The following is a 144,179-nucleotide window of genomic DNA, read 5'->3' on the forward strand; positions in this document are numbered from 1 at the left end:
CTGAAACCTCTTGAGCTGGCCCCCCACAGTTCAAATCACCCTCAGCACCACAGCCTTCCATGATCCTACTAGTTGGCCCGCTAAGCAGCACTTAAAGTGTTCAACTGCTTTTCTAATCCACAGTTATAAGATCCATATTCCTTCAAACAAAAAAGCGGTCTGGCTTATCACAGCAATACTCCATTCCTGGTACCAACTTATGTCTTAGTTAGGATTTCTATTGCTGTGAAGAGTCACCATGACCACAGTAATTCTTATAAAGGAAAAACATTTAATTGGGGTGACTTACATTTTCAGAGGTTCAGTCCATTTTCATCATAGTGAGACATGACAGTATTCAGGCAGACATGGTGCTGGAGCTGAAAGTCCTTGCATCTTCATTCAGAGTCAACAGGAAGTGGTCTGTCTCACTGGGCATGGCTTGAGTGTATATGGACCTCAAAGCCCACCTCCACAGTGACACACTTCCTGCAACAAGACCACACCCTACTCCAACAAGGCCACACCTCCTAATATTACCACTCTCTTTGGAGGCCATTTTCTTTCAAGCCACCACAGATGACAACTGAAAAAACATGGCACAATTAAGAAAACAATTCAAGGTATAGCGAGAAATGAAAAAATATTAATAATTTGTGTAACAAAAAAGGAAAATGAGAAAAGGGGGTATATAGGAAGGGCAAGAATAGGAAGTAAGAGTAACAAGGTGAGGAAATACTTCATCTAAAGAAACAGATTTTAAGAGTTGAAATCAGTAATGAAGATCAGAATGCCAGATCCCTCAACATTTAAAGCTGTTGCTGCTTTTAGTTACTTACATTTATTTCTGCTTATTCCTTTGAGTAAAGAACGTAGGCCGGGCGGTGGTGGCGCACGCCTTTAATCTCAGCACGCGGGAGGCAGAGCCAGGCGGATCTCTGTGAGTTTGAGGCCAGCCTGGGCTACCAAGTGAGTTCCAGGAGAGGCGCAAAGCTACACAGAGAAACCCTGTCTTGAAAAACCAAAAAAAAAAGTAGGTAAAGATTGCTCAGTGGACATTTCTTTTTATACAAACTAAGTTTTTAGAAAGGTTTCAAGTGCTTTTCAGTAAGCCATGACCCAAATCAATCACACTTACCAAAATATCTGAAACTTGTGCTATGTATCTACAATAGAACACACCAGAAACTCTACATCTTCCAAATGAAGAGAGTCTAATATTACTTCCAAAGCCAAGTATGTTAAAAGGTAAACTGTTGGTGATGTGTGACTTACCTAGGGATCTTACTAAGATATGGCCAAGTGTTTGTATATGTTTTGAGGCATCATAGACATACAATTGGAGACAGCAACGTGCTGAATGCACCTCTTCTCTAAGAGATTGAAGGGATTGGAAGGTAAGCAGTTAGAAGTGAGGCAGACTTGAGATGAGCAGCTTTATTCATAACAGCAGAAACTGGAAACAACTAGATGGCTCTCAACTGAAGAATGGATAATCATGCTACAATCCACAGACCCAGAGAAGCTAGTAAGAAGGAGTGTTCATGTATGGATTTCCCTGGGAAGGGGAAATAGAATAGATGTTGTGGATCAACTGGGGGCAGATGGGGATGAGCACAGAGGGATCTGGTGGGGAGGGAGAGAGTACTGGTAGAGATGACTGAAATTGAGCATCATTTGGGGGGTAATGTAGAAACCTAGCACAGTGGAAACTCCCTGGAATCTGCAAGGGTGACCCTAGCAAAGACTCCTAGTAATGGGGGATATGGAGCCTGAACTGGCCATCTTCTGTAACCAGGCAAGGCTTCTAGTTGTGGGACTGGGATATCAACTCTGCCACAAAACTTTGACTTACAATTTGTTCTTCCTGAAAAAGGTGCTAAGGTAACTGTGCCTCAGGATTTGTGGGAGTGGCCAACCAATGACTGATCTAACTTGAGGCCCATTCCATGAGGTAGCCCACACCTAACACTGTCTGGATGGCCAGGAACCAGAGGCCAGATAGCCAAGAGACCTAAGATAGAACCAAACACAATTGGCAAAATAATAATAATAATAATAATAATAATAATAATAATAATAATAATAAAAGATTCCTAATGATATTCTGCTATACTCATAGATCAATGCCTTGTCCAGTCATCATCAGAGAGGCTTCCTCTTCCAGCAAATGGGAGCAGATGCAGAAACCCACAGCCAAACATTAGACAGAGCTCCAGAACTCCACAGAAGAGAGAGAGGAAGGATTATAGGAGTCAGAGGGGTTGAGGATACAATGAGAACATAGCCCACAGAACTAAGCAAGGCTCACAGTGACTGAAGCAGTAATCACAGAGCCTATACATGTCTGAACTAGGTCTTCTGCATGTATTTTAAGGGTGTGTGGCTTGGTATTCCTGTGGGACTCCTAACAGTGGGAGGGAGGCGTGTGATTCTTTTACCTGCTCCTGGGACTCTTTTCCTCCTATTGTGTTGCCTTGTCCAGCTTTAATATGAGGGTTTGTGCCTAGTCTTATTGTAACTTGGTATGCCATGCCCAGTTGGTATCTCTGGGAGGCCTGCTCTTTTCAGAAGGAAAATGGAGGAGGAGTGAATCTGGGATAAGGGACACTGGGAGGATTGGAACAAGAAGAAAGTGCAGGCAGGATGCAATGTATGAGAGAAGAATAAACTTTGAAAATAAGTAAGTAAAAGTAAAGAGTAAGGCAGAACATGCAGTTTTAAAGTTAGAGAGAGGTCCATTTACTTTAACATCAGTAGATTTCCTGGTACTGGAGCAATTCCCCAGCTGGCAATTTGCAAAGCCCTGGAAAGTACAAGACACAGGTTAGTAACTGACAGCTCTTGGTGAGCAAGAAATCATATCAGTCCAATTAAATCCCCTTTTATCCAGTGACGGGTTTATAAGTGTGGAGAAACAAATGAGGTGATATATCTTGTCTACCTCAGGCTTTTGGCTGTGATTCTCATAACAGAGATAAAAAAGATAAGGACAAAATTGAGTATACACCACAATCTTGGAAGAGCAGCTGATTATGATCCCTCATTGTGCAAAGATTACTTTGAGTTAATATATACCTAAGAAATAGCCCAGCTATTTTCCTTAAGAAAGTCTTTTGTTAATAAATACAAAATTAAAATGATGGCACTTTCATAAATGTCAGTCATTTGAAAGCATATCTAAGGAAAGAAATTGAATTTAAATGTTCACTTTTGGAATAATGAAACCGCTTTTCCCTTTGTGGTTCTGAAGAATTCACACAGGGTATAATGACATTCACAGAATGCGTGGGTTTTCCTTTTACCCAATCTATCTCTATTGGAATTACACTACCCACTGGAATTCAAGATGAGGGCATTGCTCTTGGGTCTGTGGGGAGCTGTGGGGCTGCTTGGCAGGAGAGAACACTGTCCCTTTGTAGCCACGTGTTCTTTTGTGTTGTGTCTTCAAGTGCCTTGCCTTTATTATTAACTGACTGAGATTCTGCACTGGGGTCATCATTCAACATCCATGTAGACTGTATTTCAGAAATGTATGCAGAGGTTCTTAAAACAGGAAAATTATTTTTACATAAAATGATTGTAAGATTGTATTGATACCCAGCAATAGGAAAAAAAGTTTCTTTTATGCTGACAAATACTGCATATAAATGTAAAGTTGAGTGTAATTTGAAATTATCTCATTCAAGATATTTGTGATAACATTCAAGAAATAGTCTATCTTATGATATCAACCTTGAAATCAGCCTAAGAATATAAAAATTCGGTGACTTTCTAGTAGAATTGTCTGTTCCCTATAACTCATCTTTAATATTTTCTGGTCCTTTGGCCTTTTTTGAAGTAGGACTTCAGTAATTTCAAATTTCTTGCACATCATTAGTCTGTTCATGCATTTCCCTACTTCTTGAATCTATTTTGACAAAAACTAATCCGAAAACATTTTTCTGTTCATCAAGAACTTCAACTCTTCATTTAATTACAGGGTGCAATGTGAGCTCTGTAACGAGAGCTGCCAGAAGTTACTTACCTGTTTTTCTCCATCACAATACTCGTCAAAATATTAGCCAACTTTAAAACGGTGCTACTCTATAATATTTTAAGGAAGTCTAAAAGAGTTCAATGAAGTTCAGAGTATAGAAAGACTCAAAGTCACTTTTTTGTTAGTGTTATTCCTGATATCACCATTACTCTTTCCTAAGAATCAAATGTCTCCACATTTATCATATACCTTTGGTATTCTTTTCTCAAGTTTTTGTTGATATGGTGGTTTAAATTGCTGACGTTTTTTCTACTTTTTCCCCTTAATCAACAGGCACTATATTTATCTCCTTTTGGGGCCATGTATACACTGTCTATCAGTTAGAACGCTTCCTCTCGCAAGTCTCAGCAAGATCATTAATTAACCCCTGTGAAGTTAATTAAATGAATGCTGTAGCTCAGTCCATGGAGTATGGGGCTAGAGAAATCCAGGCACCATTTATTCTGGGCTCCATCTCTTTCTGCAATCCCTGCAGCTCCACTCTCTTTTTACTTCCCTCCTTAATCTAGCTGCTCTCATTAGTGTAGGGTGCTTATGATAGCAAACAAGGCCTCTCCAAGATAATGTAAATACTGCTTCCTAGAATTATCAAATGAAAGAGCCCAAAGTCACTTAATTAACCTCCATCCAATTCTATCAAGACCAATGGGAAAGCCATGAACTAACTAACTTGGCCTTGTATCAACAGTTGGTCAAGAAAATAGGATCAATTAAGAAGCTTAGGCTGACATTGAGCCACCAAAACAAGTAATACACAGTGTGACAAGAATCAGTATGAATTTGAGCTACCTTGATGTTAAAGGTCAGTAAAGCCTTTAAAAGATGTCAGGACCAATCAGCCACAGTCTAGTTAAAATTTTGTTAGAAGAAATAATAAAAATGTTTATTAAGCTTTGAAAATGTTTTATACATAGTAAAGCAGTTCTAATACATTTCTGTTAATTCTAGAATCTGTTCTCTCTGGTTATACATTCTTGAGTGAGATTTATTTTCTTGTGTGAAGTTTATAGAAAATGTGTGAATTGAGCTGGGCAGTGGTGGCGCATGCCTTTAATGCCAGCACTTGGGAGGCAGAAGCAGGCAGATCTTTGTGAGTTCGAGGCCAGCCTGGTCTACAGAGAAAGATCCAGGAAAGGTGCAAAGCTACACAGAGAAACTCTGTCTCTCAAAAAAAAAGAAAGAAAGAAAAAGAAAAAAGAAAATGTGTGAATTGCCTTTGTCTTCGATTATAGTTGAAACACTCTTTACTAACTACCTCAAGTTGGCAGACTGGTATGTCCAACTCATAACTAGCTACTATTAAACCTTAGAGAATTTGCCAAAAATGTAGCTGCATCTATAGTTAGAGACAATCTCTTATGCCCAGTTACTGGTTATCAAACACTAATGATAATGGCATACATGAGACACAGTTGTATATCTCAATCTCTCTGTTTTCATGTTACCTGGGAGTCCTCACCTCTGAAAATGTGTGAATTGTCCCTTTTAGCACAAATGTCCACTTAAAGTATGGAACTTCCCCAATATACTTAACTATTGCTTTAGAAGATTATATAGAAGAACCTAAATGCTAATATAAACCACTAACATCTGGATAGCTTATGAAAATAATAAAGCATTGGGAGACTAAATCTTGCTCTCCAAATAAGAAAAGTACCCATAATGTTCCAGTTCCCATGAAAATTTATTGAGGAGCAGAATACAACTAGATTCTTACTTTGTATCATATGGTTTAATAATTATCAAGGGGGAAATTCCAAAAATTTTCAGTTTGTGAGACTCATCATTAAACCCTGATCTAGGGCAAGATTACAGGGTAAGTGGTTTAAAGCAGAGATTCTAGTTTGTGAAGTAGAAACAGATAATAAATGCATGATTAATATAGAAATAAATATAGATGAAATAGATATAAGATAGATAGATAGATAGATAGATAGATAGATAGATAGATAGATAGATAGATAGATGGCCTAATGAAAGATAATCCAGCTTAGATTTTGGTTATCCTCAAGTTTGCAAAATGATACAATGCAAAAACATTTGTATGTAAGATGCTTCACTGACATGTTTGTTGAAATGACGTGCAGTATGAAATACTGCAGCTTATGCCCCAAGCAAAATAGGGTAGCCAAACAGAGTTTACTTTTCAAATTTTAACCACTGTCTTGGCTTCACTTGGCTTTTCATTGAAGGTTCAAGTCTCTCTTTTTTTCTTTCAGAGCAATATCCTGGAATGTGTGCCTTTATTTGCTGTCTCAAATTTTTAGCCCTCTTTCCATCTTTAAAATTATTCAATGTGTGTGTGGATTCATGTCTGGGTCTTCAATTTGATTCCACTGAGCAATGTGTATGTTTTTATGACAATGTCATGTGGTTTTTATAATTATAGCTCTGAAGAACAGCTTGAAATTGGCAATAGTGAGACCTCTAGCAGCTCTTTTATTGTTCAGGATTGTTTTAGCTATCTGGATTTTTTGTTTTTCCACATGAAGTTGAGAATTGTCCTTTCAGTGTCTTAAAGAACTGTGTTAGAATTTTGATGGGGATTTTGTGGAGCAAGGGGAACACTTCTCCATTGCTGGTGGGAGTGTAAACCTCCACAGCCACAATGGAAATCAGTATGGCGGTTCTCAGCAAGTTGACAATCTATCTACCTCAAGATCCTGGACATATACTCAAAGGACGCTCCATCCCAGCACAAACACACTTGCTTAACCATGTTTATTGTGGCTTTATTCGTAATAGCCAGAATCTGGAAACAACATAAATGTCCCTCAACAGAAGTTTGGATAAAGAAAATGTGGTACATTTACACAATGGAGTATTACTCAGCTGTTTAAAAAAAATTGAAATTTGCAGGCAAATGGATGGGACTAGAAAAAATGATTCTGAGTAAGGTAACCCAGACCTAGAAAGATAAATATGGTATGTATTCGCTTATAAGTGAATATTAGCCATTAAATAAATAATAATCAAGCTACAATCCATAGACCCAGGGAAGTTATGTAAAAGGAGGATTTTATGGAGGAATGCATGGATCTTCCTGGAAGGGGAAAATAGAATAGATTTCACAGGCAGACTGGGGCCAAGTGGGGATGGGAGCAGGGGATGGGTGTTGGGAAGATGGGGTGGAGGGAAAAAGTGTGGGGAGAGACGGCTGGAATGCAGGGGCATTTGGAGGGTGGTGTAGAAACCTAGTGTTATGGAAACTTACTAAAATATATGATGGTGGTCGTAATGAGGTCTCCTAATAATGGGGGATATAGAGTCTCAACTGGCCATCTCATGTTACCAAGTGAAACTTGAAGTGGTGAGACTGGGTTGTATTCAAGTGAGTTGATGGCCAAGAGGATCCCATAGAAATCCAGAAATGACTCAGGCTGTAGCCAATACAAAGGGTTGCCTCTGCAAACTGACAGTGTGACCCCATTGCCAGGGACGACACCCACACATCTCATTGAACATGGAAAAGTTCAGCTGGTGCCTATATGGAGCTTTCACACATATGTTCTAATCTCTTCCATGCAGGGAGGTATTCTGCAGGTTACTGAAAGAGAAACCTGGACACAAACATAGCCACAAAACCTTTAAATTACAATCTGTCCTTCCTGAAAAAATATGCTAAAACAACGGTGGCACAGAACCTGTGAGAGCAGCCAACCAATGTCTAACTTGATGTAAGGCCTGCCCCACAAGAAGGAACCCATACACAGCACTGCTTGGGTAACCAAGAACCTGAGACTAGATAGCCTAGGGACCTGGAATAAACCAAATATTACTCCTCCTAAAAAAAAAATAAATAAATAAAAAGGTATCAAAAAATTACTCCTAATGATATTCTGCTATATTCACAGATCAGTTCTTATCCAGTCATCATCAGAGAAGCTTCCTTGGCAGCAAATGAGAACAGATACAGAGACCCACAGTCAGAAATTAAGTGGAGAGAGAATCTAAATGATAGATCTCCATCAAATCTCTCCCCTCAGAGTTCAGGAATTCCGTGGAAGAAGAGACAGAAAGACTGTAAGAGCCTGAGGGGGTGGAAGACACCAGGAGAACAAGGCTGGCTGAATCCACTAAGTAAGGTGCATATGAGCTCACAGAGAGTGAAGCAGCAGGCACAGGGACCACAGGGGTCTGCACCAGGTCCTCTGCGCTTGTATTATAGGTTTTAGCTAAGTAGTTTTTTTTCTTTTTTTCTTTATTAAGAAATTTTCTACTCACTTCACATACGACCCACAGATCCCTCCTCCTCCCTCCTCCCACCCCCCAGCCCTCTCTCCCAAGCCACCCTGCATCCACACATTCCCCAAATCAAGGTCTCCCATGGAGAGTCAGCAGAGCCCAGCACATTGAGCCTAGGCAGGTCCAAACCCCTTTCCACGGCACCAAGGCTGTACAAGACGTCACACCACGGGCACTGGATTCCCGAAGCCTGCCCAAGCACCAATGACGGATCCCAATCTCCCTATCTGGATGCCCCCCAAACAGTTAAAGCCAAACAACCATCTTCCGTATCTAGAAGGCCTAGTCCAATCCCATGGGGGCTCCACAACCACCAGTCCACAGTTCATGGCCTTCCACTAGTGTGGCCGGTCATCTCTGCACATCCTCCCATCATGATCTCCACGTCCCTCACCTGCAGAATCCCTCTCTCTCATCAATTGGATTCCCAGAGCTCAGCCTGGTGCTTGGCCATGGATCTCTGCATCTGCCTCCATCAGTCACTGAACAAAAGCTCTATGATGGCAGTTAGGGTACTCACTAGACCTGTCACCAGAGTAGATCAGTACAGGCATCCTCTGGACCACTGTCAGCAGACCAAGGTGGGGTCATCCTTGTGGATTCCTGAGAACCTCCCCAGAACCCTGCCTCTTCCTATTCTCATGATGTCCTCATCTATCATGGCATCTTCCTCCCTGCCCTCCCACTCTGTCCCTGTTCCAGCTCAACCCTCCCATTTCCCTATGTTTTCATCCCCCACTCCTCACCCTCTGCCACCCCTCCACACCCAGTCTGCTCATGTAGATCTCATCCACTTCTCCTTCGCAGGGTCATCCATGAGTCCCTCCTAGGGTCTTTCCCTGTTAGCTGTCCTCTCTGGAGCTGTGGGTTGCAGTCTGGCCATCCCTTCCCTCACATCTAGTATCCATTTATGAGTGAGTACATGCTATGGTTGTATGTTCTGAGTCTTGGTTACCTCACTCAAGATGATATTTTCTAGTTCCATCCATTTGCCTGCAAATTTCATGATATCATTCTTTTTTACTCCTGAGTAGTACTCCATTATGTATATGTGCCACATTTTTTTTATCTATTCTTCAGTTGAGGGGCATCTAGGTCGTTTCCAGGTTCTAGCTATTATGAATAATGCTGATATGAACATAGTTGAGCATGTGTTCTTGTGGTATGATTGAGCATTCCTTGGGTATATGCTCAAGAGTGGTATAGCTGGGTCTTGAGGAAGACTTATTTCTAATTTTCTGAGAAACCACCATACTGATTTCCAGAGTGGCTGTACAAGTTTACATTCCCACCAACAGCGGAGGAGTGTTCCCTTTGCTGCACATCCTCTCCAACATAATAAGCTGTCTTAGTGTTTTTGATCTTAGCCATTCTGACAAGTATAAGATGGTATCTCAGAGTTGTTTTGATTTGCATTTCCCTGATGACTAAGGATGCTGAGCAATTCCTTAAATGCCTTTCAGCCACTTGAGATTCTTTGGTTGAGAATTCTCTGTTAAGCTCTGCAGCCCATTTTTTAATTGGATTGTTCACTATTTTGAAGTCTAGCTTTTTGAGTTCTTTATATATTTTGGAGATCAACCCTCTGTCAGATGTGGGGTTGGTGAAGATCTTTTCCCATTCTGTAGACTGTCATTTTGTCTTATTGACCGTGTCCTTTGCTCTACAAAATTAACTAAGTGTTTTAATGGAAGTCCTGCATGTATGAACAAGTGGGTCTCTGACTCTTTTGCCTACTCTTTGGACTCTTATCCTCCTGTTGAGTTGCTGTGTCCAACTTCAATATGATACTTTCTGCTTCATCTTATTATATTTTATTTTTTTGTGTTTGGTTGTTATCTTTTAGACGTCTGTTCTTTTCTAATGAGAGACAGAAAGGAGGAGAAGGAAGGGAAACTATAATCAGGATATATTGTATGAGAAAAAAATCTATGTTCAATAAAAGGAAAAATATGAAAAAATTAAAAGAATCACCCCTATTCAGTGAAATGTAACATTAATGTCAATCAATGCTCTGAAAGGGCATAAAGTATTTCTATCTCCAAAAGATCAGGTTACTTAACAAACTACTAGGGGAAGAATGCATATTTGTTAAAAATGAATAAATAACAAACTAAGTAATGATTTACTGGTGAGCCAGATCTCCTGATGCCAGGAGATGGGCACCCTACCAAGGCTATGTTAGTAACTGTGTGTGCTACAGTTGCTGAATCTCTGAAGGCATCACTCTGCATATTTGCCAGAAGATTCTATATTTATCTTTTCAATTTCTGTTAACTCGAAGAGCCCTTAAATCACAGTGCTTCACCTTCAATCTGCAACTGTATAGAAAAACTGCAGAAAGAGTAATATATGATCTTTTGTCAACATTCAATCAATAACAAACTCCTTATTTAACCTTACCACTGCCTTGAAGAGAGAATAAATATTCAGCAGACCAGTTGTAACTTAGAATTTTGTAATTAAACAAACTCAAATCAAGCTAGCCTGGGTAATAAAGACAAATTTTTGATCCATCTAAAGAAAATCTAAGCAGCAGATCTGGATTACAGTAAGTTATAAAACAACACCACTAAGTGCAGTTTCTCTCTGACTTTGTACTCTGCATTCATTCACCAGATCACACATTTTCTCCAGTCTTCTACCAGGACATCCTTCAGAAACTCTCTCTCTCTCTCTACACACACACACACACACACACACACACACACAGAGAGAGAGAGAGAGAGAGAGAGAGAGAGAGAGAGAGAGAGAGAGAGAGAGAGAGAGAGAGAGAAAGATCCCTATAGTCAGTAATGGCTTCCATAATTCCAGCCTTCATCTACCAACACTTCATCATCACCATATAGGGAAATGCATTCTCTGCTTTTTACATACTGCCTTGGAATTCACTGCCGAAGTGTTCCTCAGTATCCCTAATTGATAAAGTAATGGCAACAGAAATCCACCCCTAACCAACCCATACAAATGAAATGAAAGTAAGGTGAACTCTTTAAAGAAAAATTAAGGCATTATTGATTAGAAAGATGAGAATGGACAGGAGAAATGAACAAAATCATATCTCCAAGAATTTGGAAAGTTTTAAGTATATAAATTATTCATGTATAGGTGGAGTAACATTACTTACTATTGCTTAGACTAAAGCACTTTAGAGTGAGAGTAGATATTATTAATCCTGGAACCATCAAAGCTGTTCTCACTCACCACAACCCCAGACATACTGGTCAACAAGGGAGCCTTATAGTGCCTGAGCTTGAGTTTTAGCTGATACCATCTCTACTCCAATGGTTCACAGCCTTCTAGGATTAAACATGATTGGATCGATATGTTCTCTTGCAGACTTAGCCCCTTTCCAGTGTTCACTCTGTCAGTGAATGACACCATCATCCATCTAGGAACACAATGCAGAGTCTATTAGAGTGATCTCCTCCTGTTTTTCTTTGGTTCCTTACAATCCTGTCAAATTCACTTTGTAAAATATTTTAAATTATCCAAAACTCCCATTTATAATGAACCACTCAGTCCACTGGTGTAATAAGTTTATAAGCAGTCTCTTCAGGTTTATTTTTGTTTCTACTCAATGTAAACTAATCTTTTCAAAACAAAAATTTAATTGAGCCAACTACTTATTTACTCATTCAGTTATTTCTTACTGATCTTAGAACTCAAACTCCTCAATAAAACAGTCAATGTCCATATTGAGGCGGGATCCAGCCATGTCTACCTTGATCAATTGTCTTTTCAGAAGAACTACATGACAAAAACAGAAAGGCATGCCATTAATCCAACACTCTGGAAGCAGAGGGCAAGTAGATCTCTGTGAGGCTAGCTTGGTCTACACAATGAGTCCTGGGTGAGCCAGGGCTACACAGTGAGATCCTGTAACAAGAGGGAGGAGAGAGAGAGAGAAAGAAAATGACAGGAAAAATATTTCAAATGTTTCTGGAGGCTGGAAGTCTGAAATGAAAGACATTCCCTCAAAAACTTGTAAGAGAAAACCATTCTTGGCTGCCTCCGGGGGTCTACTACCTCCCATTGCCTGAGTTGTTAGCCAGGCTGGCTGTATCAGTTTTTAGTTCTGCTGTGAGGAGGTTCCTGAATCCATTTGGGGGACAGTGGACTGTCCCCAAACAGCCAAGTCAATATTGCACAGCTAGGCATATCTTGTTTTCCATCATATTTTTTATCCTGGTTAATGCCCCACAAGTCCCTTACCTTAGCTCCCTGGTCCTCCTCTTTGTCCCTCCTGTGTAAACTTTTCTACCCACAGTGTTAACTCTCCTTATTTTCATTATAATCCAACTCTAAAACACAGAAGGAGAATCTTGAAAGCACCAAGTCACAAGAAGGGCCCTCAGTCAGATTATCAGTAGATGTCACATCAGAACCCTTGTTGGACAGAAGGTGATGAATTAAAACACAAAGACTAAAGCACCAATTATCTTGTAAATGGCCAAACTTTCCTCGAAAGGGGAGGATGAAATTTAACTTTTTCCATACAAACAAAAGCTCAGGGACTTAATTAACAGTAGGATTGTCCTTGAAAAGGGCTCAAAGGAGTTTCAAAAGCTAAAATGAAGCGATGCTGAGCAGTAACTTAAATTGCTATAAAAATATTCTAATAAAATACATAGGCATCTTAAAGAACCAGTGTTATTAAAACAAGTTTGCAATTTCATTATTACTTTTGACATAATTTTAGAAGCTAATGCTAGTGTGTTGTGTACACGTCTATGTGCACAGGTATGTGCATGTATGTAAGAACCAGAGGACAACCCTCACTGTCACATCTCTGGATTCAACCACCCTGTCTATATTTTTGTTTGTTTGTTTGTTTGTTTGTTTGTTGAGACAGGGTTTCTCTGTGTAGCCATGGCTAACTTAGAACCAACTCTGTAGGCTGGGCTGGCCTCAGAGATCCATCTGCCTCTCCCTCGAGTGCTGGGATTAAAGGTGTGCCACCACCACTAGCTTGTCTTTAGTTTTTGTTGTTGTTGTTTTTTTGGCGGGGGGGGGGGATTTTTGTTTTCGTTTTTGTTTTGAGACAAGGTTTCTCATTATTGAACTGGAGCTTGCCAATTGGGCTAGGCTGGCTGTCAAAGATACTTAATAATTCTGTTTGTCTCCAGCTCCCTGGTTCTAGGATTGCATACGATTATACCAATGTCCAACTTTTTTATGTGAGTTTTTGGATCAAACTCTGGTCCTCATGCTTGGGATACAAGGACTTCACTGACTAAGTCGTTTCCCTAGCCCTAAATCTAATTCTGTTTTAAACAATTAGTTTCTGATAATAAGTGTCAGTGGAGTACTCAGCCAAAAATGGTCATCTATCACACACGCCTAACCATCTCGGATGATGAAACAGAAAGATCATGAGAACCAGAGGTCAGGGAGGAGTGGACATCTGGACACAATGGGACCAATGCACTCCTGAACTCTCAGCTGCTGTAGTTCGCTGCACAAAATCCAGCCAGTCAACGTTCCAGCAAGGAGAGCTGGAGGGTACAGGAGCCCCTAGCACTAACCGAAGAGCCATAGACAGTTGATGGCTTCTGGAGACAGAAGAGTCAGTGTCCCTTAAGGATATGGACCCTGATATGTTAACCACACTCCAGTCAGTGCCCCCACCCAGGAGTGTGTATATGGGCATTACAGATTTGACTTCATGGTTTGTCTGTTTTTCTTAATGACGTAAAGTTGAGGAGATAGAGAGGGTCTGGGAGGAGTTGGAGGAGAGGAGTGGGAGGAAAATATAATCAGAATACATTCATGAAACTTTCAAAGTATTACAGAAATAATATGCTTTCCCAATGAGAAATCACTCCAGACACTTAAAAATTCATTTAAAAAAAACAAAAAAAAAGCTCTTTAATAATGGTGGCACTTTGTCCAGCTCTGGCTAATGCTCAAAGAGCTGGCCACAAATAGAAGATTTTACTAATTTATATGCACCTTAGGCTTATGCAGTCCATATATGCTATTGTAAATCTCTTCTAAGTTCAGCCTCAGGATACACTTTGAACAATCGAAACAAAGACTCTGGCCACTTGGGCATATGGGAGATTTAAACAGAAAAATAGTGTCAGAATTATTTCTTAAGTACACCAATGCTGCTCTTTGCAAATAGTTGTTACCCAGGTTCATCTTGCCTGCCTAGCAAAATTATGCTTTTTCTAGTAATAGCACAGGGGACTTAATGGCAGACCAGGACTCAATAGTGGCTGTGCTGCCCTTGGAGTCATGTTCTTTGATATGGGGATGGCTTTAACGCCTGGCTCTAAGTCAGGATTGTAGTCTTATGTTATGGGAACGGAGCCTAATTGGAGGTCAATCTTGGGGAATAACCCTTAGCAAGAACTTTCTCAGCAACCCTAACCTTCAGTAGCAGTACAGACTTTTCTTTCTCACAGGTTCTGACAAGTCTGTGTTAGTATACCACTTATCCTCCAGTTGTGCTGGAGGTAGCACTCCTTTAGCTGAATTTTGCTTTATATAACTTATTATTTCCTCATCACATTTATTAGTAAACCTTTTATAGCATCAATTTTGTTACTTCAAGCTTCTCTTGCATCAAAATAAGTAATAAAAATATTTTTAAGAACTAACTAACCTAGGAGCTAATAGTATAACTTTAGTTTGTAGCTCTGCATTTTGTTTTATGCATAATTCAAGAAACTAAAACATTTAAAAGGATTTTAATTTAGATTGGGCATATATATATATATATATATATATATATATATATAAACATCTAATTTTATAAAATCAACAAATGCAAGGGACAAGGGAAGGACTGCTAAAGAGGAAATGTTATTGAAGTTAAGCTAGCATGAATTCAGAATAAAGAGTCATGGAATTAATGTGTTAAGGATATTCCCCATGCTAATCACAAAGAAAACAACTGTAAACTGTCTATAAAAGAAATAGAGAAAGGAATTTAAGTGCTTCCCAGTAGAAGGCAATAATGCTGAAAATAAGAAATAATAGAGAACTAAGGTGTATAGAAAACAAGTAGCACAATCACAAGAGTGTGTCCCTTTTCTTCAGTAAATATGTGAAGTGTAAATGGATTAAATATCCCAGTCAAAAAGAGACAGTAAGAGAGAACAGATAAAAACAAGATCCTCCTACACACTGTCTATACAAGATCATTAGAAATATGGTGTTTTTTTTTTAATTCAGAAGTGAAGAAATAAAAATATAATCTAGGCAAATAGCAATGAAAAGATTATAATTTCAAGCAGAATAGACTCAAGATTTTAAAAAGTTTGTTAGAAATAAGGGGTATTGTATAATAATAAAGGGCCAGTGTAGCTAGAAGATACAGTAGTTGTAAATAATTAGTTGCCTAGCCAATATTTGTGAAATGAAAATTGACAGAATCAATGAATGAAATAGACCATTTACAATGATATTGGAGAGTTTAATACACCATTCTCAGTGAGGGATAGAGAAACCAGAATCAAGGTAAGAAAGAAAATACAGGATTTCAGCACAATAAAGCAATTAAGTCTAATATACATGTGCTGTGCAGAACACTCCACCCTGCAAGCAGCGTGCATCCTTACCAAGTATACAAGGCTCAGTTCTGAGCTTACACCATATGTTAACTCACAAACTAAGCATGAGTAGATTTTGGAAGATTGGTGTCAAGTGTCCTCTCAGACTACAATAAGATGGATTGAGAAATCCACAGACATGAAACTAAGGGATTCACAGAATATTGGAAATTAAAACACATTTTAAAACCCAATGGATTAAAGAAGAAATCATAACAAAAATTAGAAAATACTCAGAGACAATGAAAACAAAAATGCAATATACAAAATTTTATAGGCTCCAAAGCATAGCAACAGGCCCTATCAAAGACTTAAGCACATTGAAAACAAGGAAGATACTGAGTCAGAAACTTAACTTTGTAAGTTAAGGGACTATCTCAAAATAGATGCACTATATCCAAAGCTAGCAGTAGGACAGAAATTTTTTAAATTAAAGACATAATATACAGAATAGAAAAAATGAATAATTTAATGAATATTTAAAAGTTGCTTATCAGAAAAGATTTTAAACTTGACAGACGCACACAATGCAGACTAGAGAAAAGACTGAAATGACTAAACTCAGAAATGAAATAAGAAACATTACCAACTGTGCTGAAATACAAAGGCTTATTAAGGAAGCACTGTGAAGAACTGTATACCAACAAAATGAACAAGCCAGAGGAAATGGATAAACTCTTCGGAATACGACACACTCTTCTATGATTTTGATATGTATATTTTACTAAATGTTAAGAAATAGAAAGCATTGATGAGGAGGCTGAGGCTTCAACAGTTAAGAGCCATGCCCACTGCAATGTGCATCACCACTGTTTCTGCAAACTTGCATGCCCTGTGCCACCTGCAACCTCAGCCAGCCTGTCATCTCTTCTAGGTTTCCCATGTATCTCCAGGTTCGAGGCCCAAGGTTTGGATCTGTTTATTGTTTCTACACTTTGCCTTCCATTTTTTACCTCTCAGAACCTCCCCTTCAAAAATCATGATCATAATCCAAAGACTTTCTCAATTTTTTCTACCTTAGTCTTCTCAGATATTTTTCTACTTCATGATCAATTCCCATTGTTATATGCTTTTCATAACATACTTTGCATCATATTAATATTATCCCTTTTCTCTTTCTACTCCTTAAGCCAAAAAGTCTAAAAGGCCGGAGTCCAAGATATTCCTTCAAGAGCCCACAAAGCACTTGGCAGTTAATAAAAACTTGTATTAAATAAATACCATTTGTGACTTTAAGCTGGAGGGTTATTGGAAACTAGCCACAGGGAAATGGCAAGAACAATAAAACTGTGGTGGTTATTGGCAACTGTAATGTGTCTTCCCTCCAGCAAGCACTTCTCATTGCCCTGTTCTCAGCAGGAAGGGCCAAGCTCTATTTCCAATCCAGCACAGTGCTGGGTTAAACGCTGGAGAGAGGAGGCCAAGTTTAACATAGCGCTGGTACCAGGCAAGTACTCCCCATACCTTGCCATGAACGCTTTTCCACATGTACCTGTGTGTGTGTGTGAGTGTGTGTGTGTGTGTGTGTCTGTCTGTCTGTCTGTCTATGTGCCTGTGTGTATGTGTGTCTGTGTATTTGTGTGCCTGTGTGTATGTGTGTCTGTGTATTTGTGTGCATGTGTGTCTGTGTGTGTGGTCTGTGTCTATGTTCTCTGCAGATATCATCTATATTGTTATTATTTCTATCCTAAAAAATAAATGCAATATTTAAAGTGATAGTTTCATCTACAGCAAATGAGATAGGAAAGGAACTTTATGTGTTATAAAAAGTGCACAGTATCTCTCAGAGAAAGTTAAACAAAGTCTGTATTTGGTGTCCTTTAGTAGAGAAGGGTATTGCCATTTATCATGCACCAAGTCTGTCTTTGCCATCTAAAATAAAAGCAGAATAATGTGTATGAATATTAGGTTCCACCCCGTAAGAGTTTTCTTTCTGGGCATCAAGAAATGACTTTTTTAGTCAGTAGACTACCTTTGGGTGCATTGAAAGAAATCACAAAGTCCCTGATTATTTAGCATAGTCATACATGTATGTATGCACATGCATTATGTACAGAAGCTAAACACATTAAACTTAGGAAAGCTAGAACAATTTATCCATGGTGCTACCCTAAATAGCAGCACATCTGATATGCTCAATAGTCAGTGAAGAGATCCCAAGTTTTACCTCAAGTGTCCAACTTGTACCTTCTCAGGGGCTACAGGGATTCAGGAAAACATCTATCCTAATACATTCCTTATAGGTAGGTACTGTCCTCAAGGGAAGGAAAGGGACACCCACTTCATGTATCATCAATGAGCACTTTTCCTAAAAAGGAGATGAAAGATGTTACAGCTAAGATCATCATCCTGCCCCAGGTAACAATAAATCCCCTAATGAATGACATTTTGGAGAAAGAAAAGAGACACGTGTCAAAAAATCAGGATGCCTTTATAATAAATTCCATAACCCAATACAATTGCTGTCTTCCTGTCTTAATGATGCTGGCATCCCTGATGTGTAACTTACATTTAACTGGCAACATTCTGGGCTACTCATATTAACTGCAATAGGCTGAACAGCTTGAACTTCAATAAAATGTGCATTAAGTGACTGAGTTAATTTAACCTCATTAATCCTCAACCCAACAGAACCACTGAAAGCCTTCCAAGCTGCCTGAGCTGCCTCTACAACATAAACATGGCCCTGCAGGAAGCCAGCACCCAGAACACCCTGAGGCTCTAGCTCTCAAGTTGTCACTGAGGGGTAAATGGCTGCATAATGGCCAGAACCAGGCTTCAAGTGCATTGTAACATTCACTGGCTTTGATCATCTGAGCTAACACTACTGAGGCAAGTTCTTAAAAATAAATTCTCTCTGCACTTTTTTGGTGGCTCCTTCAATTCTGACTAAATATGATATGATTCATCAAAGAGCAGAATTCTTGTTCAAGCTCCTGTTTTTGCCTTTTAACTTACATAGTTTGGGAATACAAAAGACTATGCTTAATTAAAAAAAAATTTTACTCCACTGCTTCCAACATCTTCCCCTACAAAGGCTGAATTCCAGAAGAAATAACAGCAGTGGATTTTTAGAATTTTACTCAAAATGGACAGAAATTTCAATGTTCTGTAAGTTATTGATACAACTTCAATATTTACTCACGTATTAGCTGTGTACGTGAGATTATTTAGTGACTTAGTTATTTTTATGTCTGAGGTTATATGCTTGTGTTTGTCTATGCTAATCATACTCTGTCACTAAGTTCTAGCCCTAGCCAGCACACTTAGCTTTAGGGAATGTTGTAGAACTTTCACAAAAAAGGTACACGGTATGGACTGCACTGATTGTCCTGGATTTAATGGCACTGAAAACACCTTTTATTTGAAGATTGCTTGATTCATTTTTATTCATATTACTCTCATACCAAGAAAAAATTTAGTCTCATATCTGAATATACTATCATTCTCTGTTAAACACAGAGAATTATTAAATAAGAATATTGTAGTTTGGGCCAAAAACACTGGCTTGATCTTGATTTTTGGATGTCACTCCAATTTGTGGGTAGAAAATATAATTATTTATTATTCAGCTCGTGGAAACATCCTGCCTAACCTTCCATAACATTTTGTAATGATCAAAACATCATTTAGACAAATAACTTCATAGTCCAATGTCTACATAAATGCAACTGTTCTTGTTTCTTTCTTTTTACAAGGTATGGTTATGATTTGTAAGAAAAACTGGCTGAGTCAGAACTCAAAGCAGATTCCATTCTTCACCAACACTCCATAGCACTTCTAAAGAATTCCAAAGTCTTAAAAACGATTTTATAAATTCATTGCAAAGAAACATTGTAACATATAAAAACAATATAATCCTCAAATACCCATAATCAATTAGCTTAAAGCATTATGAAGAAGAGGTTAGTATTGACATATTACATGCTATTTTAAAAATAAACAAAAATATACTTTAAATCCTTAAATATTTTTATGATCAAATATCTCCTAAGTTAAGCCTCAGTTGATTGCCTTTACTTGGTAAAGATGTATTTTCTCTCGGAAAATAACTTCATTAATATTTTGTTAGATTAGTTTTAAAAAAAATGGGTCTTTGTTTTTTCTTTCTACTACACTGAGGTAAGAATAAAACCAAGGTGACGTATGTCATTGGTCTACCATCAGTGTCGACGTTGGAATCTCCAGAAAAGTATATTAGGGGCTTTTTTGTAAACTTCTAAAAATCAAATTACATAGATTTTTAGAAAATTTATGCATCAGTTATGGGGAATTAATTGGAGTATAAAACTCTATAGCTTTTAAAAACATGGTTCATGACCCTTTATGAGTGTTGCAAGAAATTCTGACAACAGAAATGGCTTTAGAACATGAAAAGACCCAAAATGTATTCAAACTCAAAAGCATAATGAATCCAAAGTAGTTCTGGCAGGGTTCACACCTGTTGCCTCACGTGCCTTCACTGCAGCCCTGGTCCTGAAACCGCAGCATGTACCTTTTGCACTGAGCACACCACCAGGCCACACAATTCTAACTAGAATCTGGAAGCATCTCTTCTCAGATGTAAGACTATTGCACACTATGAGCAGTGTTCCTCTATGTACAAAACTGGCTCTTCTTGTAGAAACACAATGGCTTAACTGTGGAAAACAAAGACAATACTTTCCTGTTGTTCTTCAGCATATATCAAACTAGGATTTCTTTGGGTTGTATTGTGTTACAACACAATTTTAAAACTTGGTTTTGAGTTGCTGTTAAATGCACTTTGGCTTTGGATTAGGATAGAATGTTCAAATGTCTCAGAAATGGTCCTAAGCCATTTTTACAATGTATTTATAAGAAATGGCATTCCCAGTATTGATGATTATATACCAAAATAATCAACCATATAAAACACTGAAAATGTTCTGCCCTAGAGTCACTTCTGTTATGGTAAAATAGCATTACAGAAAGCAACTTAAGAGAGACCGAGTTTATTTCAGCTCACAGTTCTGTGTTATAGCACATCACCAAGGTGAAGTTGAGGCAGCAGCAACTTGAAGCATATGGTCACATCAGATCCACAGTCAAGAGCAGAGACAAATAAATGTTCACAAGCTGCCTGCTTGCCTGCTTTGTCTCAGCTTGATTTATCCACGCATTGTACAGTCAGGACCACCTGCCTAGGACTGGGCCACTTACCTTGAGCTGGGTTTTCTCAATCAGTTCATTTAATCAACACAATTCCCCATGGATATGCCCACAGGGTAACCCAATATGAACATTCCTTCACTGAGACTCTCTTCTCAAATGATTCTAAGTTGTGTAAAATTGAAAAGGCTGACCACCTCGTGCTCCATTTTGTAATTTCAATGATTTTGACAGGATGGAATCTTGTTTGTAAAAGGAAAATCTTATGTAAAAATTGTGCTTCTTTACATACAAAGTTTCCTGTTTTAACAGAAAGACACTGATTGAGATTTTATATATATAAACCTTTGTATATATAAACAATATATATATATATATATATATATATATATATGTGAAAACAAGGCCATGAATTCAAGAGAAATTAAGTAGGTACATCATAGGAGTTGGAGGGAGGAAAGGGAATTGGAAAATGATGCAATTACACTTTAGTTTGTAAAAGTATTAATAAAAAGTAAATAAGCACATCTATCTCATTGGTACACAAATTTTCTTTAAACTTTAATAAATGGTAAAATTATATGTGTACCAAATAATTGGTTCAAAATAAATTATGATTTAATTTCTTAGATTAAGGAGTCATGAGTGGAAAAAATCAAGAAGACCTGTTCTAAGTGTTCTGACTCCATGAATATGCATGAGACTCCAAATAGAGAATGCAACATTGAATAGAAAAGTTCTTAAAAGAGAATGAAATATAAGTTAAAATATTGACCTGAGAAGATAAACTCTTTATTGGCAAGCAATTCCAGAAAGATGATAAACATCAAGTAAAATGCACTTTAAAAACTATGCCAGGTCTATGTTCTTCGGTTACAGTCACAGAAGACAGATTTTACATTGCTATTTAACCAACTACAATTTTACCCAAAATACAATTTATGAAAATAACATAAATCAGATATGGTAAGATCAGTAATAAATATTGTGAATGAAAAATTTCAGGAAAGACAAGCTACCTTTAGAGAACAGAGATCAATTCATATTTCCAAACCTTAGTACATAACATCCTTTAAATCATGTCCAAAATGTTGAAAAATACAAATACCCCTTGCATTGCTGCCAAAATACATCTCTTGATGGCTTCCTATTTCTATATGAATGGGTAGGTTTTATGGGCACCTGTTTTCTTTCATTGAAGTTTCTTTTTTTGCAGTACATTTTTAAAGCAAAATCATACAACACATTCTTGAAAGAATAGTAAATGTAATATATTTTTACTTCAGTCTAGGTAGCAATTTAAAAATATAGAAAGTCATGATAATTTCTGATAATATAAAAAAGTTAAAGTAGCTAGTTAACAAAAATTTACATCTTCCCATCAATGTCTTTAATATGTTGCTCTGTTTCATTCTAAGTCCTTTCATCAAGACATGTCATTTTAAATAAATATATATTCATTACCATGATATAGAATTGCTAATATCTGCCCATAATCAATTCAAACATTGGTGTCCAATCATTTCAAAATTTATCACAAAAAAATACTTTTCATACAGTTCATTTTTATAAGATAAAATAATATTTCTAATGTCTCAGACACCGATGCTACCAAAACAGGTGTCATATATTTGAATGATTGGTCCCTAGTTATTGAAATTGTTTGGGAAGGTTTCGGAAGTGTGGCTTTGTCAGAAGAAGTGTGTCACTGGAGGTAGACTTTGCAGTTTAAAAAGCCCATCCCAGTATCTCCTCTCTCTCTCTCTCTCTCTCTCTCTCTCTCTCTCTCTCTCTCTCTCTCTCTCTCTCTCTTTCTGTGTGTGTGTGTGTGTGTGTGTGTGTGTGTGTGTGTGTGTGTCTGTTGCCTTTGGATCAGGATCTAAGTTCTCAACTTTCCACTCCCATTGGGAAATCAAATCTTTAGTAACATGAAAATGATTACTCTTCACAAAAATCTAGAAACATCTGGCCTCAACTGTAGAACTAGACCAATGATGGTACATGAAGAAATTTCATATTAGTCTATAAAGTGATAATTCCAACTGTTTCCTGTGCTTTATCAACATAATATAATCACAAAGCCTCATAATTTTAATGTAGCAAAAATCAAGATATATCATATCCATTGTCTACTGTTTCATAAAAAATTCATAACTGACTAAAATTAAAATATGTTTGTAAAAGTAGATAATGAAAGGTTCATCAATTTTATTAGGAATTACTTTTATAATTATACTTCCATATTTTTATATATAACAATGTATACATATACCTATGAAATCATATTTTACAGTATAAAATATTTGCTTATTGTCTTAGTTACTTTTGTGTGGCTGTGATAAAACACCATGATCAAGGCAAATTATAAAAGAAAGAATTTAACTGGGGGCTTGTGGTTTCAGAGGTCAGAGTCCATGATGGCAGAACAGAGGCATGGTAGTAGGAATAGCTGAGAGTTTACATCTTGATTCACATGTAGCAGACAGACGGACAGACAGAGACACTGAGAGTGAATGAAATCTTTTGAAACCTCAGAGCCCATCCCTAGTGATACATCTTACCCAACAAAGACACACCTCCTAATCCTTCCCAAACAATTCCAACTTCGGACCAAGCATTCAAATACATGTGCCTATGGGGGGCCATTCTCATTCCAACCACCACAATTACCTTCCACAGAATTTATTATCACTTATAATTTAAGTAACTACTAAATTAAATTATAGGACCATGTATAGTATTAAAATAAATACATTTCTACTCTGATTTTTATATAGACAAAACTTCTGGGAGACTAGGTTCCACACTGCATATTACCATCCCTTATTGTTGGAACCTTTATAAGAATTCATTGGTTTTATCAGGAGAAATGATATTGAGGAAAGAAAAGGGAGTTTTAATCACCTATGTACTTAGAGATACTTTGTAAGTAGTATCACTTCTCCTTAGCTCTATTCCTTATTTTTTTAAATTAAAATAGCAGTTTTTAATAAACTTTTTCATGTAAAACATAATTCTGCCATATTTTCTAGCAATATATACAATAACTACAAATTCCTCAGGTTGCATTTACAAATGAAAGTAATTTTTGTTGTTGTTCGTCAAAGTGCAAAGGCAAAGTACACAATGTGTACTTAATGTGACTAATGAATACAATAAGCTCTTTGGAACAGACACTGTTAAGATAACATATATTTTCAAAATGATTCTAACACCCCATTTTAAAGAAATTTAACAATGTATCTACTATCTTATGATAATCTTATGAGTTCCAATTCAATACTCTTTTAGAAAGAAAAAGTTATGCATTATGGCTGGGAGCATTCAGAAAATAATTCTATACCATGATAGCAATAATGTGTCTGCTTAGAGATGCCACAACTCCTTAAATCCCGTGTAGAGAGCCTTAGTTCTGCATTAACAAAATGTGTTCTTCATAATATCAAGCTGGGAAAAATACATGAGTCAGAGTATGTTTTATGAGTAAAGACATGAAAGAATGTGTGAAGAGACTAAGAACATAGAACCTGTATTATGGTGTCACTCAAAGTCCCAGGCTTCTGGGGAAAACCGGCTACCTTACTCTTATTTATAACTATCACATGATGACAATTTCCACCTACTTCCCAGTTTTGCCTTAGGCTGAGCATGACTAATTAAATAGCAAAATGTTGTTTATATTTTTTCCAAATCATTTTATTAATGTATTATTTCAAGTGATAAAATTCGTGTATTGGAAATGAGAGAAATGAAGTTATTCTCAAGGATCCATCCAATAACAAATTCAGTGCTGACAAAAATTCAGAGTGGTGTAGACACTTTTCAGTGGTTTGAAAGTCTGGTTGATAACCTCACACCCATGCTCATGAAGGCAACCCTGCTGGAGTGATTTGAATGAGAATGGCCCTATAAGCTCATATATTTGAATACAACTGTTTGAGAAGGACTAGGAGGTACAGCCTATCATAACAGGTGTGTCACTGGAGGCAGGCTTTGAGGTTTCAAAAGACTTCTGCCATTTTCACTGTGCCTCTTACTCTCTGTATGCTACTTGTGAATCAAGATAAAAGCTCTCAGCTATTTCTACCACCATGCCTTAGCTCTGTCATTGAGGACTCCAACCCTCTGAAACTGTAAACCCACATTAAATACTTTCTTTTATACGTTGCCTTGGTCATGGTGTCTTATCACAGCAATAGAAAAGTAACTAAGACACCTATTTAAGCTCAATAGTTCACACACAAAAAGAAAGACAAGAAAGTACAAGATGGGCACGCTGGGGACAAGAAGAGTTTCCACATGGAGGAGAGGGGGCGCGGCGTGGAGGGGGGATATGGGGCAGGTGGTAAGAGAGGGTAATGGGGAGTTGAAACAACTAAAATCCATTACATTAATCTGTCTGGGAAGGGACAGTGAGCTTAACTGTTAGATTATAAAAATATGTATAAAAGTTACCAAGATACTGTGACATAGAAATATATAGCAACTGTATGGAGAAAAATGCCAGGAGAAACAATCAAAAGACTATATAATAGATGGTAGTAGCAAGCTAGAAGATAGTGTTAGAAAATGGCAGACATAAATATGTCAACTTTTACAGCTGACATTTTGAACTATGGGAAGGTACTTACTTAATTTAAAATATATTTTTGAAGGTATAGAGTCTGTAGAAACAGTACCCTTACAGGAACACTGCCTGAAAACATAATCTCAGAATTTGAACACCTTCTCATGTCTTATATTCTTTAAAGATGTTTAAAGACTGCTATCTAATCAGTCTTGAAAGCCTTTGAGGATTTGTGAAAATACAGACTAAATAAAATTCAGAAATCATTTGCGTACATTCTCTACAATGAGTTCCTGTGCTGTAATGAATTTTGTCAGCTGGAATGCTGATTGTTTGGATGCTCACATTTGGAATTTGTCATCTTTTTAAAAAGTATGGACTCATGTCTTCAAAGGCAGAGAGATCCCAGGTGTGTTGAAACCAGTGTTCCATTTTACATTACTGTGTGGCCCCTTTAATTCAATTCTGTGACTCAGAATGCCTCAAGATTTGATCTGTGTGTTGTCCAAATGCTGTCAGGAGCCTAGCGAAAGATTTAATATTGTTTATTGCCAACTATGTCTCCAAAAGTTTTAATCCCCTTATCTCACCATTACTGGTTTGTAAAACAGACGAAGGCAATACTGCAATCAGAGGGAGTCAATTCAGAAGCAATTTTAAATTAGAGGAAGGGAACTTCTCAGCTGTTGAGGTCTTAGCAGAGTCTCTTAAACTTCTTTTCCAAACTTTTAAGTCCAGTAAGACCTAACAACCTGGTTTAGGTAACATTTATAAATCAGAATATTGTAAAGGAATTTATCTGCTTAACTAAATTAATAGAGCTTAACATTTTTTAAATCTGATTTTTTTTAATGTAAGAACACATTAAAGTGGCAATTAATGAGGCAATTCCATGTAGTTTATCTGACAGTCCAAAGGGTTTATTTTGAGTTAACTTACAACAAGCAAAGGGAGTTGGTTACGGGATCCAGGAGAGGTGAGGCCCTGTCCAACGTGGTTCTCTGGAGAACTCTGACTTGGTCCACAGTACCAGCATCCAGCATCCAGGATCACAAGGTAGCTAAGAGAGCAAGCACATATGCATTTCAGGACTTAAGGGGTCTCAGCCACGCCCCAGGCAGGGGCAGGTACCTCCTGACTACTAGGGGCAATGCTTCAGGGGTGAAGTACAGACAACCACCCCTATAACACATTCTGTAGCCTAGTCTGACCTTGAATTCACAGCAATCCTACTGTTTCAGCCTCCTAAGTAGTAGGATTACCAAGATTCACCACATATGATGTTAATATTATCTTTAAAAAATTGCAATATTCTGAGAACTATCAATTGAGAGAACCAAGAACCTTGTCACAGTTCTAACATTTATTCAATATAGTAAGCAATCAAGCCCTGGTCTGAAGATTATAGATATGCTAGAGGTGGGAAATTTATTCAATGGTAAAATACATGCTTATCATGGATGAGAGCCTGTATTTAGTCCCCAGAACAATAACAACGACAATAATAATATAGAAACATACATTAATTGTATGGCAATTAAAATAAACTCACTATGATATAAGATCAAATTATCTACTTTCAGTTTATAGAAAACAATTTTAAGTTCTTGATTAAAAGACAATACAAAGGTGGATGTAGTTCCAAATACTTGTAATTTCAGACATTTGGAGGGTTCAGATACAGGCACGAGGTTCCTGAATTTTAGGCCAGCCTGACCAACATAGTGAGATTCTACCTTAAAAGATAAATGAAAACGACATCATAATATTTAAATCACTTCTCATATTAGTGGGGTGACAAAATGAATGTGCTAGAAACAATGGCTTTTAAATGTGCAAATAAAAAGTGACGCTAGGCTTTCAATGTTTGCTTTTCACCAATATGATTTATGGTCAAGAAGCTAATTAGTGCTGAATATTGATTACTTCATCTTGAACTTTGATTTTTACTATTGGATACAGCCATGTTGAACCTGAGGATTGCAGAGGTACAAAGCAATTAGTGTTGTTCAGAGTTGGGTCTGCCCTTAGCCACCTGTATCTTTTATGAACTACATATTTGGGTTTTGCTCAAGGTAAAGTTATCAATATGTCAATACATTCTGATTACACATTTTCATATTGAAAGAGAAGGATTTTAATTGCATATCTCAATGTCCAACCCTAAAGGAATCCTACCTGCTTTTTCAATTTTATAAACTTTATTAACAAAAAACTTGCAAATTCCTTGGCCAACCCCTTATTACTTGATTTCTTGTCATTTCATTATTCCAATGAAATTGCCTAAGTATTTCTTTTGCTGTGGAACACCAAAAGAATGAAAGGAATAAAGGAAGCCTTTAAAAAAAAAAAAAAAGAATCTTTAAGGTTTCCACAGAAAAGCACCCGATAAAGCTCGTTGTCTCTGTATCTATTAATAAAGATAGAAGGAAAAGAAACACGCCATCTATTCATTAGCTCCTGGATATCCCTGTGATATTTTTATTCTCTTCTATTAAATTTTGCTCAGTTGAAAAGCATTGTGAAAGCTATTAAGGTTTAAAAACTCTGACATTCATAATAAGTAGGGATGGATGAAGTAAGTTACTTAATTATAGACATTTGAGTTAGGGAAATGGATAGCAGCACAGTTGCTACTGTTACTTTATTTAAAGCAGAAATTACAGTGCGCAAAAATCAGTTCAGCTCTTCTGGTATAATCTCTCCCCTCCTCCACTAAAATAATTACTATGCATTGCATCCACCGTGGCAACAGTTGATTCTTGAACGTTCCATTTATGAGAATTCCACTTGCTTTTCTATCAAACAAAATCACTCAGTGTCTCTGATACCAAATTCCAGATAACCAAGAATCATTCATTCAGTGGTACTAGAATTTTCATTTCAATGGTCAAAAAGTCTTATATCATCTTTTTCTCCCAACTAGTTTTTTTTTTTTTCTTTTTCTGAGAGTATAAGCGTGCATCACCACATCTGGTTCTCATCTTGCTTTAAGATGAAATTTCAAATCCTTAATGGTCAAGTCCTCCATAATATTAACTCACAATACCTTGAAGCATACACAGATCCCCCTTGCAGTGGCCACATATATTAAGACCACAAAACAATTTCCTACCATACAACACACAACCACCACATTCTACTAAGAACCAGAGAGGGCAGTAGAAACCAAGGAACCAAACAACCACTCAACAAAGATAAGACCAGATATCAGCATCAAGAATTGCAGTCTCCCAAACCTAAGTGCCTAGACTCAAACATATATACAAAATCAATAACAAAAGAATAATAGATCTCCACTAAAGACCAGCAAGCCTACCACAGTAAGCTTGGAGTATTCTAATATAGCTGAAGCACAAGACAAAGGCCTTAAAGTATCCCTTATGAATATGATAGAGGTCCTTAAAGAGGAAATGAATAAATCACTTAAAAAAAACTATTATAACACAAATAGTGGAAGGAAATGAATAAAACTGTTCAAGACCTGAAAGTAGAAAGAGAATCAATAAAGAAAACCTAAACTAAAGAAAATCTGGAAATGTGAAATTTAGGAACTTAAACAGGAACCAGAGAGGCAACCTTCACCAACAGAATACAAGAGATGGAAGAGAGAACCTCAGTCATTGAACATATACAAGAAGTAATAGATACCTCAGACAAAGAAATGATAAATATAAAAAAAATTGTGTGGTACAAAACATCCAAGAAATCTGAAACAGTATGAAAGACCAAATCTAAGAAACTAGGAACATAAAAAGGAGAAGAAACACAGGTTAAAGGCACAGATAATATTTTCAATAAAATCATGAAAACTTCCTTAACCTAAAGAAGATGACGACTATCAAAGTACAAGAAGCATGGAAAACACCGAATAGACTAGATCAGAAAAGTCACTCCTCTCAGCACATGTAATCAAAACTACATATAATTAGATAAAGCTGTGGCACAAAGAATGAATATTAAAAGCTGCAAGGGGAAAAGATCAAGTAACATATAAAGATAGACCTATTTGAAGTACACTCAACTTTTCAATAGAGACTTTAAAAGCCAAAGGGGCCTGGACAGATGTCTCGCAGAATCAAAGAAACCATAGATGCCAACCAGCCCAGACTACTATACCCAGCAAAACTTTCAGTCGTCATAGATGAAGAAAATAAGACATACCATGACAAAACTAAATTTAAGTAATATCTGATTACAAATCCAGCCCACAGAAGGCACCAGAAGGAAAACTCCAACCTAAGGAGGTTAACTATACCCAAGAAAACGCAAGGAATAAATTATTCCAGACCATCAAATCATAAAAGAAGATACACACACACACACACACACACACACACACACACACACACACACACACCACCTCCACCCCCACAGCAACAACAACAACAACAAAATAACAAGGATCAACAAACACTGCTCATTGATATCTCTCAACGTCAATGATCTTAATTCCTCAATAAAAAGACACAGACTAGCAGAATGGATACAAAAACAGGACCCATCCTTCAGCTGCATTCAAGAAACATACCTTCACAATAAGAATAGACATTACCTCAGGGTAAACAGATCAAAAAGATATCTCAAGCAAATGGACATAAGAAACAAGCTGGGATAGCCATTTTAATATCTAACAAAATAAACTTTAAACCAAAACAGATCAGAAGAGTCAGGAAAGGCTACTACATACTCATCAAAGGAAAAGTTCACCAAAGAGGATATGGCAAATCTTAACATGTATGCACCAAACACAAGAGTACTCAAGTTCTTAAAAGAAACACTACTATAGCTTAAATCACACTTTGACACTCATACACTGATAGTGGAAGACTTTAATCCCCCATGTTACCAATAGACCAGTCATTAAGACAAAAACTGAATAGAGAAATTCTGGAGCTAACTGATATTATAAACCAAATGGACCTAACAGATATATATAGAACTTTTCACCCAAACACAAAAGAATATACATTCTTCTCAGCACCTCATGGAACTTTCTCCCAAACTGACCACATACTTGGATACAAAACAAATCTCAGAAGATGCAAAAAAATTGAAATAATCACCTGCATCCTATAAGACAACCATGAATTAAAGCTATATATCAACAACAGAAAACTTACAGTGTCATGGGAACTAAACAACTCTACTGAATGAAAATGCATCAAGACAGACAGAAAGAAAGAAAGAAAGAAAGAAAGAAAGAAAGAAAGAAAGAAAGAAAGAAAGAAAGAAAGAAAGAAAGAAAGAAAAAATTAAAGGATTTGTAGAATTGGATGAAAATGAATACACAAAATACCCAAACTTACTGAATACAATGAAGATAGTTCTAAAAGGCAAGTTAATAGCACTAAGTGCCTACATAAAAAAGGAGATATCTCAAACTAACAACTTACCAGAACACCTGAAAGCTCGAGTACAGAGAGAAGTCACACCCAAAAGATTAGACAGCAAGAAATAATATAAGACAGAGATGAAATCAACAAAATAGAACCAAAAATAATAATACAAAGAATCAATGAAACAAAGGTTTGCTTTTTTGAGAAAATCAATAAGATTGACAAATTCACTAAAAATCAGAGATAGAATATTGAAATTAACAGTATTAGAAATGAAAAGGGGGCATTTTGACGTCTAGTTTCTTGAGTTCTTTATATATTCTGGAGACCAGCCCTCTGTCAGATGTGGGGTTGGTGAAGATCTTTTCCAATTCTGTAGGCTGTTGTTTTGTCTTATTGACCTTGTCCTTTGCCCTACAAAAGCTTCTCAGTTTCAAGAGGTCCCATTTATTAATTGTTGTTCTCAGTGTCTGTGCTACTGGTATTATACTTCGGAAATAGTCTCCTGTGCAAATGCATTCAAGACTACTTCCTACTTTCTCTTCTACCAGGTTCAGAGTAACTGGATTTATGTTGAGGTCTTTGATCCACTTGGACTTAAGTTTTGTGCATGGTGACAGATATGGATCTATTTGCAATCTTCTACATGTTGACATCCAGTTATGCCAGCACCATTTGTTGAAGATGCTTTCTTTTTTCCATTGTAGAGTTTTGACTTCTTTGTCAAAAAATAGGTGTTCATATATGTGTGGATTAATGTCAGGATCTTCAATTTGATTCCATTGGTCCACATGTCAGTTTTTATGCCAATACCAAGCTCTATTTTTACTAAATAAACTATTTACCTTTCCAAAAAAACGGGGAGAAAGAAAAAAATGAAAAAAAAGAATGGATTTATTGTGAATGGATTTCCTTCCTTGTCTATACTATTATCTTTTTCTAGTGAACCATTCTAGCTATTTCGTTAACTGTGATACCACCGTTGTCTATTGTCAAATAAAGGCTCAGGTTTTAAAATATAAATATATGCAGACATTATATAGACACTAAAATTTAGAGAGAGAATAAAACTTGTTTTCTAAATCACACTACTAAAAGCGGGAAAAATGAATCATTTCATCCATGAATTTAGAACTCTGAAGTCTCTCTTTCATTCATTCTACTGACTATTCTCTTCTCCCAGCTTTCTCATCTTGTCAGATACACAGGGAATCTCAGGACAGTTTTTGCTCATCCCTTTGGTTTCAGCAGCTTTGAGTAATAAATTCAAATAGCAGCTATTATACCAATGCCATGACAACTGGCTAAGCTAACTCCCCACTCCACTTATAGAGGGAACAAAATGCTAGATGGCCAATAAGAATGACAGACAGAATGTATGATTGATGTGAAAGCACACAGCGAATCAAGTGCTTTCAAAGAGTTAAATGTGTTCTCCATTTTGGGTGACAGCTGGCAAAACTGCCATTGGAAACTGTGATGAATTGTTTGCTGTGTGCAGGTGGGAGAAGAGAATTAAATGACAGACACATGAAACTGTTTTGCAGCTTCTCTTCAGCACTACTCTGTTGGCCAAGAGTGAAACAGAATTTCAGTTGGCTTGAACTCCATAGGGTTTTACATTTGAATCAACTGAGTTCTAATTAGGGGCAGATTTCTCTGCTAACACCACCACTGTAACAACAACCAAAACCATGCTCCATGCCTAGCTTTTCCTTTTGTGTCTTCAGTATTTCCTTGGGTTTGTTGAGTTATAATACTTCTATGGCTTGGCAAAGGTTAACTGCTAAGAACTATCATTTATTTTAGTCCACTATTAAATGCTTCCTAATGCAGCTAAGGTTCTTTGTAAATCCTCCTCATTAGTTTTGACATAAGTGTTGACAGATGGTCGGGGAGACGTCGGGAGGAGAATGCTTAACTAAATGAGACATAGTGGTGTCTGCCTGATATCCCAGCACTAGGAAAGCTGAAGCAGGAGAATAGTGTGAGGATAACCTGGGCTATGCAGTGAGTTCCAAACCAACCCAAGATGCACAAGGAAACCATCTCAGAGAAACAAGAAGTAAACAAGAAAAGTTCTGAACTGAGCTGACCATAATAGCGCATGCTTGTAATCCCAAGAAGGGATTCAGAGGCTGAAGCAGGAGAGTAACAAGTTAGAGAACAGCCTGGACTACATAAGGTGTTAGCAGCCAAATGAACTACATGGGGAACCACATCATCAAGACTGTCAGGGAAACATAAGGTTACCCCAAATTTGAGAGTTATGTCTGTAAGTATTACTAACAGATGCTCTACCCAATTCTGTCCACTGAAACTCTTCCCCAAGCCAAAGCTATCCCTGGCCCTGCTACCAATGGGCCCCCAACTCCAATCCCAGTGGACTTCTGCCACTGAGGCACAGAATACACCAGCTAGAATAGACCCACCTACCAGTGAAACTGCACACCTCCCTGGATTCTGCCACTGTGACATTTCCCCAAAAATACACCATCCCAGCTGGGACCTTCCCAAACCTCAGCCACAACTGAGGCACAAACCACACCAGCCACAGCCACCCTCACCAGTTGATAAGCAGCCCCTCCCCAAAACTCCATCAGACTCCATAGTCTCACAGACAGTCACATCATTTGTTAAGAACAGCCCCAGCAGCTCTACTGTAGGCCAGGCCAGATCTAGAGACCCAAAAAGCCTTAGGCTTTACTGGAGGCCAGACCAGCTCAAGGAACCCAAGGCCCCCAAAACCTCAGGGAGAGGAAGCAGAAACCAAGACACAAAATATCAAACCAAAGAAGACAAACACAAGTGTCAACACCTAGACCTATAATCACCCCAAATCAAGATGCCTAAATGCCAGTGTAAAAACACAATCAAAAACAGAAAGGGCACTATGGCACCATCAGAACTCAGTTATCCTATGACAGCAAGACTTGAACATTCCAGTGCAGCCGAAGCACAAGAAAACAACCTTAAAAACAACTTTATGAAGATGATAGAGGTCTTTAAAGAAGAAATGGAAAAATCCCTTAAAGAAATGGAGGAAAAGACAACCCAACAAATGGAGGTATGGGGGGCCCAAAACAGCTTGGCCACACTGCTGCCATGACAGGCTTGATAGAAACCAGCTAAAAGGTAGGCCTGAGTCTCGGTTTACTGACAGGTACTACCCAGTCCCCAGGAAAAGCCATAAACTGTCACCACACTGGAATGGGCCAATCAGCATCTCAGGGGAAAATACCTAATGTTCCAGAGAAAATACCTAACATTCCAACCATTATAGATATCACCAGGTGTCCTTTAGCCCAGCACAAGACACCCCTAGACAAATGTCAGTCAATCAAGGTCCTGAACCCTGGAAATCTGCACCCCCCACCCAGGTGTGGCACTCTTCTATTGTACCGCCTGTGTCAGACACACTGGGAGTACAAGCTCAAGCTTGAAATAAAGGCTCTTTGTTTTTACATACGAGATCCGGCCTCCATGGTGGTCTTCTGGGGGTCCCTGCAATCTGGGCATAACAGAAAGAAATCAATAAATCTCTTAAAGAATGTCAAGAAAATCAAGAAAAAACAGTTGACTAAAACAAATAAAAGTACTTGTAGCGGGGGCCAAAACAGCTTGACCACACAACTGCCATGACAGGCTTAGAGGCCCAAACACAGCTTTTATAACAGACTTACTGGCAGGTAACACCCAGAGAAAGCAATGAACTGACCCCACCCAGGAAGGGCCTGCATCTAAGGGGAAATACTTGACATTTCAAACATCCCCTATACCCCTAGACAAATGTCAGCCAGTCAGGGTCTTGAACCTGGAAATCCTCTCATCCCAACCTCTGCTATGATAAAAAAAAAAAAAACCCACACTGCCTGGGCTTGGAGCTCTCTGCTCTCACTGCTCTGTCAAAAAGTCCAAGCTCCGAGCTTGAAAATAAAGGTTCTTTGCTTTTACATACAGGATTCAGTCCCTGTAGTGGTCTTTTGGGGGTCTGCATGATCTAGACATAGCATGTTTAAGACCTGAATATGGAAATAGGAGCAATAAAGAAAACACAAGTGGAGGAAATTCTGGAAATGGAAAATTTAGGTAAGCAAGCAGGAACTACAGATGCAAGCATCACCAACAGAATATAAGAGATGGAAGATAGAATTGTAGGTATTGAAGATATAATAGAGGAAATAGATTCATAGGTCAAAGGAATTATTAAATTGAAAATTTCCTAACACAAAAGATCCAGGAAATCTAGGACACTATGGAATGCCAAAACCTAAGAATAGGAATAGAAAAATAAGAACTATCTCTGATCAAAGGCTCAGAAAATATATTCAACAAAATCATAGAATAAAATTTTCCCAAAGTAAAGAAGGACATACCTATAAAGGTACAAGAAACTTATAGAACACCAATTATACTGGACCAGACCAGGAAAAAAGTTCCCTCACCACAGAATAATCAAAACACTAAACATACAAAAATGAAGATAAATATTAAAAGCTGCAAAGGGAAAAGGCCAAATAACATATAAAGGCAGACCTATCAGAATTACACCCAACTTCCCAATGAAGACACTAAAACCAGAAGAGTCTTGCAGATTCTAAGAAATCATGGATGCCAACCAGACTACCATACCCAGCGAAACTTTCAATCACCATAGATTGATAAAACAAGATATCGTATTAAAAAGTCAAATTTAATCAGTATCTATCCACAAACCCAGCTCTCCAGAAGATACTAGAAGGAAAACTCCAACTGAAGGAAGTTAGCTACACCCATGAAAACATAGGCAATAGATAATCTCACACCAGAGGGAAACACACACACACACCACCATGACCACCACCACCACCACCACCACCACCACCACCACCACCAAAAAATAACAGGAATTGACAATAATTAGTCATCAATATCTCTCAATATCAATGGACTCAATTCACCAATAAAAAGACACAGGCTAACAGAATGGATACAGAAACAGGATCCACCCTTCTGCTTCATACAAGAAACACACCTCAACTTCAAAGAAAGACACTACCTCAGAGTAAAAGGTTGGGAAAAGACTTTCCAATCAAATGGACTTAAGGAGCAAGCTCATGTAGCTATCCTAATATCTAACAAAATAGACTTCAAACTAAAGTCAATCGAAAGAGATCAAAAAAGACATTACATATTCATCATAGGAAAAATCCATCAAGATGAAGTCTTAATTCCGAATATTTATGCCCCAAATTCAAGGGCACACACATTAGTAAAAGAAACATTACTAAATCTTAAATCACATATTGAGCCCCACACATTAATGAGTAAGACTTCAACACCCTACTCTCACCAATAGACAGGCCATCCAGACAGAAACTAAACAGAAATAATGGAACTAACAGATGTTATGACTCAAATGGACCTAGCAGATATCTACAGAACATTTCACCCAAACACCAAAGAATATACCTTCTTCTCAGCACCTCATGGAACCTCTTCCAAAACTCATCACATACTTGGTCACAAAGTAAGCCTTAACATATACAAAGAAATTGGAATAATCCCCTGTATCTTATCACATCACCATGGGTTACAGTTGGAGTTCAACAATAACACAAACTACAGAAAGCCTACAAACTCATGGAAACTGAATGAATCTCTACTGAATGACAACTGGGTCAAGGAAGAAATAAGGAAGAAATTATAGACTTCCTAGAATTCAATGAAAATGAATGCACAACATAAGCAAACTTATGGGGAGCAATGAAAGTGGTGCTAAGAGGAAAGTTCACAGCACTAAGTGCCCGCATAAAGAACTTGAGGAAATTTCACACTAGTGACTTAACAGCACACCTGAGACCTCTAGAACAAAAAGAAGCAAACACATCCAAGAGGAGTAGACAACAGGAAATACTCAAACTGAGGGCTGAAATCAATAAAATAGAAACAAAGAGAACAATACAGAGAATCAAAGAAACAAAAAGTCGACTCTTTGAGAAAGTCACCAAGATAGACATACCTTTATCCAAACTAATCAATAGGCAGAGAGAGAATATCCAAATTAACAAAATCATAAACGAAAAGGGAACATAGCAACAGACACTGAGGAAATCTGGAGAATCATTAGGTCATACTTCAAAAACCTATACTCCACAAAATTGAAAAATATAAAAGAAGTGGACAAATTACTTGATAGATACCACATACCAAAATTAAACCAAGATCAGATAAATGATTTAAACAGACCTATAATCCCTAAGGAAATAGAAATCATTAAGTCTCCTAACCAAGAAAAGCCCAGAGCCAGATGTTTTCAGTGCAGAATTCTACCAGACTTTCCAAAGAAGAGCTAATACCAGGACTCCTCAAATTATTCCACAAGATAGAAACAGAAGGAAAATTGCCCAATTCTTTTTATGAGGCCATAGTTACCCTGATACCCAAACTACACATTGAAAATATCATCCACCATGATCAAATAGGCTTCATTCGAGAGATGCAGGGATGGTTCAACATATTTAAATATGTCAATGTAATCTACCATATAAACAAACTGAAAAAAAAAACACATGATCATCTCATTAGATGCTAGAAAAGCCTTTGGAAAAAACCCAACACACCTTCACAATAAAAGCCTTGGAGAGATCAAGGATGCAAGGAACATACCTAAACATAATAAGAGCAATATACAGCAAGCTGACAACCAGCATCAAGTTAAGTGAAGAGAAACTCAAAGTGATTCTGCTAAAATCAGGAACAAGACAAAGCTGTCCACTTTCTCCATACCTATTCAATACAGTACACAAAGTTCTAGCTAGAGCAATAAGACAACAAAAGGAGACCAAGGGGATAAAATTAGAAAGGAAGAAGACAAAGTATCCCTACTTGCAGATGACATGATAGTACCCATAAGCAACCTCAAAAATTCAACCAGGGAACTCCTACAGCTGATAAATACATTTAACAAAGTAGCTGGATATAAGATTTAAAAAAAAATGAGTAGCCCTCTTATATACAAATGATAAAAGGGCTGAGAAAGAAATCAGGGAAGCCATACCCTTCACAATAGCCACAAATAATACAAAATATCTTGGGGTAACTCTAACCAAGCAAGTAAAAGAATTGAATGACAAGAACTTCAAGCCTTTGAAGAAAGAAATTTGAGAAGGTATCAGAAGATGGAAAGATTTCCCATGCTCATAGATCAATAGGATTAACATAGTAACAATGGCCATTTTACCAAAAGCAATCTACAGATTCAATGCAATCCTCATTAAAATTCAAACACAATTCTTTACAGGCCTTGAAAGAACAATACTCAACTTCATATGGAAAAAGACAAAACCCAGGATAGCTAAAACAACTTCTGGAGGTATCACCATCTCTGATCTCAAGCTCTGCTACAGAGCTAGAGTAATAAAAACAACATGATATTGGCATAAAAACAGACAGGCAGATGAATGGAATTGAATAAAAGACCCAAATATAAATCCACACACCTATGGATACTTGATTTTGGACAAAGAAGCCAAAATTACACAATAGAAAAATGAAAGCATCTTCAACAAATGGTGCTGGCATAACTGGATGTCAGCATGTAGAATATAGCAAGTAGATCCATATCTATCACCATGCACAAAACTCAAGTCCAAATGGATAAAAGATAACATAAATCCAGTTACACTGAACCTAATAGAAGAGAAAGTAGGAAATAACCTTGAAAGCATTGGCACAGGAGACAACTTCATGAATAGAACACTGATAGCACAGACACTAAGACTGACAATTAATAAATGGGACCTCGTGAAACTGAAAAGCTTCTTAAGACTAAGGACACTGTCAATAGGGAAAAAACGGCAACCTACAGAATGAGAAAAGATTTTCACCAACCTAAACCAAGAATTTTCAACAAAAGAATCTCAAATGGCAGAAAAACACTTAAATATGCATCATCCTTATCCATTAGGGAAATGTGAATCAAAATAACTCTGATATTCCATCTTACAACTGTTAGAATGGCTAAGATCAAAAACACAAATGATAGCTTATGCTGGAGAGGATGTAAAGCCAGGGGAACACTCCTCCACTGCTGGTGGGAATGCAAACTTGTCACTTTGGAAATCAATATGACAGTTTCTCAGAAAATTGGAAATCAATCTACCTCAAGATCCAGCTATACCACTCTTGGGCATATACCCAAAGCATGTTCAATCATACCATAAGGACACTTGCTCAACTATGTTCATAGCAGCTTTATTTGTAATATTCATAACCTGGAAACAACCTTGATAGATGCCCCTCAACAAAAGATGGGATTATTGTGGTCCTGATATTGAGATTTATTTTATTGTTTATTAAAAAATAAAAGTCAAGAGTAAATATTAGGGAATAAACCTGAGAGATCCATGGAGCAATGCAGAGACAATCACCCTCCTCTCTCCACTTCCTGGAATGAAAGGGCCAGACTACCCCTCGACTTCTCCTTTTCCTCCTCCATGTGCCCTTCTATCTCCCTCTAAGCAAACCAGGAAATTCTACAGTCCACTTTGGCCAGCTGAATGTGGATTTCACCCTCTGAACCTAAGTCAGACTCTATTGGTGGTCTCAGAGCAATCACAAGCAAATCTCCTCCAACAACAAATAAAGAAAATGTAGTACATACACACAATGGAGTACTACTCAGCTGTTAAAAATAATGATGTTAGGAAATTTGAAGGCAAATAGATGGAACTACAAAACAATCATCCTGAGTGAGGCAACTCAGACCAGAAAGACAAACATGATATGTACTCACTCATAGGAAGTAAAGTAAAGGATAGCCATGCTACAATCCACAGACCCAGAGAGGCTAGGTAATAAGGAGAGTCCAAGGCGGGGGATGCGTGGATCTCCCTGAGAAAATGAAATAGAGTAGATCTCCTGGGTGGACTGGTGGCAGGTAGGCATGGGAACTTGAGGGATCAGATTGGGGGTGAGCAGAGGGGGAGAATGCTGAGAAAGATGACTGGAGAGGGAGGCTTTCTGGAGTCAGATAGAAGCCTGATGCAAAGGAAACTCCTACAAGTCTACAAGGATGGCCCCAGCTAAGACTCCTGGTTGTTCTGGATGCATATCCTGAATTAGCCATCCCCTGTGATTGGATTGGTGACTATCCTGGTTGTCATGAGAGGTGTCACCCAGTGACTGATGGAGGTGGATTCAAAGACCCAAGCCCAAACTTTGGGCAAGTTCAGGGAGTACTGCTGAGAGGAGAGAGGAAGGATAGTAGAAGCTAGGGTTATAGCATCAGGGACATTGCAGGAAAACCCACAGAAAAGGTTAACTTGGCTCATGGGAACTCACAGAGTCTGAACCAACAACTAGGGAGCTTGCATGGGACTGACCTAGATCCTCTGCATATATGTGACAGTTGTATAGCTTGGTCTATTTGTGGGACCCCTGGCAATGGGAGCAGGGCTGTCCCTGGTGCTTTGGCTGGCTCTTGGGAATGTATTCCTCATGCTGTATTGCCTTGTCCAGCCTGAATACAGGGGGAGCTGTTCAGTCTTCAGGCAGCTTGATATGCCATGCTTTGATGAAGCCCATAGGAGGCCTGCCCCCTTTCTGAGCAATTAAGGAGGAGGGGTACATTGGGGGGCAAAATGAAGTGAAGGGGAGGAGAGGACGGAGGGGAGGCTGAGGTCAGGATGTAAAATTAATTAATTAATTAAATTTTATAAATGATGTTAACATGATAAAGCTCTAAGTTAAGAATGTTAATAGGTTTCTGAGTCCTTTTGTTTGCCTCTTTTACTTTTTATTCCTATATTCGTTATCAAGCTATATGTGGGTTGGTCATTAGCTTTTTTAAAAAGTCTGCTGCTGCCTTTCCAGTAGCTTCTAGCTTATTTTGCTGACAAGAGAACAATCTTTTTAAATAAAGATGTAATTAGCAAAAAAAGAGGGTGGATTAAATTTCAATATATAGAATAATATTTCAAATAATTGATAAAATATCAAAGAACAATTTAATACAAATGATATATGTAAAAACCATAGATCTATAATTTTCTATAGGTAATGAGTAGTCATGAATTTGTTTTCACTATCTGAAAAAATTATTTAAAAACTTGTCTGTGTCTATCCTAAGACAGAGATTTAATGAATTTTTCAGGACTTAAATGATATTTTTAAAAGCTGCTCTGATTTCTCCTTCCATTTGTACTTCATATCTTTCATTCAAACACAAATTGTCCTCCAGGGATTTTCTGTCTTAAAATTGATGCTGCATTAAAATGGTGACATGGTGTTGACTCCTGGGTCATGGCGGCCAATTTTGACCCTCAGCAACTCTTGCGCATTAGTCAGACAGAACCGCAAGACTCAGTTTGGTCATCAACTTGAGTCTCCAAACAATATATGCAAACATGAGTAAGACTCAGCCCACCCTGGGCTGAAGTCCCCTGCATTAGCTGTTCTGGCCATCTGTCTCTTTAGATGAACTTAACCCCTTTTTTGTGGACAGCCATCAACACACACACATACACACAAACTGTGACTGGGTCTGTACTGATTATAGAGATGTTCTGCTGAACTCAAACTTGACATTTTTGCCTTTCTATTCATTGACACAGAATATCCCTCCATTTCCTTCACACCTTTTTGAAAGTCCAAAATCCAGGCAAAGTCATCAGAGTTTTATCATTTTCCTCATGTGTATATTTAGTTAAGTTTGTATCTAATATTTCATCATTGTGGGTTAATATAAATGGTATCTGTAAAAAATGGTGTTTGTGGGTTTTTTCATTTTAATTCTGACTGACTCATTCCTGGAGTGCAATTGACTCTTGCACATTCACCTCATGTCCTGAAAACTCTCTGTAATTATTAGTTGGTTGCAGGAGTCTTTCTCTGGATTCAAGCTTTCCACATGGATTAACATCATCTGTGAGTAGAGGCAGTCTTATTGCTCCATATCCAAACAGTATATATTTTGTTTCTTGTGATTAATTTACTTCACCCTCATCTAGGATTTTCTCTATATTGTTGCGCAGTAGTTGTGATAGTCCCGTGCTCTGCTCCTTTGGGTTGCTCTTGTCCAATGCATGTGTGCTGTCCCTTTCCTTTAAGGCATTGTTGATACCAAATTCTCCTCTTTTTTTTTTTTGTTTTTGTTTTTGTTTTTTGAGACAGGGTTTCTCTGTGTAGCTTTGGTGCCTGTCCTGGATCTCGCGCTGTAGACCAGGCTGGCCTCGAACTCACAGAGATCTGCCTGGCTTTGCCTCCCAAATGCTGGGATTAAAGGCATGTGCCACCACTGCCCACAGATACCAAATTCTCAATTTCTGACAGGTTGTACTACTTATTTATTTTCATGTACTTTAAAATTCTTATAAAACATCTTTTCTGACTGATGTATTGAAGTATGTTACTCAATTTGCAAGTAATAAGGTAGTTTTCCACCTGTCTTCCTGTTACTGATTTCTAGTTCAATTGTGATCTGAAAGTGTTTTATGATTTATATTTTTGCATATTTGTTATGGTGTGCTTTGTGACCAAGAACTCAGTTTGTCATGGCGGATGTTTCATGTGCTCATGAAACACCATGTTCCACAGGCTGTGGATGAGGTACCCCTCAGACACTCACTACAAGGATTTGAAAACTGAATTTCTGAGTTCACATGGTTTCTTACTAGTTTCTGACTTCCAGGTCTGCACATTTCTGATAGAGAGGTGCTGACATCTTAAACAGCAAAAGAGAATTCAACTATGTCTCCATACAATCCACACAGGTTAGTGCTGCTGTTTGGCACATACACAATAAGAATCATCATGTCTTCTCAGCGGACCTGCCCCTTTATCATAAAGGCCATATTGTCACTGATCACTCTCCTTGTTCTAATGTCAGTTCAGCCTGAAATTAACACAGCTACTCTAGTTTTGTTTTGATAAATCCATCACTGTATATTGTTCTTCTTGCACTTACTTGTAATATCTGTCATCTTACTTCCAATGGGTTTCTTATAGTGGATCCTATTTTTCACCCCATACTGACAATCTGTCTCTCAATTGGTTCATTTGGATCACCGACATTGAATGCATTTTTTGTTATCATTGAGTTAATAAGGTATCATATTTGTCACTCTTTTCTGTTTGTCACCCTTGTTGTTTAGTTCTACTTTTGTCTGCTTCAATGGTTCTTGCATAAAAATAAGGTGCGCTTCATCTCTTTACTATTCTTTGGATACTGTGTTTTGTTCATCTGGCATCTTTCAAGATTTCCTCTTTAACATTGGTTTCCTATGGTTTGAAATGATACACCAAAGATGTGGGGTTGGTTTTGTGTTTTGCAACAATCCTCCTGGGTTTTCACTCTGATTCTTGCATCTGTGGTTTATACTGCATGACAGCCACATAGGGAAATCCTCTGCCATTATTATTTAAAATGTTTCTTTTACTAGTCTTTATTCATCTAGTAATTATTTATCTTTTATAGCTGCCCCATGGGTTGTGGATACACCATGCCTTTTGTTCATAGGGGTTTTTTTCCCCTGTTTTCTTTTCAGTTTTGGAGATTCTATCGTGATCGCCTCAAGCTTTGGCAATCCCCCAGCCATATCCATTCTGCATACAAGCCTTTGAAACACATTCTTCATTTTTAATTTGTTGCAGCATTTTTAGCCACTAGCATTGCTCTCGGTCCTTTGTAATAATCTCCATTTCCTTCTTAATGGTGCCCATTTATTCTTTCATGCTGTCTGCATTATCCATTAGAGGCCTTGGTATGTTCGCCAGTTGTTTTAAATTCCCCACCCATCTAACCATTTCCAGCATCGTGCCGTATCTAAATGTATTTCCCATATTTGTTCTGCCTCTTGGAACTGTGTGGTTGGAACTTTTAGTATGTTTTCTAATGTTTTAATGTTTTTCTCAGTAGTCAGACACAACATACCAGGTTTAAAAACTGCTGTAATTAGACCTTTGTTAATGTGTTGATGGGGCACTCAGGAAAAGAAGAAATCTTTATTCCCACAATTCGGCCCCAGTCTTTCAGCAGACTCATGTCTCTGGACGATGAACATCACACACACTCCTCCATTATTTGTTGGTTGGCTGACATAGAAGCCAGAACAGGCTCCAGTTGGATGTTTCCAGTCTAGTCTACGCAAAGCTAGGAGGTGATACAAGCTAAGAATCTACCTTCCATCAACTCAATTAAGTCATGATAAAATTGCAGAAAGCTGTCTGGTTGAATTGCTTCTCCTGAAGACAGACCTTTTTAAGAACAGAATAGTCTGACACATTTCAAAATATTCCCCATCCCTTACCCATAGCACCAGGTTTCACTTGATACTTACTGTGAACACTTAGTAGAATTCCAAGGGGTGACATTCACACCTGTGTAGGAACCCCCCTGATTGAATCCAGCTAGAATCCTTTTTCTCTCCAGCAGCAAGCCTCCATCAGTTCTCCAGTCACACTGCAGGTTTCCTACCCTTCTCTAGCTTCCACGGAGAGTTACAAAGCACCTATTATTAGCAACATAATCTGCTCTTTTGCAAAATACTGGCATTTTTCCTAGTTTTGTTTACATCATTTTCTACTTTTGCATCATAAATTATTTAATTTCTACCTCAACTTACAACATGTTTTTCTATGACTCTAGCTCAACTGGAAAAATATTTCCTTAGTTCAGATCATGTGACATTTCAGGAACATATTTGAGGTTATCTTTGGCTGGAGCCCTGTTTACAGCTCTCTACAGTCACTCATAATTTATTCTGAACCTATTTGTTTTCTAAAGATTATAGAAGATAACATAAGTGTATGTTCTGTTTTCCATAAACTGAAAATAAAGTTTATAGGTAATGTACTAAAGGGTTTTATCCATAGATAGAGCTGTAAATACCTCACAAGTACCTCTACTGGTATCACAAGGGGATAAGCAGTGAGAAGACAGCCAACGTTTTGTGTAGTTCTTGGCCAAGGTAACTGTTTCCTAGTCCCCTGTAAGGGAAATGAGAATATTAATGTGTAAACAGTAAAGAATACTTCAGAATAGCCTGTTTGACAAACACTGTCATACTGCCACCAGCAAATTTACAACCCAAAAGCTGTGCACCTCGACCTAGATTTTTCTATGGTTCATCACAGTCTATAAACAGGATATGTATCCTTCAGTAAAGTTTATAGATGCTCCCATGACCTGGACTCTGATCTGGACCCTTGCCTTTTCTTCAGTCTTGACTCCTTCAGCTTTGTATTCCAGTTCTACATGCAAGCCTTTCTGAGACACCTCAATCCCCCAAACTTTGATTGTTTCTCACATTTTTAGGAACTCAAGACTAATATTACTATTTACTCACCTATATGAGACTGCATACCAGGGCATCATTTCATACCGAAAATAGTTCAGAGTGACCCGCCTGAAAGTTATAGTTATAGCCATAGGAAAAAATGACATAGAGGAACAACAAGACTGACTGTGGTTGGCATTCCCTTTATAAGATCTTATTTTGACAACTTTCAGCCTCTGGCTAGAAGTTCAGATGTTATGACTGACAGAGCCAGTTGCTCAGTTACAAGGAACCATTGAAATTGTTTACTATGTATAGGCCGCAGAAGACAAACATCCCCTTTTCTGTTTGTGTCCAGGGTCTCATTGTTTAGATCTGCCTGACCTTAAATTCAGAAATCAGCCTGCCTCTGCCTCGCAAGTGCTGGGATTAAAGGCATGCACCACTAATCCAAGATAAACATCACTTTTTAAAGGAAATCTACATGATTGTCTCTATATGTGCCTCATTATTTATTCTTTATTAAAGAATATACTTGTTAGGAGGTCCTGCTCATCAGAGGTTGCCTTCTACTACAGCTTAGCATCTCTCCCCAGGCTCTGAACAATATGGAGGACTCCCTCCCCAGCCTCAGCCTCCCTCCCCTGTCTCAAGGATGATCCTTGACACAGTGCTCTGCAAATGCTCTTCCCCTGTTGCCCACATGGTAATTAAGTAGCATGCTCTAGCTGTTTTCATAGGGCCATGCTGCCACTAATGCAGCTATATGATAGGAATGGGGCACCTAATGCAAATTAGGGCTTGCCCCAGCTACCAACCCAATCCTATATATCCTCTATACTCTGGAATAAAGTTGCATTGTCTTAATGAAGTCATATCCCAGAAAGTTGTTTCCACTGTGTTCACAAGCCGTCTAAGGCCTCTTCCCCTTCATACTCGTGGACTGGTAGCCAATGGACCTCCAGGAAAAAAGGGAACCCACATTTATTTACAAGATTTAAAGAAAATATCTTTATAAAATTGCATGAGAAAACTAAACTGAAGAACACTAGAGGAAGAAGAAAATAATTATATTAACTGATTTAATTATGTTAATAATGCTAGGTCTAAGTACTTGGTACTTATGTAAATATGAGAATTATTTTATTTTAAAATACAGAAAGAACACATGGGCATTTATACTTATACTTCTGAATTCTTTGATGAGTCTGGATAAGCAAGCTTGTGAGATTAGGGATTGAAAAACATGAATTCATTTCCCTTTAAAACTTGAGAATAATTTGGGGTTATGTAGGACAATGTAGGAAAAGAAGCAAGGAAGAGAAACAAGCATAATGAAAAGGAAGGAAGCTAGCAATGTGCTTGAGATTTCAGCAAAGCAAGAAGTGAGATGGTCTATGAAAAACTATTACTTGTAAGATGGATGAAGAATGCTCACCACAAAAATGATAATGTTGCATTACCAATCCCTCCTACAGACACATATCCTCACTCTTAAAATTAGGCAGTTAAAGGCTTAAGGGAGGATTGAATTTTTTGTTTATTCTTTCTGTGTAAGCCTAGGGAGAAGGATGAATTTCAGGTCTGAATAAAGTCACCAGAGCAACCTTGTGATGGTTAGTTTTAATTGTCAGCTTCACACAGATCTGTCTGGCCTGTGCACATGTCTATGGGAGATTGCCTTGATTCTTTTTACTGAAGTGGGAAGACCTGCCCTTGTAGGAGGTACCGTTCCCTAAGTTTGGATCCTGGAATGTCTAAGAACAGAGAGAGCTGAGCACAAGTAAGCATACATGCATGCGATTCTCTCTCTGTCCTTGGCTGTGGGTGTGACTAGCTGCTTCAAGTATCTGCTTTGACTTCCCTGAAATGATGGACTCTAACACAGAATTGTGAAGTAAATAAACTCTTCCCCAAAAGTTTTTTGTTTTTTCTGTTTTGTTTTATTTTTGTCGTAGTATTTCATCACAACAACAAAAAGAGGACTAAGGCACCCTTAGTAGTGGAGGAGTACAGTGAATAGCCTGAAACAAAACATTCAAGCCACAGGCTTGAAGAGAGAATCCACTAAAGAACTCACGCACTGGGGGATTCACACAGGATACCCAGAGGACTGGATTTCCAAGGCTCAGGTTACCCATCTCTGAAGTGTCAGTGAGACCCAAACCAATAGTCAGTCTGTAGCAACTTTTCAATAAATTTCTATCATCACCAGATGCTGATAGATTTATGTGTGAATTTATAGGATATCAATAAAGGAAACCTCATTTGATGTTTAACTAAAAGTAGCAACAGTAGAAGTACAACTTCTAGATTTATCAGTGCATTATTTGTTCATCATGACAAAACACCTGGTTAAAACCAATGGCCAGAAGGGAAGACTCGTTTGCCTTGTGGTTTCAGTCTATGGTTCTGAGCCCTGTCAATGCGGGTGTAATGTAAGGAGGTGTGGCACAATGGTGGTGGGAGCATGTAGAAAGACAAAGATGATCACTTCATGCCAGCTGAGAGGTCGGGGGAGGAGTGGGGAGGGGGAAGGGAGGGAGAGCAAGAGGGATGAGGAGAAGGGAATGAGGAAAGGACTCCAAACAAAAGAGAAGCCCAGCAGCATACTTTATGGAACCGGGATGTGCCTCTGAAAGTTTCTACCAATTCCCAATAATTTCATGACATTATGAAGCTATCAATGGGTTCATCCATCAGCGAGGTCAGTGATCTGATCACCTCTCAAAAATCCCCACCTGTGACTATGGCATTGGAATAAAATAAAATCTATGGCATTGGAATAAAATCTTCAACACATAAGCATTTGTGAGGACAGATTTCATATTAAAGTTATAACAGTGGACAAAATTCCATCTATTTGGTTATGACTATCAACTACCCAAAGAAAAAGTATAAAAAAGTTCTGTCAGGGGATTAGGGGATGGTTCAGTGGGTGAGAGCACTTCACTGAGCATGCATAAGGACCTAAATTCAGATCCCCTGTGTAACACGAATTGCTAAATGGTCTTATTAATAGAAAACCTGGAGCCAGACATTGAGGTAAAAGCTGAAAAATCAGAGAAACAGAACAAGCCATAGCCAACCTCACCTTACCAACTCCTTAGCCTCCAGAGTGAGACTTCCTGTTTACTCATGCCTTACATACCTTTGTGTGCCCTGCCATCTTACTTCCTTCCTAGTGCTGGGATTAAAGGCATGTGCCACCATGCCTGGCTCTGTTTCCAGTGTGGCCTTGAACTCACAGAGATCCTCCTAAGTCATAAGATTAAAGGTGTTGCCACCACTGTCTTGCCCCTATGTCTAACCTAGTGGCTGGCTCTGTCCTCTGATCCCTAGATAAGTTTATTAGGGTACACAATATATTGGGGTACACAACATATCACCACATGCCTGAACCAATGTAAAAGAGCAAGCCATCACCAAGGCATGCTTGTAACCCTGGAACAAAGAAGAGGTGAAAACAGGATGACAGGGGAACCTGCTGGCCACCAGCCTTGCTGGAAAACCTAAGTCCAGGTTCAATGAGAGGTCTTGTCTCGAGGAAATAGGGCAGAGAGCAACAGAAAACACCCAACATCATCCTCTGGCCTCTGCACATGTGCACACGGACATGTGAACCCACACGCACATGCATACACACATGTATGTACCACACATACACAAAGAGACAAGATTTAAATAAAAAATACTGTGTCAGGAAATGTGACAATTATCAAGCTATTCAACATTATAATTCTGTAAACTGGTGTCTATTTATAATGGAGTCAAAATATGTCAATGCTAAAATTGATCGTCGTTCATAACAATGTTGCCAGAACACATCAGATATTAATAAAAAATTTCCCTGGATAACAGGACTATGAAAAATATCACTTTGCCTCCCTTCTATTCATCCGCATGAAAGTTTTCACGTAATATATATTTTTATTTTTACTAGGAAACAAATCATTTCCATTGTTCATGAACATCTTAATCACATGGATATAGCTAGAGGAGAAACCCATTCCTTACAATAGTTTCAGGAATATTCCAGTTTCTGAAGCTAAATTATTGCTCAGGTTTCAAAACCAGGACTACTGTACCAGCGATCTTACTAGCTTCTCGTTTTCTAACGACTCAGAAGACTGGGGAAATAATTTGTCGATGACACAGTTTAGATTTCTCCCAGGGTACAGTTTCTTTAGGCATCCCCTGAAAATGTTATTGCTCATTACTTGTCTCAATTGGAGTTGGGTATTCCTCACCCTGGGTGACTTGCAGTTGCAAATACTCAGGTCTGCCAGGTTGCTGCATATTTCTCCTCGCATCACTGTCAGAGACAGCCTGAGCAGTCACCATGTATTTGTAATTGTGTTGTTAAGGACAGAAACAAGAGAAAACTGCAGCCACTCTGCTGGACAGAGCCTGGCCTCTAAACCTTTAAGAGTGTCCAATAAAGACCAAATTATTTCACTGAGAAGAAATGGGGAAAAAAGTGACAGGCTGTCAACAGGGGAAAAAAATAGAGGTGTCATTTCTAGGCAATTTAGGAGACTGAACATGTCTCTCTCAGACAACTTGTGTGGGGGGAGGAGGGTGGGGCAGGGTGTATGTGATTTCAGAGACAGAAAGAAACTGAGAGAAAGAGTGCTAAAACTTACAGGACTCATTTTTTTTAAGAAGCCATTCTCCTTCTAAACTTTAACATCTATTATTTTTCTTTCTCCGATGTACAATGCTCACATAAGCTTTTAGAATGTCACACGATTTTGTTCAAGTGCACCACCGACCGCTGCTCCAGCAATAGAATGACTCTTACTCATGCAGGAAGACTCAGCTCAAGTTCTGTCTTTTCTGTGAAATCTTCCCAGACTGCTCTAGGCATAATTTCATGTTCATATTTCTCTTTACTGAATTTATTTCTTTATAAAAAAAAAAGTCATCTATTAAAATAGACTGCATATACTGAGGATAGAGACAATCTGGTTTGATCTTGATTTCCAAAGGCCAAGCAAAATAAATATTTTTGAAGCAAAGATCTTAGCAGGGCGGCTGTCTGTTTCTAATTCTCCAGCAGTGATTAAATAGATTCAGGAACATGAACAAAAGAGCAAAGCCTCCCCTTCTCAAATATTAAAAGCAAAACAATGATGAATCTCACCTCACATAATATTTATACTATATTTTGGACATGGCCCAGTGCATAATAAATGTTTAATAACAACATCCCTCCTTTTAATGATAAATCATAGCTTTGCTTTTTGTATTATGAAGTAGATTCACCTATGAATGATAGATACAATAGATAAGAAAATGCATGAATAGATTTAAATTTTTTAAGTTAACAAGTATTTTACTTCAGTAATATTGTCAGTTCTTTGTTTATTTTAAATTGAGTACAATATCAAAAATTGCTATTCTATGAATATACTAAACATAATTAATTTACTTTTTTTCAGTGCTGTCAAAACCCAAAGTCTTACAACAAAAGCCAAGCAGCTAAGCTGTATGTCCAGTCTTACTTTTGCTTTTGTTGATGTCATCGTCGTCGTTGTTATTGGTTTTTTTTTAAATAGGTCTTGCTACGTAGCCCAGGCTAGCCTCAAGCTCATGATCCCTTGGCCAAATCTTAAGTGCTGGGATTACAGGTGTGCACCACCACACATGACTCATTTAATTTTTTGAGATTTTATGAAATGCTCTTTAAAACAAGTGGAAAATGTAATAACACCCACCGCCAAGTTCCCAGATCTTTATATTCCTAAAGTATATTAGAAATTGTTTCCTTGAGATTATTTGCAATAAATTTTTCTAATCTAAGATACAAAATTTGAAATCCTAGAAGATTTCTCCAAGAGGTGATGGTGTGGCAAATGACTAGATATATAGCTCTTGGCTTTTTCAATTTCATCGTTAATGTTACCCATGCCATTCTTTTGAGGGTAGTCAATCTAGTTCAAGAATATGCTATTCACTAAATAGTAAGCCAAAATAAGACAAGTTTAGGCTCTTTTTGTACCAAGAAAATTATTTTTGAAACATTTTGATACAATTATGTCTTCAAGCTAGAAAAAGTACAATATTATCACAGAATATATATATATATATATATATATATATATATATATATATATATATATATATATATATATATATATAATTGTAGGAAATCTGGAAGAAGTGGGTCACAGAAGTTGTATGTATTTAAATCAAACATCTATGGGAATGAATCACCAGCCGTGTATTCTTTTCCCAATCTTTTAGATAATATTCTTCAGAGTTCAATTTTCAGTTTTAAGGAAGTGCTTGAATTGAGCCATTCAGGATCACTTCCTCCACCTCTAAACTACCTCAGAATTAGAGAGTGAAATGCAATGATGACTTTGTCAGTTACCTATAAAATACACACACACACACACACACACACACACACACACACACACACACACACCGAAGTATGTACTTCAATTAACTCCAGTGTTGTTTCAAGAATTTAAGGGGCATTATATATGAAGTAGAATTACAGTGAAAGACATGATGATGTAATAAATATTCCTAAAATTCAACACAAAGAGGATGCCATCCAGAAAATAAAGGATGGATTTCTTCAATATATTGCTTTTGAAGATAGGACAAGAGAAAAAGAGACATGAAGAAAATGTGCATAATAATTAAAGAATATTACTTACAACCCCTTCAGTACCTGTGATTTGAAGCACTTTTGTTCATCATGTCACATGAGGTTACCAGTTAAATAACCAGCTAGTTGCACGGGAAATGACTGGTTTGGGCATAAGTTTATATTAACAGAAGCCCCAAGCTCTTACTACTGTTATAAACAGGCATCAGTGTACAGCGTGTGTAAAATGACAGCCGAGGTAGGTTTATGTTATGCTTATGCCCTCCAGAATTTCACTGGAATGATAAAAGAAATATTTAAAAATTCAATACGTAAATCAAATCCTAGTGTCCTTACAAACCACAGAAATACTAAAGTACAGTGGAACAGTGAACATATTCAGAAAGAACACTGCAGTTCAGTGGCTGCCATAGCTGAGGAGCACTGCATTTTGTAGGCAAAGAGGCTTCCCTTCCAAGCCCAGCTTCCCACAGGAGACGTCCGGGAATACTCTCACCATTTTAATGCAGGGAAAGAAAGCTACTAGGGCAATGAACCAGGTAATTAACCAGAAGATTATAAAAATCAACCATGTACATTAAGAGGCTGACCTGAGCATTAAACCTTAAGATAGTACTTTCTGATGCCTCTCTCCCATGTGTACTTTAACTTACAACCACTAAAAATGGGTACTGAGGCTGAAAATGGAGGGAAGCAAGTTTTCAAAGCAAATTAAACCCAAAATAAAATATCTGGTGCAGCATCCAGGAACAGTGATGGATTTCAAAGTTTGGCACTTTTAGGACCTTGTTCAATGCAGTCAGACATATGAAAAGTGCATCTTTCTGACCACTGCAATGTTCTAGCCACTGAGTCTTCTTTGCGCTTAAGGAAACAAAATGTGACAAGTTGTCTTTTACGTGGTGGGGCAGATGCTGGCATGCTCCATTAACAAGCAAACACAGGTTGAGATGAGTTTTGTATGGGATTTGTTAGAGGCAAGTCCTGTAAGAAACAATAAGGAGGGGAGCAGGACAGTCTAGGAGAGACACCAGAACATGGTGCAGGTGTGACCCCAATAAGTGAAGGATTAAAGGAAGAAAATTAACAGGAAGGTTCTTACGCAATGGTATGGGTTCTAAGTCTGTGGTGGAATTTTGAGACCAAAATCATCAGCAGTAGAGCTTCATAACTCCTGAGCATGCGTTTTCCTTAATACCCCTGTTGGGCAGAGCCACCTGCCGTAGAAACTTGGTCTTTAAGGCATGCTTTATGACAGGTTTCTGAGCTCCTACACAATGTCGGCCCCGCTTATGGAAAATCTGAAAAACACCTTTCTGCCTTTAACACATACAGCTGCAATAATGAATAGCCAAAGGACATCATGCAAACATGTTCCTTTAAAAGGAAGGATAATTCGTGACTGTTTGTGAGTACAACGTATGTGTGTGTATGTACATGTATGTATACACCTTCTTCCATTCGACTCTGCCTTATATATAATTTTACACTGAAAAGGTAACAGATATGTTAAGTAAAATAATGAGAAAAGACTTTCTAGAACATAGTACATAGTAAGCATCAAAACATCTTTATATCCCCCTTTGATTATGAAGGTTGTTCTCTTGTCTGAGTTTAATGGCGAAGAGTGAAAGACCTAAATAACAGGAGGTATTTAAATCCTACACAACTGAAACTTTCCAAGTTTGTGCAGTGAAGTTCCTTCCAGGTTCCTTGTAAATTATGTAATATGTTTCTATTTAGACTGAGGGAGGAAAACTATGGCCAAGAGCCTGAAGAATGACAAGAAAATAAAATATTCTTTGAAATCAAGTTGGAAAAGGAAGTTAGGAAGTTTGGTTCCAATCTACGGTTGGTGTTTAAATGTTAATACACTGTGAATAGAGATTTTGTGTTTTTTACTCCTTTACTAAGCACTGTTCCCAAAGAATTCTCTGTTGTCAGCAAGTGAGCAAAGTCCTCTTCAGCTAATTTGAAAAGCCATACCCAAGGCCCTATTTTAAGATAACAGGGAAGGCATTTGTCCTTGGACCTTTCATACTGGCTGACAGCAAAGCAGGTGGAAGAAAGACATAAAGTGAAATTGAAAAGCAGCAAGATTGCTAATATCGAATGGATGGACACTGGCATTTTCATTTATTTCAATGGCAGCAGTCCAATGTTCTTACAATTTCTTGTCTTCCAAAGAAAAGGTTTGGAGGGCTTGTTCTAAATGGAGATAGTCAGGTTGTCCATTAAAAGTGCATTTCTTTAAACTAATGTTCCTAAGCCCAGTACTAAATTTAGATCTTTGGCAGCAATAGTTCACTGTTGTACAAATCCACTAGCAGGACTCAGAAACTCGGAGTGTTTTCTTCTTCTGGAGAATATTTAAAGCATCATTTCTAATAAACTCATCCTGACCTTCAAGGATTCTAAATATTGATTGGTCCTTTAAAATGGCAGTCAGATATATGGAAATGTCAAGCTTGGGCTAATATGAGATAGAGAAATCAGAAAAAAAAATTATAGCAAGGCCGTTAAGATTATATTCAGATCATTCAACAGGAATCTCACTACAAGGCCATTTAGATGTAACAAAGGCACATTGGTGAGTGATCCAGGAGATGGAGAAAATGTGATCCTTGCCATCTGAGTTTTACATGCTTCCAAATGTTCTCTACATCTCACACGGGAGCTTTTTCTTGCATTCATAGTTCCAATCTGTGTATCAAACTACGTCATGATAGAGAATCAAATTTATGGGGGTTATGGTGAGATATTTTACATTTTTGAAGAAAACATTTATTAGACACAGAGTAAGTGCATAACCCAAGCAAGCACAGTTTCAATATTGTCCCTGGTAGAATGAAATGACTTATCCTAGAAATCCCATCTGGATCCACTCCCACTCTGTGTCTCTTTAGAAAACAACAGGCTCTCCAGGCAGTGGTGGCACACGCCTTTAATCCCAGCACTAGGGAGGCAGAGGCAGAGGCAGTGGCAGATGGCTCTCTGTGAGTTCAAGGCCAGCCTGATCTACAGAGGGAGTTCCCTGACAGGCTCCAAAAGCTACACAGAGAAACCCTGTCATGAAAACAAAACAAAACACAACAACAACACACACAGGCTATTACTAAGAGATAATAATAAAGCATAACAAAATAAAATCCATAGCAGCTTTTTCTTTTAGGGCCACCAACCAGCTCCCAAATCATGACACGGAGACTTAATATTAGTTATGAATTCTCAGCCTTATCTGCTCATTTCTTGCTAGCTCTTATAACTTGACCTGTTTCTCTTCATCTACATTTTGCCTTGGGGCTTTTTACCTGTTTTTCTTTCTGTATATCGTGCTTTCCTACTGTCTCCATAGCTGGCTGGCTGGCAGCTGCCTGGCTCCTGGCCCCTGGTGCAGCCCTCTCTTTCTCCCTCATTGTCTTCTCCTTCTTCTCCTCTCTTGTCTAGATTTCCCCTCCTCCTTATTCTCTTTGCCTGCCAGCCCCGCCTGTCCTTTTTCTGACTAGCTATTGGCTGTTCAGCTCTTTATTAGACCAATCAGGTGCCTTCAGCAGGCAAGGTTAAACAGCCACACATCTTTGCATAATTAAACAAATTCAGCATATAAACAAATGTTAATACATCTTTACACCATTAATAAAGGCAGCAGAAGCAAATGTAACACACCTTTACACAGTTAAAGTAATATTCCACAGCATAAACAAATATAACACATTGTTATAGAGTGTGGAATTAAATATTCCACAACAAAAATACAGTAAGATAAAGAAATACTTTCACATTGAAGTTGTATAAGACAAACCAACAAGAAGAAAAGAGCTCCAGAGAAGTCCAAGAATCACACCCACTTATTTGCACACTCAGGAATCCCATAAAAACACTAAACAGGAAGCTATTATATATATATATGCAGAGAACCTGGTGTAGACCTATGCAGGCTCTGTACATGCTTCCTCAGTCTCTAAACAGGTTTTTTTTAAAGTCAATCCTAATTACCTCTTAAAATAGCTACCACTTTTTTAGAAAGTAGATACTTTGCTTGAATAGAACTGCTTAAACCTGTTAATTTCTTTTGGTTGATGTGATCCATGAAAAAAATTACTGAGGCAGTAAGAGTTAAGTGACCAAGAAAGTTTGATAAATCTCCAAAGACCCACAGCCATTTCTTACTGCTAGGGAATATGGGAGACATGTAGTCCTTTTAGTAGACACAAAATCAGAGTTCTACTAACACAGCAACTTTAATGGAAAAACTAGTTCCTTCTGGTCCTTTGAGCAGATGAAAATCTCTGGCCTGGGTGGAAACCTAAAATTCCAAGCTACTCAAAACACAAAGGACTTAATTCAGTTGCCTGGCCAGTGAACCACCCCTCAGGAAGGTGGGACCACCCTAGAGAGGTAGGCTGGCCTAAAACCCTGCTAAGGAGATAGCAGAGTAATTACTTCTTAAGTGGATTATGTACTTTCTTCTGCCAATTCCTGTCTGCTAGCACAGTCCATAACAACCTCATGAAGTTCAACCAGGTGTGCCCACCTGAGTCCTGATTCACAAAGGTGCAACTTTTTTTAATGGATGCTGGCCGCCAGAACCTAAGTATGTTCTCTTTGGTACTTTTGAGCTTCCTTAGTCTTTGAGAAGTGTGGCTAATCTCCATTCCAGTGTTTCTCAAATGGCATGCCTTTGTTTTTCTTATCCTTTCTTCTCCAGGCAGCCGCTAAGATTCAGTTAGTCTGCCCCATGGTTTTTCTTTTCAATTGTTTTTTAATAAACTTTAGCTTGGTTTGACTTTTCAACTTTCCCTGCACTCCTGACCTGAAGAGTTAGTGACCTAGAGGCCTCAAGTGGGCTGAGAAACTCTGGACAGGAAAGTCGACTGGATCTGTGGGTATTTAGGATCCTACAAGCTTCTACTAAGATTGTCACACCAGTCTCGATATTTACTACCTTTAGACTGCAGGGAACTGACTTGCAGATGAAACCTTCCATCCCAAAAGTTCCCAAGTGCCACATGCCAACAGCCTCCACTCCCATGGAGAGACTTGAATGGTTCTGAAGAGGTAGGTCTCCTCTTTCTTTTATTTTCACATCCCCTCAATCAATCCTAATCTAACATAGACAGTATCACTATTGATAGCACAAACGGGAGAATAAATATTGATGGCAAACACATTCTGCTACCTAAGCAGATCAAGATGTCTCATGCTATTGCTACCTCTTTGTGGGAATAAAGACAGGCATTTTAATTATTTTATTTTGTTTTTGAAAGTGTTTGGATGTTTCGCCTACATGTATGTCTGTGCATCACATGCATGCCTGATGCTCACAGACCAGAAAAGGGAGTCAGATCCCCTGGAACTAGAGTTGCAGATGACTGTGAGCCACCATGTGGGTGCTGGGAAAAGAACCTGAATCTTCTGGAAGAACAGCCAGTACTCTTAACTGCTGAGCCATCTCTCAGAAAGGAAGAATTTGGACTGAGTAGAAGCTCAGTGGTAGAGTGTTTGCCTAGCTTGCCCAAGGCTCTGGGCTTGATCCTTGGTGCTGTCAAATAAAGAACAGTTCATAACTAGAAAATCTGGAATACTCAGCTCAGCCACTGCTCTGCTTACTGGTCACACATGGGCTAACATTACTGTGGATTTTATAGAACTTGCACAGCTGAATTTATTCATTATTTTATGGATTAGATAACATACTACAAATTTTAAATTTTGTTAAATTTGTTGTCATTTTTAAAAAGGAATTTAATAAATAGGAGTTAAGATAAACATGGGGTTTTGCTAACATTTGGCAAAATTGTAGTGTTATATGAATAATATGCCTTCCCAGGGAGAAACCACTCCTCACACTTAGAGATCAATAAAGGAAAAGCTCTTTAATAATAGTAGCACTTGTCCAGCTCTGGCTAATGCTCAAAGAAGAGCTGGCCACAAACAGAAGATTGTACTAATTTAGATACACCTTAGGTTTATGCAGTCTGTATATGCTGTTATCCTTAAATCTCTTTTAGGTCTCAGCCCCAGGTTACACTTTGAACAACTGAAACAGATACAGGAGGTTACAAGTCTGGCAACTTGAGCAGATGGAATATTTATACAGCAAAGATATTGCCAGGACTGTTAAGTACACCAGTCCTGTTCTTTTTTAATAACTGGCACCAGCTTCATCTTGACCACCTACCAGAATTAGATTTTTTTCTGATGAGAGTACAGAGGACTTAATGGCAGATCAGGATTTATTGATAATTATGACCCTGTGCTGACCCCTTAGAGACATGTTCTTTGATAAGGGAGTTGGCCTAATAGTCAGTTGTAAGTCAGGCTTGTCTCCTTTTGTTATGGGAATGAAGCCTAATTGGAGATCAATCTTTGTATACAAACATTAGCAAAAACATTTTCAGTCCTAAACTTCCGTTATAGTACAGAATCTTCATCCCTATAGTTTCTAACCAGTCTGGTTAGTGCACTGCTTGTCTTCCAGTCACATTGGAAACAGCACTCCTCTGCTAAAATCCACTTTGCATAACTTAGTATTTCTGACATATGTGTATTAGTAAGTCCTTTATAGCCTTTATTTTTCTGCTTTAAGTTGCTCCTACATTAGTATGATAAGAGAATCCATTGAGTTTTCTCAATCCCTCGAAGGAAGTAGAGTCAGAATTAGAAATTCAAGATTCAATGCGGAATAATGAAAAAACTTTTAAGCATTTTCGGAAAGAACTTAAAATTGGCATTCATATGTGTTAAACTCAGTCTTAGTCAATACCCTGGGGCTATTGAATTAAGAGAGGCAATAATTATCTAAGAATAGAGTTCTTTAATACTCTATTTTACTGCCACATATATTGTATGACAATTGTAATTCAAGCACATAAAGAGAAAGCCAAGTAGTACTTAAGAAACTGAAATGCCTATCCTAAATTTAACTTCGATGCATTGACAATCATCTAGGTTATAGGACATTGTTATAATGTGTTTCCTTGGGATCACACCCAGAATCATCTAAACCAAAAAATACAAAGAGACTACATCAGCCTGAAATTGTCAAGTAGTAAATATAGAGTCATTGGCATGTGTTTAAAAGACACAACACCCTTGGTAAATGTAACAAAAATGTTATCCAAAGCCAAAGTTGTCACTTAGCTAAGGCCTTAGAAACTGATTAAATTATAATACATGTAATGATAAATACTGAAGGCTTGCCCCTCTAAAAGAAGACATTAAAAGATATAAACTCAAAGTAGGAGACACAGCACATCCAGAAATGTCTCACAATTCATATCATTTAACATTCACTGTACTGTGGATTTCCTGGTAACCTACATCCTTTAAATATGCAGCTGTGGCATTCCACCAATGCTACTGAAAAATATACAACCTGAAAAATACATTCCACCTCTTCTTTATATCTAAGCCGGAACCAGCCTTAAGTGGCTTCTATACTATCCTTTCATAGATAGAGTCTTCTATCCAAAACCCTGATGAGTGGAGCCACACACCATGCCTAGTCATCCTTGAACAGTCTTTAATTCCCTGACAGCCAGCAGAGATATTTAGCCAAATCAAATAGAACACACTCATATTGTTCTTGCTAGGAAGGCTGTGTCTTGTAGCCCTGTTTGTTCAGTCTTTCCTAAAAACCTTTGTCTGACCCTATACGGTCAGGTTGTTCTCTCCACAAGTCTGGAGATATACAACAAATAAACCTCTAGATCTCAGCTTTCCAGTGTCAAGACATGTATGTGGCATCTCCATAGTGACAGAATGGAAAGTCTTCCTTCAGCAAAAGAGTGAAGACATGATACTCAAGATGGACATTAAGATTCAGCAATTGACGATCCAGAGATACAGCTCAGCTGGCAGAGCACTTACTGGCACAAGGCTATATTCAGTCCTCAGCACTGGTTTTGGTTTTTTGTTTTTTTCAAGACAGGGTTTCTCTGTGTAACAGCCCTGGCTGACCTGGAACTCTCTTTGTAGACAAGGTTGGTCTCAAACTCACAAAGATCCACCTGCCTCTGCCTCCCAAGTGCTGGGATTAAAGGTGTGTACCACCATCACCCAGGAGTCCCCAGTATTTTATAAACCAAACATGAGTGTTGTGATATACACCTGTAATCAGCACTTGTAAGGAGAAAGAAAGACCATCAGAAGTTCAAGGTCATCCTCAGCTATATCAGGAGTTCAAGGCCATCTAAAGCTAAATGAGAGCCTGCCTCAACATTCTCCTTTCCAAGGACACAGAGCTCAAAATATATCATAACTCTGAGATTAAAAATTAGAGCTATTTGTAGTAATAAAAACCACATGGAATTGGAATAAAAACAGACAGATGAGTCAATGGAATCTAATCAAAGACTCATATGTAAATCCACACACCTATGTACAACTGATTTTTGACAAAGAAACCAAAATTAGACAATGGGAAAAAAAGAAAGCATCTTCAGCAAATGGAGCTGGTATAACTGGATATCAGCATGTATAAGAATGCAAATAGATCCATATCTATCACCCTGCACAAAACTCAAGTCCAAATGGATCAAAGACCTCAACATAAATCCAGTTATACTGAACCTGATAGAAGTGAACACGTGGAATAATGCATTGGCACAGGAGACAACTTCTTGAATAGAACACCAGTAGTGCAGACGCTAAAGTCAACAAATAACAAAAGAGACCTCATGAAACTGAAAAGCTTCTGTAAGGCAAAAGACACCATCAGTAGGACAAAACAGTAGCCTGCAGAACGGGAAAACATCTTTACCAACCCCACATCTGATAGACGTCTGATCTCTAAAATGTATAAAGAACTCAGGAAACTAGACATCAAAAAAAAAAAAAAACAAATAATCCTATTAAAAACAAGGTACAGATCTAAACAGAGAATTCTCAACAGGAGAATCCCAAATGGCAGAGAAACAAAGAAATGTTCAACATCCTTAGCCATTAGGGAAATGAAAAAACAATTCTTAGATACAACCTTACACCTGCCAGAATGGCTAAGATCAAAAACACAAATAACAGCTTATTCTGGAGATGATGAGGTGCAAAGGGAACACTCCTCTATTACTGGTGGGATTGCAAATTTATATAGCCACTTTGGAAATCAATAGGGCTATTTCTCAGAAAACAAGGAATAGATCTACTTCAAGACCCAGCTATACCACTCTTAGGTATATACCCAAAGGATATTCAATCATACTACAAGAACTTGCTCAATTATGTTCATAGCAGCTTTATTCATAATACCCAGAACCTGGAAACAACAAATAACCTACATGTCCCTCAACTGAAGAAAGGATAAAGAAAATGTGGTACATATACACAATGGAGTATTTATTACTCAGCTGTTTTAAAAAATGACATCATGAAATTCAAAGGCAAATAGATGGAACTAGAAAAAAATCATCCTGAGTGAGCTAACCCAGACCCAGAAAGACAAACATGGTGTGTACTCACTTATAAGTGGATATTAGCTCTTAAGTAAAGGATAACCATGCTACAATCCACACATCCAGAGAGGCTACGTAACAAGGAGGGCTCAAGAGGGATGCTTGAATCTCCCTGGGAAGGGAAACAAAAGAGATCTCGTGAGTAGACTAGGGGTGGGTGGGGATGGGAGCATGAGGGATCAGGTATGAATGAGGTAGGGAGAGAGTACTGAAAGAGTTGACCAGAAAGGTGGTCATTAGAAGTCAGGTAGAAACGTGGTGCAAGGGAAACTACCAAGAATATACAAGGATGGCCTCAGCTAAGACTCCTAGCAATAGCCTGAACTGGCTGTCTTCTGTGACCAGGAAAGACTACCAGTGGAGGAATTGGGACACCAACTCAGCCACACAACCTTCAACCTACAGTCCATCCTGCCTATGTGACATGCTGGGATAAGGGTGGTAAAGAGATTGTGGGAGTGGCCAATCAATAACTTGTCCAGCCTGAGACCCATGCTATGAGAGTGAGCCCACCCCGACACTACCTGGAGTGCCAGGACCCAGAGGGTGCATGGCTCAGAGATAGGAGAGAACCAAAAGATAAGATAGAACCTAGGATAGAACCAAACACTACTAGAGAAAAAAAAATGTCAATGTAATGATGCCTAACAATATTCTGCTATACTTCTAGATTGGTGACTACCCCAATAGTCATCTGAGAGGCTTCATTCAGCAGTTGATGGAATCAGATACAGAGACCCACAGTCAAACATTAGGCTGAGCTTGGGAAATCCTGGGAGGAAGGATTGTAGGAGGCAGACGGGTCAATGACATCACATGAAAACCCATAGAATCAACTAACCTGGGCTCATAGGAGTTCATAGAGACTAAACTGACAACCAGGGAGCTTACATGGGACTGACCCAGGCACTCTACATGTATGTTACAATTGTGTAGCTTGGTCCTATTGTGGAACTCCTAAAAGAGGGAACAGGGCCTATTTCTGACTTTTTTGCTAGCTTTTGGGAACCTATTCCTCATACTGGTTCACCTTGCCTAGACTTAATACAAGGGGAAGCGCTTAGTCTTACTGCAACTTGATATGCCATGTCGATATCCATGGGAGGCCTGTCCTTTCCTGAATAGAAACAGAGGAAGAGTGGATGGTGTGGGCAGAGGGTAGGTGCAGGGTTGGGGAGGGGAGGACAGACTGGGGTGAGAGGAGAGAGGGGAAACTGAAGTCAGGATGTAAAATAAATAAATAAGTGTTTAAAAAATTAAAGCTATTATTATTAACAAAATGGTGAGAATCATTATTGATACAGCTTTTTCAAAAAACACTTGTCAGATCCTATGGTAAGTATTCCATACATACGTTTAACTCAATTCTTTAAATACCTGTATGAAATGAGTACTTAAGTTTGACTCTGCTACCGGTTGGGTAATTAACTAATCATCAAATTTATATATATATATATATATATATATATATATATATATATATATATATATATATACTGATATCTTTACCATAAGAGTCTAAGTCACATCACTCTAATAAACACTTATCATTCCCATCACAATACCACCTTCTCCCTCCAGGGCAAAGATTATCAAATATCTGTAATGTAATTAACTTTTAAAAACAAAAATGGCATTTCTTTTTTCCCATATTTTTTTTTATTCTTTGTGAATTTCACATCATGCACCCCAATCCCACGAATTTTCCAGTCCTTCCATAGCCACCCCCCAGCCTTGTAACCTCCCTCCAAAAGAAAACAGGGCAGGATGGTGGTAGCACACTCCTTTAATCCCAGCACTCGGGAGGCAGAGCCAGGTGGAAGTTCGAGGCCAGTCTAGTCTAGAGAGCGAGTTCCAGGACAGGCACCAAAGCTACACAGAGAAACCCTGTCTCGAAGATAGAAAATACACTTTTTTAAGTCTCCCTGTGGAAGCTCCATTGTGTCATGGTGTGTCACACAGTATACCCTTTTTTCGAACCAGCTTCATTCACAAACGTTCCTTGTAATCAGTCAATAGTCTGGTTCGAGGCCTCTGGCTTCTGCTACACCATGGATACTGGACCCTTACCAAGACTCCCCTTGGATATCCTGCTGTTACCGGATATCCTCCGGGAGTCACGAAGATCCTGTAGCTATGGTTCCATAAGATCGGCCCCTTCACATTCTCCAGCAGCTCAAAGATGGCGTGGGCCAACTCAAGGCACTGGATCTGGGCCAGAGCAGTCGTTGAGTTAGTCAGCCCTCCAGCTCTCCCATGCGCACGCCACGGGGGCCAGCTTTCCCTCCCCACCCCCCTACCCCACTTCACCCAGGCTAGGAAAGGGGCGAGGGCTGCATCCATGGAAGGGCTGGACCATCTCACCCGTGGCACCACCATGTGGTGGCCGGCGAGCTGCTGGGCCAGCACAGTACTCCGACATCAACATGGCCTCAGAGCGCAGCCCAGACCAAGAAGGTCCACATGGTCTTTGTTGGTAACATGAGCCACAGACACGGACATTGACACAGACGCCTGCTGCAGAAGGGCTGGGACCCAGACATGGCCCTCGGTGGCAGCACAGGTCCAGATATCACAATAGCCTCAGGTGGCAGGGGGCAGCGCAGGCTTCTCATAGCAGGCTGTTCCTGTCTTCGTGTTTCCGGTTCCGCCTCTCTTCATGGTGCACAAACCACTCTACTTCTCTTTCTCTCCCATCTCTTCTCCACATACTTGCTTATCATAGTGGCCCCCACCCCAGGGAGATGGGCCTGGCCTCAGCGGCCTCTGCCTGTTTTCTGCCCCAGCCCACCCCTGCGTAGCCAAAAATGGCATTTCTTTAATCCTGCTGTTAGACAAGTAATTTATCACCATATGACCTTAACATTAAAATACAAACTCATCATAAATTATTTTTAAATTTTATTTTAATATAATCTATATAAATTGATTTATTAATTATTATTGTTATAATAAACTATCATTGGTGAATTAGTTATTAAAATACTTTAATAAATAGCTTCTCTGATTTTGATGGAAAGTGCATTTGACATTACCATAGCATTTTTGAAACAATGAACTTGAACTACTTGGAATATCAAAATCTTTAACAATGAAAATCATTGTTGAAAATAATTTCTATAGTTGGGCGTGGTGGCACAGCACTCAGTAGACAGAGAAGGAGAACAGATCTGTGAGTCTAAGGCCAACCTAGTCTACAAAGTGAGTTCCAGGACAGTCAGGGCTATACACAGAAGAAACTTATCTCAAAAAACAAATTAACAACAACAATAATAATAGTAATTTCTTATAAATTTATTCAAATATTTACTAATATTGAGATAACATATGGCTTTTTCTTTTGTTGTTTTTATTATGACAGGATTTCTCTGTATAACAGCTCTGAATGTCCTGGAACTCACTCTAGACCAGTCTGGTCTCGAACTCACAGAGATCCACCTGCCTCTGCCTCCTGAGTGCTAGGATGGACTTTTCTTTTTTAACACATCATCTATACATTAATTTCTGCTATCATTCTTTCTCAGGACTTCACAATAATCAGTGTAGCACATTTCCCTCCTACGCCATGTCATTTCTGAGCCATTTTAAACCCAAAGCCACAGTTTACAATTAAGTTAAAGTTTTCTTATATCAAAATGTTATTTGACTTGATTTGTTGCTGCAAAAATGTAATGATTTTCTTAATAATTACTCTAAGAATTCAACCTAAATACAAGTACAGAAGTGGAATCGTGTTGGATACTTTGGTACTAAGTCATCCCAGATTCAGAAGAGACAGATTTTTTTTTTGGCATCATCCTAAAAGTCAAATGATTTTATACACCACTTGGTATAAGAAATTTGAGATACAAATAAAAACTAGGCAGTAAAATGCATAGCAGAATGCATGGGTGTGATCCAGCTAATACAGAATCGAAAACTCTCATTATCATAAATGATTTAAAACTGCTGAGAGATGCACAGTTACTGGGCAAAGGCTCATAGTAATCATAGATAACAAGGACTCTCTCCACTTTCAGTACATGCTAGTAGACCAAAAGATAAACTCATCACATACACACACACACACACACACACACACACAAAAAAAAAAAAAAAAAAAAAAAATTACTGAGCTGAAAACAACAAATTCTATTTCAATTTAACAGACAAAAGTTATTCTAAAGCTGAGTTACCATGGATGAAAGTAATTTCCTGATCTGAACAAAGGAGTAAAAATAGCTTAGTAACCAACTCCAAAAATAACCTTCAGTAAGATGCAATTCTAATCTAAAGCAGTTCACTTACCAAGACTAAGAGTTAGTCCATGAAGACTATTCTGGTGAGCATCCTGCTGATTCACATCTGCTTCTTGTCCCTCTCATCAAGTAACTGAGCAATGGATTGGCAGGTTATAAACTACCTTGTTCTACCCAGCTCTCTACTTGCCAAAACTTCACCTTTAATATCAGGCATACTTAGCCCCTACAGTTCTAAAAGCTCACCTCCTACTCACCACACCCACCCCCTGCTCCCACCGCCTTTTTCTATCAGGTCAGAAGATCCTGCCATAGATAGCTATCCTATGCTGCAGAAATTACAATAAACTATTAACAGGGTTTTTTTTTCTGAAGATATTTATGGACACTTTGTACATCATTCTATGGGAAAGTGAGCTAAAAAAGAAGCCACACATAATAAAATGCAGAATAAGACAATCATCAATAATATTGGGCTCTTAAGTGATTCTACTTTCTCTTGGATAAATGGGACAGTGAAGCCACTAAAAAGGATCTGATGAGCAAACATGAGGAGCTGTGCTTTGTTCTTGCTATGGTCATGGAATTTATCATCTAAGCTGAGTTTTTCTGTTCTTTTTTTTTTTTTTTTTAGTAATGCTCATATTGAGACACAGCACAGACCAGGATTAAAGCTAATAAACTGAAATACATAGCGTTTATCGCTTTGTGTCAGATTTTCAAGCTCAGAGAAAATGGGTCCCCAAATCTCTAACCTAAGACGAAAATTCAAGAAAACAAATTTAAAACAGGTTAAAGGGTGTGGTGAATATTCATTTTCAGTTTTGAGATTATAATGTAATTACAACATTTCCCCTTCCCTTTGTTCCCTCTCCTCTGATGAACCTTTTCTCACTCTTTAAATTCATGGCCTTTTTTTCACTAATTATTACTGTATGCATATATGTGTATACATATATATTCCTAAATCAGACTGTTCAGTCCATATAATGTTACTTGTGTGTATGTTTTCAGGGATGACCATTTGGTATTGGATAGGAGTTGGTATACTCCTTCCTGGAGAACACTCTTCCTCCCAGTCTCAGTATCCCTTAGTTGCCTGTAGTTCTTGATGTAGGACTGAAACTCACGGCATTTCCCTATCATCTTCTGATACATCTCACGTGTGTGTGTGTGTGTGTGTGTGTGTGTGTGTGTGTGTGTGTGTATGCCTGTCTGTATGTATTTGCTCTTCTCAGGAACTGCTGACAGAGTATAAATTTAAAGTTTCATTATACTGCTATGTCCTGTGAACATAAAAACAATCATGTGATTAAGGGAAATAATCAACTGTGAGAAAAGATTCAATCTCTACACTGCACAGCCCAAACCACCTGAATGTGAAGGAGAAAACCATCAACAGAATCAAATGGGAATTCCAGAAAACACAGAATGCTTGGCCATATGTTTGAACGACAGAGCCTTGAATGATGATTAGGATATGCAGACGATTATGTCGATGGTATGCTAAACCCCGTAATACCAGCACATCATGTGGTTTTGTTCTTTGTAAAATTATTTCTTTTATTTTTTGAGATCATAATATAATAACACCTTTTCCTCCCTCCAAACTTTCCCACATGCCCCTCCTTGTTTCTCTTTTTCAAAGTCATGGTCTCTTTTTTCGTTAATTATTATTACATATATATGTGTGTGTGTGTGTGTGTGTATATATATATATATATATATATATATATATTGCTAAATACATAAGTATAACCCACTCAGTCTGTAAAATGTTACCTGCATGTATGTTTTCAGGTCTGACCATTTGATAGTGATGACCAGTTGGTGTGCTCTTCCTCGGGAAGATTATTCCTCCCTCTCTGCATTCCTTAGTTGCCTGTAGTTCTTTGTGTAGGGTTGTAACCTTTTGGGCTTTTCCACATCCACTTAGATTGTCTAATGCTGCTACTGCTAATTGCCATTTCGGGTGACATTGAGTTTCTGCTTCTCTGGATTACTGAAGGACACCACCTTTAGGTGCCAAAGCTCCTCAGCATTGGGTCCCAAGGAAAGCAAACATTTCCAGAACTGACCACAGCAACTACCTTGATGTGAAATAGGGTTCCTACCTGAACGCTGATAAAAGTGCTTAAAGATTCAGATTTGTCTTACTATAAAGTAAAGTATACTTGAAACCACCCATGCTTGCTATCATGTTTAAATTGAAACAGATTATCCAAATTTCTCAAAAAAAAAAATCTTTTTCATAACCTTTTTCCTACCTGTCTGGCAGCTTCTGGATCCAAGCACTGAAAAAAAAAAGAACCATTTTGTCATAGTCTGTTTTTGAGATCTAGATTCGAGTTCTAAATCCATAATATTATCACTACTTTGAAAATGTTTTGTGATGTTACAGTCTCGCACTTTTAAAGCATCCCAACATGTATCAGGCAACCACACAATTGAATTATTTAGAATGTACAGGTGAATTGTGGCAAATACTGAGTTGTCAGTTATAAAAATTAGTTCCACCATATGTATTTTTAATTATGCAACTGTGAAATAATAACAGAACTGATTTGTACGAAAAAAAGTAAGATTAGATCTTAAATTTTATTAGCTTTCCATTTCTTATATTTATTCTACTTTCATATAAAAACTTCTCCTTCATTCCAAGAACAATATTCTTACAGAACTAGTGTTTTTGTAGGAGCTGGAAGATGACTAGATGGACAGGAGAATTTGCACTCTGAGCATGAGGAGCTGCTTTTGAATGCCCAGCACCTCAGTGAAAAGCCAGGTATGGTCTTCCAGCTTTCGAATCCAGATGGAGGTGGATGCCAGGGGCTCATCAAGCTGCCACTCTAGCTCAAACGTTAAGATTCCAGCTCCAAGAAAGGTACTCTCATTTTTAAAGTGAATAAGGTAGTGAAAAGGAGAGGAAGGTCTCTCTCTCTCTCTCTCTCTCTCTCTCTCTCTCTCTCTCTCTCTCTCTCTCTCTCTCACACACACACACACACACACACACACACACACACACACACACACACATCAAAAACATTTTTAAAATTAATGGACTCTTATCTTCAGTAATAATCCATAAATGTATTCATATTTCTATTCATCTCTCCCTTTATTCCAAAAGACACTATTCAAACTGCATTCTTGATACAAGGGAATATGCACTAGCATTATCGATTTCTAAGCTATGATAATGCACATAAGACTCACTCCAGAGAAACTTTTCTATCAATCTTGGTCTCAGAAATATCAGAGCCATGTGCTTTTGGACACACATAATTAAATTACTAACTTAATTTAATTGATAGGAAATACACATTCTTCTCCTATGGGAGAATGAAATTAAAAGGGAATTGGTTTTCTCCAGTAATATCAAATTGGAATAAATATGAAATTCATCAAGCAAAGGCTCTTAATCGTAAATATTCTTCATAGTCTAAGAAATCCATTAAGGGAAGCTGGCTTGTGTTTGGGTCTACCACAGCTAACTGCCAGGACTCTTCCATTAAGAAGATTTAGCTATCACTGTTCTCTCTGCTCCACTCTTAACCATTTGCTCTTCTTCTTCTTAACCATTTGCCTCTCTTTAGAAGGCACATGTGTACTATTTTTCCCCTGTTCAAAACATACCAAACTTTCACAGCCCAGCCAAAGCCCACATCACACATGAGCTGTACCTCAGGCTATTCTAAGCTTTCTTCTCCCTGAATGAATATAGATTTGATTGTATCATTATATAGCTTTATCTGCTTTTCTTTGGTTCATTAGTTACATTCTCATAGGTCCAAGGAGAAATGATCATAGGATATGGCTTGCATCCCCAACTAGATCAAAATCTCTCTAGGGAACTAGACTTCATTTTAGCCAAGATTACTGACTGTAAGAGCAGAAGAAGAAATAAGCACAATTATATACTCTATAAACATTCAAGGAAGAACTAAAACTCAACACATTAGACCATGATTTTCCTGGTTCTACATCCCCCTTTAAGTTATTTTAACCTCATAGTAAGGTGATCAATAAATACTTATTCATTGATATATTTATTCAAATGTATTAGTTCACCAACATATAAATTTTATAAGAACTAAGATATCCTGATTGGGTATTTCCCTGGCATACACACTCAAAAAAACTGTTATATTAACAAAACACTGGCTTAACTGACTATATCTAGTGGTCCCGTCATCTGGAAATCTCTATTTTATTTGCCAGTACAAAATCTTCTGTGTCCTTTTGACCTTGGGTAAATAAATAATTCATTGTCTCTAATCTCTAGAAGTCTCAAAAGATTCTAAAGTTGTGTTGAAATCAATAACCCATAAAAATTGGCATAGATATTTACCTTAGCATGTTTCTCATCTCTTCCACACTGAAAAAATCCTATCTAGAAATGTATGTGAGAGTTCATTGTTTTGAAGTCTGCTTTAAACTGTTACGACATATACTGTTGTGTTAGGTCCCAAGTTAGACACTGCATTCACACACAGGGCAATAAATTTTGTAATTTTCCATGGCCAAATACCCACCATAATCCCAGCCTGTCAAATGGACTCTATCAGTCACAAAGCTAGAACAGAAAATGAGACAAATCCTTTTCTATCTCAAAACTGAGATCATTTTAAGTAAAATAAGCCAGACTCAAACAGGCATTGCATGTTTCTCTCATATGTGGATTTTTTAAAAAGGCAAGAAAATCAAAGGAGAACTTGTAGGGAATAAAGAGAGCAGCTGTGAAAGTGAGGCAAGTGTGGGTCATGGGGGGGGAGCTAATAACCAAAGTGCCTTATGTACATATAGAAAAATCCATAGTGAAACCATCATGTGAAACACACCATTTTTGTACAATTAAATACGCTAACACGCATATGTAGTTTTTAAAAGTAGGATCACAATTTGAAGGCATTTAGAATCTGGTGACCCCTTAACTACTAATTGTCATTCTTTTTCAACTAAAAGGAACTATATGTTGAAGTAAGATGGAATGGTCCCTGTTTTTCTGAACATTTTTCAATATGACAAAAAAGGAGAACTACCATCAGCTTCTAAATAAGTCCATTCCATGGACAGCATTAGTTTAGGAGCAGAGTGAAAACTCAGCATGTACCTCATTCTCAGCACAAAAATTTGACAATAAATTTTAAAATAAAGTGGTAAGAAAAAAAACAGCAAATGGCATAGCCATGCATTTCAGGGAAGCAATATGAGACACTGTGGTTAGGTCTGTAGGGGCTGGAGAGATGGCTCAGCAGTTAAGAGCACTTGCTGCTCTTACAAAGAACATAGGTTAGATTTCCAGCACCAATATGGATGCTCACTACTGTCTGTTAACTCCAGTTCCAGAGAATCTGATGCCATCGTCTGGCCTTCTCAGGCACCAGGATCCATGTGGAACACAAATATGCATGCAGACAAACATCCATATACATAAAAAACAAATTATTTTTATTTGAGGGGAGCTGGTTTTCAAGACAGCATTTCTCTGTGTAATAGCCTCGAACTCACAGAGATCCACCTGCCTCTGTCTCCCAAGTGCTGGGATTAAAGGCATAAGCCACCACCACCTGGCTATTTTAAAATTTTTTTAAAGCAGATCTGTAATACCTGACTTAGTGAATACCAAACTGGCCTCTCTTTAGCATAGTAACTTACCAACCTTGTGTTCCAATATTTGCACATGAAAATAGGAATAATAAAAAAAGCCATTTCACAGATTTGCTAGAAGGGAATAATCCATGTTTAAAAAAAAAACTCTAAAAGAGACTTGGCACATAGTAAACTTAAGCTAAATAGAAATTGCCTATATAATTCTGTTTTTATTTTCAAGAAGAACTAGTGATTGATTCACTGAGTCAGAAAAGGGAATGCATTTTTTTTTAAATTTAGGAGTATCTATAAGACATGCTAGACCAATACAAGTTGCTCTTTTTTAACACATAGATACATTTACTAAAGTGGTCTTCGATGTAGGACTATATGAACAGGAAGCCAAAAATAGCAAAAATTTTATATTAAAAACAAGTTACCCAGCTGAAAATATTCCTGATCTTGCCTTTGATAACCAGCTTGTCAAACCAGCCAGTGACCTGAGTCAAGTCCAGCTGTTCAAACCACAAGTACCTCCTATTCCACTTTCTCTGTCGCCTGGAATTTAAATCCGTATCTACTTCCTACCCTCAGTGTTTGTTCTTCAAATAAACATGCCAAGAAAAATTCTTCAGCCATGAACAGGTTTCCATACTTATCTTGGTTGCTTGCCTGCACACACACACACACACACACACACATACACACACACACACACACACACATAGGCTTTGCAAGACTGAAGCAAACTTCAATGATAAGATCTCTCAGAACACAAACAGCAGCATCTTCACAATCAAATGAGATGTACATATTCTATTTGTGACATTCATTCATCTTAAATTAAAATGTGGATGTTGGCAGCCTGTTCCCTATGCTTTAAATGAGCTGTTACTTAAATCATAGGCATTGGCAAAACAGTCTGGGTTTTCTTAATTGATAGCAAGTAAAGTTACATATGATAGACATACTCTTTTGTAGAAGCAAAACAGATACATTGTGTGATTATTAGTTTCTGATTGAAGCCATACATAATTACTAATCGTAGCGGAATTTTTCTACTAATGTGGGATTTTTTTTATTTTTTGAACAAAAACTGTGGGTGTGTGACTGGCATGTCCGTCACATGAATGTAGTAATTTTTCAGAGCCTGTCAACTTGGAGACAAGGCCTCACCCCTGTGTTTTCTTTCACTAAACTCCAGAGGAAATTCAGCAAGATTAGAAGAGACACAAAGGAGCACTAAGGAAGTTACTAGCCACCTGTCTTGGTACATTCTGTACACGACAGTGCCATCTTCTGGTGGCATGGAATATTGAACTTTGGACCTGACACTCCAAACCGCTCTTCCTGTTTACCCAGAGATGCTCCAAGAAATAGTCCTGAATTCATAGTATATCATATTTGAATATAGGACATGAGGGTCCCTCATTGAAAAGCTTTTAGTATGAAACACAATAGAAAAGCAGACTTTTCAAAACAGAAAAAGTAAGCTGACTTTAAACCTGACCCAATCAGCAAGTCTGTTTTTAACTACCTGCTATGAAATACCACTTTCTAAAAAGTTCAGTGACTATGGAAGATCATAATAAAATAGAGATCCAACAGGAAGACACTTTGGGGTTATGTCAAATAGGAGGTGAGGGAGAGTTGTAGAGTTTGAGTGAGGGAAGGGCCTAACAACAGCCCCCTCTAACTTTCTCTATTGGGTCCAACTCTCCCATGTAGGTTGCCATGGCACCCTACGGATGCCCTATGGGTTAATCCTAGATACTAAGTTCATGTTTCACCTATGCATCCTTCTCCTATACCTGAAGGCAATCCTTAGGAGCACAAGGCAGGAAGTGAGTGCTTCTAGTAGTTGGAACCTCAAAGAAGGAGAATTTCAATCTTTTCTAAGAAGACTGAGCTAGGCATTCAGCAGCTAAATATAAAACATTTTGTGCATGGACGACAGGTAAGGGTTAACATCAGTGATTCCAAGATACATTGCTTATATTTCTTTCACTAGAAAAAAAATATATGTCACATATACTCATTATCAGTTAACTTTAATCAATACCAAAATTCTAATCAAAGCTGACTCATAGATCACTTCATATCAGCAATAGCTTGTAGCAATAGGGGAGGGAGGAATCAGAATAAACATCTCATCAGTCATGTAGGCAATGAAACAATGAGCAGTATAAGCTCTGATCATACACCACAGAGAGAATCAGTCTTATGAAGAAAAAAAAAAAAGAAGCTCATGATGATTTGAAGTGGTGCTAATAACAATAACCCAAATAAGCTTATTGTTAGGGTTATACTAATCATACTTATGTCATCTGTACCAGCTAGCACCACCCTTGGCAAAGCCAGCTCCTCACACCCTTCTTGTCATAAGTCGGAATGGAAGTGTGTAGTGAACATTTTTAATACCAGAAATTGCATATGCTGCAGTCTTCTTTGTATTTATAAATTAAAGCATTTATGTTTCTGAAATTGCAAGTGAGACTTGGCCAAAGAACTATGAATAATAAATGATTATCTTTTAAAATTCCATCTGTTTATTTGCCTGTGTACAAATGTGTTTTCTCCTTCCACTCTGTGGGTCCCCGGGGCTCAACTCAGGTGGCCAGGTTTTGTGTCAAGCACCATTTCCTGCTGAGTCATCTTACCAGACCAATGGTTATTCTTTTTAAAATATATGGTAAATTATTAATAAGAATTTCTGCTGAAATCAGAATTGCATATGAATATATTTCTTAATTCATGAGAATAACACTTTGAAATGTGATAGAGATAAGTTGTAGCATGAGTCTTAAAAGTTCTTATTAATAAAATCAAACCCGAGGCCAGTTATTGGGGTCAATGCTGGTAGATCAGAGAGACAGAACAAGCCACAGCTATCTCACCTTGCCAGTTCCTCAGCTGATCCTGTTTCCTCAGACTGGAAGCCTCTGAGTCCTCATCCAGAAAGAATCTCAGCTGAACTGTGTTGCTCCAAAGCCTGAAAGCTTAACCAGCCAAATGCCTAACCAGCCAAATGCTGCTAGTTTCTGGTCCTCACGCCTTATAAACCTTTCTGCTTTCTACCACCACTCCATGGGATTAAAGGCTGCTTTCTGGGATTAAAGGCATGTGTCACCATGCTTGGCTGTTTCCAATGTGACCTTGAACTCACAGAGATCCAGAGGGATTTCTGTCTCTGGAATGCTAGGATTAAAGGCGTGAGTGCCACCATTTTCTAGCCTCTGTATCTAGTGGCTGTCTGTTCTCTGACCCCAGATAAGTTTATTAAGGTACACAATATTTTGGGGAACACAATACCACTACAATAAGTTGTTCACTGATTTCCTTATCAAATCTATAAAAGCTGCACCAGTCATACATCTGGTATTATTTTTGCTTTCTTAATTAGATTATTCTAATACTTTAAAAAACATTATGTGAATAGCAGATCTTTATTTCATTTTTAATATGCTCTTTTGTAGACAAGCTTCATAAAATAAGTGTATCGATAGTAAGGCATGTTTCAAAAATTTTAATGTCCTTTAGGTATATAATAATAAAATAAGCAAATTATAAGAGCATGAACTATTTTCTTAGTTGACAATAAAACCTCATTATGTTCCATATAAGAAATACAAAGCTGTCAAACAAACACCTTCAGGTGCAATGTACATGGTTTATTAGGGATTTTGTTTTTAAAATTAGTAAGTGAAATGCTAATATTGATCTATCCTTTGTATAGTTTATAAGAGTTGGGATGGATCAATGAAAGCTACAGCATGCATTCAATACTATAGTCTTTCTAAACAATTCTATTAACTATGGCAAGTTTTACATAATCTAATGCCAAGAAAACTAAAAGGAATCAGTTTACATGATGACCAAGAACGCCATTCTGAGACAGTGTCGATAATTATTTTATTTTCAGATTCCGTTCATATTTACTTTATTTTTGCAACTCAGATTTTTGTCTTATGGTGAAGCCTGGATCTGAGCAAGGAGAGGAACGTACAGAGCAGGGGCATTCCAATGTACACTCCCTAACAGTTTCATTTTCTGTGTGCTTTCTTGTGGATTGGTCACATCTAGTACAGAAATTTAATTTTCCTCCTACACTGTAATATCCCTTACTACAAACCTCCTCGACAACTGTGGGAAATACAGCTACAGCAGAGTAAAAGATATACAATGGCAAGCTGCTTAAGTATCTATGCTTGTAAGTGTACTTTTTAGTAACCAGTACTGAATAACAAGTTTTGTAAAGGGAAAATGGCTGCCATAAGAAAAATGGAAAAGTGCACAAGACAAAAGCACAACAAAACAAATGTTTGAAAACACCACAGTTTGCCATACAGCAGTTGGCTAGAGTTCCTGAAAGAAGAAAATCTTGACTCTTGGTTTACAGTACGAATGTGAGTCAAGTTGTGTTTTCCAAATACATAAAACTCAACATAATGTCAGTACACCACGTAGGATACAAGGCAAAGTCTTTTTATGCGTTTATCACATAAGCCCTGTGATTGTGTTTTTCCCCCTACTAGCTTCATTAGGGAATGAAGATCCAGTTTTTGTAGCTGGAGAGTTTTCTCTCCGGGTCCTGTAGTCCCATAGCCCACTTATAAAATAAACATACAGACTCTTATATTATTTAAACTGCTTGGCCATTAGCTTAGGCCTATCATTGTCTAACTCTTACTCTTATATTCAGCCCATTTCTATTAATCTATACTTTGCCATGTGGCTCAGGGCTTACTGGTTCCTTACATATTCGTTGTCCTGGCGGCGGCTGCAGGCAGTCTCTCCCTCTCTGCCTTCCTGTTCCCTCAGTTCTCCTCTCTGTTAGTCCCGCCTATAATTCCTGTCTGGCTACTGGCCAATCAGTGTTTTATTTATACAGAGCAATATCCACAGCAAGTTTTTATTACTTCTTTTTGATAATAATTTATGGCTTATACTTTTAATTACCCAACAGCATGTCCTCTAAGACTCCACTGACCACAACTCCATTCATATCATAACATCTAGTTCTCGACCTCTATCTTGGATCCTCCACCTGATGCATAGAGCCATTCTTTATTCTTCAGCTAAAGCCACGGACATGGTCACAGGAACCTCTCAGCCACTCTGAACTCTTTCTGTTCTGGTTCAAAAAGAGTTTTATCATGTTTCTCAAGGTGCCTTCCTCAGTTTTGAAGGACAGGAGACCAGCCTTTTCTTTCTCTCCTGCAGCAAACTCACTCTCACCCGGGAGCCTGGCAACTTCACCATGTTTTCCTTCGCATCCCAGTCCAAGTTGAAAACAGAAAATTAGCTCTTTTTATGCCACATCTCCAACCTGGCACTTTAATATACCAATCATTAGAACCATAGAATCCAATTTCCAATTGTTTTTCCCATCTCCAACTCCAAAATACATAAGAAAACATTTGGATATTACACCAGCATTTCTAAGTGATAGAATCACAACCAAATAGTCCAAGCATGTAGAGAAATAAATGAGTTAAAATGTTTCTTAATCTCAGTCATCTGTCAGGTTAGGTTTTTTTAATTTACTTCTTAAAAAATCACTAAGCTTCAAATAAAATTTTTAATCCCATGAATATTTCGTGTTTAGAAAAGAAAATACATGGATCATTTAATATTTTACAGAATTGTGCTTAAATGATTAATTGGCTATATTTATAAATGTGACACATTTTCTGTCATCATTCACAAGTAAATGAATAATTTGTGGTGAAAGGCAAATATTTCTTTTTTAAACTTCTTTATTGACTCTGGGAGTTTCACATCATGCACCCCAATTCTGTTCACCTCCCGGTCCCCCCATATCCTCCCCTCATCCCTGCCATGCCCCTGCCCCACATAAGGAAACAAATCAGAGTGAGAAAGCAAGTGAACAAAAGCAAAAGCAAAAACAAAAACAAAACACAAAGCACAACAACAGAAAAATCTCTGTTTCTCCTTCTTTCCTGCGTCCCCAACACCTCTTCATTCGTCCTGGTGGTACTGGAGGCTTCAGTGTGCCATATAGGATACCTCTTTGTCCCATCAATTTTACTGGCAAATGTTTATTGCAATGAGTCACTGGTCTGGTTCCAGGCCTCTGGTTTCTGGTGCACCACCATCACTGGATCCTCACCAGAACTCCTCTGGAACATCCTGTGGCTGCCACAAGTCTTGGATATCTTGTGGGTGTCACTCCACAGGACCAATTCCTCCACCGGCTCCAGCAGGTACTAGATGGGTTAGATTCTAGGGTGGGTCAACCAAAGGCCTGGCTTTGGCCCTGATGGTAGCCAAGCTGGTTGTTCCTGGCCCCTGGGGCCACCGAGAAAGGCAAATATTTCTCAACCCTGTCAACTTATTTTAAATGATTAAGAAATGAACCGATGGCATTAGAAGGAATGAAGGTTCCGTGTTCCCATTCAGTGGAAGGACCAGGGCAGCTCCTAGTCCATCCCCTGAGCAGTGCTTTCTCTAGTTTCATCTAGGTTCCTACATTTGTTTTTTATTTATCACTTTATAGTTTTACATGACTATAGGATGTGACTCCCAAAACTATGAGGAGCAATAAGAGTGTGAACATATCTTGCACACACACACACCTGGATAAATGTTTGTAAAAAGAAGTAACCAGTAGCTGGACCTAGGCCTACATCTTGCAACAGTCAGACCTACTTCACAGTCCCAGTGTTTTCTACCTAAGTGAACTTACCCTCACATCTGTTTGTGTTTGAATTGCTGTAACTTTCCACAACTTTCTCCAAATAGGAATCTGAAATTTGGCTCCCTTAAAATTCTGCTCTTAACTTTGTCTAGTGTTATCTATCCATTTATTTTTTTCTGCCTTCACACTCAAAATGAAACATGGCCTTTTCCTGGGCCTCAAGCCAGTTGGCATGAGAGATGAAACACCTAGTCAGCCTTTCCAATCCAGTCTGAAGGGATTAGCACTGAATTGTCAGAGGAAAGTCTAGTGAAATCTCTGGGCAGTGCTATGGGAGACAATGCTGAGCCTCCTCAGGACTGGCCCCACCACCACACAGCCAGTCTGTCCCTACAGGCCTATGACCAGACTCAAGTCCCAGTATGCCCCCTAGTGGTGTGAGATAGAAAATATACCCCAAAAGACCCATATCAATTTCCTAATAGAAATTTAAAAGATGTGAAAGACTGGATGCTAAGGTGTGAGACGACCATAAGAAAGGTTTTGTGCTGTGAGATGTTTTGTACACTGTGAATATGTGTTTCTCTGATTGGTTAATAAATGAAGTGCTGACTGTCCAGTAGCCAGGCAGGAAGTATAGGCAGGACAAGGAAACAAGGACCATTCTGGGAAGAGGAAGGCTGAGTCAGGAGACACCAGCCCACCATCCAGGGAACAGCATATAATGGCACACAGGTAAAGCCACGAAACATGTGGCAACATATAGATTAATAGAAATGGGCTGAGCTTAAGTGTAAGAGCTAGTCAATAGTTAGCCTGAGCAAATGACTGAGCAGTTTTAATTAATATAAGCCTCTGTGTATTTGCTTGGGTCTGAGCAGCTGCAGACCAGGTGGGATACAAGAAAACTTTCAGCTACAGTTTTGACTTTAATGTTGACACTCATGGGATCCAAGTGGACCTTGTTTGGTTACCTTGTAGTTTCGGTCTACATTGCTGTGGTAAAACATTGACCAAAACCAACTTTGGAAGGAAAGGTTTTACTTTGGCTCACTTGTTAAAATCCATTATTGAGAGAAACCAAAGCAGGAATCTTGAGGCTGAAAGTGAAGCAGAGGCCATGGAGGAGCACTGCTTCCTGGCTGCTTTCCATGGCTTGTTCAGCTTGTTTTTTTACACAACCCAGGACCACCTGCCTAGGGGGTAGTACTGTCCACAGTGGAATGAGCCCTCCCACATCAACCATCAATCAAGAAAATGTCCCACAGACATGCCCATGGGATGTAATTCTTCAGTATTAGTTTCCCAGGTGACTCTAGCTTGTGTCAAGTTGAAAAAAATAATAATAAGTAACATAACCAGCACAAGTTGGTTGGCTAAAATGGTAGACATACCAAAGCTGGGGACTAGAGAGATGGTTATCGGTAAAATACTGACCTGAGTTTGGATGACCAACACACATATTCTGGTGTTTGGAAGCCCAGCTGTAATCCCATCACTGGGGAAATAGAGGCAGGAGGATCTCTGGAGCTCTCTGTTTAGCTGAATCAGCAAGTCTCAGGTTCAGTGAGATCAGGGCTCTACAAACAAGGTGAAGAGCTATGGACAAACATACCCAATGTCAACCTCTAGCTCTCACACATAGACACGCAGATGTGTACATATCTTCACACACATATGCACACACAGAAAGGAATGAAGGAAGATGAAAGGAAGGAAAGAACAGAGAGGGAGGGAGGGAGGCTGGAAGGCAGACAGGCCGAGCTCCTTTTGGATTCAGAGACTCTGGGAAGTTGAAATATTAGAATGAATTTGTTCCTTATGACTTTCACTAAATGTTTCACACATTTTACCAATTTCTGAAGAAATTTCTACCATCCTTGGAGAGCTCTGAGATAGCTTTGTTACCCAGATCTTACACTGGAAACTGTAGTCACTGGATTGGGAAACCCAAGTGCCGTGGAAGTGATGGCAGTTCCAGGCATTGAGGCCAGGCAGACATTATGAACCACCACAGCCAAGGTGAATGTAATAGCTTGCTTGGGAAATGAGTAAAAGCATCCATTGAAATAGTTCAGTTTACACATATCTGTGGTGCTAGCAAGCTGATCATGGTGTTCCCAGAAAACAGAAAGTTACCAGAACCACATCTGTACAAGCAGAAAAGCACCACATGGCCTGAACAAACATCTAACCCCTCTCAGAAAAACAGTCTGGCACCCTCAATCAACCAGCACACCTGAGCCAGTTTTCAAACTCAGGACTTCTTGAAAAGGCCAGGTGATCCAGGGGAGGGATTCTTAAACATTTTCCAGTAGCAATTCCTTTTCACCAGAGAAATTTGTACAAAGCCTCAGGTACATAAATATATAAAACAGGTATACAAATCAAATGTTTACTGAAAATAAATCCCAAAGAAATTTATTTTAGAACAATTATTTAATATATAGACACTTTTACTATTTATTGAACAATAAACACATTCATGTACTAATAAGATAAATGTGCTTATTTATTTTTACATAAAGAATTAAATCTTGCAACTATCCTTACTGAATATTTGTTATTCTAGGCTCATTAAGCATCTCCAATGCTTTTCAGAGTTGAATCTCACTTTAATTTTATAATTGTCCGTGCTGGGAATGCACAATACAAAATGGCAGAAGTATGTTCAAAGTCATTTCAAAACTGGAAAAGTTTGTCCTAATCCTTAGCTGAAATTTATTGGATAGTTGTTTTTTTTTTTGTTTTTGTTTTTTTTTATAAAACTGGAGTCAGCAACTCAAATAGCAATTTTAAAGTCAAACACAGTAAAATCCAAAAGACATTCACTTGATACTCACACGATGGGAAATGACAGTGGGAAAATATCAAAACATATCTTCCAGGATTAAACCATTGTATTTCTGTAAGAGTATAAAACTGTGTGCAGTAAGAACAGGCATTCCTAACAGGCAACAGTTTCCAGTCCGTGCTAAGGTGTTTCAGGCAGTTGGTGGTGTCACATGGTAAACCAGCACAAGTGGAGTGCAGCGCAGGGAGTGCAGTGAAATCTCGGGAGGCAGCATGGGAAAGCACTGCCTGAGGTGCTAGAGATTCAGAAACCTTTTACTGTTGCCAGGGTTTTCCCAACCCCACATTCATTGATGCAATACCATACAAGCTTGTGCGTGATGGCTTTCCTTTGTAATTCTTTTTGTTTTTTCCCCTCTTTTTGGTGGGGTATAGGTTGAAGCAGGATCTTGCTTTGTAGCCACAGCTGACCTTAAACTCACAGCAATTCTCGTGTCTCAGCTTCCCAAGTGCTGAGATTAGAGGCATGCACAAGTGTGTCCAGCTGATGACTATTTACATTTATAAATGTGTTTTGGAGAAGAAGAAATTAAAAGAACTCCCAGGTACTAACAGACACAGGACCTGACCTGAACTAACACTAATTCCCAAAGTGCTAAAACATTGCTATGGCCCATACATCAGAGTGTATGCTTATAGAGGTGAGGTGATTAATGCAGTTCTACAAAAGGGCTGCTTTACAGTAGACTACTGGGTCCTTGAGGCTGTCCTATGATTATTCCCTCCAGTTCTGAAATACACAATCAGGACAGACAGACCCAGAAGTAGGTAAAGTCTCCAAATGCTACTTTGGCGGCCATTTTCAAAGCATATCATACTTATTCAAAGTTTGCTATTCTCCAAGGTATTATTCACTCTTTATTTTCTTTATATTTATTTCAATTAAATTATTACTAGAGGGTGTATCATGTTTAACATTGCACCAGTTTCTAAATACATGATTCTAAATCCAAAATTCTATGATGATTTTTTTCCATCTGTTTGGTCAACAGACTGATTATCAAATTGTACCAAAGTAAATCATTGGAGCCTCAACCATGAATTTTGTATTTGCTGCTGTTGCTTCATCTTCTTGTGTCTGACCTATACAAAAAAACAAGATCTTTTAAAATCGTAAGTATCTCATAGACAAACACTTATTGACAGCCAGCTCTGAGTCAGACTTGATAATGATGCTATGAAGATGACCAGAACACTGCCTTTGACCTCCAGTTGCTCTGTTTAGTGAGAAACACAAAAAGTAAATAATATAAATAAGGAATGTGATGTGTACTGCAAGAGTGCCATGCAAGAAAAAAACTGTAAGTGGAGCTTGTGGGAGATGGATGGGAAAGACAATCAGCGTTGAGCATAGCCCAGGGCTGCCGCTGTGATGAAGGAGGGCAAGCTGAGAGCTGAGTGATGAGAAAAATAAGCAGAAGAGATAGGAAATGAAGAGAGAGGGAGCCGAGGAAATCACAAAGAGGTGAGGTTGAGTGCCAAGAGAACAACAGCCTGCGGGGTCAGAAACAACATGGCTCGTTAATGAATGCTGCATGCCTTTAACAACCATTATTTTACATAAACTGACGATGGTGGCAAAGTAAAGGACCGGTCAGATGGCGAGTTTATTCAACAAGTAAGCTCTTACTCGGTCAACCTGGCACCTACTCAGGAATGACATGGGAGGACAAAAGAAAAGATGTGATGGTTTTAAGATTGTATTTTCCAAAGAGAGTTGCAAAACGATATCTCGTGTCTCTCTGCCTCTCTACAATTTGACCTTGTCCTCACTGAGGAGCAGTTTATTTTTAACTTTTCTCTGTCTTGTTACTGCTCTAGACAATAGAGTGGGAGCAATGAGGCTCTGTCACTTGTGGGAATAGCCCTTCTATTCGCTCTTGCTTTTTCTGTCCATCTCTTGAATCTGTGGCTTTTAGAACACTTCTGCTCAGAAGCAAATCACCAGACTATGAGAAGGGCCAGCTCTCTGGTAGGGCCACGTGCAGGTATTGCTTAGCAGTCACAGTGAAGTTTCAACTGTCAGGCACTGACTAAGGCAATTCAGTATCTAATTCTGTTCCTCTTTGAAATGACTTCAACCCAAAACAAAATCTGACACTAAAAGACAGTGTCCATGTAAAAAACTGTCTACCTGAAGCCATCAACACCCAAGAAGCAAGCAATAGTAATATAGCAATTTAAACCATTAAGTGATGGGTTGATATATCACACACAGCCTTAGACTATTGGTATTGTTGTGTGGATTAAACAATAGAAATTAAACAACTCTGGAGCATGGTAATCTGAGCTCAAGGATCTAGCATGGTTGGTTGTATTAGAGCCCTCCTCCTAGTTTTCAGATAGTTGTTTTCTTATTGTGTCTTTATGTGGTACAGAATAAAGAGAAAGAGTCTGTCTCCTCTCATTTATCCTAGGAGTTTTCATCCCATTCATGAGGACTCCCACTTCATGACATAATTACCTCCCAAAGGCTCCATCTCCTATTACCATCTCACTGAAGAGTAATGCTTCAAAACAGGAAGCTGAGAGTGATACCAATATTCAAGGCACAGTAATAGCAATGGTTAACAGTAGGACTAGGGAAGGTGAGAGATTAACATGTCAATAGTGGAAACAGTAGTTTCTCCATACTCAAATGTGATGTGGCTATTTCTTTATAGACTACCCGGTTTTCCTGCTTATGGGGAACTATGTGACTAGCAAAGTCATTAACCAAATATAATTGAAAGAGGATCTTGTCATTAACCAAAATGAGTTAAAAGAGCTTTCTCAAGAAATATAGTAAAGAAGAAATTTAATATGTGGAGTTTGAGTTGTTTGTGATATAGTTCTCTGACAATGATCAATAACAGCTTGTAAATAGAGACAGTGAGTTTGTGGAAGACTTATGGGCTGTCTGCACTTGCATCTCAGCATACTGAGATTTATCGAAGTCCTGTGAGGGGCTGAATGCCCTGAGAAGGCAAGCAGAGAAACTGCAAAAGAGAACCCCAAAGCACAGCAACAGTTAGAGCAGGACATAAGAGCTGTGGCTAAATATCAGGGTCAGAGTGTTCGCTTAGCATGCACAGGGCATCATACAATAAAATTACATCAAATACGAGTGCTTTCTGACAAAATTTCATAAAATGCCTTCATTTTCTTCTTTCAGCCAATAATTGATTTATCCTATCACTAGGAATGCAGAAATTACATTCCTATACATCAGTATTGTATAATTTTGGGAGGTTTGGAAGGAAGATAGAATAGGTTATATGACTAAATTCAGGCTAAAATTGCAAAGTAATAAAACATTTTTGTCAACACTGAAATATTCAGGATTTGCACTAAGTAATATATACATGTTTGAGTTCATAATTCTTCCCAAAATTATTATGAGATCCCAGACCAACACAGCAGCTGTGTGACCTACAAAGCATTAGAAATCAATCTCTTTCCCACATAATTTACAAATCATTGAGTTTTATCTTATTTTCATGACAACTTTAACCTCTCCACAAAGCTAAATAATCAAGTAATAAATTCAGACTAGTTAAGAGTTTTTTAAAAAAGGTATTTTCTGTCAATATATAATTGCATTTTCATTGATCATAGACACTTGCAAGCTGTATTTGCTATGCGCAATGTGGCTACTAATTGTGAGCACAGGGGCAGCGTGAGAGATTACTCCTCCCTTGCCCACAAGAGAGAACCCATTTCCTAAGGTGTAAACTGTCTCTTCTCTCCGTACTTCTGCGTGTGCCCATTTGTCTGTGCTTACTCTGCTCCACACTGTCCTGATTAGTGCAGCTTCACAGCACATTGCAAAGTTCAGCTCTGACAGTTATTCATAGACTCTTTTTCTTTAATTGTTGTTACACACACACAGATACACACACACACACATATACATGTGTATATATATATATATGCCTAAATAAATGCATATAACGTGTTCAGTCTGCATAATTTTACTTACATACGTGTTTTCAGGGCTGATCATTTGGTATTGGATAACCATGTTATCTAAATGAAGTAGGGGGAACTGATAATAATACTGAGTCTTTGGTCTAATTTGAGGCCACCACCACGAGAGGGAGCCCATGTCCGACATTGACTGGATAGCCCAGAAACACAGGATAGGAAAAACAATCAATAAAATGATTCCTAATGGTACTCTACAATTCTCATAGAGCGGTACCTAGCCCAATTATCATTACAGAGGCTTCCTCTAGCAGCTGATGGGAGCAGATGCAGAGACCTGCAGCCAAACATTAGGTGGAGAGAAAGTCCAAAGTGGAGACCTCCATCAATCCTTTGCCCTTGGAGCTCAGGGAACTCCAAAGAAGAGGGGGAGGAAGAATTATAGGAACCAAAGGGGTTGAGGACACCAGGAGAACACAGCCCACAGCATCAACTAAGCAGGGCTCATAGCAGCCCACAGAGACTGAAGCGACCATTAAAAAATGGCTCTGCCCTAGGTCCTTTGCATACATGTTATGGTTGTGCAGCTTGGTGTTCTTGTGGGACTCCTAACAGTGGGAGCATGCCTTGCAGTGTCTCTGACTCTTTTGCCAGCTTTTGGGGCCCTCTTTCTCCTATAGGGTTGCTTCATCCAGCCTTGATATGAGGCTTTGTGCCAAGTCTTACTGTATCTTGTTATGCCTGTGTTCGGTTGATATCCCTAGGAAGCCTGCCCTTTTCACAAGGGAAGCAGATAAACAGTGGGCCTTTCTATCCAGAAACCAACTGTCTCTCCATTTATTCAAATCTTTTTCTTTTATTCAAGTTTTGGGGGTTTTTCCTAGTACAGGTAGGTATGTGCAGGCTTTGTTAGAAACATCTACGTGCTTTACTTATTGGTATAAATAGGAATGATAGTGTAAATTTCTGATTTAAATTGCTTATGGCTAGTATGAAAGAAACAATATTTGACATCTGCTTTGGTTTGGGTTTGATTTGGTTGGGATTTGGGGTTTTGAAACAGCATCTTTCTGTGTAATCGAGGTTGTGATGGAACTTGGCTCCTCCTTCCTCAGCTTCCTGAGTTACAGGTGTGCAGAACTAGTTAAGCAGCTTTGACTTTTATGTGGTAAATAAGGCATATCTTGCAATCATGCTGTCTTCTTTTACTGGCTTCAGAATACAATTTTATTTGTTTCGTTCTTTGAGATTTTCTACTTAGTTATCCAAGTTACTTTTTAAATGAAAGTTTCTTTCTTGCTTCGGAGTTGGTGTATCATATAGACACTGTCCTTATCATCTCATGGAATTTATGAAGCACAGCACAATGCTGAACAGAGTAGGGAGAAAGAATATCCTTACAGTAGGTAGGAAACATCTACTCTCTCCTCACTAAGTACCTTACCAGCTAAAGATTTTCTATTTGCTTGAGGAAGTTACCTTCAATATGAATTTGCTAAGTTAATTTCCTTTTAATTGTGAACAAATGTTAGATGTCATCAAATGCTCTTTTTTCAGAGATTTTTCTCAAAGATGTACACACAGGCTTATCTCTTTGGTATTTCTAGATCTTGTCAAATTGATAATCAATATTAACTATCACAGGCTGTTAATGTGACAAACTACATTAAACACATTAGATTTTTAAATGTTGAGCCAGTCAATTTTTACCTGGTAAATTTACTTGGTGTGGGGCTGATTCTCTCTTTGCCTCACTGGATTTGGTTCTGGTACTTTACTGGAGATTTGTGTGTCTGGGTTCGGGATGGATGTTGTTTTCCAGTTATGCTTTCTTTAAAATTCTCTACATGGATTGGGTATTGGACTAATGCTAACCTCATAGAATCAGTTAGAAAGTCTCTATTCTGCTTTTGTTTCCTGGTAGACATTGCACCTTCATCATTTCCTTCTTAAATATTTGGCAGAATCCAATAGTGAAACCACCTTAGCTGATCCCTTTTCCCCCTCACATTTTCCCTACATCATCACCAGCACTGTGTGTTTCAACAGGCATCCTGTTGTATGTGAGGGGTCAGTTTCCTGTGTTTTGACTTGTGTTCCCCTGATGACTAATGACCTTGAGCCTTTTTGTGTACCTGTTCATTTGGGCCTCCTTTTTATGAGATGTTGACTGTGCTTTTGTCTGATATTTTTAACTAGGACTTTTGGTTTGTGTTTTGCTGACTTGGATACATCTTTTGAATATTTTTGAACATTAACTTCTTATCAGATAGAATGTGCAAATATTTTTCTCCCATCTGTAAGCTGTCTTTTCGTTTTGTTTTTTCCTTCATCATGCAGATTTTTAGCTTTAAAGAGTTCTAGTTGCTTTTGCTTTTAAGATAGGTAGTCTCAATATTTTCTCTTGGGAATTTTTACAGTTTCAGGTCTTATATTTCTTACATTTAAATTTTAATGCATTTTGAGTTTGTATTTGGGAATGGTCTAAGACAAAAACCCAATTTCATTCTTTGGCATGTGGATATCCAATGTTCCTGACATCACTGATTAGGAGAATCCTTTCCTCATTGTGCATTGCTATCACCCCTGCCAACAATTAATTTACTGTATATTAAAACTAGAACTCTTATATTGTTCGGCAAGATTTTTTTAAAGTAGCAATCTCAGGTAATATAAACTATTAATTTTTAAACAAATAGACAAGATCAATGAAGAGAACAATATACATACACATGTATAATCCACAGATAAATATGGAAAGATAGAAAGCTTATTGATATAGACATATGGTATATAAATAGAAGGTAGATGGATAGATGAAAGATAGTTGATGGATAGCTGGTATGTAGAAGAGAGACAAATAGATAATTGAACAGAAATACAGAAAGAGGCAGAAATAAATGCAAATGCAGAAGTAGTGAGAGAATAAACTCCACATTCTATTAATTGAAAAACTACCTTTGAGGAAGGTGCTGTGAACGAAAGGCCTCTTGGTCAAGTTGTGTTGACTCATTTAGAACGCAACAGTCATTAGAGAGATTTGAGAATAAGTTGTTACAAAAATTGGCAAGATTAAAATAAAAAGTAATGATATCATGTTTTACTGTTACTATAAGCCTCAAAAAATTAGCTTCTATTGTAAATGCAAATGCACTTGAAGTTTACTTTAATCTACAAGTTAAAAATATTCCTACCAAAGAAATTTAGGAAAAGTAAAACATAAGCTGTGTTTCCTCCTAATATTGACTTGAAATATTACCAAACGTTAGACTTGTGGAGCAACACATGATGGTCTTTGGTTGTGTGGTCCTTACTCCTGGTCTCATTGAGTTTAGGAGTTTCCTTCAGCTATATCAGGTCTGGGTAGATTTCAGACCTTTTCAGGGAACTCCACAAAAGAACTATTTCTTTGCTCATGTGGTTATTAACATTCAGTTCCTTCTGACTTTAGAGCCAGCATCCTTACTTCGCTGCTGTCAGAAGACAGCCATTCTCAGCTTCTGGAGACAGCCAGAGTTCCTGTGTTCATGGTCCCTTGCATCTCTCAGCCCAGAGCCTGGGTCTGACCTTCCTTATGTCTCACTGATACTTCTTTCTCTTCCATGTCGTGATCTTGTGTATCTCAACTGAACTCTCCTTACTAATCTTAGATAGATACTCTCCTGGTGAGTTTTGAATCTGAAACGTCCCCCACTAGCCTAAGAGCTGAAATCTTGGTTCAAGATGATGACTCTACCTGGAGGTGGGTGAAAACGGTGGGAGATGGTACCCAGCCAGTAGAGTAAGTCAATGGGGGTATGCCTTTGAAGGTCGTAGCGGATCCTTGACCCCTTTCTCTTTCCTGTTTTCTGAATGCTGTGAGGTAAAGAGCCGCTTCCTCAGGGTGCTGCCTCTTTCTTGATGATCTACCTCACTTCAGTTATGCCCAGAGTCAATAAACCCAAGGACTATGGACTGAAATCTCAGAAACCACGAGCTAGAACAATTTACTCAGTTAAGTTGTATTTTTCAGGTATTTTGTCAGCACAAAGAGAAAAGTAACGCATTACCCTACCTCAGGGTCTCCTTGTAACATGAAGTGGAATAACCACACGGTGTCACAGTAAAAATCCTCTAGACCCAAAGGGAAACAATCCATCAGGAATGGGAGTTTGTCTTGTTTTTTTGTTGTTTAGTTGGCTAAAGCTGGATAGTACAGAATGAAACTTACGGCTCAAGACTGGGGAGATGTCTCAGCGGTTAAGAGTCCTTACTACTTTTGCAGAAGACCCAAGTTTGGTTCCCAGCACTCATATTGGGTGGCCTACAACTATTCCAGGCCCCTCAAATCTGTCACACTGTTCTGGCCAGTGCCAGAACCTGCTTTCATGTATACATACACACAGAGAGGCACTCATTAATACACATTATTAAAACCAAAATAAATCTTCCAAAACAAGACAAAAGTTACAGTTATTTATGTATACAATCATATTGTCTAAAACCAAAGATACTTTGACTTCTTCCCTTCCCATTTTTTCCCTTGATCTCCTTCAGTTGTCTTATTACTTTACCTAAGACTTCGAGTACTATATTGAGTAGGTATGAAGATAGTGGAAAATCTTGTCTTGTTCCTGATTTTAATTGCAATATTTTGAGTTTCTCTCTATTTTGGTTAATGTTGGCAGTGGTATTACTATAAGTAATGTTATTATGTTGATATATGTTCCTTGTATCCCTAGATTTTCCAGGATTTTTATCATGAAGGGTGTTGGATTTCATCACAGGCCTTCTCCTCATCTAACAAGATAATCATCTGGTTTTTGTCTTTCAGTCTTTTTATATAGTGAATTACATTTATCAGTTCATGTATATCAAAACATCCCTACATCTCTGAGATAATGCCTACTTGATCATGATGAATGATCTTTTGATGTGTTCTTGGATTTGGTTTGCAAGTATGTTATTGAGTATTTATACATCTATGTTCATAAGAGAAATTGGTCTGTAATCCTCTTTTTTTGGGGGGAGGTCTTTATTTTATTAGTATATCAGAGTGACTGTGGCCTCATAAAACTAATTAGGCAATGTTCTTTCTGTTTCTATTTTGTGGAATAATTTGAGGAATATTGGAATTAATTCTTTTTTGAAAGTCTGGTGGAATTCTGCACTAAAGGTGCCTGGCCCTAGGCTACTTTTGGTTGAGACTTTAATTACATCTTCTATTTCACTGGGGGTTATAGATTTGTTTAAACTGCTTATCTGATCTTGATTTAACCTTGGTGGTGGTGTATATCAAGAAAATTATCCACTTCTTTTAGATTTTCTGGTTTAGTGGAGTAGAAACTGTTAAAATATGTTATTATGATTCTCTAGATTTCCTCTGCATCTGTTATGTCCCCACACACACACACACATCTCTAGTGTTGTTAATTTGGATATTCCCCCTCAGTTAAATTGACTAAGGTTTTGTCAATCTTACTTATTCTATCAAAGAACCAACTTGTTGTTTCATCGATTCTTTGTATTTTTTTATTTGTTTGTTTCTACTTTGTTTCTAGTATGAGATCTCTCCAATTTTTTTATATAGGCACTTAGTGCTAGAACTTGCCTCTTAGACCTGCCTTCATTGTATCCCATAAGTTTGGTTATGTTTTGTTTTCATTTTTATTCAACTCTAAAAAGTCTTTCTTTCTTAATTTATGTCTTGAACCATTTTTCATTCAGTAGGGATTTGTTCAGTTTCCATGAGTTTGTAAGCTTTCTGTTGTTTCTGTTGTTTTTGATATCCAGCTTTAATCCATGGTGGTCAGATAGGAGTCAGGGTGTTGCTTGTATCAGGTGAGACATGCCTTGTGTCCAAATATGTAGTCAGTTTTAGAAAAAGTTCCATGAGATGCTGGGAAGAAGGTATGTTCTTTTGTCTTTGGGTGAAATGTTATGTAAATACCTGTTAGGTCCATTTTTTATGTCAATTAGGTCCAACATTTCTGTTTAGTTTTTGCCTGGATGACTGTCTAGAAGCAAGAGTGGGATGTAGAAGTCGCCCACTATCACTAAGCTGCAAACTCTTTGATCTACAGTGGTGACAAGATGTGTTACTTCAGTAGTGGCACAAAACTTGTGGAAATAACCAACCAATATCTGATTGGGTTTAAGGCCCACTCTATGAAATGGAACCCATCCCTAACACTGCTCAGGTGGCCAAGAACCTGAGACTAGATAGGCCATGGACCTAGGGGAAAACCAAATATTACTGTTCTGGTAAATATTACTGTTCTGGTAAAGGAAAAGAGCAATGAAATGACTCCTAAACACATTCTTTTATACTCATAGTTTAGTGTCTTGCTTAGCCATCATCAGAGAAGTTTCCTCCTACACTCAACGAGAACAAATACAGAGACTCATGTTATGGAATAATCTTTGAAAGAAGATTATTCTTCTTTGCCAAGGTGCCTTCTGACTGGTTTAATAAAAGAGCTGACTGGCCAGTAGCTAGGTAGGAGGTACAGGCTGGACAGCCAGACAGAGGATGTTGGGAGGAAGAAGGGTAGAGTCTTGGAAGTCTGGAGAGACACAGAAAGAAGATGAACATGCTATGTTGAAAGAAGGTGCCACAGAGGGTAGATTAAAAAAATGGGTTAATTTAAAATGTAAGAGTTAGCTAGTAACAAGCCTGAGCTATCAGCCAAGCATTTATAATTAATAATAAATCTCTGAAGGGTTATTTGGGAGCAGCTGCTGGGACACACAGAAACTCTGCCTACAGACTCACAGCTGGACAATGTGCAGAGAACGAGAGACCTCATAACACTGTCCTAAATGGGATGTCTCCCCTCAGAAAGAGAAACCCTATAGAAGAGGAGGCAGAAAGATTTTAAGAGCCAATGGAGATGGAGGACACCAAGGAAATAAGACCCTCTAAACACGTTGGGACCAACACATATATGAACTCACAAAGACTGTGGCAGCATGCACAGGGCCTGCACAGTTCTAAACCAGATGGGGGCCCACCACTGAGTGAGGAAGTAGACACAAGTCCCAATCTCTAACCCAGAGCTATCTCCAAATGATAACCACTCACAAATGGAAAAACTAGTTTCTCCAATGGAGTCTCACTGAATATACGAACTACTCTTAAGGCCAGGCTACACTCCCAGTAGTAAATGCCCAACACAAATCAAACTCGATGGCATTTTTGGAGGTTCTTTGTTTCATAATACTTTGTCAGGACTTTAATTAATTTTTTAACCTTACCGGTCCTTTGAATATATACTATGGCTTCCAGTTTTGTGGTTTTCAAGGGATTTCTGTGTGTACAAAATATGTGTCCCTGCGTCTATGAGTGTTTCTTGAGCTTCTGTTTGTTTTGTCGTATTCTGGTTTGTTTTTGTTTAATATAATTTTATTTCATTATTATTATTTTTAGATGACTGTATTCTAATGAAAGAAAGAAAGAAAAACTGTGGATCTGGGTAGGTGGTAAAGAGGGAAGAATCTGGGAAAAGTTGGGGGAGGGGAAAGAATACACTGTATGAAAAAAATCTATTTATGTGAAAAAAACAAGTATAAAATGTTACAATTACTATATATAGTAGAATATGAGAAAATGTATAATATATATGCTTAATATATATTTAATATTTAATTAATTTATTTTAATTTAATTAATATTAATTCTTAATATTTAAGAAACAAAAAGAAAAGTTTAAAAAGAAAATAAAGGAAGGATTATTGATATATAAAAGGGATACTAGAATTTATAAATGAAAAATATATGATAAATATTAGAAATTCAGTGCTTAAACTAATCAGATTGTTTTATTTGAAGAGGAAACTAGAATAGAAATTTCACCAAGATATAAAGAGATGAAAAATCTTGAAGAAAGTTTAGAAGGTATTAAACAATAAAGTAAGACTGTGAACAGAAGTCTCATAGGAGATATAGAACATGTCACACAGAATAAAAGAAAAGAAACAAGTGAAGAGGAAATGACCAAGATTTATTGAGAACGGATATGTCAAACCATTTCTGTTTTAGTTACTTTTCTACTGCTATGATAAAACACCATGACCAAGGCAACTTGTAAAAGAAAGTTTTTAATTGGATTTCCAGTTACAGAGGGTTAGCAATCATGAAGGTGGAGCAAGGGCATGGAGGCAGGTGGCTGGAGCAGCAGCTGAGAGCTCACATCTTGATCCACAAGCAGGAGCAGAGAGCACACTGGTAATGGTGAGAGCCCATACCTCCTTTATCAAGGCCACACCTCTTAATCCTCCAAACAGTTCCACCAACTGGGGACCAAGTATTCAAACACCCAAGACTTATCTCATTCAGTACACCATATGATCCCAAGATTTCCTCTCAAAGAAGAAAAAATAGGAAATATCTACCTCATATTTTGAAGTAAAAATTTAGCAAGTAAGAGCTCAAAAGTAATCAAAGAAAAAGGAAATCAGGGGCTGGGGAGACACAGTGCTTACCATACAAACATGAGAGCTTAAGTTTGATCCCCAGAACTCATGTAGGAAATCTGGGCTCAGTAGTACACATTTGTAACCCCGGTGCTGGGGAAACTGAAATAGGTAGGCTACTGGGACTTGTTGATCAGCCAGACTATCCTATCTGGCAAGTTCTAGGCAGGAGGGGGATATTACTTCCAAAATCTATGTGGACAGTGCTTAAGAAACAACACCCAAGGTTCACTTCTGGCGAACACACATATGTATACTACACACACACACACACACACACATACACACACTCACATACATACACACACACTAACATGCACATATACATACAAACTTTCACACACACAAACACATTAAAAAGAAAAAAGAGCAGAAAAAAAGAACAGTTACAAAAGAATATAGTGTGTTTGTGAACTTCTCTATTTAATTTTTCCCTTACAATTGCATGTGTAGACATATACAACATATATAATTTATATATATGCATATACATATATAAATAATATCCTGTGATCAATGTCTTCCTTATTACCCTCTCTTATATCCTTCCCCCATCCCATAAAGTCCCTTCTTCCCTAGTCCCTCCCCTCCTCCGAATTCAAGTGAGAGCCATTATGGTTAGTTAGGGTTTCCTGAATAAGCAAGTGTGGGAGGCTAATTGCTTGAGTGAGGAAAATGTACCAGTGACTACACCACTAAGGAATAACATTCTCTCCTACTTCTGCAACTTTTAGCTGCTCCTCTGGGAGGGGCGAGGCCTTAGAGCTCCTCTAGCATTTCTGACGGAATGTTGATGAGCACAGTCTTGTGCAGGTGGACACTGCTGCTGTGCAGTCCTAGATGCAACAGTCATATCATATCCAGAAGGCAGCATTCGACAGCAGCCTTTTCCATCTTCCAGCTCTTACATATTTGGGGGTACCTTTTCCATGTTTTCTAGGGTTTGAACAGATGATATAGACATCCTAATTAGGTCTGGACATAGCTTTACAATAAACATAGCAACAAAAAAACCCAGTAAATTGCTGTCTTAAGTGCACATAAAAGAATATCATGGGTCAGGAGAGATGACTTTGCAGGTAAGTGCAAAGTTTTTGTAAGTGCATTTGTTTGTAAGTGATGACCTGAGTTCATTGCCTGAGGCCCACATGGTGGAAGAAAGAACCAACTCCTGCCAGCAGTTCTCAGACCTCCACACTCACACAGTAGCACGTGCATAGGTGAATAGATAGAAGTGGGCAGAAAATTGTTTGTGCATGCATACATACACACATACACATTTTAAAATATTTAAAGTTTTGGTTCATTGTTCGTTTTAATATTATTACAGACCTGGTGTTCTGTAGTTTAGCAACAAGGTACTGGAGGATACAGTGTGTTTTCTTCACATTCATAGAGTACTCCTCTCTGGTTCTGTTCTCTGTAAAAAAGAGCATAGGAGGCCCTTGGGGTCTCTATATAAGTATACAGGTCCCATTTATAAAGGAACCATGTTCAAAACCTAATTACCTGAAGACCTCACCTCTCAATATTATTATCTTGGTGTGAGTATTGGAAGTGGGGGGGGGGTAGGATTTCACCATAAGAAACTCAGGCAACAAAAACATTTAGCAGCTTGTAAGTAGAGTTTTGTTTTCCAAATGTACACCTCACTAAACACACAGAGACACAATCAATTACAAATAAGTGTAGATGTCACTTATAATTATACATTAATAGGAGAGGAAAAGGATAGTTGAACTCAACAGAAAGAGTAAAACTGGATTTTTCGTATGTATGTAAGAGGAAAAATAATAAAGCTTTTGGAAAGTAATGTAGGATAATAAATATTATGAATTGAAATTATAAAAATCTTTTAAAATAAGATTATAAAATCATTAACTAGAAAAATGGTTTATAATTAAACTATATTAAAATTAAGAATTTATGTTTATCAAAAGCTATTACCGAGAGAATTAAAGAAAAACCAGAAAGAAAGGTATTTGCAACAAATATAACTAAAATAACTCATATTTAGAAATTAAAGTCTCAGCTCTCCAAATCATCTCCAGTACTTGGAATTATTCATTTAACATTTATAAAACAATACAGTGAGGTAAAACACCAACTCCCTGTGGATTTACGTTGGATTTCCTTGACTGTTAGCAAGGTCAAGTTTCACTTTTTTCACCCATTTTATGTTCTCTATATTTTCTTTTGAATTTGTAAATGTGTGTGGTTTTAAGATACATTCTAAATATGAGTGTTCCCACAGGCCAGCCTTATCTTAACAGTTCCTCAGTGAGATGTTCTTCCAAATATGTTACAATCCAACAATCAAAAACTCTCACAACAGCTAAGGCTATTCACCCTCTTTCATGCTTCCACGAGAATTTTAGGCTTTTGTAGTTTTGTGAGGAATGTCACTGAAATGGTGATGATAATTATATTGAATCTGTACATGGCCATTTTAACAACATTAATTCTGCTGACCCAAGTCCTGCTCAGCTAGCTGTATCTTCAACAGTGGCTAAAACTTCCTGGCTCTTAGGGAGAATTAGACTTGTGACACATGGTAGCAAATAGTTCACAAGTATTCTGTCATCATCTGAGCTCCAAGATTCTTTATTCGGATGTACTGGAAAGGGGTGGATCTGAAGGAAGTTCAAGTGGATCTAAATGAAGTTCGGCTTTTTCTGAAGTGCTTTGGATTTCAAGTGCTGTTACACCTATAATGAAGCCTTCCTTAAACCACTTTCTGAAGACAGGTTGTTCTATCTATGCACCTTTTGGAGTGAAATGAGTGACAGGGGTTTGAATGGTCAGTCCCTTCGAATGCATGACTCATGTTTCTTTTTCTATAGCACAGAGATTAAGTTTGTATTTATTTGGACATTTGCCCCATACTTAATAAGGAAACTCTCTCCGCTTGAACTCTACTTAAAAATACTCTAGTTAGTGTCAAAAACTAATGCATACTCATTTTGAGAAGAAAGTCATTTGGTCAGCATTGTAAATTTTCACTTGTTCACTAGTATGATGGTCTCATCTCATTTTAGTTTTGTTCCTTTACCAGAAGCATTTGAAATACCATGGCATTGCTTACACCAAATTATCCAGACAGATGAGGCATTAAAGTCATCTTCCATGCCTAAAGCATCAAAAATAGTTTGATTTGTTTTGTCATAAATAATCCTAGATCCAGAATCCCATGCTCTCTCTTGGTTAAACCACTCTGTCATATGTAGGAGTTTTTCACATATTGAGGATTTCAAAGATTTATGTTTAGATATCCCACTGGTAGGATCCAAACTGCTGGTATGGTTTAGGACTTTCTCTTTGTACTTTTAAATATTTTTTGTACTTTTAAATATCATATGAGCTATGAATTCACCCATTTTGTACACCACAAACCATGCTTCGAAAGGGGTGTTTCCCTCACATTTGTCAACACCACCTGCTTACGTTTCCCCAACAGTTCAGTCTAATATTTTAGGCCATTGCTAACAGAAGAAAAATAGCAACCTACATTTGACAACAAAAGAGACTTAGAAAACAGTCTTAGGATCTCTCCTCTGCTCCCCAAGACCTATATGGATGGTATGGTAGACAATTTTCACACAAGGTCTAAATGAGTCTCTTCACTTGCCTTTTAAATCTTACAAAGTCCTTATGAGGAAGAGATCCGGTTATGTCTGGTTTCTACCTTTCTTCCTCCTTATTGAAAGTGCTTTCCATAAACTGTCCTCACATTAGAAATTGAATCAATATTGCACTACCAATGTCATGTCTTTAAAACAGTTTTACTCTGCTCCGTTTTTGCTGTGATTGCGAGGTTTTTGTTGTTGTTGTTTTATTTTGGTAAAGCCACTGAAACTCAGGTTAGGTATTTGAGAAAATGTGCAACAGAGTAGTCTACATCAAAAGAGGATCGGCAAATTAACATACAGGAAACAATAGTAGGAAAATTCACTGCCTGGCTGTTGTCTTTGTCAGCAGGGAACTGTATGGTGCTCTCTCATATGTCTGCTAGAGGTGACACTGGTGACTACTTATGAAGACAAGCAAGATAAAGCAAGCTGGTCAGGAATGAGCTGTGTAAGATGAAAGTGAACAGACAAAAGACCCGGTGCTTTAACGCAGCAGGACAACAATGAGAAAGGATAAAATGGATGCAGTGACAGACAGCGCATGACTCAAGCAAGCATTTCTAAAAACCTTCACTGATGGAAATCAGGGTCCCAAGGCTGAAACTAAGGTGGTGGAAGTGTCAGTGAGGATAATCTATGGGCCAACAGAAGTACTTGCTATAGGGCTCTACTTGAGCCTCCGAAACCTTCTGAGATTAGGAGACAGTAGGAAACCATGTTAGTTGGGACATCTCCTCACTGGGTGAGGGCAATGGGGTCTTTCCTTTCAGAAGGGGCAACTGGATTTCACCTGGAAGCTGGTGATGTCATGGTCTCAACGAGCCAGCAAGTGGCTAATTGGTACAAATGGACTGGTAGTAAGCATTGCTTCCTGTTTGCCTGCATAATGGGTAGACTGCACTGTGAGCAAATAGAATCTGCTGCAGGAGGATGGCATCTGTGGCTCGGTGGCTGCAACAGAAGCAAGCATGTCGGTTGAGATCTTTGCATCGCTGTTCACTGGGCGTATTGGTGTACAGTTTTCTCCTCTTATTCTTGAGTCCCTTACCTGGCTTTGGTATCAGGATACTACTGGCTTTGTAAACCAGTTTCACATCATTCCTTCTGTTTCTATTTCATGAAATTGACTGAGGAATTCTGGGGTTAGCACTACTTTAAAATTGGTAGACTTCAGCAGTAAATCCACCCAATCGTGAGCTTTGGTTAGAAAACTTTTTATTACTATTTCAATCTCATTGTTTATTATGGATCCATTAAAGTTATTGTGTCTTCTTGACTTAACTTTAGTAGGGCATAGGTGTCTAGCAATGCATCCATTTCTCCCAAATTTTCTAGTTTTTTTAATATAAATTTTCAAAATATTCCCTAGTGGCTCACTGGATTGTATTGGAATTTTTTAATTTTTAGTTTTATTAATTTAGGTTCTCTCTTTCTTTTAGTTACTTTGTCTAAGTGTTTTTCAATCATAGTTCTTCAAAGAACAAATTATTTAACTGATTCAATGAATTCTTCATTTAGTCTTTGTTTCTTTAAATTTGGGGGGGGTATTGTTTCTTTTTTGTCTTGGATTTTATTTTGACATGTTTTTCTTAGACATTAGGGTATATTAGTGGGTTATTTATTTGAAATCTTTCAAGTAAATTGTACATGTGTATGAGTGTGTGTGTGTGTGTGTGTGTGTGTGTGTGTGTGTGTGTGATAAATAATGTGCTCAGGTGAGTACATCCTTGCACATGGAGAACAGAAATTGACATCAGATATCTTTCTCAATCTCTTTCCACTTTACCTTTTAAGACAGTCTCTCCCTGAACTTGGTACTCAAGGATTGGCTACATTGAAGGGACAGCAAGCTCTTCCCTCCCCCCACACATGATAGGTACGAGCCACTTTGCCCAGCTTTGTCCATGGGTACTAGAGTGCCAAGCTCAAGTTCACATGCTTAGGTGGCAAGCACTTTACCCTCAGAGTCATCTCCACAGCCCAGCTTTGACTTTTTAGATGTAAAGATCCATCACTCTAATTGTCCTCTTAGCCTTAGTTATGTCTCAAAGTTTCTGGTAATTTGTGCCTTAATTTTCATTTGATTCTAGGAATTTCTTGTATTTACTCCCTGATTTCTTCAGTGATCCACTTCTCATTCAAAAGTGATTGTTTAGTCTCTAAATATTTGTGTAGTGTCTATGGTTTGTCTTGCTATTGGTTTTTAGTTTTATTCTACTATTATCTATTTAGTTTTATTCTACTATTACTCTCCTATTATCTAAGGTATAAGAGATTATTTTTATTTTTTGGGTGGTTTTTTTTTTTTTTTTTTTTTTTTTTTTGGTTTTTCAAGACAGGGTTTCTCTGTGTAGCTTTGCGCCTTTCCTGGAATTCACTTGGTAGCCCAGGCTGGCCTCGAACTCACAGAGATCTGCCTGCCTCTGCCTCCTGAGTGCTGGGATTAAAGGCGTGCGCCACCACCGCCGGCCTTTTTTTTTTTTTTTTTTTTTTTGGTTTTTCTTGGTTTTGTGTTTACTCTCTTTGTAGAAACTGTTCCATGGGCTACTGTTAATAATAAATAATCATTGAATGCAAAGTTCTGTAGATATCTTTTAAGTTCATTTCACCCTAAGTGTAGTTTAATATTCATGTTCCTTTCTTGATTTTTGTAGTTTGGATGATGTGTGAGGCTGAGATACTAAAGTCACCAACTACTATTGTGTCAGGACCTTTCTGATATGTTGTGCCCATTAGCATTTGTTTCATGAGCTTGAGAGCACATTTGGTGTGCATATATTTACAATTGCTGCTTCCTCGGTGAATTTTTCTCTTTATTTTTAATATAATGCCCTACTTATCTCTTCTGACTAATTCTGATTTGAAGTCTACTTTATTATCTATAAGAATATCTGTGCCAGCTTGTTTTTAATTTCTTCTTTCCTGATGAATGTGCTTCCATCCTTTGACCTTTAGTCTGCCTTTACCACTGAAGTATGTTTCTTGAAAAAAACAAGTAGTTACATCTTGTTTTAACTCAATATGCAACCCAAGCTGACATCATACTCATAAGGATCATCCTGCATCAGCCTGCTGAGTACTGAGATTAAAGGCATAAGCAACCATGTCTTGTTTTCAAGAATAAAATTTTGACAAAAAAGTTATAATAATGTATTTTTGTTAGAGCCTGCCTATCATCATGTACAGGAAAATATGAGAATAAAAGATGAAATTATTTTGATATGTTTAGTAATGTCATTTTTAAGAGAGCTGGCCGTGGATGATAATGAAGTTACTTGAAATAACCTGAATCACCATCAGAGAAGCTGACTACAGTGAATTTTATACACCTTAACTATACAGATACTATTCATGGGTTCATGCTTCTGAATGACCACCTCTTTTTAATGTAAACATTAAATATATAGTGTTGGACTTGGAAGACTGCAGTTAATTTTCTGAAGTCTTACTCCAATCAAAGTCAGTTGTACTGCTGTTAATAGTCCTCCAGGCTCTCTATTTCAGTTACAGAATTAAAAACAAATGATTCCAATCATTTGGATCTAACAATTAAATATCCTAAGAAGAGAGAAATCCTGTTTAATTTTTAAACCAGATTAGCTCAGAAGACATCAATAGCTTCCATATTTCCTTTGGTAAATGGAGAAGGATGAGAAGGATACCTCTGTCCAAGGAACATGAGCAATTATCCACACCTCTGTATTCTGTCTTTAAACTACTTATTAGCTCATTAGTTACTCAGAGAAGTTGGTTTTGGAAGCTGAAGTTATTATTCAATATATAGACAAGTAGTTGCTTTGTTGAAAAATTATTATTTTCCCCTCTAATTTTAGTAAGATTCAGCTTGGCTCACTTTAATATGTTATATTTAAAGCAGTAATTCTTTGACTCTTTATTAGAGTGCTATATCTCAAAGTATTTTAATCTAACTTAAAATATTATTTCTAATTTTAGAAACATATGATATACTTTCCAAATGCCAACCACTTATAATCAACTAACATTTATAAGAATACATTTCTAGAAAATAACTTAAATGCTGTTTTGCTATCATACAATGGATGTTATGACTTTAACAATTTTTATTAAGCTTTATTTTCACCAAGATTATTTTGAATTTTTACATTTTGTTCTGTCAACTAAAATATTTAGGTCACTGTAACTTCAATAATATACCAAAATATATTTGATCTATATTCTTTGTAATAAAGAATGAAAACATATAGAGCCAAAGTGTGTAATCCATTATCTATAATCTATAAATGAAAAGAAAACTGATCTATGGTCTAAGTATATAAGATCCACTATAAACAATTTTATAAGAATCTTAGAATGTTCTATTGATATTAGGACAAAAAATATTTAGATAAAAGTTAACCTAAAGAACGTTTCAAGTGGTATATACATATCATCCCAGCACTCAGGAACTTAAGAGAAGAAAAATCAGGAGTTCAAAGCCAAGTTATCCTACATAATGGTTTCTAATGCCATCTCAGATACAAAGCAAAATCATGACACAAAAAGAAATAAAAATTAATTTAAACAGAATTAATTGTTCCTTCATGTATCCTTTTCTAGTGTCATAAATAACAAAAGATATCTCTTCTCTTGTTTGTAAAAATCAAATTATAAAAAATAACTCTGAAATCCTCATAAACTCATGTAACTTTATGTATGGACATTAACTAAAATTAAGAATTCAAATCAAAATTGTAATCTGTATTACAGTGTAACCCACTAAACATAAAAAGGATCTGTATTATGGAAATTAATTATGAATATGTTAAATCACAATGAACTTAAATTACAAAATTCCTCATTTTTGTGTGCTTTCATTTACTCTGATAGAAACATAACTTGGAAATTTCAGGAAAAACAGTTCTACAAGTAGTAAAGCTTTTGTGTTATTTTTAACAGCACTGGGAATTGTTATTCATTGATCTCACACATCAAGAAACCTGCCAAGACTAACCACAAAATCTGTCAGCTGAAGCTGATATTAAAAGAGAGTACCCTGAAGTTATCTGAACTTCCCCTTTAATCTCTTCTGGGAAAGAGCAGAGTCGAGCACAGAGGGCAGAGGTCAAACACTTCCCACACTCTGATGGTACAGGGCCAATAATCTGACACAAGTTAATAAATGTAATAGCATAGCCAGACTGACAAGAATAGGCACCTGGACTACCTGTCTGCGACCTGGGATTTAAAGCTACGTCGTTTTTCTTTCTTTCTATTTCTAATCCATTCCTCTGATGGTGCTTCTGGCTCATTACAGAGCTGAAAGGTTCACTTGCGCTTCACGCAAACTTAAATTTTTATATTGCATTTCCTTTGAAGTCTCTCCTCTATTGACTCACTGGGCTCTGCAACCAACCAATAATACAAAATATAGGGTTTTGATTAATCCGTTTGATTTTATGGTCACAACCAACTCCGCCATTGATCAAAATAACTTCACTTCAGAGAATGAAACTTGCAATCCTCTGTCTTTAAAAAAGAAAGAAAAATATGATTATAGGGGTTATGTTTCCATGGCTAATCTGCCTTAGAGAGATATTGTTGAACTTAAAAGAATTTTGACATGTATTCTAACATTAAATTCCTTCAGGGGCTGGAGAAATGGCTAAGTTGTTTAGAGCATATACTGCTCTTCCAGAAAACCCAAGCTCAATTTCCAGAACCCACATCAGAAGGATCACAAGTACCTGTACCTCCAGTTCCAGGGGTATCCAACTCCCCAGCCTCTGCAGGCACCTGCACTCACATGCACATACCCAAACACACACATCCACATAATTAAAATTAATAAAAATAAGTCTTTTTTTAAAAATTCCCTATTTCTTACTATTACTTTTCACCAAATTTTAGAGTTCATTTATCATATATCTTTAATAAAATATCTTGTTTTATCAATTTGCTTTTAGATGATAATCCTTACTAATAAACTCTTTAAGATTCAAAATTTAATAATTTGAATATAATTTATCATTGTACATTATTTTAATATTGAAAAATTACTTTCAAATAATTTTAATGTTAACATTATCTACATTTAAGTGTTTCTCTCTAAGTACCAAAAATATTTCACCATTTGTAGAGGGTAGCTGTTCCAGTGGTACTTCTGTTCCACTGGAAGTAGTACCCCCAGTGAGGCTTCTGGTAACTGTCACACCTACCTATGACCTACCCCTGAGGCAGGGCTGAGAGGGGAACCCTGAAGACCCAAGATCCAGATGTGCCAGCCTTTTGGTTCCTGGTGATCCTGGATGCAGGATGGTCAACCCAGCAGAGTTCTCCAGAGAACCCAGCTGGACTGCACCTCACCTCTCCCGGGTCCTGTAACCAACCCCTTTACTAGCTGTAGGTTACACCCCAAAATAAACCTCCTTTTTAACTATGTGGAGTTGCCTTAATAAAGCCCCCATTAACCATTCTTAAAGAAAAATGAACTATAAGTTCCTAGACAGCCAAGGCTACACATAGGGAAACCCTGTCTTGAAAAACAAAAAACAAAACCAAAAAAGAAGGAAGGAAGGAAGGAAGGAAGGAAGGAAGGAAGGAAAGAAGGATGGACTACTGTGCCACGTGCTTATCAAAATTTAATTCAGAGAAGAAACTCGTAATAGTCATACATATTACAAGAACATAGTTCTGTGCATTGTTCAGACACTAAAGCAAAGAAAAGAGAAAGCTTTGGATATTTGAAGATTTGGGGTGTTAGTGTTACACTAAAAGAAGGCTAAATCAATAAATAAATTGTTAGCCAGAATTCTAAAATGCCTCCCAATACCTACCCCTGAGGCCCACACCTCATATAACCCTGTGAAAGTGGAGAGAAGTCCACTCATTTGATTGGACTATATAATATAAGTCTGCATGGTAGCAAAGAGAATTCATAATTATCCCACTGGCCCTGAAGAAACAGGAATTCATAAGTCCTTCATCCACCATCCACCATGATGTGGTTTTAGTCATTTATCTGAGTATAAATGGTAGATACTCATGAGAACTCTGAGCAGAAAGGCCAGTGGACATGTGCTGGATTCTTGACACAGGAATTGTGAGAGAAAATTGTGAGAGAGAAACTTATCCATCATGTCTCATTACTAAACTGGATACACGGCACTAAAAATAATACATCAAACGAAAAGCAAATAATGAAAACATGGCATGCACTATTCATCAGGTCATTTGAGAGAGCATCCTTGAAATGTTGTTATTGCATCTGTCTCACATCTTGAAAATAAAATGGTTAATCTGATGATAGTTTTAATCTGCACAATAAAGGGACACAGTGAAGAACCATCCTTGGAAGATGTAGTTATTACTCTAATGTGTTTCACTGCCCCTACCAATATTTTGCTTACAAATACTAAAAAAAATTAAGACAACAGTAAAAACATGTAGTGTATTGGAAATTGTGCTTATCTACAATACATAATACACACTTTCATCAAATGTTTTTATGCAGAGAAACAAATTTTAAAGGGAAATTGTGAGGCTGATTGTATGGTTCACTTCAGAAGAAATGTTAGAAAAGAAAAATAACATCTCAATCTTGCACACATACTTTATATAAAAAATTATTTCACCTTGAATTTCTGAGGGAATGTAGAAGAAACAATCTTTTCATCAAACTACAATTCTTGGGTTGACATCAACCTACATAATTTATAAGCAATAGATCGTCTAACACTTTAAACATTTCAGTTTTATGTTACAATTTACTTCTGGACGTTTACCTTGCATTTTCTGTATTTCTTGTACCTATTAAATATATAATGAAGTTTGTATTTTAAATCAAAGGGAGATAACTGGATAACTCTGCAATTCCCTTAGAGTTAATATAGTACAACACATACTTCATCCTTCTGAAGAAGTAAGAACCATTGTGTTTCTATTTGCTGCATGAGTGTGTATGTGTTACATGTATATGTGTGCACATGAACGTGTAGGTGCATGTGAGAGTTGCAAGTGCACATACGTACCTGCATGAGGAGGCAGGAAATGCACATTGGCTGTTTGCCTCAGTCACTCTCTTTATTTTATGGACAGGCTCTCAAATCATCACTTGGCTAGACTGGCTAATCAGCAAGCTCTGAGATCCACCTGTTTGAACCCCAGCCCTGAGGTTACAGATGTGTGCCTCCTCGCCTGGCTTTTAAATGGGTGCTGGAGATTTAAGCTGAGGTTCTCAAACATAAGCATGAAAATGCTTGACTGACTGAGCCTCTGGATTCTTATTTTTAAACACCTTTAAAAATCTTTGTGGAGGAGAATGTGAGAGGAAATCCAGGAAAGGGTCGGAATGGGAGTGGAGAGTGAATGTGATCAAACTGTTTCTTATGGATGTACAAAATTCTCCAAGAATAAATATTTCATTAATAAAAACTAATAGTTGTGTGAGAAATTGAAATCAGGGCCTCATACATACCAGGCAACTACTCTGTCACTGAGCTACATCTCCAGCCTCAAAGACAATCTTAATTTCTATAACTTCACATGTCTTTACAGAAAGAAGAGAAGGATTTGCTCACTCACAGGATTGTTTCCCTGATTATTTACCCTTTTATGTTGACCAGTTCATCAGTTTATGGGGAAAAATATGTTACATTGTAATTGTATCTAACTATATATGGCTATAATTAACTATATACGGAAAATGTTTTTAAGTAAAATGAACATTGCTTTATATTATTTTACATCCATAATGTTTTAGTTTTTCTTCCTTTACTATCACTGTATGGATATCTTTATATAGGTCTTTTTATTTTTTTTCCCCCTGTGAGGGTTGAGCCTGGGACCTCATGCATGCTGGGCAAACTTTATCACTGAGCTACAACATGGGGTTGAGCCTAGGTACTCAGGCATGCTGGGCAAGTTTTATCCACTGAGCTACAGGTCCTGTTCACTTTTTGCCAGAGTCAGATATCACTAACTTGCAAATTGTTATTTTCACATTTTTTGCACATTATATATTGTCAAATGTTGTTGTATAATGGTTATTGTTCTCTTACACTATCCCATGTCAAAAATTACTAAATGCTTACAGTTTTAAAGATATGTTTAGATTTTCTACACTGACACAGCATCTGAAAAATAAGTGGGCACATTTAACTCTGTTCACATTTGCTCCCGTATTGCATTGGCTAGGCCCTCTGTTACAGAAAGAAAACCAAAAGCATTTTGTCTTGTTCTTGATTTTACTGAGAATGCTCATACTTCAGTGAAAAGCTGGCTGTTGGAATGTTTTGGATATACTCCAGTAATAAACACTTTTAAACTCTTAGCTTGCTAATGGTTTTTCTCCTGATGGTTGGAGAACTTATCCATCACTTCTGTATCTACAGAAGTGATTCCTTTTAGTCTGTTGATGTTAAAAACTTTTTACATTTCTGGTATCATTGGCTTGAGATATATTTGTGGCTTGTATACCATGTTGAAATTTCTTTGTGAATATATAGATTGGGATCTGAGTATATTTGCTAGAAATGAGATTGACATAATCTTACTATTGTATGTTAGAGTTGTCAATATTTGTATAAAGGTAATAGTAATTTATTACCTTTCCATTTTTATGCCTTTCATTTTTTTAATTGTTTCTGAGAATATCTGTGTCTAACCATAATAAAGATATCAGAAACAGCTTCTTGGAAGTTTGGCAAATTCATTTCTAAGGACCATCTAAATATGGTTCTCTCGTTGAGTGGAGGTTTGTTTACTGATTCAATTGTATTCATTGGCCTATTTTTTATTTTTTTATTCCCATTTTCCTATTTTTTCCTCAAATGTATTAATGTGCATTAGCTCAAAATTAAGTATTTTATCTAAGAGCTGGAATGTGGTTAGACTTCTAAGAATTCTTTTCAGTCTTAACGAATGTTAGCTTATATTGTTTGTTTGCTAGGTAATCACAGTTAACTTTTTCTCTTCGGTCTTGATAATTCTTGCTGGGAATGTAAATAGTTGATTATTTTTCAAATAATCATCTTCTAGCTTTCCACATCTGTTATTTTTACCATTTTTATCTTACTATTTCAATTATCTTTATTTTGCTGTTTTCTTTTTGTTGCTGACTCAGTTGTTCTTATTTCTTGACTCCACATCTGTTACTTTTACTATTTCTATCTTATCATTTCTACTAGTGTCTTTAGTTTGCTTTTTCCTTACTTTTTGTTCTTATTTCTCTACCCAACATATAACATTTTATTTTCTATTAAAGTTAATATAATTGAAACTTTAAATTGACCACTAAGTAACATTATAAAATTGTTCCATAAATATTGACAGGTAGTACCTTTATTTTCCTACTTTCAATTCTTTTTAACTTTTTATTGATTCTTGGTGGATTTCACTTCATGCATCCCAATCCCACTCATCCCCCCATCCCCTTGCTTCAGCCCTCTGCCCTTGCAAACCCCACCCCCATAGCAAAATTTAAAACTAAAAACAAAAAAACCAAACCAACAACAACAACAACAACAAAAATCTTGGCATGGAAGCTGTAGTGTGGTCCAGTGAGTCACACAGTACAAATATCTTTATTTGTAAGTGGTCATTGCAATGAGTCATTGGTCTGGTTCGAGGTCTTTGGCTTCTGCCATACTATCAACACTGGGCCCTCACTGGGCTTCCTCCTGGATATCCTATTGTTGCCCTGTGTCCTGGAGGTCCTGTAACTTTGGATCTACAGGTTCAGGCCCTTCACATGCTCCAGCAGTTCATAGATGAGGTGGGTGTTGGGGTGGGCTACCTCATAGTCCTGGTTCTGGGCCCCAGTGGCAGTAGGGTTAGTCAGCCTGCCAGCTTTCCCTCATCTTCACCACCCAGGTGAGCTCTCCAGCACTGCCCTGGCTAGCTCACCCAATGTAGCAGACAGCAAGTAGCAGAACCAGTTCTGCTCTCACACCCCAGGTCAGCTCATCCATGCTCACACCACCAGGGCCAGCTCTACTGTTTTGCCCATGTGAGGTGCCAGGCTCACTCTCTGGATTGCGGCACTTGATGAGGGGCAGGACCAGCTTGTCTGTTCTTATGGCCCCCGAGGTCGGCTCTCCTGCCTGTCACAGGTGGCAAGAGGAGTGGGGAGGCCTATTTCCCTTACCCTTACCATCCATGGCATACCAGGGAGGGGGCAGGGCTGCTCTCCCGGGCTCAACCCACAAACAGGGTCAGCTCTAGTGTGCTACCCAGGAGAGGTGCTGTGGCCGCTCCCCTGTGTGCTGTGGTTAGTGAAGGGCAGGGCCAGTTCTCTCACACTAGTGGCCCTGGGACCAGCTCTCTCATCCTCTGCAGGTGGCAGGGGTGAGGGGAGAGGGGGCATTTTTTCCTCACTCATGCTACCACATGGCAGATGGTAGGGAGTGGGAATTGAGGTGGCCGAGTGGGGGTTGAGGTGGCCGAGTGGGGGTTGAGGTGGCCGAGGGGGGGTTGAGGTGGCCGAGTGGGGTTTGAGGTGGCCGAGTGGTTGTGGTGATGGACTGCTACTTTTATATTTTTAGTTTCCCATGTGTGAGCGATAATTCTGAGCATATCAAATCACACCTTCACAACACGTCACTATACCTGCATGGGGTGGGGGGAGGGGGAGTGGAATCCACCACAGCAGCTAAGATTCCCAGTCTCCTCAGACAAGACTATGCAAGATCATCTGGGGATAAGCTGGGGGAATCATAGGGGAGTTGACTTAGATATTATCAGGGCAAGGGGGCACATCATAGGCCCAGTATAGTCAGAGCTCTTGAGTGAATTGGAAAGTATGCATTCTAGAGTGCCCTTTTGCCTTTACTTTTCCAAAAAAAAAAAAGAAAGAAAAGAAAAGCTGCTGGTGACGAAAGCAATGTAGTTCTTGGCTTATGGATAAGACTGTGAGGTGTTTTCAAGTGATTGTTAGAGTACAATGAACCCACTGTCACAAGAGAGGAAGGGGGCATCCTCCAAATGAAAGTATTAGGCCAAGCAACAATTTTACCATTGTTATATCTGTGGTATGGGATAAGGAAAAGCTTTAACTCACCCTGACTTGAGACATGCAATAGCCTAAACATGATAATACCTCACTACCCTGAGTGATAATACCAAATTTATCTGCAGGTGCCTAAAAGAACCTCTCAAAGGAGTTAGTTGAAGTTGCTACACTAGTCTGTGGTAATATTTTATTTGTGATTTAATAAATAAAGCTTTCCTGGAGATCAGAGGAAAAAACACAGAAGTCATGCAATCTTAGGACACGCCTTTAATCCTATCACTTGGCAGGCAGGATCTTTGTGTGTTCAAGGCCACACTGGAAACAGAGCCAGGTGTGGTAACACACACCTTAAATTCCAAAACTAGTTAACCAGGGAGGTCTGGAGGTCTGTACAGACAGACCGGAAATGACAGAGATCTGTAGGAAAAGGAAGTGATGAGCTGAATGGAGAGAGCAAATCAGATGGCAGAATAGCAAGGCATATAGACGTGGGTAGACAAAAAGTAACTCATATTTGGAAGCTGCAGAGTTGGTGAGGTAAGGTTGGCTGGTGGCTTTCCCTATTACTCTGATCTCTCTAAGGCTTTCACCCCTGTATTTGGCTCTGTGTTTTTTATTTAATAAGACCATTTAGAAATTCATCTACACTAGCCTTGTAGTTTTGCTTGAACTATGCACTCGGAACACCTTTGGCTGTATGTTTATAGTTTTCTCACTAAGGCTGATTTTAAAATGTGGTCAGTTTATCCCTGCCATCTTAATAAAGCTAACAGCTCTGGCTAATGCATTATGCTAATTAGTACATACAGAATGGAAAGTAGGTTATTGTTTTAAATCATAATGCACAGTTTATAAAGATATCAGAGTATCTTTACTCAGAACAAAGTATCTTTATGCTGAACAGACTGATCTTGAAAATCCATTAAGACTGTTGATTTATGTTACAAAGTACTACTTAATCCTGACGACAAAATGTGGAAAGAAAATCACTCTGTTAGTCAAATGTTGTACAAATAATTACAAGTAAACATGAGTTTACATCCTTTAACATGAAAAATTCAAGTATTGACATGTGTCTGTTACTACCCTAAATATTGCACCTGTATAAATAAGCTAAGACAATAACTTCCATTTTGATTCATCAGTCATCTCAGCATTTACAACCATAATTGTATTGAATTTATTAGATTTTAAAATTCCAAAACCAAATTCATCTTGTCTAAATGAAGAAGCTAGTTTTTGTGTTAGCTGGTCGTCATTCTGGGTACACCTAAATAATTCTTGCATAGAAGACATCTTAACTGTTATTGTTGTTCAAAATTCAGTGCGCAGTGAGGGTTCTTAAAGTGAAGGGCATTTTCTGGTGAAAGAAGACATATCTATTGGTCACATTTTAAAATACAAGATATGTAAAGGCCCAGAAATCATTGTGATGTCTATAGAATTTAACAAAAGAGATCAGAAATGTAAGCCAGAAGAGGTAGCACATGCCTATAACTCCAATTTTAGTCTTTCTAAATTGTAAAATGTAACCACTATGGATATCTGTGTAGAGAGTTTTTTTAAACTAGAAATAGACTATCATATACTCTACTATACCCCTCCCTGCCATACAGAGACACTTGCATGTCCATATTTCTTCCCACTATACTCTTAACAGCAAGGAAAGGACTCACCCTAGATGTCCATCAGTTGATCAATAGGTAAGGAAAATGTTGTATGTATACACAATGGAATTTTATTTGCCCAATAAGAAAAAAAAGAAAATGTGAAATTTTTGGGAAAATGGATGGAACTGGAAAATACTATGTGTTTCATAACTTTCACCAATGGGCACCAAGTGTTGAAATAATTAAACCAATGGAAGAAATTTCTCATTCAAACCACTACAATTACCTTTATCATTTTATGGGAGTAAAACAAACATCTATGGACCATGATAGGCATCATTGTTCCTTTGGGTAATTTATAACTATAATGAATATGAGTAAATGGCAATCAGAGTTTGTATATACTTTTATAGTATAAATAAATACTTTATATATAATACATATACTATTACTATATATAATTTCATAAATGAAGTATGCTAGGCTGGAGGTGATAATTTATTAAGGTTCTAGGTGAAATCTGTAATTCACACATATTAGGATTATGTAACTTCATATATATATTTAAATCAGGAGTTATCAAATGACAATGATATAAAATTGTTTTTTTTTCAATTAATTTAAGTTTTTTAAAGGTTTCACATCTGCTTGGAAGCCACCCAGTTAGGAAATGGCATTTTCAGAACAAGATGCTAAGTGTAAATAAATCATATGTAACACACAAAACTTTTCAGATGTTCTATGACCTTGAGACGTTTTGCTCAATCTATTCTATTCTTGTTGGAAGAGCTTATTTTGTCCTTTAATTCTAGTCACATAGTCCCATAGACTTAGATAACATATTCTCAAAACTAGTTCAAACAAAGAAATTGATCCTTTCAAAAATGAAGTATGTCGGGCTGGGAGCGAGAGTTTATTAAGGTGCTTTGTAAAATCTGTAATTCACTAATACTAAGATGATGTAACTTCCAAATGAAAAGAAATAGCAATCAAGATTTTTTTGGTAATGATGGTATCTTTCTATAATAAGCAAAATGAAGTAACCAGCATTACTTCAACCTAAACTTGCCTCAGACATACACAGCACAAGAAAAGAACTCCATGGTCAAAAGAGTCTAGCAACTAAAATAGGAGGAGCAGCTCAGGGAATGCCCAGAGTGTAATTCCTCCTGTCACTCATGCCGGGCAAGCCCTGGGTCATGCACCAAGAATCTAGGAGAATCAGAAAGAGTGGGGAAAGATATTGCCAGTTTCTGATCAACTTGTGGGGACTTCGCTTTGTCACCAGAACAGTTTTACTGTGCACAATCACCTTCCCTGGCCTTCTGGTGTCTGCAGATTCTGCAGTCTCACCACCTTCTAAACAATGATGGTGATGATGGTTATTATCTCTGTGATCATAGTTGGCACGCACATGGACACACTGAATTGCATTAACTTCTTGGTCCTAACAACTGTCCTTAGGACCATGTTATTACTTCCTAATAAACAGAGACACAAAAGCAAAGTAGCAAGAACCTGTCAAGGTCACACAGCTAGTGAATAATAAAAATCACAGTTATGGCCATCTAAGACCAAAATCCATGTCTTAGTAATCCCCAATCAAATCAGAAGCTTTTTCCGATAGAAGAAATATTAGAATTTCTATGTTCTCCTAAGGTATAAAGCTACAGAGTTTTAGTTTTAGACTGGGACATCTCTTCATACACAGAGATGTCAATGGCAGGTGGCAGAGTGTTTTCCTTTCATTTAGTAATGTCTGAAGGAGAATCAAGACTTACAAGAATAGGGTTGACTTTGAGGACCAGACATCTGTATTGTCAAGTCAAAACGCAAACAATTATTCTCCCTATCAGAGAACAGACCAGGAATTCCCTGATACTTATGATATCTAATAGGTAATTTAAATAATCTATAGATGGATGTCAAAAAAATCCAATAAAATGAAAACACTTCAAATTTTTTCATAATCAATATCTTGTATATTTCTCTGAGAAAAATCTAAGCACCAGCAGTTTTCCAAAATTTTAAATAGAATATTTTAATATAAATATAGTGTTCTTAAAAATATATAACATTTAGGGGATGGAAAGATGCCTTGGTGATCAAGAGCACTTGTTGTACTTGTAGAGAACCCAGCATCCACATGGTTGCTCACAACCACATGCAACTCCAGCTCCAGAGAATCTGATGCCCTCTTCTGTCCTCAAGGGCACCAAGCACACATGTAGTGCACATACACATATGCAGATGCTCAAATACACATTTAAGAGAAAAATGAATAAATCCTTAAATATATATTTAACATGTGTGTTAATAAAAACTGTTATGTAGCCAGGAAGTGGTGGCACCTCCATTAATTCTAGCCCTCAGGAGGCAAGGCAGGTGAATCTCTGAGTTCAAGGCCAGCTTGGTATACAGAGTGAGTTCCAGGACAGTCAGGGCTACACAGAGGAATTCTGTCACAGAAAAAACAACAACAAAAACTGTTAATTAAAGGTGTTTCACTTGGGCTGGAGAGATGGCTCAGCTATTAAGGCTAAGCTCACAACCAAAACCAAAATACTTTTACTTTCTGGTACAGCCTATAATCCACAGATTCTATTCAAAATATCTGTCAGCTCTTCTGAGGACAATGCAGTGACATGAATATCTGTGAAAAATCTATAGTATGTACAAGCACAATCTGAGGAAACACAAAATCTGTGTTTCTGGAGTTATTTTGTTATTTTACTTTAAAAGTTTATCTGTTTCAAATGAGGCCCATATAACCATCTGTCATGAATTAAGGCAAAAACAGTACTCAATAATTTCAAGTATTTTCTCAAGAATTTCATTACTTCTCAAGTCTGAAATACTTTCTAAAGACATGAAAGAGAAAATTAAATGTGAGGTGATGTGATGCAAATGTTTTTACAACACTGGGGTTATTTCTTTTTTCTTTTTTTTTTTTTTTTTTTTTTGGTTTTTCGAGACAGGGTTTCTCTGTGTAGCTTTGCGCCTTTCCTAGGACTCACTTGGTAGCCCAGGCTAGCCTCAAACTCACAGAGATCTGCCTGGCTCTGCCTCCCAAGTGCTGGGATTAAAGGCGTGCGCCACCACCGCCCGGCTCTGGGGTTATTTCTTGAATATCCTTCTAAATACAAAAAGTCATCCATCAAGCCTTAGTACATAAGGTTGAATAGCCTTAACATGGTGTACTTTACAAAAAAGAAAAGTGTAGTTAGTATAGTACATTAGGAGAAATTTGAAGAGATTCTGAAATGTGGCATTGCAGTAGATCCAGAAAATAATAATTGTTTGGAAAGAGAGAAAGATGTCTGAGGCCTCTGAGTCCTGTAGTATAGACCAGAAATCTTTGAACATGAAAGGCATGTTCATACATTGTTCTTGTTTTTCCCAAAGCTGTGCAAGATAGGTTGTACTGTATTAACCAAATTTCTGAAGCTATTGAAGTTCAAGGAGTTTAAATAATGTATCAACATTCAGGTGCTACATCTGGTGAGGTAAGAGTAATAGAAGCATAGCTGCCAGTTGCCTTTTTACACATTAATTTGAAACTGCCTCCTGATGAATGCTGTTGGGTGAGTGGATTTGGACCTTCTGAGATTTGGATGTGGCCAAACTTCATTCTCACAAACAGTTGGTCCATGTCCTTGAAAGTCTAGAGTATACATGAGGAGGAGAAGGCCCATGTAAGGTACAATGTAGAATCAATACCAAAAGAGGAGACAACCTCCAAAGAAAGCCCCAAATTAATCAACGAGCATAATGAAAATAGTAAGGCCCAAACCATAAGGAATTGGCCAGGTAGGAAAATGTAGATCCAAAGCTACTAGATGGAAAAAAAAAAACTTTCAAAATGGAGGAGAAACATTATATATTAATTCAAATCATGTATTTTATTCCCCTGTGACTCTAAAGAAGTATATGATGCCAGGATTAAGAGTGAATATGGGTTAAGATTTGTCAGTTGGTTTCATCCATTTGCTTTTAAATTTAATGATGTTGTTTTTAACAGCTGAGTAATACTCCATTGTGTAAATGTACCACATTCTCTTTATCTACTCTTCAGTTGAGGGGCATCAGGGTTGTTTCCAGGTTTTGGCTATTATGAATAACACTGCTAAGAACATAGGTGAGCAAGTGTCCTTGTGTTAGGATGGAGTACCCTTTGGGTGTATGCCCAAGGGTGATAGAGCTGAGTCCTAAGGTAGCTCGATTCCCAGTTTTCTGAGAAACTGCCATGTTGATTTCCAAAGTAGCTGTACAAGTTTGTACTCCCATCAGCAGTGAAGGAGTGTTCCCCTTACTCCCCATCCTCTCCAGTATAAGCCATCATTTGTGGTTTGATCTTAGCCATTCTGACAGGTGTGAAATGGAATCTGGCCCTCTACAACTAATGTGAGCTCATAGGAACTCACAGAGTTGGAACAGACACATGGGGAGCCTGCATGGGACCCACCTAGGCCCTCTACATATGTGTGACAGTTGTATAGCTTGGTCTACTTGTGGGACTCCTAGCAGTGGGAGCAGGAGCTGTCCTTAATGTTTTGCCTAGTTTTTGGGAACCGTTATTCCTCATACTGAGTTGCCTCGCCCAGCCTTAATACAATGGGGAGGAACTTATCCTACTGCAACTTCATATGTCATGCTTTGTTGATACCCATGGGAGGCCTGACCCTTGCTGAACAGAAACAGAGGAGGAATGGATGTGGGGGTGGGGGTGAGGGGAGGTGGGAGTAGGGAATGGGAGGAGAGGAGAGAGGGGAAACTGTAGTTGGGATGTAAAATAAATGAATAAATTCAATTACTAACAAAAATCAAGATTTGTCAGGAGATAACTGGAAACTTTCAGCAGTGTCAGCTACAGGAAGTTCATAAATAGAAAAATAAAATAGAGTTGCACCGAGAAAAAAAAAAGGCCTCCTTCCTCCTCCCCTGGAGATGATGAACAGGCTATTTTCTCTTGGAACCTACCACAGAACTGGCTTCTGATGACCTTAGCTGCTTTTGCTCCTCAGATCTCTTACCTACCCACCACCATACTCAGCCAACTCACCCCTTTCTGTGCCAGGAACCTGCTGCCAGTGGCACCTTGCCCTACCCATATCCAGAGCTGACCTGGGAGCACAAGAAGGAGATGTCTGGTATCACTGGTCCAATCCTGGCTGCAAGCGAGTACAGGGAACAGCACCAAGCAGCTGCAGTCCCTTGGAACCAAGAACAGTTGCTTTCTACCACCCACTGTCGCTGACTGCTGCTGACCAGGTGATCCCTGCATGGAGGTTGTGGGGATGATCCTCTTGCATGAGACACTGTACCAGAAGGCAGATGATGGATGTCCTTTCTCCCATTATCAAGACCACAAGTGGCGATGTGAGCATTAAGGTAGACAAGAGAGTGGTGCCTCTGGCGTGAACCACTGCCCAGGGGCCGGAAGGGCCCTCTGAATGCAATGCCTAATGCTGACTTTACAAAGTAGCATTGTATGCTGAAGACTGGGAGACATAACTCTTTAACCCTTGCCCTAATGGGAAATGCTAATGTTATGGCCCGTTCTGCTAGAATCTGCCAGCAGAGTGGCATTGTACCCATTGTTGAGTCTTAAATCCTACCTGAAGGGGACCTTGACTTGAAAAACTGACATTATGTAACTAAAAAAGGTACCGACTATTGTCTACAAGGCTCTACCTTGAAGGCCCTTGCTAAAGCCCAACATGGTTGCCCCAGGCTATGCGTGCACTCAGAAATTTTCCAATGAAGAGATCACCATAGCATCTGTCACAGATCTCATTGTACAGTATCCTTTGCTGTTACTGGGGTCACATTCTTGTCTGGAAGGCAAAGTGAGGAAGAGGTATCCATCAATCTCAATGCTAAAAACAAGCTCCCCCACTGAAGTAATGGGTCTTGACTTTTTCCTATGGCTGAGCCCTGCAGGTCTTTGCACTAAAGGCCAGAGGCAGGAAGGAGACCCTGGAGGCTGCCCAGGAGGAGTACATGAAGGAGCCCTGGCCAACTGCCCCTCTTATCAAGGAAAGTCCATCCCAAGTGGTCAGCATCAGGGAAGTTAGTATTCACAGGTAGTGAATCCTTCTTCATCTCTTACTGAACAAAGGTGTTCTAAGGTCAACACTCCAGGCCCTGCCTACCCACTTGCTCTTGAAAAGAGGCCACCAGACTTATTCTCACTCTCACTGCCCTCATGACTCTTGTTTATGGAGTTATCTGTGAATTCTAACTCTGCCATCCCTACCGGCCCACTGCCAATAAAACACCATTTAATGGGGGCTGGGGACAAGAAAAAAATATTTAGGATATGAGATGTGGCTAATATGGAAAGGAGATAGCAGAGCACAAGGAGAGAATTTTACATTGCAAAAAAGAAAAATGAACATGCTCACAGAAAGGAAGTCAAGATAATGGAGAGAGTTAACCAGAGAAAGTGATTCTGTTAGCAAAAAAGAGGATACACAGTGAGAAACACAAAAATTAATAAAGCAAGAACATGGTGAATGATCTAGGACATGGCATTGATGCACATTGGAGGCCATACCCTGTGCAGAATGGTGAATATTCCTCCAAGACCACTGAGAAGTACAGAAGTCTATAGATGTATCTCCGTATTCAACAACACTCATCATAGAGTCTAAGGAATCCACACATTCTGTAATGTTGGCAGTGAAGTTATTACTATTGGAATATTAAGGCATGGATCTGACAGGTTTTAAGTTGGATGTGTTTTTTAAATAACAAGAAAGTACAAAGGAGAGAGGATGAAGCTGAGGACACGGGAAGATCCTATGAGGTAGACATTGAATTGTAGGGGTTTGTAGGGGAACCAGTTCAGACATGTAGTCTTCTCTGCTGCTCTGGGAAGCCTGGCAGAGGAGCAGAGATGGGAGACTACAAGAGATACAAAGCAATTTATAACAGGACAATGATTGAAGATGTTATGGATAAGCAGAAAAGAACTATAGTGACCCTGAAGAGTTCACAATCTGAGGAAGAATCAGAAAGGTTAAAGAAAATGTGAATACTTAGAGTGCTTACAATAACTTGGCCTGGAGCAGGCACCCTGTATGTTCTTATTTTGATTTCTCATAACAATAAGTGACAGTGTGCAGATAGGTAAAATGAGGGTCAAGGAGGAAAGTATGTCTGACCTAGGTTACTACCCTCAACACAAATGAGGTTATGAAGTAGTGACAGAGCATTCATCTTTAAATTTTCAAAGATGGATCTGCAGAATCTGGTCTAAGTTAGTGCTGAACTTGAATACAACTTGTAGTAGAGACAGATACTAATGATGTTCATCATGGTTGTTACACATAAGGTAATTATGCATAGATGATGAGCGTTTTTGTTATTTTTATTGATGACTGTCATTAGTATTCATTCAGCTAAGTCAAGGATTTTTGTCTCTTATTAGTTCTCTGCAGTAAAACTCTCAGTGGGGACAGCATTGCTGGGTACTAAGACCAGCTATTGCCAAGTGTTGGAAAATCCCTTCAGAGATAACTTATTTATTTGACTGAGCTACTCTTTCATTTCCCCACACTCCACTCAATAACACCAGGCAGTAAAAGAGAAAGGCCTATTAACTGTGTGGTGAATGAAAAGAAAAGGAGCAAAGAGGAATCACTGTTCTTCCCTACAATCTCTTCCTGCTAGCTTTAAGGTAGAAAATTCTTTCACGGGGTAGATAGGCTAGCAAAAGCTTAATGCGAATGACCACTTTTCTTGAGTGACACAAAGCTCTTCGGATGCTGGTGTTTTTTTTTTATTTTTTTTTCTTCTTTGGAAAAGAGTAAGCAGACAAGTTTACTACAAGTGGAGGAACTAAGCTGAGGCTCCCTGGGTTCTCTCAACTGGGTGATTGCTCACTGTAAGACTATGAGACATGAGTGAAATGTAGCAAACGTGAGTATTCTGGAGGGCAGCAACAGTGACTGCTCATTAACTGTGCTCAGTATGGAAGCATCTTGGGAAGAAGTCAGTGTCCCACAGAAGTCCATTCCCCATGAGACTCTGGCCTTTCTGTTATCTGGCTAGTTCAAAAGGCTAATTCTTCACTATTGCCCTCTCTGATAAGATGCATTACAGTGCACAGATGGACAAAAAAATTCACTTTCATAAAAATCTTATATTTTTAACCAAGACATGCTTAAAATACTTGACATTAGCATGAATGTATCTCACTATTTCAAGAATAGAAATGTATAACCACACCCTTCAAAGGAAACATTCAAAAATATAAGCTTATTCCTAATGACATGATCAACCCCCAGGGAAAAGCTATCACTGGCATGGATGCTTGAGCCTACTTTATGTGTTATACTTTCAAAGCACAGTCCTGAGCCTCTCCCACACCAAGCTACAGGTCTTGGACCTCTGCCCTACCACAGGAAAGTCTTTAGAGCTGTGCCCTCGGATAAGTGGCTGCTCAAATGTCCTGCACAGCACCTCTTCCTGTGATTGCAGAAGAATCTTCCCAACCATCTGAGGACACATACCAGAGTGGACTTCCTTTGTTTACTCATTTTTCCTGAATTTCTCACTATTTTCTAAGGTCATTTTGTCTGTTGCTTGTCTAAATGTTTGTAAATTCAGCTTTCCTCCATAAAGGACCCGCAGGTCCCTTAACTATATGAATATTCAAACAGATTTAGGAATTAAGACCTAATACACATATCTCCAAAGAAAGCATACAAGTGGCCAACAAGTGCATGCAAAATGCTCAAAAAGACAAATTATTAATTAGAGAAATGATAATCAAAATCTCACAGAGACTGCGGCACTTTACACCCACAAGGTTGGCTACCATCAAGGAGACAGATGTTAACAAATGCTGATGAGAATGTAGAGGAATTGGAAGCATCCTACACCACTGGTAAAGTGCAAAACTATAAAATAGTTTTATAGTTCCTTAAAATGTTAAACACAGAGTTACCATATGATGAAGAAATTATACTCCTTAGGTATGTACCTGAAGAAATGTAAACATTCCACACCAAAAAATGTGTATATAAATGTTCATAATAGAATTATTCATAATATCAAAAAAGAAAAATAATCCAAGACTCATAAACTAATAAATGGATGGTGATTTCAAAAACAGTAGATTTTTATTCACCAACGAAAAGGACTTTAGTTCCTTGGATACATTGAGCTAAGTAAGAAACTCTCATGACAACCAAAGTCATGCAAGATTATCTGGCTCCCTCTAGTCAAAACAGTCAGAATAGGCAAATCAAGGGAGACAGAAAGTTATTAACTGCCTAAAAGTAAAAGGACAGTGGGGAAAGAAATATGAATGAATGCAAGTTACATTTTGTAGTAATGTGGGTATTCTAAAACTATATGTATGTCTAAGAAAAATCTAAGAGAAACGAACAAAGTTGTAGGAGAGCTGTCCACAAGTTCTGTGCGCCAATGTGCAGTGGTATGTTAATCGGCAGAGAATAAAGTAATGATGAGGGAACTCCATGGCAAAGGCAAAGGGAGGAAAATGACCCCACAGAGTGCTTCGGAAGAGTCTCTGGTGAAAGATCCTTCTCAGAAAGGTGAAACAGCGGAGCATCTTTGCCTCCACACTCCTGAGAAGAGGTGGAGATGATCCGACCTGGACATGTGGTCCTCCACAGGGATGATGCAGGGGACTTTGTATTTTATGACAGTTGAAAAGACAAGTAGGAAGGTCTACAGGGGTTAAACTGAGGAAGCAGCAAGGCCATGTTCAGACTGGTTTGAGAAGCCCTGTAATTTCAAGAGAAAGAATATCTTTCCTCAGAGCACAGGGAAAGGGCTGATGGGGAAAAGGTCTTATAAGCTGCTTTGAAAGTCAGAGAGTTTGCTTACGGCCTGCTTCAGGGCAGAAGGACAGGCGAAAAGAGAAGCATCTTCTCCCTTCTGCTACTTCTTTAGATGGCCAGATGTCATACTTGGGGGTGTATTTATTCTCTGTGTTTCATTAACTAGCCCTTTATTTAATTAATTGAGTTTTCTCCTGTACTTTCCAATACCTTCATGGATATTGTTATATAAAGTCTACATAAAATATTTTATTGTAATTAAAAAGAGTGTATTTTGTGTAAAATGCCACATTGAATAAAGATTAAATTTTAAATTACATTCTTCTCCATAGCCATAAAAAAGTTGCACTGCACATGACTGTCCCTGGAAGGACAAAAGAGATACATGTGAAGCTTAAATAGTTTCAGTTTTTTTCATTGCATAACCAAGGTTCACTTGTGTCCTTATAGGGTAAAATTGAAATTATGTGACTGTTCAATTACTGTGGGGAAAGATGTAATCTTTTTTAAGTTTCCTGTCTAGAGTTTTGAGCCACTGGGAAAGACTTTTCTTTTTGACTTATAGACAATTGAAATTCCCCTCACATTTGATCTAAATCTAAATGTCATTTCTCTTTCAATCACAGGAGCATAGGTAGTAATGCATGCTCTTTTTTTTATCATATAACAGTTTTTATTCTAGTAATGCCAATAAAGATGCTCAAATTCATGATTTCATGTCTTCTAACACAAAGCCACTTTTCAAAAATTGAGTATTGAATATATCATATAGTTATATTAAATGCACTAGAATTACTTACTTTTGAACTTAATGTAAGCATTAAATGAAAACTGAAGTTTTCCTTTGCTAAAACTTTTAAATAGTTGGGAGTTTTCTAGTTTTGTTTTCTTAATTTTGCTGTTTGAATCAACATATGATAATTGTACATTCTCAACAGATACAGTGCATAATGCTATATGTGTGTAATTCTCAAACCAGGCCCCTCTGCTTAAACACTTATCACATTTTTTTGCTGGGAAACGTTAAGCCTTTCAATGCCAGTTTCTTATAAAATACATAACAAATTCTTATGATGCAATTGTCGCTATTGATATGTGTTGATATATTATTTTAAACCATTTGTGTGCATAAAAATGAAGTAAACATACAAACAAGAAGTGATATATGGCTTTAAAGATTCCTAATTATTGTTTTCTCTAAAGTGTTCAAAGCTTTTCTAAAACTATTTTAGGGGGAAATGATTGAATCATTATTCCCATAAAGTAAAGTGACAAGACTTAGGAATTCAAAAATGTCTATGCAGATAACAATGAAGATTAAAATTCCTATGAACCCTGTTTAATTATTTTCAAATTTTCAACTGAACTCTGGGGAACAAAACTGTGTCCATCAACAGAATATTTTAAAATAAATTGCTATCATCTGGTTTATGACATAGCAACAGCTTTCCTTGAGGTGACTGGGCCTATAAAAGGGACCAGAGGCTGTCAGAGCAGTCCTCTCAGCCTGCATCTGCCTCCTACTGTTGGAAAGATGCTCAATGCTGGCTGGTTGTAAGAGCATGCTTCATAGTCTCTAGGACTCTTGTTAACCCATCTTCAGTTTTTACAATGACCTTGGTAATCACAACTACAAAATGCTGAACTTTTAGAATATAATATTTTGTATTTTCTCGAATACAATGAAAAATATTCCAGTTACTAAACAAATATTTTCATAAAGAAAAGAAATATACTAGGTCCAAAATAAAAAGCAGACATCATCACATTTAGTAAAGTTACTAATTATTTTATAATCATAATTGCCACACCGGCGACGGTGTCGCCCGTGTGACAAATGCCGATCTGGTGGTCTCACGAGGAAGGGGGTACACATGTCTCTCGAGGCTAGGCCCCCGGCGGTCCCCTGGCAATCAGCCCAAGCAATGGTTCTTGGATACATTGTTCCCTAAAGACCAGCCTTCCGTTGATGGTTGGCAAGACTCCTACTTCTTTCTTCTTTCCTGACAATAACAACCTCCCTGTGCCTGGACTCCCATAGACGCTCGCTTGACGTACCTGATAACTCCTTAACTGTTACACCGGCACTGCCCCCAGTGATTCAAGCCCTTGGGCAGATAGCACAAAAAAACCCCTACTTCAGTGGGGACACTCATGGATGGATTAGAAAAGAAAGAGCTAATGATTCAGGTTCCCACAGATTCTAAGGAAGAAAATGTAAAAGTAAAAAGATTGTTAGGTAACCCTCACTCAGCTCATGCAAACTCACAAGAAAGAAAACTTAGGAAACTGGCAACCCCCACAAGAATGGTTGGAAAGTACATTCAATACCGTATTAATGGGAAATGGTGGACACCCCCTCGTTGAAATCCCAGAAGTAGAAATTTCTTAGATCCACCCCCTTTTATAGGGGCTTATGACTAGGAAGGGAATCGGTTGGGAAAATCATGGGGAAAAAGAATGTTGTGGAATCAGTTGCCTTTTATGGAAAGGCTGGTTAGAAGCAGAAAGGTATGGTGTACATATGATAGGCAGACAAGGTCAGCTATATTGAGGGGTATAGCACCTGTGCTAAAGAGGTGGGCTAAGGCTCTTGGCGAGGACTTTGTAACTGTCTTTAATAAATTACTAGAAATGGATCACTAGTTATTGAGTGCGTGATCTGGCTCTTAGGGTTCAGGCCACAGCATGTCTCTATCTGAAAGGATTAATCATTCTGAAAACCACATTGTGTGACCACAAAAGATTGTGTCTATTGTTTTCCTTTTGCCCGTGGGCTTAGTTCCTTGTTAAGATTGTACAAAATCTCAGCCTGATACTCAGTAAATTTGCAGCAGTTTCAGAGCATACTCTGGTGTCTATGTCTGTCTGTCATCGCCGAATCCCAATTATCCTGAGCACCTTCATCCCGTTTTCCCTCGGTCTGGTGGCCCTACTGAGACCCAGTCCGTGGCACATAATACTTAAAAAGGTTGATTAATAGGATTTAAATGATTATAAACAATAATGTTTCTCTTGTTCCTCATGGATTGGTTCCCAATATGAGGAAAGGGTTTACACAGTAACTTCCTTTCTCTGTCCCGCTTCTCTGGCACTGGGACAGATGCCCACATGCTAAGGACACAACCCCTGAACTATTCCCTCAGCCCACCAATAACTTCCATTAGTGAAAAGTGATACGTTTGGGAATGGCTTATAATCTCAGCCTCTGTAATCACCTGTACACTCTTTTCTTTCCTAGATAAATACAGTGTCTTTTATGTGAGTGCTGGGAACTGAACCTGGGTCCTCTGGAAGAGTCACCAATACTCTTAACTGCTGAGCCATCTCTCCAGCCCCTAAACTGGCCTTTTAATGAGCTTGTCATTAAACCATGTCACTTCTTAAATTTGATCATCCCCAGTGTCAGTAACTGTGTCAATAAAAGTGAAATAACATGAAGAAGCAGTTACTTCATTACCACAGATGTTTCCATGCTTTTCCTCACGTAAATAGGCACATTTAAATATTTAGTTCTCATAAAAAATGCCATATTACATTCTTATCTTTTCACTACTACAGACACTAGATATTAGTAATTATCTCCTAAGATCGCACATAAGAGTATATTCATTTATTTTAATCAGTAGAAATGTCACGTGTGGCAAGAATCAGTATATCATGTGGTCTCCTCAACTTTCTCTAGCAGTGGAAAGTACCACTCCACCCAGAAATTAGACCTGATGGCTCAGGGTATTCCTAGCTAGCTCTCCCATCACAGTGCTTGAGTCCCTTTCCTAAACTGGTCTAGGTAAGTACCCATGTGGACATGCTTTAAGCCAAACTTACAACTGTCTTTCCCTGGATTATGGTATCTCTCAGCTGGCCTGCTCTGTCTCCTTCCTGCTTCCTCTGCCATCTCCCACTTTCCATTCTCTACTCTGTTTTCTGATAGTCTTCCTCCATGGAAGTCTCCCTACAAAACCCAGAAATGGACCCCAACTATTTCAGTATAAAAATGTGAACTGTGCAGCAGCTCCTCATAACCTCCACATTAATGCCCCTGTCCACCTGTCCAATCTCATCTCCCTTCATCCACCCTACTACTTGAACATCATTCAAAATTCCCCAGGAGAAATATTCTGTCACATCTTCAAGTGCCCGGGTACAATTCCAACTCACCTTCCAGAGTATGACTTCTTGATATTCTCTATCATGTTGTACCTTTACTAGGCTTCTGTGTGTCTGTCTTTTCTGGGCTTTGCCTCTGCCTGTAAGCACCCAGAGATGAATGGTTTCTATTTTTTGTTTGTTTGTTTGTTTGTTTTTCAAAACAGGGTTTCTCTGTGTGATTTGGTACCTGTCCTGAATCTCGTTCTGTAGACCAGGGTGGTCTCAAACTCACAGAGATCTGCCTGCTCTGCCTCCCAAGTGCTGGGATTAAAGGCATGTGCCACCACCACCCAGCGGTTTCTAACTTCTAGACATGGTATTTAATGTATAGTCACATGGATATTGTTATGAAAGCTGAGTTCTGTGTTTTAATTTTTATTTTTAGGAAAGTCCTGATTTTACCATTTATTTTATCTCACTGTTTGCCATAGATATATTTTACAGATCTTACTGATGGAGTTCAGGAAATACCCCTCGAAATACTTTGAGCCGAAGGGACGTGGAACAAAACCCTTAGAAGTGTGGAGGAAATTTCGGTCCACTTGCACCCATCTTTCTTTAGCAGGCTGTAACACCTGGGTTAGCTCCTGTGGCCTTTTGCTGAAGCACTGTAGAAGGGCAAGATGTACCTTTTGTATGGTTGGGGAAAATAGGGCTCTTGTGCCTGGAGAAAAAGACCCACAGAGAAGACTGGGAAGCAAGACTAGCAGACCCTTGAATGCTTCACGTTGTCACACTCCTCCATACGCATCCACTTCTCACGAACACAAATTACAAAGTGCTTCCTTTCCATTGGCTCTTCATTTCACTATGGAAGCTGTGGGTCTCACACACTCACTTAAGTAAACATGCATGCTCGGCTCCTGTTGCTCGGTCCAGCTGCAGAGGCTGTAGGATGGATGAGAAGAAAGTATTTCTCTTCTCCTTCCTTAAAACACTTCCTCATTTTTCATATAGAAAATATAAGAAGCACAGATTTAGCTGTGTGATTCTGAGAAATAAAATAAAGTCATATGCTGTGGTACTTTATAGTAAGTATCAGCTTCCCCAGGTCTTAAAAAGACATGGAAGTTGAGGTATTTGTTACTTTTAGGAATCTGGCTGAAGTCCAGAGTCTGGGCATTCTTCTCTCTTAATTTATATGAAAAGTGTTCAATTTCCTTTTCACTATAATTGCCAATTAAAATTATCTAAAAAAGGACATTAACTTGCCTCTTTCGCAATCCCAATTAGCTTAGAGGAACTTAATTTCAGCTGCACAGTTCCTCCCTCTCCCTCTCAGTGATAACAGGAAAACATAGGCCACAGCAGCGGATGGTGCAGCTGTCAATCAGAGTGACTGCCGTTTCTCTTATTTAAAAAGAAAACCCTAGGCACCTAAATTCATTAGTTTCATTCACAATACTCTAACTTCCTCACAGTTCGAATGTGTGTTTTAAATGTTACAAAGCTGGGAGGTATGGGGAAGTTTTCAACCTAAGTATCAAAAACACGAATATGTGGAGTGTGTGTGTGTGTGTGTGTGTGTGTGTGTGTGTGTATACATATTACCACCATTCTACCTTAATCTCAAAGAGTAAGTATGGAAAGTGGGGAAATTACCCCACTGCCATTTCCTACGGGTTCTGTGACACTAACTTTTATCTCCCTAGTCTTTGAAGCAAGCAGGGCAGGGACTGGGGTAGCTAGAATGCAGAAAGCTTTACTTTTAACCTTGACTAACCTTCTTCTTTTATCTAAGGCATCACATTATAATTCTCTGTGGATGTCATAACAAAGAAAGGTTTAGGCAGAGCTGTGGAAGAACCATTGGTGTGCACAGGGCACATACTTCCTCCCTCATCTGAACTTGCTCTTATTTTGTTATCTTACCTCACCATCTGCCCAGTTAAGCAGGGCAAAAATATGAATCATACATAATCTTCTCCCTTACCACACTGTTTTGAATCCCAAACATTTCTCATGAGTCCACTCCTCTCTGTATACCATCCACTACCATAATCTAACTCCTTCACATCTTTACTATGGATGGCCACTTAGCCTTTTATATCATCAGTTTCAAATTTGTCTTCTATGGCACCACCTTCCTAGAACTACACTCACTTGTCAGAACATGCCAATAGACTGTCACTGGGAATGGAGGCCCTACTACCCAGGCTAACAAGAGCTTTGAAAATAAACCAGACATAAAAGAACAGAAAGGTACCTTTAAGCCAGATCTCACACAGGCTGTAACCTGATGAGAAACACCTGTAAATCAGAGATCAAGCAAGCTTTAATAGCTTCTTTTGTCTGTTATCAATGCCCTATTTGGGTTGCAAATACATTTGTTCATATTTCCCCAGAAAACTTCATGGGACAAATCCACAAAGTAACCAAAAATAGGATCATCCGCCTTCATTTTGTATCTATCTCCTCTGTCTTAAGACTGAGTCAGCCTCCTGCTTAACTCGGCACATAGACATGTTAGTCACCCCAGGGGTGTCTGTCTAGCCTACCTCAGCCCTTTGAGATGAATAATCTTGATTGTCACTGGATCTGGCTTCAACTGTGAGACACACTTCTGGATGAGACTGTAATGATACTTCCTGGAAGGATCACTTAAGGGGAAATCTCCCCCTCCAGAGTGGGCAGCACATCTGGAAATGCAGAAATAAGGAGGTCCTAGAGAAATATTGGTGTTCTTCACTTGTTTGGTTTCACCTCTTGCTTCTGGGCATCTTTCTGTACCTAAAGTTTTTAGCACTCCCTGACTCCACCCTAACCTTCAGCAAAAACTATAAAGAGCTCAAGACTCAGGAAAGTGACCCTTTGTCCTTTTCCCCTGGGTACCTTTGTAGCTGTAATTGATGTTCTTGCTTCCACCTCTTTAAAGCTTGTTTTAACTTTCCTCTGGTCTCTCTTTCGTGCTTTGCTTAGGGAGGCATTCATAACTTCAGCAGCTTGACCTGAAGACTGGGGTATTGATCATGCACTGGTAACAAATCTCCCTAAATTCTAGAAACAGCAGATCTTCACAGACAAATCCTACTGTGATGTGGTCACTCCAAAGCACTCATCTCATGGAAGCTTGCTTGTCCCCTCTGAGACTTGTTTTGAACCATCTTGTAGAACCAGAGCTGAGATAATGATTAACCAGACCTCACTTTGAACAAGATTGTTTAACTATGCATAACTCTTGGCTCCCTGGCCCGACTCTCCTTCTATTTAGACCTAAAAGCACATGATAGTATCCCGAAGATGCACTTCAATTACCAAAGCCCATTATCTGTTTTTCCCAACACAGCCACTTTGTTTAAACCCTTCCTCTTCTCTTCTCTACTACTTGTCTCTTTAACTGATGTTATGAGTTGCTGGACAAGGCTTCCCTTATTAGGACTCCCAGAGCTGGCGCTTTTATATGAAATCCCCTGTAGCAAAACCTAGCTGACCACATTTGAAGATCTACAAGATCTAAAAGTGAAAGGTGCTAACTCTACCAGAGGAAAAGAAAGTGCTTGTCTCTGAAAACACAAGAACATAGAGGAGAAATTGAACAAACAGAGCTTTGTGCAGAACTGACCAAATCTAACATCAAAATGTCAGATAACTAATGAGACAGAATTTAAGGCTTTGGGGCTGGTACCTTGTCTCATAAAAAGCAGCTTGTAAAACGAGGAACTAGAACATCAAGACTCTAATTTTTGTTCAAAAGAATGAGACCTAAGATGTAGTTCTGGCCATAAGAAATTTTACATCCTGAAATAACTGGAAAGTAGACAGCTATCTAAAACCTGGCTCCAGGAACCCTAAACTTTAGAATATTGCTATCTATCAGGAAACTTTCAGATAAGGAACAAGATGTAATATTGCCTGTCCCTGACATATGGATCAATTAAATTTGAACTGTCAATCACCTAGATATGAAAAAGCACCTCAGGAAAAGCTGTTCATTCTAGAGACATGAGAAAAACATGAAGTCTGTCTGAAATGTAGATTGTCCAATTTTACACATTGGAAGTGTTCTACCCTACTTCTTAATAAGCTCGGCTTCCCTTCTGCTTTACCATCCATGTGTCTTGTCTGAATTCTTTCTAGTGAGATCACAAGGATCAGGGAGCCTGGGGGCAGCCAGGTTGAGATTCCAGGGACAAAAACACAGAGGTAGTCCTGTTTCCTTTTGTCTTTGTTTCCTTATGAAGGACTGTGTGTTTCATAAACTTCTATCAAATGAACTTACGTGTTCTTCTCATGTTAACCTGTCTTTCACCACAGGACACTTCAGCCATGAGTTTAGCAGCCTTTGAGGGAACAGTTTGTCTCCTCTACCATGAAAATATTGAACACAAGCTGATCCCGAACTCAAAAACTAAGCATCTTCACAGGCATTCACACAGAAGAAAATAACAAGCAAAAGTTCTGAAAACAGACAATGTTGCTGTCGGAATCTAGATAATCTCATCTGCCACGTAAGCTGCTTGTTCCAAGTCTCTAGTTCCACAGCACCAAAAATTCACATCTTTGCCCAGGTAGTACTGGAAATGATCACCTCAGGGGACAGATATGTAATGTGGAAAACAAAGGTACTTTCAAATGTGGAAATACATGAACATCCACTAACGGTTTACCAAATGAATTCATATTTGTTTAAAATTCGTTATATAAATGCAAATTTTTTCTCTCTGACTCCCTGAACATATATAATGGTAGTCTTAGAACATTTAAGCGTACAGTTCTTTTTCTCACTAAATCTTCATCCAGGCTGAATATAGTGATTTACACACAGTATACTCTCAAAATACCCATGAAGTAGTGGAAGAAAGGCCTCTCTATATGGCTTTTCTTGAAGGAAATGTGTCCATTGGAGCTTTGAAGCCTAACTATGTAATGTGAGTATAGCTGGAATAAAGAAATGCCTCTGAAAATAAAGTTTTCATGATTACTAACTGAATCGCACTCATTTTAAGTTGTTCCATGACCTCAGACTTACATCTGACTCTTATTACTCTCCTTTGAAGAAACAGGTTATGGGGCTGGAGAGACGGCTCAGCTGTAAGGAGTGTATGCTGTTCTTGCACAGGATGTGAACTTGGTTCCCAGCATCCACATCCAGTAGCTCACAACCATCTGTAACTCCAGCTCCAGGGGCTCCACCACCTATGGCCTCTAGAGGCAGACACATGCATGTGCATACATTCACACAGACACAAGACTACACATAATTAGAGACAATAAAAATAAATCTGTCTCCAGAAATATGTATGTACATACATATACACATATGTACATAAAAGGATTTGAAAAAGAGCAAGGAGGGGTATATTGGTGTATGTGGGGAGAGGAAAGGAAAGAGAGATACTGTAATTATAATTTCCAAAAAATAAAATAATTAAATAATTTTTGTAAAATAAAATAAATAGATGAATAATAAAATAAATAAGTAAAACAGGCTACTTATTTGAAATGGGATTTTTTTATGAGACATAAAGCATTCATTCTCAAAAAATCAGAGGCTTTCTTCCATCAGGAAAGTCCTTGATTCACATTCCTTTCTGCTGCTCACAGTAAAATACAATAAAAAGAACACATTGGTTCTATTTAAAGTGATTTAAATGTAGTAGAAAGTAGATTTAAAGAATGGTATATGGTTTAAAGGGGTCAATACAAATACCCAACATACAAACTTACAATATTCCATAGGGGCAGCAAGATGTCTCAGCAGAAAGGACACTTGCTTCGCAAGCCTGAGGATCTGAGTGTGATCCCCAGAAAGCAAATGAAGGTAAAAGAGAGAACCAGCTCCGTAAAATTATCCTCCGACTCCCACACACACTAAAACAATAAGTAAACTTAAATCGTTTTTAAATCTCCCATGCTATGAAAAAGAATTTGCTTGCTCCTACCTTTTCTTTTGATTTTATTTTAAAGAAAACTTAAAAAATTATTTATCATCTCTTTGAGGTGTGTGTATATTCTTTAGAAAGATAAATGAGTTTCCAGCTTGGTTTGCATGTCAGAAATATCCTTCTCAGGTACCTTGGAGCCATTTCTTTCCAATGTAAACACAATAGCAGTTGATTCCCTGATTCTTTCTTCCTACGTACGTGAAGATCGGGTGCCTGGATCCAAGTTGTTGCTTCCTGCTTAGCAAAAAGACTTAAGTTTTTGTTTTCCTGTTGGATAAAAGCAGTTAACATGAGTGCAATGGGTTGTGCCTTGTTGTCTAAAGGAAGAAGCATGAGTTCTTCACATCTTTGAAATCTCTATAGCATATTGCCTATGACTCTGAAACAGATACTTTTGCTTAAAAGTCCTAACTTCTTCTATGAGTCCAAAAGGTAATTGAAAACTGTATGGCAGCCCGATATCTCTGACTTTTCTTTCTGTATATACTTTGTCCGGAGTAACAAGATTTTGTTGTTCTTAGCCTTTCCTCTTGGGTCATATTGAACAACAGAAAAACAAACCATACAGGAAGGACCACTCCCTCTAGTCGAGGACAATCATGCATAAGTGTAAGGCCACACTCTCGGTGGTAACAGAATGCAACTGAGATTATCAGACCACTGCGTAGGATGGCTCATCTGCAGGATTGGAGCTGAGATGACTAATGATGGGTGGTTCCACACGTTGACTAGGACTGATTTATTATACACCTCTTGCTCTCTATTTCAACCTAAACCTCTTTTAAAGATGAAAAAAAACCACTTAAGTCATATTGGTGAGACTTTGCAACTTAGGTGTTTTCTTATATCTTTAAAAGAACTATGTGTCTTGGTTATTTTCATTTAAATAAAATTCTTAAGATAATTCACAGAGTAATGAAACAAATCACTTTACCAAAGTGTATATATAAGCTGGATTTTCCTATCTTTGATTGACAAATACAAATGGAAACATGAGCTGAACAAGGACAACACCAATAAACATGTCAACCTGGGCAGGGGAAAGCCCAAGAGGCCTCAGCCCTACACAAAGAACTACAGGCAACTAAGAAATGCTGAGACTGGGAGAAATAGTCTTCTCTAGGGAAGAGCACAATAATTGGTTATCCAATAGCAAATGGTCAGCCCTGAAAACACACATACAGATAACATTATATAGACTGAGCAAATTATATTAATGTATTTAGGAATATATATGTGTATACATACACATGTACACATCCAATAACAATTAGTGAAAAACGAAGAGTAGTGAGTGATAGATGGAAGGATTTGGAGAGGAAGAGGGGGAGGGAGAAATTTTATAATTATAATCTCAAAAATAAAAATTAAAGAAATTATTTTTTTAAAGACCCTGCCTTAGAATTAACACCATCTTCTTGTTGCAAGCAATTTTACAAATCAATTCCAAAAAATAAGTGCAGCTAATACAGGCACATCACTCACAACATCATGACCATTGACAGTACCATGAGAACACCAATCAATCCAAAACAGAACAGGGAGACTCAGGGGGAAAGCGAAGCACAAAAGGACTAGCCCTCCACCCTTTTGAAATAGTCTGTGTATCCCAGGATGACCTCAAACCCTGAGAATTTCTTGCTTAGCCTCCTGAGAGCTGCATTACAGGCATACACCACCACACCAGGTTTTACTACGCTCCTGGATTCTTCTGAGAGAAAACAACAAATTGATTTTAACAGCATTGATCCCACATAATGAAGAATTGGGATTAAAGTATTTCCTGTGTCTAAAGGTTTTTGACATGTAAACTCCTGTTTGCTTGATTTTCATGTTATGTGCTGGGCATTAGGTTTTTATATTTGATAAGAACCTCATGTTTTATTTAGTACTGTACTGCTTTAAGAAAAGAAAATGCAACTCTCTACAAAAAGATCCTGTCACATTCTCATTCTCCCTATGGGAGGATCCAGAGGAGGGACAAAGAGAAGTCTAAGTGTGCAGATCAATTCCAAAGGTACAGATAGCCTTTTCAGTGTTAACGTGAATCTTAAAAGGTCTTATTAATAGAAAAAAACCAGAGCCAGATATTGGGGTGAATACTGAAAGATCAGAGAGACAGAACAAGCCACAGCCAACCTCACCTCAAAAACTCCTCAGCTGATCCTGTTTCCTCAAACTGGAAGCCTCTGAGTCCTCACCCGGAAAGGATCTCAGCTGAACTGCTGCTAAAAAGCCTAGTTCCTGGTTCTTACACATTAAATACCATTCTGCTTCCTGCCACCACTTCCTGGGATTAAAGGTGTGTGTCTTTCCCAAGCAACACATGAGATCTCAAGTCCTGGGATTAAAGGTGTGTGCCACCATGCCTGGTTCTATTCCCAGTGTGGCCTTGAACTCACAGAGATCCAGATGGATCTCTGCCTTCCCAGTTATAGGATTAAAGGTGTGTGTACCACCATTGTCTGGCCTCTATGTCTTATCTAGTGGCTGTTCTGTTCTCTGACCCAAGATAGTTTATTAGGGCACACAATATATTGGGGGACACAATATGTCACCACATTTCAGTTCTTTCCTTTAAATGTGGGTGTGACATATTTATTCCTTCACAACTGAAGCAACATTTTAAACTGTTTGCCCTGATCGGTTACTTTCGGTAAATAGAAGACCAACTTTCAAAGTCTTAGAACAGATGAAACTTGGTGTCAAGACACAGATAATAACACTGATTCCATAATTATCTTACTGATAAAAATGTAAAGATTAAGAAAAATGAAGAACCTAATCCAAGAGCCAAATGAACACTGTGGCAGTTTTCAAATCTCATACAAACTCTTACGGAGTAACAAAGTTTTCTCCATTAAATAGCCAGTCTTGGTTTAGTCAGCAAAAACGTAAGAAAAATAGGAAGGCTTCAATTTCAGGCTTTGATTTGCAAGGAGGTTCTTTTTTAAAAAATGTTTTTTTTTTTTTTTTTTTTATTGTTTGGGCATCCCAGGTTGACATTCAACTCAATATTGCCACTGGAAACACTTCGATACTCAAATGGTCTAATGGTCTCTGTATTTCTATGGTATGGTCCTTCTGCAGTCCTCTATGAGTATTGGAAGGTCTAGCTTCAAATTCTGCCTCTGTGATCTTACTCTTGCCCTTCTGACTCTTACATGCTTTTCCCTCAGTTCTGAATTTCATGGACTCAGTAAAATGGCAGTCACTGCTCTTTCTCTGAGAAAGGAATGATAGCTGCACTCTCACAAAATATTTACTTGATCTACTTGAAATGGATCTCACACAGTCCTCAAATTTCCTCTGTGCTAGTGACTGGCAGGTGGAGGCCCTCATCATGCTTCAGGATGGGGAATATACACACAAAGAATTACACCATGCTTAGAATATCAGCTCCCCTCTCATCATCTAGACAGCAAAGGCACACAGAGGGCTGAGTTGATCACCATTGGCCAGTGAGTTCTGATGAGTTTCCATATAGCTGAGCATGTGGGTACCCCAAGAGTATGGTGAGAAAGAAGGCATTGAAATGTCATCTGATTATTTATTTGTGTTGTTTTTAATATCCTTTATGATAGACCAGTAAACATAAGCAAAGTTGTTTCCTAAGCTCTTTGACACCCTCCCACAAATTAACAACGTTGAAGGGAGATGTTGTGGGAACTGATGATAATCGGTCATGAGTGTATTGAGAACCTATCACTTGAGGCTGGTATCATAAACAGCAAGCAGTCCTGTGAATCTGTGCCCTTAAGGTCTAATGTCTGATAAAAAAAATTTCAGAGAGTTCATCCCAGAATTGAGTTGAATAGGGAGATGCTTAGCTGGTGCCTGATGCAGAATTGTTAGCTTCCCTGGAAGGAATAGATCCTATGCATCTAAGTGACCAAAGGTGAGGTGGTCTGTATTGAAATCTAGAGTAGCAACAACCAAAGTATCAGCATGAACAATGTTCTAAAAATCATTTACAAATCTGCCTGTTCACACAGCATTTTCCTTTATCCTACATTTGTCATATTTCTGCTTTTTTAGAAACTTCCGTCACTCTGACTGCTGTATTCATGGCTGTTGGAGAATTCCATTATCCTCCAGCACTGACTTCTGCAGAAGACACCTTGCAGGCTCTTGTATTTGCACAGCACCTTGGCTCCTGGGTAGAAGTAGACCTGTTCTTAAAGTGTTCACTCTGATACGCACTGCTGAAGATGTTTGCCTGATTTCATCTTCTAGTCTTTCATCTGTGTCTCTCTCAGCTGTCCTGTCTACTGTGAAAGTTCTTCAAATATCTTCTTCTTTTTAACATTTGGTGTGGGGTTGGGGTGTGGGAGGGTGGGTGTGTGCCATAGTGCATGGGTAGAGGTCAAAGAGCACCACCAGTGGGAGTAGGCTCTCTCCTGCCTCCACGTAGGTCTCTGAGATCAAACTCAAACGCCCAACTCCAGTGGTAGGCATCTCTACCCACTTAGCTATCTTCCTCGCCCTCTTCAAGTATCTTCTGCAGCCAACAGGTAAGGACAAGATCTTTCTTCAAGTCTCTCCATGCTGCCTGACCTCTAGAAAAGATCAGCTGGATTTGTAAGCATCACAGTGCCCAGAGATTTGACCTCACTGTGTCTTTACTATTTCTATTTCCTATGCTTTTACTTCTATTGTTATTTTCCACAATTTCATTTCTGGAGATGTATATTTTTTTAACTCAATAGGCTTATATTAATTACGAACTGTATGACTATTAGCTCAGTCTTATTACTGACTAGCTCTTACATTTAAATTAACCCATAGTTCTTATTTATGTTTAGCCATGTGGCTTGGTACCTTTTCTTAGTTCTGCCTTGATGTCTTGCTTTCTCGGTATCTGGCTGGTGACTCCTGACTCAGCCTTCCTCTTCCCAGAATTCTCCTTGTCTGTTTATCCTGTCTATACTTCCTACCTGGCTATTGGTCAATCAGTATTTTCTTTATCAACCAATCAGAGCAACACACATTCACAGCATACAGAACAATATTCCACAGCATTCTTCTTTATTTTTGTTTTGTTGTTTGGTTCTTTGGTGTTTTGGTTGGTTTTGGTTTTTGGTGTTTGGTTTTTTGAGACAGGGTTTCTCTGTGTAGCTCTGGCTGTCCTGGAACACATTCTGTAGACCAGACTGGCCTCAAGCTCAGAGATCCGCCTTCCTCTGCCTCCCCAATGCTGGGATTAAAGGTATGCGCCACCACTGCCCAAATAATTTTTTCTTTAATACTCAAAATTAGCTTCATTTAAATTTTTTCTAAGCTTTAAGAATTTTCTTTGAATCTACAGTATTTTGAAGACTACTATAGTGCTTACGTTTCTCTAGTGGCTATGAGCAATATGTCTTTCATATCCAGAATGTTCCAAGGAAAGATTATAAAATCCTTATCAGTAAGGTTTTTTTTAATTTTATCTGAACTAGTTTATTTTTAAAGACTTAGATAATAAAATATCTTCTTTTTTTGATTGAAGCATCTTTCCTCCCAATATACTTGTTTAGAGAATTTTAACTCTCATGATGATGATTCTTTTTAGTCTATAATAGACTAAATGATGAAAGTATAACATCATCTTGAACATTCTACTATCAACACATAATTAGGCAGTTATCTTTCTAGCTAGACATCTATCCCCATGCTTTTCATAATATCCTCAAACTTAATTGTGATGATATATTTATCTAAAAATATCTCTTGTCTTCAATGAGAACAAATGTTTTGCCAGACCTTGCTCCCAAGTTAGTAATATGACTTTAGATTATTTAAGACTATATACATAACCCCCGCTAACCTACTGTGAACTCAGCCTGATTAAGTTTAATCTGCTTTAAGAGCAAAATATAACCAACTTTCCCATGCCTTGAATTTCCCATGCAGTCAATATTTTCAATATAAGCTAAATGCATAGCTTTAATTGTAAGTTATACACTCTTCCAAATCCGTGACAGGGAACAATGTATGTGTGTGCTGTGACAATCACTTACTGAAAGCAGTCAACAGATCAAAAGAAAAATATCTCATAAACCTTAAAAGCAATGTGGAATATGGGCTTGTGACATCTATCTAAGGTTTGAGTGTTATTCTTGGTCAGTTAGGGTTAGTGAAATAACTTCCCTTGTAGAATTCTATTAAAGACATCTTTAAAAAAATAATCCCTTGTTCCTTTCCAGTGCTACATTTTCTGAGCTGTTCAGTAAATACATAGAAAAACCTTTTGTTATGGATCAGCACAACACATGGGCACAATACAACAGACAGGCAGGACAGATGGATGGACAGAAGAGACATACACAGCAGAATACAGACAGGCCAGTAACCACACACTACAGACAGATGAAAGACACAGAGAGAGAAGTGAAAAATTCAAACTGGAACTCACTCTTATTCAAACTGTTCCAAGAGTAAGTCTTTCTGTTTTCATTCCTTAATGTGACATTGACACATTTTGGTGCCCTCCCTGAGGTTGCTTTAATGTGTTCATCGATACACTCCAGTTTATCTCAAGCACTTAGGTGGTGAAGGGCAGAGCATGTCAAGTGAGAGCAGTCAGTAACTAAGGATAGTTACTGCAAATGACGCTGTACTGACCCTTTCTTGACTCCAGAGACAGGAAGAAAGGACCTCAGAGGGCCCCAGAGATGGGGTGTTGGCTGCATCAGAAAAACCTGAGAAATAGTGAAAAGGAAAAGGAAAATTCAAGACTGTTAGGAAATGGATAGAAAAATTATAATTATAATAATAAATAGCATCACATAAAACCCCATGGATATGGAAGACTCCCACTGCTACAAAAAATATCACCAGTGATGGAGAAGCATCAGAAAGCATCACCAACAGCCTTCTGAAATGGCCTACAAATGCTAGAAGTGAATGAAAAATTATTCAATCCAAATATTTAACATATCATAAACTTTAAAGTTTCAAGTTAAAATATGTACATCTATGCTCCTTTCTTCTAGTCAATAAATCTATTGTGAATCTGATTAAACTCATTCAATAATTCAGTACTTAAGCATTTTATGAATTATTAAGACTAAATATATTTGTATGGTATTGCCTAAACCTAAATCATTACAAAGTCTATGCCCCGAAAGAATCCTATGCCTGCAAGAGATAGATTACAAGTGATTAATGACTCTCTTAGTTAAGTATTATCATTTGCTATAATTGAATTACTTTAAGAATTTGGCCCAGCACTCTGCCATTATTAAATACGTACAGAACAGAACAAGGAAAACATGCCAGAGAAACAATGTCTTTGACCTTCAAAAACTCACAGTTTAATTACTTAACCAATCCAATTTATGATCAACAATGCAGAACAGCTTTGCAGCACTAGATATACATCATGTGCATTGCATTAGGGAGCCTTCTAGACTGGGTCTTCAAGTCACTGTATATCAGGCATAACAAATACCTTTCATTGTTATCTATTTTAACTTTGGATAATACTCACACCTATAATAGTTTTCCTCAAAACGCCCTCTTTCAGGATTAACAGGTTACTATGTCTTCAGCATTGTCCATTTGGAATGTGAAAGACCGTTTTCATTTAATGTGGTTTGAATAACTTTTTCAATTAACTAGAGAAAGTTAGTTGAGTGTACTGTAAAATCATAGTGTGTTTGAGTGTGTATTAAACTGAATTATTCCAAGATAAAAATGTTTTAAGTCTGTTTATGATTTATAAGGTTGGTTAGTGGATTGTATCAGCAAGAGAAATTTTTAGATGTGTTGTGGGATATTTGTACACTGTGTAAAGGTGCATTGCTGTGACTGGTGTAATAAAAAGCTGAAGAGCCATGAGCTAGGCAGGAGGTACAGGTAGAACTTCCAGCAGAGAGAGAGAAAGGAGTAGGAGATAATTCTAGGCACAAGAGAGATACCAGGAGACACGAAAGAAGCAGGGTGGGTGGTACGTGACAGAACATAGATTAATAGAAATGGGGTAATTTAAGTTACAAGAGCTAGTTAAAAACAAGCCTAAGCTAAGGCCAAACTTTCGGAATTAATAATAAGTCTCCCTGTCATTACTGTGAGCTGGCAGCCCAAAGGAAAGTGAATATAATTGGCAAGTACACAGAGCTTGCAGCGTACAGGAGCGTGGCTTGTTCAAGAGACCTTGCTATGAGCAGCAGATGTACTATTCTGCATTGGGAGACTAGATAGAAATGCCTGCCACAGTGTGGACACAACAGCTTCCCAGAACTGGGATGGGTAGGTGGACCCAAATGGATGGAGCCAGCTGCCAGCACCATAAGCCAATGCCATAAGATGGAGGGCCTAGTCAAACAGTTAAAGAGTTATCTCATGAAGTCAGAAAATGCTGCAGGTGCTCAGTAAAGTCAGGTCTGGATCAAAAGAAAAAGAATTGGGTATAGACATTGTCATAGAAAAAAATAATAGTTTAGATATAATAAAGTCTTTAAATAAAAAATAAAGTAAAATAAAAAGAATAAACCACATAAAGATGGAAAACACACAGGGTATCTGGATCCTGTATGGTGCTTTGTTGACTTTGAATTGTTTAAATGCTAATATACAAAAAAAAAATCTGCTGAGAGACATTGGATTATGGAAACTGCTAAATTAAGCCAACCTATATATTTTAAGAATGCCTTAACTTCAAAATAGAAGTCAGAAAATGTGTTGGGGAAGAGGTTTTGACTTTGTTTCCAGAGGAAACAAAAGGTTATGATTCTCTCCAAAATTAAGAAAGATGATATTTGATCAGGGGAGACCTCCTGAGGATCTTGGCTGCAGACATGAGGGGAAAAGCCAAGAAAAACAACAGGACAGGTGACATATATGTCTATCCCTCTAAATAGGAATAGCTCTGAGACTGGATGAGACATAATAAATCTTGTTGGCTACAGAGTCCTCATGACTTATTAGTACGTGCCATCCTTTCATATGGCATGGACAGAGGTTTGTTTATACAGTCCAAATGGACTTATAAAGTTGATAAATGCCTTTTACCTGCTGAAACATAAAGCAAAAAATCATCTTTTACTGGCTTGTGTGTGGTGATATTGTGTCTCCCAATATATTGTGCACCTTGATAAACTTATCTGGGGTCAGAGAACAGAACAGCCGCTAGATAGATATAGAGGCTAGAAAATGGTGGCACACACACCTTTAATCCTATCACTCAGGAGGCAGAGATCCATCTGGATCTCTGTGACTTCAAAGCCACACTAGAAACAGAGCCAGGCATAGTGGCACACACCTTTAATCCCAGGACGTGAGATCTCATGTCTTACTTGAGAAGGGCACATGCCTTTAATCCCAGGAAGTGGTGGCAGGAAGCAGAAAAGTATACAAGGCATGAGGACCAGGAACTAGAGGCTTTTAAGCTTTTAGGCTTTTAGCAGCAGTTCAGCTGAGGTCCATTCAAATGAGGTCTCAGAGTCTTCCAGTTTGAAGAAACAGGATCAGCTGAGAAGTTGGCAAGGTGAGGTTGGCTATGGCTTGTTCTGCTTCTCTGATCTTTCAGAATTCACCCCAATAGCTGGCACTGATGTTTTTTATTAATATGACCATTTAAGATTCATGTTACACTCATGCACATTGCACATTCCATATTTGTGCTAATGCAAATATATATTTTACCTTTAAAGGTTTGTGTGTTTGCAGAAAGAAAAAAAGGACCAGAAACCAATAAAGACAAGTAGTTCAGGAGATCCATCCTCTCAGAATGCATTTGTTGCGGTTTCCTCAAAATTCTAAGTCCAGAACAACTTCAAAGCTGCTAGCTGAGATGGTCCAGCCTCACAGACTAACCAGCCAAGACTTCAGATAAGCTCTGAACTTTTCCATTATACAGAGACTGGACAACAAATGATAGCTCTCCCAGGACTTCATCACTATCCCTATTTTTTTCAGGACCCCTAAACATGTTATCACCTCCAGACAACAGGAAGTTGTTATTGGTCTTGGTCAGGAAAAAAGCTGAACAAAGAAGACTGGATTCAGGGATCTCTTTCTGAAGGGAAAATTGGGGGATATGGTATAGAAATAATGGGACAAAAGGGTAGATTGTTGAGTGTACTTTTGAACAACCACTAGTCTCAAATAGTTTACATTGGTATGGACTTTTGTATATTGATACAAATTTAAGGTTATTTTTGTTATTCTGTATATACATTTCTACTTTTCTTTAATTTACTGTACACATACAGCTCATTTAAAAATGTAATATGAAGTTTTAGTCCTTGAAAGCTATTTAGTACAATTTTTTAAAAAGACAGATTAGTAGGTAGTCATCTATAAAAATCAAACTTATAGTCAAGTTAGGTATGTTTCCTAGGTCATATTTTAAATAGATAGATAGTCTTCAAACACTTAAAAAAACCTCTACAGAATACGGCATTTAAATGTTTCAGAAACATAAGGCTTTTTGTGACAGTGAGACACATCTGCTCCTGGTAGTACCAATTTACTTCAAAAAAGGATAATGAGCACCAAAGAACCTCCATACAGAGTTTGCTGTTATTGTGGCAAAGTTAGCCACTTGTCAAGAAACTGCCCTTGTCTCGACTGCTGACAGTATGCTGTCCAAACTGTACAAGCAAGACACAAAAGAAAGCAACTACCAAACTTTGCCAAGACAAGGTAGAACAGTCCTTCAAAATTCCTGCTTCACAGAAAGATCTGTCAGATATTCTAGGCCTGAAGGCCAAAGACGGATGCCCCAATGCTGTAGAGGTGATTGTCTAGGCAGCCAGCTGCTTCTGTCATTTCTAGAGTTTTGGAAATTGTTTGCTCTGCACTTCCTGTTTACTCAGGTAATATTATATCCTTCTCAGGCCTTTGATGGGGTTAAACACTAGATAGTTATAGTTTTACAGTTTTCCTTGTTAGCAAAATCAGAAAAAACTTACATAAGACATGTAAAGTTTAAAAGGTTGAAAAACATAAAATCTTAAGTTGTTTATCTAAGAAAATGATTTAAGGTCTAAATAGATATTTTTAGGATGTTAATACAAGTTATGAAAGAAAATGGTTTACATATGAAACTTTGGACTCATCAAGATAAGATAGATAATAGATTAATTTCTTCAAATTTGACAAATACAAATGGACTGGACATTGTGAATGTAATAATTGTTCTTATTGTATATAATTTCACTGTATTGGAGTTAAAACCTTTTATTTTTATTGAGACAAAAAATGGGGAATGTTGTGGGATATTTGTATGCTATATGAAGGTGTATTGTTGTGATTGATGCAATAAAAGGCTGAATGACCAATAGCTAGGCAGGTGTAGGTGGGACTTCCAGGAGAAACCAAAGCTCCTTGCAAATTAACATGGACTTCTAGGCTCCAATTTCTGGAAAAGCAGAGTTCTTATTTAAGTTCCAGTCTATAGCATTTTGTTATGGTGGCACTATCTGACTACTACAAACCTCTTGTATTCCCAAATTTCCCTCAGCATTGCTTCCCAGAGAGCTTAAAATATACATCTAAAAGCAGATCTCAGCATATTAGCCTAAAAAGTTATTTCCAAGTTTATAGGCTCAGACAAGAAAATATGCCTTTTAAATGAAGTAGCTTGTGCTGAAAAGACACACATTTTCAAGGTGTGGCTATTATACAAACAATAATGTCCCCATTCTCTTAAGATCCTGTAACAATAAAGTCCTGGCTAAAGAGAAGAGAAATGGGAACTGCTGTTCCTCAGTGATCTGTGAGTTTTAAATACACAAACATGAAATAGTAAAGATATATCCATTCTGATGCCTCCAGGTCTGTAAGATACCTGAGCTTTCTTTGTCTGATTAGAAGAATGACCTTTTATCTGCCTGTCTCTGCAGATGCTACAGAATCTACCCAAACTAATGATCATACTTCTGTCACTGACTCAGGCTGTCCTAAAGATAGAAAGTCAGGAGGTGGACTGGGCATTTGATCAGTAAAGCAGAGGACAAGGCATTTAAGAGATAATCAGTCTAGGCAAATTGAGGCTGTCAGTGCATGTAGGAGCTGGGATGCCAAAGAATAACATCCCATCTATTCCCTCTCTCTCTCTCTCTCTCTCTCTCTCTCTCTCTCTCTCTCTCTCTCTCTCTCTCTCTCTCTCTGTTTCTGTGTATGTTCATACATGTTGTGAAGGTACACGTGCATGTGTGTGCATGGAGGCTATAGAAACAGAATCTAGCCGGGCGGTGGTGGCGCACGCCTTTAATCCCAGCACTCGGGAGGCAGAGGCAGGCGGATCTCTGTGAGTTCGAGGCCAGCCTGGTCTCCAAAGCGAGTTCCAGGAAAGGCGCAAAGCTACACAGAGAAACCCTGTCTCGAAAAACCAAAAAAAAAAAAAAAAAGAAAGAAAGAAACCGAATCTACAAAAGGAGTCACAGATTCTGAATTTTAAATACTTTTGAACCTATTGATGTGCAAATGAAAGTTGGAGAGTGTGCTGACTAGATCTGTGTCAACTTGACACATGATTGATACATTTCAGAAGAAAGTGTCTCTTGAGAAACTGTCCTTCCAGCTTGGACTGTAAACAAGCCTGTGGTACACTTTCTTTGTTGATGGTTAAGGTAAGAGGGCACAGCTCACTGTGGACAGTACCACCCGAGGACTGGGGTCCTGGGTGCTATAAGAAACAGGCTGATACAGTCATGAGGAGTAAGCCAGTAAGCAGCACTCCCCTGTGGTCCCCTGCATCAGCTCCTGCCTCCAGGATCCTGCCTTGTTTGAGTTCCTATCTTGACTGCACTGATGATGAACTGTGATGTGGATGTGGAAATGAAACAAAGCCTTTCATCCACAAGATGCTATGGTTATGGTGTTTTATCACAGCCATAGAAACCATAACTAAGACAGTAACTCATGTTTTAAGATATACTGAAGACAGTCCATGTTTATTGATATGAGTTAAGTTTCTTCTTAATTCTTTTTTTTTTTTTTTAGTGGATACTCATTTTATTTTATTTTTATTTATTTATTTATTATTTTTGCAATAAAATTCAGTTCTACATATCAGCCACGGATTCCCTTGTTCTACCCCCTCCCGCCCCCCTCACCTTCCCCCCAGCCCACCCCCCATTCCCACCTCCTCCAGGGCAAAGCCTCCCCCGAGGACTGAGATCAACCTGGTAGACTCAGTCCAGGCAGGTCCAGTCCCCTCCTCCCAGGCCGAGCCAAGTGACCCTGCATAGGCCCCAGGTTTCAAACAGCCGACTCATGCAATGAGCACAGGACCGGGTCCCACTGCCTGGATGCCTCCCAAACAGATCAAGCCAATCAACTGTCTCACCCATTCAGAGGGCCTGATCCAGTTGGGGACCCCTCAGCCATTGGTTCATAGTTCATGTGTTTCCATTCGTTTGGCTATTTGTCCCTGTGCTTTATCCAACCTTGGTCTCAACAATTCTCGCTCATATAAATCCTCCTCTTTCTTGCTAATTGGACTCCCAGAGCTCCACCCGGGGCCTAGCCATGGATCTCTGCATCCAGATCCCTCAGTGGTTGGATGGGGTTTCTAGCACGACAATTAGGGTGTTTGGCCATCCCATCACCAGAGTAGGTCAGTTCGGGATGTCTCTCGACCATTGCCAGCAGTCTGTTGTGGGGGTATCTTTGTGGATTTCTGTGGGCCTCTCTAGCACTTTGCTTCTTCCTATTCTCATGTGGTCTTCATTTACCATGGTCTTCTATTCCTTGTTCTCCCTCTCTGTTCTTGATCCAGCTGGGATCTCCCTCTCCCCCAAGCTCTCTTTCCCTCAACCCTCACCCTTCATTACCCCCACTCATGTCCAGGCTGTTTATGTAGATCTCTTCCATTTCTCCATCATTGGGTGATCCCCATGTCTTTCTTGGGGTCCTGTTTTCCAGGTAGCCTCCCTGGTGATGTGAGTAGCAGTCCAGTCATCCTTGTTCCACATCTAGTATCCTCCTATGAGTGAGTACATACCATGTTTGTCTTTCTGAGTCTAGGTTACCTCACTCAGGATGATTTTTTCTAGATCCATCCATTTGCCTGTAAACCTCATGATGTCATTGTTTTTCTCTGCTGAGTAGTATTCCATTGTGTATATATACCACATTTTGTTTATCCATTCTTCAGTTGAAGGGCATCTAGGTTGTTTCCATGTTCTGGCTATTACAAACAATGCTGATATGAACATAGCTGAACAAGTGCTCTTGCGGTATGATTGAGCATTCCTTGGGTATATGCCCAAGAGTGGTATA

At 38.3% G+C, this 144,179-nt stretch overlaps 1 long non-coding RNA gene and 1 pseudogene across 1 annotated transcript; one reads left to right on the forward strand and one right to left on the reverse strand.

Annotated features, from left to right (window-relative positions):
- Window positions 1-26,417: 26,417 nt before the first annotated feature.
- LOC131908151 (uncharacterized) lies at window positions 26,418-44,916 on the reverse strand. Its single transcript, XR_009378565.1, has 2 exons — window positions 44,732-44,916; window positions 26,418-26,582 (listed from the first exon to the last, which is right to left on the reverse strand). It is a non-coding gene; the product is annotated as an uncharacterized LOC131908151 (long non-coding RNA).
- An 18,331-nt stretch (window positions 44,917-63,247) lies between these two features.
- Window positions 63,248-116,184, forward strand: LOC131907748 (fructose-bisphosphate aldolase A-like; annotated as a pseudogene).
- The last annotated feature ends 27,995 nt before the right edge of the window (window positions 116,185-144,179 follow it).

This window comes from Peromyscus eremicus, chromosome 4 (genome assembly GCF_949786415.1).
Source record: "Peromyscus eremicus chromosome 4, PerEre_H2_v1, whole genome shotgun sequence".
Lineage (NCBI taxonomy): Eukaryota > Metazoa > Chordata > Mammalia > Rodentia > Cricetidae > Peromyscus > Peromyscus eremicus.